We start from the raw sequence: 144,179 nt of genomic DNA on the forward strand, positions 1-144,179 counted from the left end.
AAGATGTTTAATAGACCTCATATAAATTATAAATAAGCAGAAGTGAAGTTATTAATAGCAGTCCTAGAAAAATCCAATGCAGTGTACCGCAGCTAGCAACACAAACCAGTTTATGATAAATTACTGTATCTGAAACTTTTATTAAAAACAGTCAGGTTATTGCAGAAAATTAGTAACCGTGGGTAATACAGTTTTTCTTTAAGTTCTTTAGGCTTCTTTGCCCACTTAGCTCACAGTCTCTTTAAATAAAATTTCTCTTTATCAGCTAACAGGAGAGATTTTTCTTTCTTTTCTTTTTTTTTTTTTTTTTTGTAAAATTTGCTGACTATTTATTCTCATGTTTATGTGAAAATCTCTCACAAACAAGGCTCTGATATGGGTTAGGCCATCTGCAGAAACTTCTGTGCTTAACTGCACACGTAACCCAGCTCTATAATAGCTAGAAGAAATAAGAAGACCAGGAGTGTGGCCAAACTACGTTTCTCTGCCTCTTTAATGGCCTCTCAAAATCGCTGACAGCCTGCCCATGACGGAACAGCCTTTCTGACTGGAATTCATGGCAGGGAATCCTGGCCCAGGGTGCAAAGCAATAGGGAAATGCAAAGGTGCCTTAAAGCTACATTTACAGATAGACTTCAGGTTGCTTTCAATGCTCTCAGCTGGAGCTGGGAATGAGAAGTTTACTATTCGACACAGTAGCAGCTTTTTAATGTAGCCACCCTCCAACAGACAATCTCTTGCACTAAAGAATAATACCCATGAGTTCCTACTTCAATAAAAAGAGGCACAGAGCTCCTGCACTCTCTGCTTCTCTGAGAAGTAGGAATTTAAAGCTCCAGCTCTCTGCATAGGTTTTCGCTGAAATCTGAACTCAGCAGAGCAGATTGAAAGAGATGCTGCAGTGCAGGCAGCACAGCCAATGCACTGGAGTGCTTTTATGTCCTCTGCCTCAGCAGGGCTCCTCATTTATGCATCCTGCACTGTATATCTGCTCTCTTTTACCTTTGCTTCCTTACAGTCATAAGAATAAATGAATGCACTGTAAGAATGACTGAAGGCATTGTACATTACCAGCCTCTTGGACTCTGCAGTCACAAGTTATTCGTATTCCAAGCTGTTTCACTTCCAATGCCTTTATTTCAAACAAAGGGCTTGCAGCATTCAAGACTAGTTTGGTCTCCCTAATATTTTTAATGTAGTATTTACAGCAACTGATACCAAACCAAAGACTATACTTGCCTGGAGACCCTCACAGTTCTTTCCCTTCTTTCTTTTCTTTCTCTCTGTTTCTTGCAAGATGGTCTCAGGCAGAAGCCAGATGATATGCTAATCACATTTTTTTTCAAGGTTTGAAATTCACAAGTACTCACTGTGTCAGTTCACTTGGTGTGGGTATGGTTTAGAATAAAAATAATTGAGCTTTGATTTAATTCTGATAGAAATTTTTGTGTGGATTTATAAAACAAGCTGAAATAGAATAGAGACCTCATGGATGCCAATTCCAGAGTTATATATTTATACAGATAGTGATAAAAAACTTTATGGATTCTCCATCTCCAGGGATTTCAGAGATTCTTTTCATTTGAGGATTCTATTGAAAATCTTAAAGCACATCTTTCCATCCTGTTTGTTATGAGCAAGATAGAGCTACTTGCTTCTGAGAAATTATAATTTATTTAGCCATACATGTGCTGGAGTCTGATAAAAAGTTAAAGTGCTGCAGTTGTTGAAACCAGGTGCATAGCCTCTGTAGGAAAAGATTTTCACCATTTAGATTGTCTGATCTGATGTAGTTACTGTGTCCTTTAATAGCATGAATGCCTGCATACACACAGATCTCAGAGCATTTCATCCTTTGTGTATGTTCCAGTAAATGTATTTCACATCTAGAATGGTCTGGGTGTCACTTGAATTTCATGAAAGATACTTCCCTTAAATAGAAGGCAAAGCATTAGATGCTGGGGCTTCTGATGCATGTAATTGTATCAAGTATGACATTTAATTCATAACTATTAACATCGTACATGCTCTTTGTTATAAGGAATTCTTTCACAGCAGCAACACTGATTACTAACCTTTAATTAAATCTGATCGATAAGTACCAGAAACCACAGGAAATAGTATTATTTTTAATTTAGACTCCCTTGAGGATTTATTTGGTGAAATGTATACAGATGGCACAAGTTATATAAAATGGATACTGTCTCTTTTACTACACTGTATTAAAACTGGAGAATAACATTACTCCAATCCAGTACTCCACCACAGTACTAAAAGACTTAGAGATAACTGATATCAGTGTGAATGCTGCATATGCATACTGGTGCTGTCTGAAGAGAGATTCTGTTCTTGTTCCATTTCTCCTGCTGACAACCTGTAGGGTTACCAACTTTCACTCAGTGCAGTAAGGGAAATTTTTAATTCAATGTATCTGTGAGTGAAGGTCATCTGTAAGATTTACTGTCAGTCTCCAAACAGAGACAATGGTCTTCTGTAAATCCATTACATTAATTCACAAGTGTGGAGGATTGTCATGTGTGTGTAACTGACTTAAAATCTCACACAAATTTATAGTTTCTGGACTTAATTATTACAACATTATACACAATAAAGCCCTGCAGAAGCTCCAAAAGGAAGAAATCTCAGTAGCCCATCAGCTTTGCAATACAGACCACTGACAATGTCTGTTTTTCTCAAGGACCTAACCCTGGGGCTCCAGAATATCCTTTCTCATCCGCAAGCACATATCCCACCACATCTGGCTACTGTCGACTGGTGCAGCTCAAGATCCTCACATCAGAACAGTCTGATCTGGGTGCTTGGGCACTGGTGTCAACCTCAGAAAAGATAAAAGAGACCAAAAAAAGGAAGGATGGTGCTACAGGGGAGCTGGGCAGTTCTAACTCTTGCTTTTCATGGACTTACTATCACTGTAGAAATTATTGGCTACAGCAATGAAGAGGGATAGTAATTATTCTGCCCTAAAGAGAAGTGGAAAACCTCTTTGACAGGAAAAGAAGAAAATATATACCCTGGGTAACATTATTCATCTTATCCAACACACACACACAAAATCTGTGGTAACAAGGCCAATTGGGGTTGTCAACGTTTATTTTCAGAGACAATAAAATTTACCACATTAATTAGCATGGGCCACACATTCATCCTGGGTTGAGATAAGCAATGCTGGGCCTACAAAAACACTAATGAAGCCCACCTTGTAGTCAGGGGAAGTTCTGGCCTCCTTGAAAACCTCAAGTAAGCATTTACTTGCACCCTTGGCTTCTCAAACGCCTTTGAGAAACTGGTTTAATGACTAAATTTTCACCCTCTTTGAGCAGACATATTGTCCTTACAAGTGGATGCTAAAATCATGGATCTCTATGTTCTTGCACACGACACTGGATGAGTTATGTGACACAGGTGAGCATAGATAAATGACATGCTGTAGATGATGTCTGACAGACTGATGTATGTATTTCCCACTTTTAGAACTTAGCCACAAGGATAATCTATTACAAATAAAAGTTAATGAAGATCATATATTCAGTCTGAATCTACTATCCACACATTTTGTCTCTGGACAAAAATGACTCACTCTTACAGCGAGTGCACTGCCTGCTGGTTGCCATAGCCCCGCAGCAGCATATTCTTTTTATAATGCAGTACAGAAAACAAACACATGCACAGTAAAGCTCCAGCTGTGAAGAATAATGAAGCATTCAGCAAACCAGACAAAGACCACATGGCTTCATCTCCCTCAACACAGCAGAACCTATTATCGGATGCAATAATTAATAAGCTAATGACAGACATTCAAACATCCAACAAGTTTTTCTGAAAGGTATAGGCTTCTCCCCCTAACCTTGGGGACCAAATCAGTCAAATGTCTAAAGACTGTAAATGCTTTTGGCACACACCAAACTCACTGCTACATTCAGGCAGTAAATGTTAAACACAGCCCTAAGGACATATTGCATAACCAAGTGCTCACATAGATACTTGGAGAAACACAAGCACTATCTGATTTCAGGCTCCTGGCTGAAGCTGACTGACACAGAACAGTGGAACTCCTATACGGTCAACAGAGAGGAAACCAAGCTAACTGAGGATATCCTCCCTCTAAAATGTCATTTCTCTTTCACCAACGCATCCACTAAACCCACTACTGTTGCTGAAGTAAGAATAAAAGACAAAATTAACTCCACAGATCTTACCAAGGCTTCTATCAAACTTCACTTTGGAAAGCTCTATCATTCCCAACTCCTGTCCTTTACATGGCACACTAATATTTGTTGGCCAGAGGATGAATTTAAGCAAAAGAAAATAACTTGCAGCAAGCATGACTAGAACTTTGATTTCAGAACTTGTTAGAGAGCAGAAATTGTAAACACAAAGCCAAGCCACCTTCATAGACCAATTGTAGTTCTTGCCCAGGCTGTGAAGGGTTTTTCTCATCCTCTAATTAGTTTTTATTCTCCTCCCAGGTCCATTCTTTGATTACTATAAAACTATGACAAGAAAAGAAATCCACATGTGTTTCAGGCTTGATATTAAAGGAATGAAATAGTCCTTCATTTGACTTGAAGGAGAGATACATGCTTTGCAGAGTCATTCATTTGTGACGAGCACTGCACTGGTTTGGGTTAGCAAGCTTCACACTGAGACAACCTGTGATCATTCACAAAAATGTAAAAGATAGAAAGAGACTATAGAATTAAAATGTCCAAGCTCAAGGGCAATCTGCATCAGAACAAAAGGCAGATGAACTTAACTGTAAGCTACAAAATCAGAAGGCAAATTCTAAGAGAAATGTTGTCTGGAAGTGTCTTCCAACATGACAGTGGAAATAAAAACAATAGAAATAATAAAAAAAAAAAAAACCAGTAATTGCTTTTAAATTTCTCATAAAAGTATCTGTGAAATGAGAAATTTGGACTTGGCCTCCATCCCTTTCACCATGTCTCTCCTGCACAGAGGAATTACATAAACAAATAAACAGTTAATCTAACATAGAGTTGGAAACTCTGGAGTGGAATATAAGGCAGAACATACAGGTGCTTGTAGGAAGAGACTGGCTCCTTGTCCTTGCTCTATCACTGAGCCATCACCAAACTGCTCTAGACTTTGGTTTCCATCTTCTGAGAAGAGTGTTGAGAGCCCACTTCACAGTGCTGCTATGGAATACTGTTAATGTACTTCGAGAATTTTATTCACTGGGTGCAGGATCCTCTGCAAGTCTGAACTGCAAACTCTTAACAGTCTGTTTTTGAATTTGAGTAGACAATGCTAAGTGGTGATGAACACATTACAAATTACTTGGTGTTCAGTGTGAAAAGGCACCTAGCAGCACAGGCCTTTTCTTTTTTTTCTTATTTAGTGATTATCTATGACAGCCTGCAAATCCTCCAAAGTCATATGACTATGCCAAGTCACTACACAAATACAGGATGAAATAAAAAGAATGACAAAAGTTTTCAGCATCTAAAGTTTAGTTTTTCTTATAGATTGAGACAAAAAAAAAAGGAATATAATGCTTCATGTCTGCACTGATGTCTTTAGCTCATGTTTTAAATGGAAGCAGTGGCATTAAAGAATTTTTTTTTATACATTTACTCCCACCTGAAAAATTTTAATTGGAAGCCAAACTTCCCATATTGTTTGACTCAAAAAGCATTGAAGCAAAAATTTGCCACTGTCAAAATGATGAATTAAAAAACTTAAAAACAACTTTGAAAGAAATATTTGATACCCTTCCTTTTTAAGGTTTAGTACAATTATGAACCTTTCTAAAAAAAGGTTAAATGGTAACAACTTGTCTTTTGATTGTTCTCAGCTGGGTGATAGGGAAAGAGTGTTGTTTATGGAATTTTTCAAGTCCTTATTTTCTATTCCAGACCATGAATGATATACAGAAAGCATTTCCAATGTTATTCCTCTAAAGAGAACCAGTTATCCCTGCAATTTATAGTCTTTATTATTTATAGTTAAAGACTTAAAATCTGCCATTATTTTAGCTCAATTATTAGAAAGTGTAGGTGCAGATTTTCAGGTATTCCAATAAATGAATTAATCATATTTATCTAGACAGTTTCCTTTTCATTCCTTATTTATTTAACTCTTCTTTCAGAGAAGTCTGGTTTCCTCAGTTCTTTGAAGCAGCTCTCTGAAGAAAGTGGAGAAAGTATCTGGTAACTTCAATATGTAGATAAATTCTGGGTTTCTGGCAGGCAGGCAGTGTAATATATGTGGATATTTTTATAACCTTTTCGCTACACATCACTACATTTTTCTGTCAATCTCAAATTCTCCCATTGGATCTTTTCACAGTCACCCCCAGTGCTCTCCCTGTTTGGTCCCTCTGGCTCAGATACTTCAGTAAGGTCCTCCTTTGCCCCAGCCCTTTAAAATGCTGTGAACAATTTCCTTGCCCACACCACTGCACTACAGCACAGGGAGTGCCTGAGCTGAATGAAGAAGGAATATTTCCTATTTTGCCTTGTTTGTTTTCCCCCTCATACATTAAACTTCAGTGCTGCAATGTACTACATTATTGCAATTACTCATATAAGGCTACAGTAATGGCTGTAAGCACTACTGCAGTTGCCCAGGTCCACAGGATCAGACTGGCTTCTGATATATGAACAGGCTGATAGTGCACAATCTGCCTACATCAGCAGATAACTGTTTTTCAACAGGGAGCTCTTAGAGAAGAGCCTGTAAACATTTATATCTTGGTTGGGGATGTATTGCAGGAAGCTTTATACCAGTTTGGACAGGTTAAGTGGTTGTGAACTTTCAAGGTGATTCATCACCAGTAAAAAACAACCCACTTTGTAAAACTTGTATCCTATTACGAGTTTACAAGTATTAAACAAAAGTCAGAGATGGATAAATTGCCTTCTCTACAGTTATGGGTGGCTTCTTTTTTTTTTCTTTCCATTGTAAGCAATACAAATTTGGGCAATGAAATAGCTTTCCTAAGGTTGATTAATTTCATGTTTATTTTTAAAACATTATGTATAATGTGTAGATAAGTTCTTGAAAAAAAAAAAGAAAAAACAAATTTGAATTCATGGCAATGCACAGTTTAACAACAAAAAAAAAAACAAAGCAAAAGATTGTTCTTTAAAGTCAGGTTGAATGCACGCATTCATATTCTCTTCTGCACAACTGACTGAGCTCCGCTTTCAAAATGTCAAGGATAAATATCTTTCAAATGATTCCATTAGAAAGATGATAACCATAGTAACAGAGTAGTTTGCTTATGCCTTTTTTTTTTTTTTTTTTTTTACTTTTTTGTTATTGTTATTGTTATTTTTGGTATGTTATTTGTAACAATATTGCTGTTAAAAGAGCTGAAGAAAAGTGATCCCTACCAATGCCAGACCAGAACGTGGGTGTTCACACATAAACTATGAAATTAGCTTTCTTTTAGTCCTTTAAAGGATCCTGAAGAGGACATTATGAAAGTACATGACCACCAGATGCACTCGTCGGCACAGAGGGGATAGCAGTTACTGCCTACCACTTCTTTTGCCTGAGGGAATTGCAGTTCTGTAGCACGTTCAAAAGAAAAGTATTAAACTAGAAAACGTAAAAGTTAGATGGTTAAAACACCCAGGTGCACAACCCCACATTACTACCAATACCAGTGGATTTTTTGTTTTAAATCTTGAACAACCACCTCTCATTGCTTACTAATGCACCATACAGTGGCAACATGGCTGGGACACTTACTAATGAATGTAGATTCAGGTCTCATTCAATCACAGTAACTGTAGTACTGGTGGGGGGGGAGGTGGGAACAGCTTGTTAATGGAGCACTGAGGCCAAGATAAGCCAAGAGAGTGCAAAGTCCCAGCAGCCCTGAGTGTGCCATTGGTTAGAAAAACCATACTGCCATAACTACTGTGTCCAGATGTGGGATTCTCAGTACAGGAGAGACATGGACCTATCAAAGTGCATCCAGAGGAAGGCCATACAAGCAATACAAGAAGTGGAACACCTCCCCTACAGGGAGAGATTGAGAGAGCTGGGGCTGTGCATCCTGGAGAAGAGTAGGCCCCAGAAAGACCTGAGAGTGGCCTCTCTGAAGGGGGCTGTAAGAAAGAAGGGGACAGATTCTTTCCCATTGTCTTTTGTGATAGGACAAGGGGAAATGGTTTCAAATTAGAAGAGGGGAGATTTAGACTAGATATAAGGAAGAATTCTTGTAGAATAATGGCTGTGAAGCACTGGCACAGGATGCCCAGAGAGTTGGTGGGTACCCCACCCCTGTAGACACTCAAGGTCAGGCTCTGAGTGCTGCGATCTAGTTGTAGGTGTCCCTGTTCACTGTGGGGTAGTTGGACTAGATGACCTTCCAATTCAAACAATTCTACAATTCTATGATAACCTCAATTTGCAATGAATGGGCAGATGAGAAGTGACTTTTAACCTTGATTTTGAGATCAGTACAGTCTGATTAAGTATGAAAACCAAAGGAAAGATATTTCCTGTTACTGTCCTTCCTTATGCTTACCTTTCAGACAATAACTAAAGGCTGAAAGTAAACATAACATCCTACTACATCAGAACAATTCTTTGTGAAATTACAGATTTGTAGCAGCTATATTTCTGTCAAGAAAAGAATAGGCAAGGATTGTGTTCTTTTAGAGTAACCAGATGAATTAGTGTTTTTATTTTCTGTTTCCTTGACAGCAGGAAAGGAACGGGTTGTGCTGTTATAGCATGTATATATACACTATATCCAAGAACATGATGTTCTCATTTAGTGTTCATCTAGCGCTGTTTTTTTTTCTGCAATAAATAGTTTGGCTAAGGTTTTACTCTCTTATTAGCAAAAAATTATATTGGAGATCTGAGCTGTGTTCATCTTTCTTTGTTCATGTACCCAGTGCAGCTCTGAAAAGGTGGATTTTTCCATCCCAAGGAAGAAACATGACTGCATCTAGTGTCAAATTACCCTGTGTAGGAAGGATGTTTTCTTCTTGCATCCCTAAGAAGCCAAATAGGACAACAACAATCTATTTTAATCAATTTAGATTACAATCACAATAAATATGCAAAAAATGCAGCATTAAATGTACATGTAAATTTATTTAAATGCACATAATTTCCTTGAATATTGGTAATATTTATCACTGAATTTTTTGTCTGTTGCAGTTTCATTTGACATCTCTAAGCTCCAATGATCTTTAATTCATATAATTTCGACTGAAGATCAGAAATAAAATCTCCTTAAGAAGTTTGAGAAAAACTAACTTGGCATTTATATCTTGGTACATACTCTTTCAAACACTGCAGGTAAGATTTTCATGCTTCCCCTCTATTCTCAGAGAATATTTTTTCCTTAAATAATTTCACTTTCTGTCTTTCTTTACTTACAATTATATTTTATAGCGTGATATTTTATCCAGCTATTTCTACATTCAACATAAATTCTTAATTCTGATAATCCAGTAAAAATAGAACACTTCTGCACCTATCTCCTCATGTAAAACAGAATGCCATGAACGATGAATCTGACAGCGATGAACAAAGTTTTGCAATGCATGATCAGTTTAGTGGATTCTTCTGAAAAAAAAAAAAAAAACCTACTGATGACTTTGAGAATGAGTACAAAAGCTGTCCTTCCACATTGCTATTATTTCTATACAGTACACTGAGCACTTTCTAACTGCTTTAGCTAATGTGGATATAAATGAGGTAGGACTCATTAGGCACAATTTTTACCTCAAGTTGTCTCTCTTTCAAAGTTTAAAGTTCTAGAAAGAGAATTATCCATGCATAAAACCATAAGACCATTTACTTTCATTAAAACTGTTTTGCATAAACAATAAGGTTGTTCTAGTCTCTCTTTTTTGCTTTTTCTAAACCAAAATCTTCCAGTGTCCTGTATCTACTGCAAACCTATTTAAAGTGAATTCAGGATGGACATTGCGGTGGCCTTTTTTGATGTTTTCATACTCATTATTCTTTCATTCATTGGTCACCTATTCATCACAAGCAAATAATTCTTCCTGAGCCTATGTCAAGACTGTGACCATACATACTTTTTAATATGTATTCACTTCGAAGGCAGCACTCCGGGCTGTTGTAGACTGTTTGCAATTTCAGAGAAGTATTAAGAAGCTGGTCAGGGAAATTCACCTGCTGCTTTGGTGCTGTCAATAGGAAAAATTGTGGTATTAGATGTTGAAGGGCTTTCCTTATTCATCTGACAGGTTATCCTTAGAGGTCGAACAAGCCTTTGCTGAGCTGTTTCTTGAGTTTGCAATACAAAATCACCTAATTTGCAAGCTTTTAGAAACACAGCACAGTTAAATCAAGCAAACGGCTTTTTTTACTACACAGCCAGTTCCTTTATTCCTGCTGCAAAATACTTGCAAATTGTAGACAGCTCTTCTCACTGTTGCTCAGTATTTACCACCACATTCTCCATCTGATCAGTATCAGAGCTGTTATGGATCTTCTACTCCTTTAAACATTAATATTTTGGTTAATAATACACTTCTCTCTTTTTCTCATATACCAATGAAGAAAGAATGACTTAACATCTCCACCTTTTATGTGTATTATTTGAACAGATTGTAATTGATTTCTGAAAAAGGATAATATCTTGCAGTACCATCTCTTGAGATCCTATCCAGTAAGAGAAGCAAGAGGGTTTCTGTTATTTGTCAAAAAATACATGTATAGAAAAAAATAAAAAAGTTTTTTACTTTCAATATTTAAGTAGAATGGTTTCCCCATATACATATTATTTTTAGTGAAATGTTTACACATTGCTCTCATCACGTGATGTTTTTGTAGAATATAAGCTGTAAATTTTATCCCATCCATTCTTGTAGAGAGCTTATAAATACCTTAGAAACTCTGAGTTATACAGCTTTTATCATATTATTGGATTAATTATTCCAGAGACTATCAATAATTGTTCTCTCTGAAGTAAATGGTGGATTTTTTCAATTTGGGTTTGTCTGCCTCTTGGTGTCAGCTGTTCTTTTTGTATCTCTAATTTCTATGCTAATGTTTCATTTGCTGTCAAGTAGTTTTTTTTCTCAGTTTTATTTTTTTTAACCCTCTATATTTAGACGAGAAGGTGTCCTTGCACTAAACATCTCCAGACAATGTACTCCGTTAGTGAAGTCTGTTCAGTAAGTTAATTTTCATGTTTTTTCCCTCTCTACTTTTCTGAGTTATTTTACAAAAAATATAAAAGCTCCCCACTGGTTTATAATCTTTTCAAGAAATTTTCTACCTCCTAAGAGCATATCTGCAGTCAAACAAATGTCATTTTTTCTTATGACCAAGTTCTGTCTCTCTAAAGCCTTTAGAACAGACTGGCACTAAAACATCTGCCATTTTCAGAAAATAACCTGAGTTTTTTCTTCTAAGCTTAATCACAGAAAGGACAGGGTGAGCTGCATGTCAGATGCTTGACAGTCATTTAATTCCTGGGTTTTAACACTGTGGCTCCATATCTGACGAAACAGATGACTTTTGTTGTTTTCTTAGTCAGAAGTATAGAGCGCTCTGTATGAGTTCTGCAGCACTGCTGAGGCCCAACAAGCAAGAATTCCAGGAATCTCATTTTATGATTAGTATGGAATAGAAAGAACTTTTATCTGGAGTAAAATTTTATCTAATTTTAAGTTCCTGAACGGTTGTTAGCATCTCTCTGCAAGCAAACACTTTCAACAGCTCCTCTGTAGGCAGATCCAATTTTTACTTGTGACTCAGACTAAAAATTCTGAGCCTAATTCACAGAGAAAACTAGCAGAAAATGCACCACCTACTTACTGTTTTATTGTGTAGGTGAAACAGATTAGATCTGTCTACAGTTCAATACCATCTACAAACGAGGAAAACCACGCTGTGTTTCCACAAGAGGAAACAGGCCCCTATTAGCAGCTGAGAACACGGAAAGGTGTCCAACACATTTTTTCCTCCCCTGACTGCATGGGACATCAGCACAATGGGCCTGGAGAGTTCTGCTTATCTGTCACGTGTAAATCATTTTAAAATAAATAGAAGTTTGCAGGTTTAGCAGAACTAACATCATGGAATTTTACTGAAAGCATTACATACTTACTACAAAATCAGATATAATATTATAAAAATTCACACAGAGCAGCCTTTTTGTATGCAGACCAATAACCTAGCACAGCTGATGGCCACACCTTTCTAAAAGGCACTCCTCACAGGTATTGTGCATGAATATAAGGTTCTTGTTCTTTGAAATTTTCTCTGGTTTTTAATCCATCAATTGCTTTTAATTGCAGTTTTTGTTTAATTGCTCTAGAAGCTGCTGGTGGCATCTCATTGAGCACCCACTGTCCACTGAATTCACAATTCCAGTGATGCAAATTACAAACAGAAGGAAAGAGAGTCAAGAAGAATTGGGGTAAATGAAAATAACCCAGATCTTGAACTGGATCAGCATCCACCTTTACATCGTTTTCATAGTTGTGTAGAAGGTTCCTTCCCATCTACCATACAGGGAAATTAAATTGCCTTTAGTGAGCTGTGAAACACTGAATTAGATAATAATACGAGGAGTGATTTAATTACAATTCCTTAGATATTGGAAATCTAAAGTCCTAGTTTATTTATGGACTCATTTGGCTATTGTCAAGCCTCAGAGTTCTCCTGAATATTCAGTAAAAAATCTCATGATCCAAGGACTTTTATAAAATTTCAGCAGCAATTATATTCCATGTTGTATTCATTTAAAATTTAAAATTTCTTTTAATATTTATTTCTGGGATTTGTTAATACTGCTTGAACATTTGTAAACACCTTTTTATTAAATAAATAGTTGAGAATAAGCTTTGAAAAGAAATGAGAGCTAATGATCTCATGATTTTAAAAAACACCATAATATAAGCCCCTGAAAATCTCTCTCCATGTTTAAGAAATCATCAATCTTCTGTGTGTTTTTTTCCCCAGAGTTATCAATACAGAACACCTTAATTATGCAGACCACTCTTCTGTTAACAATACATGGTCAATGATTCCACTTTCTGTAGCTATACTGGGAGCCTGGCATTCCCAATATGGCCATTATTAGACTGTCAGAAGTAAGATTTCAGATGATGAATGAGTGGTAAATAATGTGTTCACTTGCATGACAATGATACTGTTTTGCAATTACAAACTCAACATCTTATTTTGTCTTCAAGAACACTAGCTTCAGAGAAACAGTACAGAAAGATAAGAAATGGCTGGTTTGCCTAAATTGAAGCTCTTTTATGCTGCTTTGCAAAGAACCCAGTTTAACCAGTGACAGATAATTTTATTGCCAGACATTCTTGTTAAAATCCTCTGTTTACCCAGGAAGGTAGAAAATCTTTCAGAGGGATTATGTATTGACAAACACATGTTCCTTCCATTTCAATACATATCACTCTAAAAGAAGGGACCTGGATTTTCAAAGCCTAATGCACTTTTCACTGCTGAAAAAGTCTCCAGTTTCCTAATAATTTTATATATCAATCAGGTCGTATTGATATAGCTACACAAATTCTTGTTGCTTTGATGAGTTTTATATATATAAACACAGAGATGGGATTCTATAGCTTGGTGCCTGAAAAAATGGCAAATTCTCCAATACATTCTTCTTAGGGCCTTTCCAACTTTGTCTTTGGACATTCAACTTTGTCTTTTGGACATTGTTACTCATTGGACATTGTTACTCAGCAATCTGACTTTTTAACAAAAATTGCTGACATTCTACTTTAGATTAGATATTAATAATGGCAGAGTGGCCAATTGTATACATTTTAGTTTTAAATATTTTCAGTGATCTATAGAATTAGAGGAGCCCAGTAAAACATGCTACTGCTGCACAACAGTACAAACAGATGAACATCAGGTCAATGAAAATAGACCATATGATATTGATTAGTGCACAGGAATGCACAAGGAACTTTTTTGTAACCATTTCATATTATGAAAACAGAGGAATGTTCTTCCTCTAGTTTGTATTTTGATTTAAGTTAATTCAACTCTTGTAGACAAATAAACAAGCACATACAGAAGATGAGTGGCAATTGTGTATTGTGATTTTCAATATGACATTTTTTTTATGAAATGAGTATTAAAAAAGATGTACTAATGATACATGAACTGTTCCTTGTTTAATAAAAATAGGGAGAGTAGAGAATGAAGCATTGCTCAATCATTAAGAAATAAGATGGATCTTTTGACATAAACAGGTAGACTTGAATGACTAGACTGCAAAATCCACTTCAGTAGAATTTGGGAAAATTTGGATGCTGATGGGTAAAACATACAGTAGCAACAAGTTGCTACTTAGTCTTTTGATCTATTCACACTTTAATGCTTTGCAGACTTTCTCAGTCCAGCTCTGTAGGAGTGGGTTCTAATGAGTGAAGTCATTAGCAACAAATCTCAGACAACAAGAACAAGACAGCAGCAGCATATCTACTCATTGCTCAAACTCTTCTGGGTGTTAGACTTGAAAAGGACTGAGATAGACAAGGTCAAACCTGAACATAAAGTGCTTTGTGAAATGTTATTTGTACACAGTATATTCCCCATTAATCTATTTCAAATGCCTACTACATCAATGTATTAATACAATGTCTTGTGCGTGATGTTCAGCCATTTTCTTCTTTTTCCACACTACTAAGCTCAAAAAGAACAGCAGGGAGAGGAAAAGGTCAAATTAATATATTTAGTCAGCTACCACAGAAAATCAAAACGTCTTTTCTCATCAGATTAACTAACAATATTTATTAATTAATACACTGGAAACTTTTACTGCTATTTCATTAACTATTCAGTCCCTCCAGTCATGACTCATAAGAACAGAACAACATCTTCCTTTCTCCTCCTGGTTTTCATTTATTCTCACAGAAAGCATTTTTTCAGCATACATTTTAGACTTCTGTTACCTTGTTTATGTTTTCCACAAACCTATCTTAAATTCTCTGAAGGTTAAAATATCACTTTGATAGAGGAGGATCAATTTATTTTATTTCCATGAATATCCTCAAACCTGTCACAGGAAGAGATGAGGAGAATATTGCAGTAACAGTTTCTAAACCACCGGCTTCCACCCACAGATACTCTGAAGCAAAAAGCTTCTCCTGGGTAACATGACCTGTCAAGCAGAGATGTGAACTGCAAGCAACTCTTCCCCTTTTACCAGAAGAGTTATATTCAATTCCTACTTTCTTCATTTAAATTCTTCACATTTTCTCCAGCAGTTCTTCAGTATTCCCCATCACTTCTCAATTAATGTATACAGAGTTAAATAAATAATAACAAGAAAAAGGCAGTTATCTTGGATTTTACCCTGTGTTTTCTTTTATTAACTATGGGACTTCACAAGCCTTTTTGTCTCAGCAATTTGTTATTTCAGGACACCCACAGTTTGATAATATTAGCTTTTGTGCCAAATTTCTTTACAAAAAAAAAATTAAAATTATAAGAAAACAATAAAACAAACAACCAAACAAGACCTACTCAATTTAAAAGTATTAGACATATAAATTGTTGCTCTTTTGCCATGTTCCCAGTGATGTCTACTCTTATGGTATCTGTTGTCAGTTACTTAGACATAGCAAGAGATTTTGCATTCAAGTCCATATCTATATAACATAACTGCACACTTCTATAGATATCAGACTTTCATCATCTTGTCTTTTGCACAAGGTTGTAGGAGATTATCTTGAATATGGTACCATAGATGTGGTTCTGCTGGTGAGCTAAAAGTGTCTGAGAATATTTAGCATGAATAAAATGACAGTCTGGGGTATTATGATTTAAAATGAAACAGCAGATGTAAGGTCAAACATGAAATTGTTTAAGAAAAGGCTGAAAAACTTCTATTAAGCAATTTAAAAATAAAACAAGCAAACAAAAACAGATGGGATATTTCAATTATCTATTAAAAATTCACTTCAAAAAAATTTCCATTATAAAGAAGCATGATTTAGCCATCCAACAAGGCAATCTGTTTGATGCAGCATTTTTTAATCTTACTACTAACTTTGTCTGTTCTGCAGTGCTATCTTTGTCTATTTTTCTGAATGTTATCTAGTTGGAATTCTTCAAACTTTTAACACCAAAATGTAAGTCTATTTAACATGTGCTAACCATATAATCCAGAAGTTCGTGCACTGATTTTCAACTTTAAAAGTTGAAAAACAAGTTTCTGAAGTCAACAAGACATTTCAATGCATGCAGTTAAGTGTTGTTCATGGATGGACTAATTAAAAAGATGAGAACTAGAGCAAGCACACAAAAGGTGAGGATTAGGATGGTTATACAAAATAATTCAGTTGCTGAGAGTCCTGAGTACTAGTTTGTGTTGCAGTTCATGAAAACATGAGAAACAAAATTTTCAGTGAATAAACAATGCAGCAAACTGCAGTGAATTCCAAATCCAGCACAATAGCTCTTCAATCAGATCTTTCAGGTATGTTCATCACCTTTCCAGTAACTAGGTGATATCCCTGGAAATGTGTTTGCAAACAGATTCCCACATAATGCCTTGATTTGTTAGCCTAACTCCCTGTTAGCCTTTTAAAATTTTATTTCACACCTGCCTTCATCCAATATTTGAACCCTTTGCACCATGTATCACACTACCATATTCACTTCAGACCATGATTTTACAGGGCTTCACTTCTAACTAAAGTCTACTGCATGAAGAACTTTACTGCAATATTCAAGGTCCTCACTCACAGTTTACAGTCAAAAATTCCTGCTTTATTACCTTTAAAATCAGAGAGATTTTGGTCACTAATTTTCTCTCTAATTTTAAGTAAGTTAGCAGCATGACAAAAACCTAAAAATGTACAGATAACATTTCTGTCCAAAAAAGGATGTTTTGTCTAATTTTGTCTACTTAAATTGTAAACAAAGATAACTTTAAGAAAGAAAGGAAAAGGGATAAAAATACACAAGATCAGCGGGGGAATAGAGGCAGTAGAAAACTGGGATATGGTACAGATGACAGAAGCATCTACTGAGAAAGGAGAAAGGAATCAGAAAATTTTATGTTCAGTTGATATTACTGAGCACTGAAGACAGGAGACATTTTAGACAGAGCACTTTAGAATATCAGACTTCACAACTTCAATTAATATTGTTTTCAGTTAAGTTGTTCTGTTTCACAGAACATCTGCAAAACAGTAGAAACATGAACAGAATTTCTAAAACAGATCTTACAATATTAGTCACTTTATCTGCCATCTGTTGGGAGCTGCAACTGCCACTTCATTTACTTTTCTAAAAACTGACCTTAAAATAACTTACTGTGGAATTATACTGTTTTCACACTTGCTGTAAGGAACAGGCACCCTACCTTCTTTGAGTTAGGACTTAAAATCGCCTGCAAAATATCAAAATGCACGTAATAAAGACATGCTAGCTCATTCAACTGATGAATAAAGTGGGAGAGACCTTTCATATCCCATTAATTTCACTATGCAAACCCTTCGCTGAAGGGAAATAAACACCCAGCCTACAAAGGAATCTTTGTGCTCATTATTTCTTTTATTGAAATAGACAAATTATTTTATAGAAATTTACAAAGAACTACACCACTTGCTCTTACTAGGATAAATTCACTAGGCATCCAATTCGAGTCACAGATATATATAATACCTGAGCTTCCACGGTATTGTATTGCAGTAATAAATAAATGTCATGAAAAATAACCATGCAAATATCAGATTTCTGATGCATAATCAAAGCAAAACAAGAAAGAGAGCTTAGAGGAAAATAATTTATTAGACAGTTTTCTAGAGAATTCAGAGGAAGAAAGGGAAAATGGAAAAAATAAACCTAATATCAAGTCCACATGTCATGGTTTGAATTAAAAAAAAACAAAAACATGCTATCTTCCAAATTCCCTGAATTCAATATGGAAACTGCTATTCACTGTAGTTTACCCAGATGCCACGGTTTTTAAATCATAGCACTACCAGAAAGCACTCATAAAGTTTAACTCAATACTAGTAAGATTTGACAAAAAAAAAAAAATGAAAAAATGAAAAAAAAATCTTTATTAACTAAAAGCTTAATAAAGTGTTAAGATATACATGCAAATTATTTGTGACAGGTTTTGCAAATAGCAGCAGAGTTGCATATTAGAGAAATGAGTGACATAATAAATGTATTAGTGCAGCATAAATCTCCACAAATGTAGTATATTATCTTGCGTGAACTCTCATAACTAATTATGCCTGTTCCTCACATCGTTTTCACCTGAAAGCCTGAACTACTTCCATAACAAACATTTCCATATCCTCATTTCACCACAGAAGAAAGTAGCCCACAGATTCGCTCAAGGTTACATAGAAAATTAGGAATACTTCTCTCTAATGAAAAGTTCGTTTTGTCATAAAAGTTGGAATTACTTAAAAGGAACTCACTTAAATGAAATTTTAACTTGAGCAAAAAACATTGAAATAGACATTCACAAGCAAGGTAAAGTAATACATACACTGACAGTAAATCAAGCAACTTATTAGTAACAATATTGACATTCAGATACTGGAACTTGCTAGGAAGCCAATAAGAAAGACAATTAAGATAATGTTTCTGCCTGTTATGACAACTATCAAAGTGCTGCCTACCTCAACACCCAAGGCAAGTAAGGTACCTACCCAAAATCATCAGTTGCCCTTAAGGAACTGAAATAGTCCTGCAGACAGAAAAGCTTGCTGGCTGCCTAGACCCATGTTGCCTGGACATAGATGTTAGTTCATGGAGCTATGAATCTTAGGCTTTTCAAATATCAATATCAGTAAAAGTAACTTTTCAAAAAATTAACATATAATTATATTTAAAAAATGATTAGTTTTAAAAACTAGTCAGCCTTTGCTTGGCCAAGGCAAAACTGTAGGAAAAAAAATGCCAAGATCTCAATTTTCCTACACTAATTTTGGAACAAGACATTTAATGCAGTAACATTGGTAAAAAGCCAGTGAATTCAAGCAAACACAGTGTTCCAGCATTTTAAAAAAAGAAGCAGTTGACTTTTCACAAATGCAGCTTTCCATTCTATAAAGTGATTTCAGTTTTAGAATCATAGAATAATTCTGGTTGGAAGTGATCTTGGGAAGTCAAGTAGCCATACATTCCACACAAAATAGTCAACGCTGAATTCAGACCAATCTGCTTAAGACTTCTTGTTGTAAGGTCCTAGATAATTCCAGAAAATATTCAAGTCCAAAGAAGAAGCACATGGTAGGATTTGTACTGATACACATCCTCAGGAATAGACTATCACTAAATGTGTTCGTTTTCCTGTCTGGAGAATCCAGTGGGTAAGGAGAATATGTTATGAAGTAATGTTTCACAGTAAACCATGCAGAAATCTTCAGGCTGTTCTCTTTTATCCCACTCCACTGGATTTATACATAAATTTTCTTTGTGCTACCCAAAGTCCTTTCCTGTGCCACTCTGCACTTTCTGTCCCCTTGTCTTAGAAGTGCTTAGAAGTACATGCATTAACAGATGCCATGGGTACTGCAACTACATTATCTACGTGTGCACAAGTGTATAGCACTTACAGCACATCAACATGAGTTCATGATGCTGTGCTCCATCTGGAGGTTCTTAACAAAGTGATCTTTTCAGAAACAGTAATGTAACCCCTTTTTCAATCTGGTTTCCACTCCCCATTTTGGAAGGAGCTATAATTTTTCTTTTAAATTCAAAAGGAAGAAAATAACTTTGAAGAGTGTCTATCCCCAGCTGTGATATGAGAATAGAATGCTTCCCAGCTAACAGGAACCAAAACATAAAGGCAGCAGTTGTGAAAGAAATTGCACTTATAAAAAATAGAAATCACATTACTAGTTAAAACAGAAAGAAAGCCTCTGTCCTGTGATGTAAGGTGATATCCACTGTTTAAGGTGACTTTGGGCAAAGGTTCCAAGAAAAAAAAAAAGCATCAATTTTCAAATATTTACCAATCACTTCAATGTTATGATGATGAAGCTAAAACAGACAACAATACAGAACATCCAGCTTCCATATTTATTATTAGTGCCTACTTAATTTCTAGGCTAGATTTTCTACAATTGGATTATTGCTATGACCCTCTGCAGCACAAAAACTTAAACTGCCCCTGTTTGATGAGCTGTGATAATGCTCTTAATTTGCTTTGACAAATCTGTGCCTCCATAAATATACCTAGTCTTGCCTTTACTTACATGAAGTATAGCAGCATTATTTTCATACTGACTTCAGTCAAGGATCATTTTCTGCTTCCTTCAGGCTAACTTCTTTCCACCATTTCTTAATAGCATCACTTTCCCTAAAGAGCTGGTTTCTCTGTTAGAATTTGAACCTTGCCATTACATGTTGCCTTGCCATATACAATTTTAAATTGTCACGATAGTTCTGTATTCTTCAATTCTGTATCTTCTACTTGAGTTTTACTTCCATAAAATCCTCTGTTTCTGGTTTGTGCATTGGGTTACCTTTGTGTTTGTTTATCTGCATGGGCTTTGGGGAAAAAACCTGACAAAAAATTCCTGTGAAAATCCCTGACCCAATTTATACTGTTATTTTGATCTCAGCTTGGTTTATATTATTCATTTTCATCCTCAGATGTTTGGAGTACATTTCAGAGAACTAGCAGAAATGTTTGTCATAGGGAGTGCATCTTTTTGAAAACGAATCAGAATGTACAAATACATAAGTTTTTCCCCCGTAAGAGCAGATGTTAAGGGAACGTAGGTTAAGCCTTAGATCCAAACTAGTCTCTGCAGGACTATAATTTACAACGATAAACAGACAAATGGAGATGAAAACCAACAAGGGCATCCCAGATTTATCATGCCTTCTGTTCTGGCTGAGACTCTGTTACTTGCAGATACACTCTGATATCATGGTAGTCAAAAACAGCACAGAAATATCTCTTGATTAAAAGATTGTTACTCTTATCTAAAGGTGTAGACTGGCAGTTTGATGGAGGTTTAAATTTTTAGATATCTGGGTTTATAGAAGCATATTGTCCAGTAATGCAGTTTTTCATCTAAGAAGCAAGAATATCTGAAGAACCCATAGATGTCACACAAATCCACAAATGAACAACAGTTTACATAAACACTGTGTAAGACTGACAATCTTTAATTATTTATCAAGAAAATGCTTTTTTTTTTTCCCCTATCATCTTTGAAAACAGGGGAAAAAAAAGGGAAGAATTTGTTCTTGCCTCCAGTCACTGATCAGTTCTGCTTGGTACATCCAGCAGACTTGTAAAGCGTGCTGGACTGGGGCCATTAGCCAGCCTTGAAAAATTCCCACTCACTTGCATTTGCTTTTAGGCAAATAAGTTATTATTAATTTTTCATTATCATAATTAATGTACTATGAGTTAATTTGTTCAATTGTGCGCCTGAATGGTGATATTTCCAAACCATGTGAGAATACACACAGCATATCTCACTTCCAGATACTTTCTCTACTTAACGGCATCTGCTCAGGACACGCCTGTCTTATTTGTCTTGATTTCTGTAACTTATTTGACATATCTTCTAGGAGATAAAGTCTTATCAAAGAAAAGACATGTTACTAAACAACAGCATAAGAGGTGAAAGGGCCTACCACAACACAAAAGTAATCTAAAAAGGAACAGAAAGACATTTTAGTTCAGCCTATGCCTGTGCTGGATCTCCTCATTGGAAAACATTGGGCACACACGTGAAGCACTCAGTTTAACTTCATTTGAAATGGATGCATATTACATGATCCAAGACTGCTGGAATTTGCGATGTGAAACAAAGTGCAGTGAGTGGGGACAATCAGATTTGCTTCACAGATTCACTCTTGATCATAAGTAAAAACTTAATGCAGATGCAGTGATATGTATAACTGCTGCAGATATCAGGGTCCGAGTCGATTGCTCTCGGGTGGGGAAGCACGACAGGACTCAATACATGAGTGATCAGGCTTCAGTATATTACCCAGACAGCCTTATTCTTACAGTGTTTAAGACAGAGGCGTATAGAAAATATCACACAACCATTGGTAGAGAGCCTCGAGAAAAACAACTTTAAAACAACTCCCATCAATTAACAGCAATGAGAAACACATTTGGGAGGAGGCGACTTTTGATATCATCCTAATCCTAAGAAACCAGGCAGGAATGCGGCGGCGGCGGATGTGAAAGGCAGCGTTGGCAGGGCGTCCCCTGTTTCAAAGTGCACTTTTCCTCTCCCACTCACCACAGACCATCTCCTGCTTTTACTTTTCTCGAGGTTCACACAGTGTAGTTTCCTTTGAGCACCGTATCAGCGTGGCCAGTGCATAACAGAGCCCAAAGGGAACACCTGCTAGCTTAACAGAATAGACTATCAAGGACAGCTTACTCTAAAAAATACCTACAGTTACAATTATCAGCAGTCCTGTGAGGCCCTCTTGGCTGAAGGCAGGCTGAACAACATCAATCACAATCACAACAATCACAGAAGTTTCCCATAGACATCTTGGCAACTTGGGTTGCTCAGCTGAAGCAGTTCATGTCCACCTTGAGTTGTTTGCCACTTGGCCCAGGGACATCGTGACCTCCTATCAACATCTAATACTTTTCCATGAGTATATGGTCTGTGCTGCCACGCAAACGATGCTCATACATATCACCATGACCTCCCTGCTCCTGCAGCCATTTCCCAACATGCAACTATCTTTTCTAAAATCTGGAGTCAAAGAGTACAGAACCTCTGACCCTTCACGTGTAGCATTATCCCCAGTATTTGTTCAAAAGAAAAGACATCAAAGCATAAGAGCTTCTATGTATGCTTTTGTGTGACTTCCAGAATGAGGTGTAAAAAGGGTTTTGCAACGCTAACAGAAAAGTATTTTTGTAAATAAAAGAACATGGTAGCTCATTTTTATACATATTAATTCATATAAGAGAATACAGATGTTTTCACTTACCATGATTTTTTTCAGGACTAATACAGAAATAGTCTTTTTGAAAATAAAATCGTATCTTGACAGAAATTTGTGTAGCAACTTATTCAATCCCAGGCAAACATAGCTAAGCAATTTCTTTTAAAATTTATGGCAATTATTCCTTAGCAACTTCTTTAACATTTAGATCTTTTCCCTGACGCATGCAACATAAATGCCATCTACTTTCTGCAAAGCATAAACAACCATGGAATTACTTTGCAAAAAAGACTGCAATTATCATTTAATCATGCTTAATTATATGGGTAATGTACCTTGAGCAAATGTAACAGAAACTGAGAAACAGATACTTGGTCACAGTTACAAAAACAGTATTAGATCTAACAGAATATTCTCTGCCACACCATGTTGTACTACTACTGCTCTCAGAGGCATCTGACTGATTTTCCTTCAGAAGCAACTCACACCATAAGTGTGGGGGTGGAAATTTGCTGCTTTCCAGCCTCTGCCCCCTGAAAGTCTCAAGAGAGACAGGGCCTGTTGTTTACGGTCAGTCTGCAAGAAAACAAACTAACAAATAAGGTAGCTATGTCATAAAAGTAGGAGCTAGGACTGCAATCTGAAGTTTCATATATTCAGTTTCAAGAGTTTCATTGTTTCTTGTACTTAAGCTCTCTTTAAATTCATGAAGACCTATCATCTCATTTTTCCTCCAGTGCCTTCAGCACCAGGTACACTGCCTTATATATATATATATAAAGAGTGGTAAAAAAAAATATATTCTAAAGGCTTTACAAACAAGACATTCAGTGCTTTCTATGCTGCCTCTATAGATTATCTTTCTCACAGCACTCAGTTCCACTTCACCAAAATACGAGATTTGACAATCTGATAATCAAGACTTTTTGTAGCTGTTAAGGTATTAAAGAACTTATTTCCATAAGGTCAAGTTCTCTGAGCAGGCTTGAGTATGTTAAATAGGACTACAGATTTATTTTGAAATGCTTGCTGAAAGCACAGTGAGCATCAATGAGTAGCGTTCTTAGCAGTCACTAAATTACTTGCTTTGTAGAACAAGCATTAGTATAATACTTATTTTTTTCTCACCCATGACTTGTTAGCTAAGCCCTAAAGCTAAATCCCTACTGATATTTGTAAAGAATTTACTGTAAAAACAATGCAATTTCTACAACTGGTACCTAAGACATCAGTTCACTGCTGGGAGAACACAAATGAGGATTACCCCTTAGGAAAGATAGAGTTAATGGTCCACTGATTTAAAGTTGTCATATAACAATGACATACTTAATGATCTTTGGCCGGATTACTACCGCCCATTGTAGAACAAGTGATTTGCAATGCGGGGAGGGAGGGAAAAGAATAATACCCTATGTACCTGCTTTTAAACAATCACCAGACGCTTCTGGCAAAAGTTATTCAACTGCTATTAGTCCAGCAGCATTAAGATAAGCTATCTTAATTTGCTCCTGATGAAGCCCAAGGCAAACATACACAATGGACAAGATTTTATCCTGTTTTTGGCCTTTCTATGAAAGGGATCAAGGATCCCCCAGAGCAGAGACATTATGCACAGCTCCAGTTCTTGTGTCTACCAGCTACAATGCTACGCAAGAGTACAGTGATAAGGAAGATAAAATAGCAGATGTCAAGTTAAAAATTGCTTTCAACTCCAAAAACAGGCAATTTGACAGCTCCACCAAAGTAAATGGAAGGGTTTTTAACAACCTCAGCATAACGTTTGCTATTTAAATTTTGCTCGGCCCAGCTCTTCTGGTCTCAATTTCAACAGAATAAATGGCAGAACATTATGAAAGTAGTCATATGAGAAGATCAAACATACATTTTTAATTACATTCTGTTTAGTGTCCTATGGCTCAAGAAAATGGTTTTACAGCTAATTATTTAAATTCTGTTTGGTAGTATGCATCACCTGTTCTTATTTTCTTTTTTTCTTCTTCTCTTTTTTTTTAATCTTAGACCATTATTTACCTTACAAACATTTCATGCCTGCTTAGCATTCTCCAGAGCTGTGAATCATGCTGCTTTATCTTCCTCAGAGCCGTTCATTCCTTCTCTTTTATTGATGTTCTACCTCCTCAAGGCACCTGATCTTTGTCCCTTTATTGATGTCTCATTGCGTGCCTTTTTCTCCATAGTCAAACAAGTTTCTTGAAGATTGCACAACACAGAGTAAAAGCTAGACATCTAAGAAATACTGAGAAAGACACAGGGCAGAGGTTATGGAGCACAGCTAAAAGCATGTTGGCCCTGGGGAGACTGGGAACAGCCTGGCAGACTGATTAGCATGTGGAGGGGAAACACAGAAAGACAAAGAAGGAACATATATAAGATTAGGTTAAAATTCTTAGGAAGGAGAAAGAAAGCCAACTACTGATAAAGGGAATGCTGAAGCAAGACTGAAAATATGGGACTAATTTATTAATTAGTAACACTAATGCTTAATACCTAATATGCCCAAAAGTATTGTTAAACATCGAAAATGAGCAAAATTCGGTTCACCTGAGCCTGTGAGTTATTTCACTTATAACAATGTGTTATAGCCAGCGTACTAAAGCGAAGAGGTATTAGTCCTGTGAGAGGAGAAGCCTTTGCTGTTGACGGAAATTATCATTCCAGTAAGTGAAGCATCAGCATGATGCTGCTGCTTTTCTTCTGCATGATCCTCTAAGTTCAGGTCTGAACTTTAACTGCTGGGCAGATTCTTGGGGAAATATAATCTTCAGACAAATGTTAAAGCCTAAACATATTCCAGCCTGTTAGACCCTTGTCTCAGTGCAAAGTCTTGTATAGCTATAAAAGATAAGATAAAGAAATGAGAAGGTCAATTCAGTACAGTTTTGGAACTACCAGTTGAGTACTTAACTCACCATAGTCAGAATCAACAGAGGTGCACAGACCTCACTCAATCTCAGCAAGTCAGAAGTTTTTCCATTAACCTCAATAGGCTTTAGAACAAAATGCAAGACTAGACTAGTGACCAATCTACTGAGTTCCTTCTCTCTCAGCATCCAAGACTTCTTGCATGGGAAGATGCAATCAAGTGGGGCTGAATGACAGAGAAGAATTATAGTAGCTAACAGCAACTGGAGAAACACCCTTCTAGAGAACAGGAATGTGACAGCAGTGACAAGGATGTGGCAGCAGCAGCTGGTCCATAGTTATTGACTGACCAACAGCAGGTGGAGCACAAGTTGGAGCACACAACACAGTGCTTTAAGTAGGACTTCAGTGCAAGGAATGTGAAAATGGAGTTAGTGGCATGCATAGCTCCATTGCTTGAAGAAATTTGCATGAAGTGAACTTAGAGTGAGAAAACCTTATGATTAGACATCTCACTTCATGTTGCTGAGCTCGGAAGTGGTCATTCCTACGTTGTTGCTTATATGTATAAAGGAAAAATCTATCTAGTGAGATGTAATTATGGAAATAGAGACAAACTACATAAGTTGCTCTTGATGACAAGTAATGCTTAAGAGAAAGTGTGTTCTCTGTGAGGTGATTTTACTTTACATTACTTTCTGTTAAATATTTAGTTACAATGGATAATGTGAAGAAAAGTTAATTAATATTATCTTCTGTCTGCCTGTGTATAAATAGCCATCAGTGGGAATAATTGAGTGGAAATACATCTTATCATTTATTGAGTAAAGAAGTCAGAGCAGATTTGCCCAGACTCTCAGGCTATTTAATTAAAGGCAATCATTTTCATAAAAACGGATTTTTTGTTGAATGTTAGGTAATCTAGAAGGTGACATATATGTCATGTGAGATGTTAATTATGTTCATTTACTCACATACTTTAGTAGTGTAGAATCCAAATTGAGTTTATAAGATGTAAGCACTATACTACTCAAAAAATTAAAAACATGCTCTTGTTATGTAATCAGTGAGGACCACAAAATGGCAGATTAGTTCGTAGATATCATTGGCGTTCCACTTAACCCAGTTTTATTTCCTGTTTTATATAGAACAGCTTAATCTTGTAGTGGATACTTATTTTATGAAAATGACCTTCATGGAATCATTTTTACTTAAACCACTATGATTAGGGATCAATTTCAGGACAATCATATTTTCTTCACATCACCATAGCTGAGTCAACTTAGAATAAATTTTAATTTTATTTCATGTTACCCACTGTAAAGAATACTGAAGTTTGAAGTGCTTCAGCTGAAAAGATGGTTATTTCCTAAATCAAGTTTTACTTACTAATTTAAAACCAAACAAATAAAGTTTTATGCACACAGTACTATAAAAAAACGTAATCTCTGTGAGTGAAATAGTAAGGATGATGAATAATGATAAATATATTTTCACATTCAAGTTCACTACCTCCATGCAGAAAGCAGAAGGGAAACATGGATCCTAACTAGCAAGTCCACAACTCTGACATCATACAGCTATAATATCCCTCAAGTCTTTTCCTACTCTTTTTCTGACCTGGTTCTGAAAGACACTTGAGGGAAGGTACATCTATAAGAGAAAGTGGCATCTTAGTTCCAAGTGGACATCTCAGATTTTCTAAGAGACCTTAAACTCTCCTATAATGCAAATAACTGCAAGAAACATTGGCTTGAAAGGATAAATAAATCCAATCAGTGGACTTTTGATCCTTAACGGGAGAGAAGTCAAAACACGTTATAGCAGAATATGTATTTTATTCAAAGAAACCAAATAGCTTAACAAATGGAAGAACCAATAAAGCTGAGGGTAAAACACCCTGGAAACACTTCTTACTGTATTGCAGCTGATTACTAGGTTTACTTTGCAAGGAAAATATCTTTCATGTCTATATTCTTCTATCAAATATTAAGTTATGTTGCCACTAGGGGAAACTGGAGAACATAAATAACAGAAAATGTTTATTGTGCCTCTTCTGATACCATTAGTTATTAAGCTATTGTTTCAGCAGTAACAATAAGCAATATGTATATTTTGATTCTCCAGTAATTTGCCTGAAATGAGGTTTCACAATAGCGTTTATATATTAGTCTGATCAAATGCTGCATTATCTTTCATGCTTCTTGGTAGTATTTATGTATTAAGCTTCTTTTTATTAAGTTTCTTGCTGAAATATGATGCATTACGTAAAGGCTCCCTGTAGTAAATTACATAGGCTTCTTGGTAATATCACTGCATTACCCTGCTCTGAATGTTCCTACATGCCTCATTAGCATAACATAAATTGCAATAGGGATTTTAATCTCCAGCCCTACACTTCTTTATGTTTATCCTTCCCCTCCCTAACTTTTCAATCCCACAAGCTTGGAATTTAGGCTGATCACCAAAGAGGAAGGGGAAAAATTTTGCTCCAAGATGAATGAACATAACAGACTACAGGAAAAGTAGCCAAATATTTTCTTGATTACAGGGCAAATGGACAATGGAATGAAGTTTCAAGGCATAATTGCATCATTTTTAACTGTCCTGCATATTTTATGACAGTCAAAAATTAAATACCTACTTTTATTATAGTGATGTAAAAGAAGAGTATGAAAACCAAAAACCTTCTTATGCATCTTGTGCAACTCACAAGGCCACATTAGTGAGGATCAGCTCTTCTGTACCTCAGGATGAGAGAAATAGGAATTACAAGATGAAGCACAGGCCACATGAAGAACCCACTACAACAGAACCTATTCTTCTACTGCTGCTGTGTAAGCATATTTTTTTCCAGATCCATTTCTTGTTATGTTTTTATGGTCACATTGAGACATTGGAACCTATGCTTCAACTTTTTAAAGGACAGAATTCCTAAGTTGTTTCCACAGAGAGAAATGAAATAACATGAAAAAATGTTATATAATATAAAAATATTCAGTTATATATTGCTTTGCTTAAAATTAAGTCTTTTTGTTTGTTTGTTTTTTGCTGTTTTAAAATAAGCTTCAAATGATTGACAAAACCCAAGTGCGTACATAGCACTGAGCACAGGGATTAAATAAATAATTACGGATAACTTTAATCTCTAAACATAAGATCCAATAGGCTCTTACATCTGCACTTCACGATTATGTTGAAACTTTGTCATTTATGAGTCAAAATCTGAGACTGATTCTTCTCTGAAAGGGCTGAAGTTGTTATAGATATGACTGTTATATGACTGATCTCCACTGTTACAAACTTGCCTCTCTACAAAGTGGTTTGGATCAGATCAGACACGATACAAATTTAAAGGGCTTTATGAAGTTCCCTAAATGCAAATTTACCTTGTAGATATAAAGATTCTTCAAAGCAAAAGAAAAAAATAATACTTTTTCTGCTACAGAATTAGCATTTTTTAAAAAGTTCAAATGGGTGCTCATGTAAGAACATTGCTTAGCAAGAATTGCTATATCCTAGCAAGGATTTAATAAGTTGTTATTCTTCTTTTGGAAATGCATTCTACTACGTGTATCATTCTTTGCTTCTGAAGATTTCTTACAGGCTGAATTCAAAGTGCACAACACAAGGGAAGAACTGTTAACCTGTCTGCTACATGACAATGTTATACCTATCAAATGCATCCTATTTCAAATACGGAAACATTTGGTAACACCACTCATGTTAAAAAAGGAGATATTTTGTTTACAAACTCATGAAGAGTTATTCTAAATAAACAAAACTACAGTGTTGAATTTAAGGTAAGATTTCCAAGGAATTCATATGCTAATTTTTGAAATAGGATCATCTCTGTAAATAAATTAGAATTGCAGTGTTTTCCTGGATAAATTGAATTTTTGATTTATCATTGTGATCCTTCAATTCATCCTTCAATGGGTCTCTTTAGGGTGATAATGTTTCTGGTAATATGAGGCTATAAATGTTTATGTTTGTCTAAGTTCTAGCATTGGAAAGGGAGCTGAGCCAGCACAGAATTTGCACTCAGAGCACCCTTGACGCTGTATATTGCTTTCTGGTTGTCATTTAACCTCTCTTTAAGAACTCCCTGGATTTCTGTATTCGAATATCAAAATTCCTGTAGCGGTGTATTGAGATTTTCAGATTCAAAATAATATAGCATGTGTGTGTATATATATGTATTTTTATATATATATGTATATATATATATATATATGCACACAATATACATTATATATATTATATTTTATATATTTGTTTTTATTTTTTATTATGTTTTATATAATTTATATATATTATACTATATATTATATTATAGATAGATAAATAGATAGACAGATAATGTATATACACACACACACATATATATATACACATAAAATAGCACTTTGGATATGGCCCAGTCATAGCCACATGGAGTTGTACCAGACCTATTTCTATCTTGTATTTGCATCACTAGTACAATGATCTTTCTTGCTTGGACAGAGTACCAGGTCAAATCCAGGCTTTTGATCAAGAACACAAAACAGAGCAAAATCCATCTGCTATTTAAATCAATTTAAATAGAATCATGACTATTTTCAGCAGGGCTGAGTTTAGTCCAAAATCCAGAAGCTACATGTAATATATAGAATAAAAAATATTTAATTTGATGGCGATTTTTATATACTTAATTAAGAGAAAATATGCAGTTCACATCATGATATAACAACACTCACTTATTACCTACATGCTACAGAAAGGCGGAAGGACAAGAAAACACTGGAGAAAAGACTTGAAAGAAGTAGTATTTTTCAAGTCATTGATGTGTAAACAGTTGTGAGATGACTTGGTAGCATTAATTCAGCACTGTGCTAAGCCAACATTGCCTGGTATTCATCCCCTTATATAAAACTATTCAGTTATATATTGCATAGCTTAAAAGGAAATGAGGACTTGCAACACATGACTCAAGATACCACTTGGGACATCTGAATATATCTAAAAAAACTTGGAATATTTAAATACAGTCCAAAACAAAAATAGAAAAACAAAGGCATGGAAATATCATAGTAGATGCTCACACATTTGTTCCCCCTCCCCTGCTATTTCACTGTTGGCCTTCTCTGAAAATAAAAAAAAGGAATTGCAAACAGTATTAATGGGCAAATCTAGATAAGTTGTTTTGGAGGATGGTGTTGGACAGTTACTATGCTAACAGCAGACAACAAAAGCTGGGGCACCTATTCACCAGTGCTCAGCACCTACACAACCTCTGTCTTCATTTAGAGACATCAGTACTCCTGCTCCTTTACCTTGTCCCCTTGGTATTAGTATTTATGACTCAAAAGATTTCTGTTATTTCATTAAAAAAATGATATCTCTATATATAGAAAAACTCTGCAGCAGGATAAAATTTTGTTGCTTCTGTAAAATTTCTTTCAACAGGACTATTTGTTAGCAGGTGAATTCAAGAAAAATGCCTTTTCACCCACTTTTATTTAACATCAGTAGACTGTATGCCATGCACTATTATAAATTATGCTTTCCTATGAAGAATCAACTCAAATGTATTATTGAATTCCTTATTTCCAGCAAGCTTTTCATTCTGTTTATTTAACTGGCATAAGTCAATAATGGTGGACTATACAGAAGTTCAAACCACTCACTCAAAGAATAATAAAAACATTATGTTGTAAAAAATCTCACAACAATGTGGTGATACAAGAAAATACATTACTGTGCCACTCAGGGCCATGGCACATATTCAGTGGAGCCACAGTGGTAGAGAATTTATGAGCAATTCACAGAACACAAACTGAAACAATATAAATTTCACATCCATCAGGAATTACTTAGGTTTAAATGAGCAACCACTGTGAAGGCACGACAAGTTTTGCAGGTAAAAGCATCCAAGAGAGCAGTGTGTCACTACCCAGATGTTCATGCCCCAACCCATACAGACAGGTCCATTCCCAGTTGGATTGGTGACAATTGACTTCTGGTATGTACCCAGAGTCAAACTCCTACTTTGTTATCAGCAGTGTTTTCTCATCACTCTGAAAGCCATCAACAAAAGAACCAGATTGATTCATCATTCTTTCTGTAACAGCAGGTTCAAAATAGATAGAATTACTTCACTCTTCCACTTTCTTGCCTTGAAGAATTACTCTGAAGCAACTGAGCAAATGCTAAGTACAATGATAAACCCACCATTAAAGGAAAAGAAAGTTAAAGGCTAATAAATTCAATTTTTTCATGTAAATGAAAAAAAATTGACAAATTGAGAAATACCTCTGACAATTCCGATCAACAGAACATTCACTTTACAAATTATCCTTTTCATAGCAAACATAAATACTGTGTGAGATACTATGAATTGAAAAGATCAAATGTCCTTAAGCAGTGCACTCAATAAGGCAACATCAGAAAGAAAACAGTATGTGTATGTGCCATCATAGCAACAAGCAAGCCACGTAAATTATACAGTGAAGCAGTGGTAGTTTCTCCTTTTGAGTACTGCCAATTGTATTTGTGCTTGTATCCAAGCATGAACTGATCTGCCTGATTTGATACCTAATTTGCGCATCAAAAATCTCCAACTTCAGTAAAATCAAAACCTTGACATTAAAAAGAAAAGAATCTTAAACATCAAAACAGTATTTTGGCCAAGGATGTGTAGAACATTACAATAGAATTCTGGGGTGGTTATGCTCAGCCTTCATTAAATGTGCTGAATAGCCTTCAAAGCTTAATTGGCATATTGTGATAAATGCTTACATTGTTAGTTACAGCAGCAATTATTTGAAATGTCAGCTCCTCCTGCTTTGCTACTGCAAACAGGCCTAAATAATAAAGGAAATGGTCTTAAAAATGCAAATTTTCTTTAAAATTGTTACAGATGTGCATTTGTTCACTGCAAGAGCTTTGACTACATTTTATTATTGCTATATTTTGCTGCTACTACCTGAAATCTCATGTGCTACTGTTGACAGTATTTGACAGTTTTATTGCTTATTTTAATCTTATTAAGATAGATATCAAGCTGCTGTCTATTAAAGAACTCCTATGTATTTATTATCTTCTCAGTTTGACCAGGCTTTTTCAGTCCCTCACAATTCATTTCAGACAAAAACGAGAAATTATTTTATTTCCATGAAAACTATATCAGAATAGTTAGTCTTACTGGCAAGACTGAGGGACAAAAGTCAGCTTTCTTCTAGGGTTTTTCCATGAAAACAGTCCTGAGCAAGTTGCTCAGTCTCTCTGTCCATCTCTGCAATCATCTTGTGTATTGCGCATGCTAATAACTTCCCAGCCTGTCCTTTTTAGTACCTTTATTTATATGCAAATCCCTGTTGTTTTCTCACACAATGCAGAGAACAAAGTGTGCCATCATGATTTTAAGAATTTCTTCAAGAACTGCCATTGCCAGTACAGATCCATCCAGCAGCTGTGTTCACCTAGTCTATAGTGCCATAACAATCCTATTTCTTGGGAAGTTCCCTGACCTCAGAATTAAAAACTGTTCCTTCCAACAAAACGTGGGTAAATTGGCTAGATCATACTTTCATAAATATGTGACTCCTACAGAGATTAAATTGGACCACTCAAGATAAGGGCTACTGCTTTAGGTGGGGTTGGTGGGTTTGGAAGAACCACACAACAGATATAATTAATAGGTGGTAATTATAGACCATAATAGAACTGTATAGATAGCTGCTAGTCCTAACGTCCTTTTTCATCCCTGTCTTAATTCTGTTCTGACACAAATATTAATCAAGACATTTCAAGTAGAACTCACCGGGAAAAAAAATGAAATGGCTTTATGTATCTTACCAACTATGAAGTCGGTATTAACAACCATTTCTGTACTCACAGTATAAATTTAGGCTTATAGCCTGCTATTTATAGCCTTGTCTCACATAAGAAATCTTGATAAATACAGTGGACAAAAGCAAAACCAGAGGTTTTATTTCTGTTAAATCGAGGAAGTTCAGCACTGTTATCTTAATCTGTATTGGTACTCAAATACGATCCTCTATAAAAAACACAGTTATGAAGCTGTGTTTGGATTAGTAGTCATCACATCCTGTAAAAATTCATACAACCTCTCTCATCATGTATTACTGAGGAAAAACGGAGCAAAAAGCATGCATCTTCTCTCAACCAAACTGACACAAATCTAGAAGGACCTTTAAGGACTGCAATCAATTTTAACCACACATTTTTAGAAAGATTAGTAAAAATCCTCTGTCAGAACATCAATGATTTGTACCATAGATTAGTCTCCACAGGAACATAATGAAAGTAAAATACAAAATCTTAACACTAGTCAGCTAGTAATTCTTGTTAGAAATACTGTACAGGACCGGATTATAAATTAATGCCAATAATTCACTGAAGCAGGTGTTCCTTTCCCTAGAGACCACTGCACAAATCTTAACTTGTGCTGATATTTACAGAAAGTGCAGTCTTCTCACTGTTGGCTGTAACAGCAAGGCCTACAGTTTACTGTTCCATGTAATGCAAGAACGGATGTCATAGAGTTTGAACGTGAAAGGAATGCGTGGGCTAGGTCAACCTAAAATAATGAGAATTGTCCTTTCTGAGTGTAAAAAATTTAGGAACACTGCCTTTTAAGCTTCCATTTTATTAACCTTTACCAGCTGCTGTGAAACCAGCACATGATGAGATTTCTGAACTTTGCTGTCAGCAGCTAAAGGGTAATGCTTATAGTGATTGCTGTTTTGCAAAATGATAATTCTTATGTGTAAAAGGTCTTCTGTTAGATTTATTCTCGAACTGTTGCCAAGTGGCACTGGGAGAAAAAAAGCATGCTTGGGTGGTTGCATCACAGGGCAATGTCAGGAGAGAGGTACAATTACCAACTTTCAGCCCTGTCTCTGGAAACGAGATCAGGGTTAGAAAATTGCTTCAGGTGAGAGGGCTGCTTCCACTTTTAGTTATGGTCAGTGCCCTGGAATATAGATGTGAGACTGACTGCTCCCAGCAGCCTACAGCCAAATCCCCATTGATGTCAAGAGGACAGATGAGCAAAGAGCTTAAGTTAAAACAAAGTCTGTGTGAAGTAATTAAATTTGGAGTTACACAGCAAGAGCCGGTCAGCACCAGGTGGACAAGGATAGACGTGCAGCTTTACTCTTCCATGTCCTTACACAAAGCTTCACTTTGGGGAATAATGAACCCCAACTGTTCCAAAAGGACAATCATTCATTACAGAGTCACTTCAGAGAGAAGACTTTAGAAACCTCAAATATTTCAGCAATATTATTATTACAAACTGCAGGATGCTAATGGGAACAATCAAATCCACACGGACAGATCTACCGAGGTGAAATGCATTAAACTGAGCTCTTCTCTTGAAGTTTTTTTGCATGTATTGCAGTGACCCTCCGAAGACTTGAAATAAGAGAATCCCCAGGGAAAGTATCCATAAAAAACAATTACCGCAACAAACTCTTTCCAGGATTTTTCTGTAGCAGGTTCAGGAATCACCAAGGGAGATGGGGCTAGTGTTTGGCAGCTAGACAAAGCTGAGAAGCAGAAAGGGCAGGAGAAGTCAGGCTCACTGGTTGTTACAAAAAAAAAAAAAAAAGAAGATTAAAAGGGAAAAATTGTCTGAGCAGCTTCTTATAACTGAAACTGAGCAGCTAGATGCTATCAGGGAATGAAGAGGCCCTAGATGCAGGGTCAGAGATCTTCAAACAAGCACTGAACTTCAGCGAGAAAGACCTGAGAGGCAGCAGGTAAAAACATTTTCACTGCCAGGTTGGCCACTGAGAGTGCTCCTTGTTGCATTTAGTTGTTTGAGAGAGACAGTTCCAATGACACACATTTCACACAGCAGATTGCAAGGTCTCTAGCAGACAAAAGGCCCAGGTTATTCATTTTTCCCCCCAGATAAGGTTTTCAGTATACTCTTCATCTTCAAAGAAATGATATATTTCGTTTCCTGATGGGAACTCAGGGAATGTATGCCCACCTATCCTCACCATCAGCTGCAGAAATACTGGTAACTTTAAAAAAAAAAAAATTAAGTCTATTATCACCAAGAAAGCAATAACTTCTATCAGAATATCCTAAAACAGAAGGCTAGAAACAAACTGGGTGAGAAGCAACCAAGCAGGTTGAAGAATGTGGCAGACTATTGGCTGTTGACTAAAGAATTAGCACAGCCAGAAAAATAATCCTACATCATTTCTGTTTCCCTTATATTGAGTCTCAGCACTAAAAAGCAGGAAGAGATGATTCCATGTTCCCCAAAAAAGTAGTAACATTAAGAAGAAATGGAAATAACAGAAAATTATCAGTCAAACAGGCATACAGAAACAGCTCTTCTGTCTTCTGTTATTGCTCATCTGTACAATTGTCTCTTCTGCAAACTGAAGCTAAACAAGCATGCAGCATAGACACTCCACACTGGAACATGGCTGAAGAGGAAAGCTGGATCTGTGAAACCTTGCCACTTTGTTCCTTGCTTCATCATTCTAACAAAAGCATCCCTTTTGTTTCTTCACTTTTTTTTTTTTAATGCAGCTACAGCTATCTGCCAAAGGCAAATATCAAATATCAGAAGTCCTTACTCAGGGAATGAAAGAAAAAAAACCTCCCAACTTCAGAGCTGTTAAAAAAGTGGAGCATGAGAGAACTGTACCATGGTTGGAAAAAAGAAGAAAAAATTAAAAAAGAAACTGGAGTTTGCATTAAGATTCTATAGAGATCAATATTACCTTTTGAGTCAGTGGAATTAGATACAGCTGACTTCACAACAGAGCGATGAACATTTCTATCACACAAGATGTTGAATCTCATTCATAATTTTTTTCTGAATAGCAGACTCCTCTTGGATTTTAGGCCAATCCTACTGGCTCTCCATTGTCTTATTTTTCTTATTGCTAAAACAGACATGATCTTTTAGAAATACATTTGGGAAATGTTTTCAAATCTATGCAAATGCAAAGTGTCAGTAATTACCATGATTCTTATCCCTTTTACAAATATAGGTTCCTGTGTACCTATGACAGGATTGCTGCCATGCTGCAGAAAATTAAGACAGGACACATTATTCAGAAAATAAGAAAAGTATCTGCATGACATTTGTACACCTGCCTCAGAATTTTGCTGCAAACAATTTGAATATAAAAAGCCTTCCTGCAGCAGCTCCTTGTCATTACAGGAAAATAAAATGCTGTAGACCAGTAGAGAAGATCTAAGCTGAATGTGTTAGCATATGTTTTTATAGCTGTACGTACATAAGAGAGATACACTGTAATCAACCCTTAGCAACTGACCATGTATTCTCATCTCACAGTATGCTTATTTAAAGTTATATCATTACAATATAAATCTCCTGCACAATGCATGTTCTCGAGCTTTTTTGGGGGGGAGGGGGATGAGAGTCTGTTCATTTAACTGATTGGTTATGCATTCCAACCTTAAAGATTCTAAAAGGAAGTATGAAACATTTGATTGTTCTAGAATACATGAAAATTAAAACATGCAAGATAGAAAATGTAATTACCGAATAGCATTACAGTGACAATCACTGAATTCATTCAATTTCATTTCAATTTATGCATTGATACTGTGTATCTAAATTATAGTCAGAGAGAAAGGGTAAAATGCATTTTTTGTGTGTACCCCTACAAAGAGAAATCCTTCCTTAGAGAAAACATTCAAAGTTTGAATCTGACCTCAAAACAAATGTTTGCATTGCTGTCACTTGCAAAACATCTCTCACTTCCCTACTATTTCACTTAAACATATTGACAGCTCCTTAAAAAGGCTGTGATCTACATTCATACTGTGTTCATTCAGCTCAGAAGAGAACACTTTTGTTACGGCTTTACTTTGGTTTGTTATTCTAACCAGACTAAAGAATGTAGATTTTACTGATTTCCTACCAAATGCACAGAGAAACAACAATAGCAAGATATATGGAACTACTCACAGAATCATGGAATGGCTTAGGTCGGAAGGGACCTCAAAGCCCACCCAGTTCCAATCCCCTGCCATGGGCTAATTGCCATCCATCATACCAGGCTGCCCAGGGCCCCATGCAATTCGCCTTGAATTATTCTTCCAACTCAGTCGTTCATTCTCAACAAAGATAAATTTTAGATTACTTGATCTGCAGCTGCTGTAATCATTACTCACATAGTGCTATAGAGCTTGTCTTTATCATCACGGATGTCTAATGGATGTTAAAATTCTATTACTCATTTTCACCATTCCCACGACATATATTTTGACCTTAATTTTTTTCTTTGCATTACAGCAAGAAAGACACAATGCACATATATATACGTATATAGCATACAATGTAGGAGCTTCTTAGATATGAAAAAAGCTATGCTGAAGATGCCTAGTAGAAAGGTACAGGAGAATCTCCTCTAATCAAGTGAGAAAGGTTATTTAAACTGAAGAGTGTTTTTATAGGAGATACTCACACTTGATAAACTTGAATTTGAGCAGTATGAAAGCAGTTCTCCAAGGATTCCAATAAAGTGACCTTAATCTTCCAGTTCGGGCCATATTAACCTTAAAACAATAAGACATCCCTCAGGAGGCCAGAGAGGCCGAACACAGGAATATATAGGGGACGGAGTTCAGCATGCAATTTTAGCAGACAAGTATTTGGCTGTAAAGCATAAATGCGCTACAATTTATATTTAATTTTGGAAAGTAATTTAGACTCACTGTGTAACTACCAGTGGTACCCAAAAGAGCCTGTGCTGTTCCAATATTAGTAGCTAAGATTTCAGGACAAGCAGAACAGAAAGTGTTGTGTGAGATAGTAGCGATGAAGCTGACTGGATACCAGGATAGATTCGTCCCACAAATTTAATCTTTCACTTTTACCATTAGACAATGTATTCTGAGATGAACGTTGCGCACTACTCTTTCTTGCTGTTTTATTTTTTCAACAGAGCCAGAGAATATAAAAAGGGTTGAGATTTTTTTTAGCCATCTAATTAAGATGACAAAGCAAAAAAAAAAGAATACATGCAGCAGACAGATCTAGGATAATAAGCAAAAAACTAAGCTTACTGGTATTCAGAGAGAAAGCATGAGGAGATTGTACAGTGAATAGGAAGTCAGGTGAATAGCAGCAAATCAAAGATGGATTCATTGGTGAGGAAGGGAAAGGCTTTGGACAAAATTCATGACTAGAGAAAACAGAAAATAATTGTACATACTGTAACCTTTCCTCCTACAGATCTTCTCAGTTGCATGTTCAAAGCAATAAAAGTGCAAATCTGGCAAGATTCACCTGCTAAATATATCCTTATTTGACACCAGAACACAATTACATCATCTCAAGTGAAGTATAAAAATACAGGTGTAGTTAGAACATCATCTTTGCTAAAGGGAAAATATGGTGAAAATACCTTTATTTCCTTTACAGGCCAATGCAACAAGTATTTCAGTCACGAACTTCAAAAAAATTAATTACACCGAATACATTCCTTGAACATGGCAGCATGACAAAGTGATTTGGAAACTAATTTTCCCATTACTAGAAGAAAACATCTTCCTGGTTTCAGAAAGACATCACAGGAGCGGCAACAGTCACATGAATTATGTATTTTTAATGAAGTATTTTTGTTTGGCTCAAGCTTTATAAAAATAAGAAGTGTTTTCAGTACTTACAATTAGAGATTTCATGCATAATACTCATCTTCATTTACACGTAGGTTGCTCCAAAAGTAATGCTTCCCATTTATTTCCATGGAAACTACAACACATAAAAAGAACAAAATAATACTATACAATAGAGCAAAATCATAGCTGCAAAACAACTTTTCTTCTATATGGACATCACCATTGGCTATGTATTTTTACCACTGATGAATAAAAGCCTGCCTGCTGCATTCCTACAGATCTGAAGCAGTGGAGATGATGCACTGTTGCTACTGCTGAAACCACCCACTGCCTCACTGTGCTCACATTTGCTGTTTGATTTCCATAAACATTGAGTAAGCATTGATGAATATCAACAAGTGCCATTTTTTTCACATGAGGGGATTCAGTTGCCCCCATTTGTTTCATATGTCTTTCCATGTCAGACACCATTCTGTCATACGGCAACAAAATGTAAAGGAATTATTGTTGGGAAGATTCACCTTCACTGTTGTGGGCCAATAACATAAAATAGGAGGCATTACAAGCAATTCTAAATTCAACTCTCTATAGCATTTGATTTGGATTATATATGTGGTTTTCTATGCTCTTTTTTCTGAACTTTTATCCACATACATAAGAAGGAAATTTTCACAACTAAAAGGAAGACAAAATATGACACTTTATTATATAAGACATGATAGGATAAGTTTTCTGTTTTATTACTGGGGCTTTGTCACATAGTGAAATCTTATGGGAACTTTCCACTATTCTTTTAAATTTTTCCTATCAAAGTATTCCTATCAAAGTCACTAGAAGAAAAAAATTATTTCCTTTATGTAAATGTAATAGTAGTTGATCCCTTCCGAGATGAAAACCAGGCAGTCTTTAATTAGTGTTCACTTCGTAATCACTTTCATTCCAAGTTAAGATCTTAACAAAATAAGATTTTTTATCCAGGTTTAGCTTTGACAAGCCACATGTTATTTTTCTCTCTGTACAACACTATCTTGGGATTTAACCTATCAGCAGGCCGCTGTTCCATCACTCTGAACCTGCTCCAGCACCAGTTTTACCATAATATGACTACATTTGCTGCAGTCTTTAGAAAAGAAAAGCAAAGACTCAGGCTCAGTGATTTTCTGCCAAATTTTCTTGAGTATGACTATAGAGACAGGACATTGAGATTCAAAAAGAAAATGAAAAGAAAAACATTTCCGGTACTTGTTTTACAGGTGAACATGTAATTTAATTGTAACTTGAAATTTGTAAATGGATACAAATGGCATAGGTAGTACTCTCTCAAATACAGTTGTTGGGTGGTTTTTTTTTGTTTGTTTGTTTTTGTTTTGTTTTGTTGTTATTTTTCATGAGGTTCACCTTCTATTAAGAAAATGAGTAAATTACATCTCCTTCCAAGAAAATCCACTTGGGGACCTAACACTGTGGTGCAGAAGCCAATGTAAGCATTGTGAACTCACTTAAGAGATGCCTTCCTCTAATAAATTCCTGACAAACTTGCCAACACCTTAATGGCTACAATACATTCAGATGGAAGAAAATTGATAAGCATCAGTACCATTTCTTAAGTACAAAATATAACAAATTCTCCTCGAGAAACCCTCATGAGAACTTGTTGATTTTTATGACAGCTTCAGTGTGAAAAGTCTACAGAAAAACTTGGCTCTCATTTCACTTTGGAAATGTCAAAGTGTATTGTTTCTAAAAGGTTAGAATAATTTTCAGTTCAGTTTTATTGTGTTGATCCATGTTAATCTATCTCACTTAGGCATTTGTACTATGTATTACTATAACAGAAATAAAACATGACCGTTAGGATTGTTTAAATTTACAAGACATCAATTATTTGTTATTTAAACTACCTGCTTTGCTATACTTGGGCATCTTTGTATATAAGTTTAAATAATGAAAAGCATTTGGCACTTGAAAATAATAAATTCAAATCAAATTATTGAATAACTGCATTTGAACATACATGGAAAGAAAATTCTGAAACATTTCAGGTTGAAATAGTATTTAAATTGAATAAAATTAAGAGAGCAAGGGAACACAAAAATGCCTACTTTGCATGTAAAGAAAGAAGCTTTAGAGTGAATTCAAATTTATTACCGCATTTCACTGAAAGAACAACAAGGAGAAATAAAAATAAAATCAAATTATAATAGGAGAATTTCCATCTGGAGTTATTTTTCAATGGAATTTTCTCTTTTTTTTTCTCTATATACATACAGATACTCCAGCTCCAACCAGTGCTAACTGATCATTTGTCAAGTTTTTTCACCTGATAACTGTCCATTTTTCTAACATAGAGCATCTGTAAGCAACAGGCAATTTATAAAGGCTCAAACAAATAATTCTTATCTATTGTTTCCTTCCACTAAGTACTCTCACACAACTGATTTTAGTCCATTAATTCCTTGAACACAGTGCAGGAGAAACCAGTTCTAAAAAACAAGAACTGGGAACCTTACTGAAAGATGAGGAGACTGAAGAAAACGGGAATATTTCTATAAGAAAATTAAGGAAAGAATAATTGTGTGTGGGAAGAGGGAACAGAAGGCATCAATCAAAGAATAAAGGAAAGGCACAGGAATTAATGACTGCTTCTCTACAAATCTCTCCCTATTTATACTTTGCATTTGTGACTAGTTCTGTTGGTTCTGCTTTTTTTTTCTCAGTTACATCCCCTCTTTCTGCCTGAAAATATTATAGAAGACTTGAAATTACTATATTTTTGAGTTATTATTTGTTAGGTTTGTTTTTGTAGGCTTTTTTCTTGTCCCCACAAATGGATATTCTCCAAATCAGCACAAAATCGTGCACAGAGGCAAATACATATTGGTACAGTACATAGCATGCAATAACCTTTTGCATACAAGAGAATCACTGTGCTCAATCCTTCCAGGTAGCCACAGCCTCCACTGTCATTGCATCAGCACAGAAATGTTTCTCTCTGTCTTGTAGATAGGAAAGACTAATGCGGGTGCACAGTGTGGCCATTACACAGCCTGTCAGAATGCCAAAGGCTAATTTCTTTGGGAATTGAGCTATATAATTGGAGGCAGATGAAGATGCAAGCCAGTGACATCTGTCAGACTGTTCAGGTGAAGAAGCACATGTCAAAGGAAAAAGGCTTTATAGGATCAAAGCTAATGCTCTGAGCTCTCCTGTCTGCTGTTTGGACCCAAGCTCTTAAAGTGCTCTTTAAAGCTCTTAAAGCTCTTAAATTTCAATTCCAAATGATGTTATTTAAAAGTGAAGAATATACACCATTCTACTTTTGAATAGTGTCATTAGGTCCTTCTTATATATATTCACAATTCAATCTTATTTCAGGTAGAAAATTACAATTTTTCAGCATAAAAATTTTTATTTTAATGCACAATAAAATAGTAGCTGACTATATATATATATATATATATATATATATATATATATATATATATAATCAGTTAAAAAGAACTAAATGATTAAGGATTATGACAAATTTAGTTTCCCAAAGCCATTTTTGTAACATTAGTAACAGAATTTAGACAAACACAGTCCAGAATTATTCTGTTACATGTTTATGTGAGAAAAGATTCAAACTATCATAGCTTATTAATTAAATGGAAATTAAACTTGTGTCTAGGGATGACAGTGACTAAATTGCTTGCAAGTTTGCATGAAAGATCTGCTTTTGTCTCTTCAGTTCAAGCATGCAATGACTTTATAAAGATCGGGTGATTACCAACTCTAGAAAATATCCATCATCTTTAATGAAATCTCAGAGCTCACACCAAGAGTTTGCGTATATGAACTATGAAATTACTAAAAGTTTGTTATCTAAATCCCAAGTCTCCTAAGGGAAGTCCTCACTAATTGTCACAATATGATCATTCATATTTGTTGGCTTATTAACCCAGACACTACTGATAATTGTAACTGGATTTTAATGGTATTTTCTTAACAGGAATTTAGCATCTACTTCCTTTTCTACATTTTTTTTTCCAAGATGTGGTAGTTAGAATTTAGGTGCCAAAAAGGTTTGATTGAAATATCAGATAAACAATGAACTCCATGAAAATGAGCCTAACTAGCAGCCTTAACAGGAAGTCCTAGGAACGGAAGAAAGTAGCAGAAAGACCCTCAGTTTTGCTCCTCATTGCACAGCAAAGTACAAGAACACCTTCAAGCTATCTTCTAAAAGCATCTATGAATGTATGCCAAAAACAATGAAAAAAAAAAAAGGAAAAAAAGAAGAAAAAAAAAAGAAGTTTTCTGGTCTAAGTGTTATTTCACCAGAATTCTATACACAGCCTCAAGTGGACTATTTCAGGAGAAGACCATCATGGGCAAAGGAAGAAAGACTAGAAAGGGCCTCTAAAATCAAAGTTAAGGGTTGCCCACTACTGTACTTTGGTTTTAGGCCTAGAATGTTAAAATGCTGATACGTATGACCATGTTCAGTCTTGTAGGGACTGACCATTTTCCGATTTTCCTTGAAAAGTCCACTTACATTCCTGAAAAAGGAAAACTAATACAAAAAGTTTGATTTTTTTTTTCTTTTTTTTCCTCTTGAGACTCAAGCAAACACTACAAAGTAACTGGGTGCAGAAATATTTTTGGCTGCTTTTACCTTAGTTGCATTGGGAACACTTAAAAAGGTAAGAAAAACTTCAAAGGCCTTCCTTCTTTTCCTGCAGTTTTACATTTTCTATATATTACATTAAAACAATCACCGTTTAAAAGATACGAAGTCAGATATATTAAAGTTTTCAAGAAGAAGGAGTAAAGAGTTGTGAGAAAAGTGAAGGCAATGGTATTTCAGGAAAAGAACAAAACAAAGTCCTCACTAGAAAGCTGAGAATGATTTTACACAGGTATGAACATGTTCAATTTTTATTTGCTCTTGATTCTACCTAAGCACTATAAGAGAGCACGTATGCAAGTATGTAGGTTTCTAAACCTGAAATGCACAGAAAGCTGAAACCATTTTCTAAGGCTAACACACAGGCAGAACTATAATGCCCAATATCAATTTCTGTTTGTACAACGGAATATATTGCACTGCAGGAGTCACATTGCAACATGAAGGAGTGTCACTATTCCACGTCAATGCTGCAGTGTGCAGTCTGGATTGCACCAGTGTTTCTCTGCAGATAACTAAGATAACAGGCTCTGAAAGTTCATAAATACTTGTGCTGCTCAATGAATTAGCACGGCAGTGTGGGAATTCATATTTTACTGTTTGTTCTACAGTTATTTGCTTTGGTAAATTGATATTTATATTTTTGTAAAGTGCATTAGTTAGCAGAAGATGTGTAGGCCCCAGTTCCATGTTGCTAATGTTACATAACATTATGCAAAACAATGGGCTGGCTCTAGTTAGCAGAGCTGCAAAAAAACTTGGCTTCCTTGCGTCTTTGTTGAAGCACTAATTAAAATATCTGTTTGAAATAAATTGGTTTAAAGAGAAAGATATAGTGCTGCTATTTTTACCAACTTAATTACATCCCTCTCTGTGAGGTAAAAGGATTTCAGGTACAAAAACTTCAGATAGAAAATCATAATTAATAAGCTTCTCTTCTGAAATTGTTATAGAGATTCAGCTGTGCATCAAGAATTGTGCTTTGGGGTGCTCTGGTGTCACGTCCTCCCATGAAATATAAAACATCACATAAAGAGATGTGGGGAAATCAAACCGCCTTGAAAAACGCAATCCCACCTCTTATGCAAGGATTCTAAGATTGTGAAAAATAGCTTACATTGGAATTCCACTCTGTTATTACCCTCCACTGTAAGTGTAATTCAAACTGAGATGCCCCAAAACACTTGAAGTGTTCTCTTTTTTACCTGCTCACCATTGTGCAAGGTCCCAATGTTTACTTCCAGAGAACTAACCTTGATGCATTTTTAACTTTTACTGTACTACAGTGCTAAGTACTTCTGCCTCTTTTTTTTTGGCAATTCTAGAGCTTTCTTCATTTCACTTCTCCCTTCCCACCTGTGCTGTTACTTGCAGGTCAAAGCAAACACGAGGAAGAGCTACCTGACCCAGCGTTACACGCTGCTGTGAGGAGATACACTGAGACCCCATGACTGAGATCCAGCTCTTATTGACACCAACGTTGAAACAAATGTATTCCAGCTGGTTTCATCCAGTAGGCTTTAAAAAAAAAAAAAGCTACCAGGTGACATTATGTTCAAACTCTGATGTATTTTCTTTAATCTTTCAATTATTCATAATCCTTAATTTTGTAAGTGCAAATAACTTCCACACTGCTGCAGAAAAGAACAGATGACAGTTATGACCATGATCATTTTTATACTGACGTTTTTAGTAGCCACATTATTTTCTCCTTCCTCATTTTTTTTATTCACCATCCTTTCCTACACAGCCCTCTTACACATTGTTAGGAGCATTCCTATCTTTTTAAATAAAAATATCACTTTATGCTGTAGCACAGTATACATTATTAATTTCTGATGACACCAGTCATCTGGGGATAAAACACCCTGAAAGTATGTCATCATTTCAAAAGGATGCAGTGATTTATTTGAGGTCAAACAGTAAGTGCTTATTCACGAAAAACTCTAATGGCAGAACAGCCCTTGTCAAAGAAATTAAGTTATACAGAATGCACCAGCTTCCAAAAGGTCCAACTCCTAGCACACAAATATGTTACCTTCAAATTTTGTTTTCAAAACTGTTACAATTCTATAGTCTGTTTACTTGATTTTGCAGTTGCTGCTCCTGGATCTCACTAATACATTTCAGTTAACAAATGTGTTTCATCTGTCAAAGCCAGCATTCTAACTGTATCCCCTTTTTCAACTCTATACACAATTACTGCACTCATGAAACAGACTTTTATTTTTATTATTTGAAATGTTTTTGTTGTTTTTTTTTTTTTTTAATAACCCCAAACAAGAGTTTCAGGAGCATTTCTTAGTATTTTGAAAGCCCATGGGAAGGTCTAAATGGCACCAGCGCATATCCACTTCTGACTCATGAAACGTTTGATTTTATGGATAATCAAAATTGCCAACTCTGCTGTCTGTAACAAAGCCACGAGGAAGCCACAGTCTGAATATCTTACTTCTTATTTAGACCTTTCCTTTTTCTTTTTCTTTTTTTTAGGAGGAGTAGCTTTACAAGAGTAGGAAGAACTAAGCTATTGAAATGTATTGTTATCCCCAGCATACATGCATATACATAACATCAAGGCCTTTCTCCACACATTCCACTAAAAAAGAAAAAAAAAAGAAAAAAAATCAACCCTTAGTTCATCCTCGTGCTTAGAACTGCAGAACCCCTTACATCAGCAGTCTCACACGGCAATTCCAACAAAATTCCGTACAGAACGTTACACATACATCACTAGTTCCTTCATCAATAGTATAAATATTTGTAATTGTATTTGTAATTGCAATGCATGTGTGTCAGAAGAGATGTAGACAATGCTCGTAAATGACAAAATTAAATTTCCTTCAGTGTAGGCTTCATATTTGATATCACTGGGGTTATGTCTTAAAAAACTGAGGTATGCTTTAAATCTGATTTCTTTAAAATGTTAATCCAAAGCATAGGAAAATAATTAGTACAGCCAGCCTTTCCAAGCTCAAATCTGGCTCCTTTAGAAAAGCTTCAAAGTGAAATTATAATTTTTCTCTGTGAGATGCTAAGTCAGTTTTTGAGACGTTAGTGCTTAGCCTTGCAATTAGATGCTGTTTCCGTGCAGAACTCCAGCAAGGTCAATAGAAATACTTACAAGATCTGGTGTACTTCAATTATATATATATATATATATTTTTTTTTTTTTTTACTAATCGGCCAAATATCACCTGGAGTCTTCTGTCCTGTGGCATTCCTTTTCTGGATATTGGAATACTGTCCTTTCACTGGAGAATTCAGGAAACCTTTTAGCTTTGCCAGAGGTCTCACAGCCCTGTAACAAGGGGAACGCCAGACTTTCACACATCTTCCCTTTGACTATTTAGATTTATTTTTCTAAATCAGAGAAACTCCATGAAGATTGCCAGCCAGGATATTTTCACATGCCCAAATAATTTAGGTTCCTTGCACTTCCTCATATTCACAGCAGAAATTCCTTATGAAACTGCAGTGCTGTCCAACATGAGTAAGGAAATAATTTTCTGATTCTCTGTTGGATGCTGCAAGCTCCAGATGGATTGCTAATTCAACCTATGTACCTCTCCAAATTGAGAGGGTATGGATGGATGTTTTTGATATCCTGTTCCTGCTGGAATGAATGTCTCTCCCACATAGTGGTTCAACAGCTCTTTGGTGTATAAGCCTCTTTACTGTCTGACATGCAAAAAGCAGATGTTAAATACTTCGCAGCTGTATAGTGTCTGCAATTTGGAGAACCAGACTGTTTTGTCACTGCTCCTATCCATTTAAAAGCAAGACCGCATCTCTCTAAGTGTTCTTTATCCTTTCTCTTTCACTGTTTGAAATGCCTTGGCAGGTCCACCACATAAGAGAGATACATTAAAAAGCATTTTTCATCTCAGTTGGCATGCCACTTTCTGCTCATTTCTGTTAGCTTTCCTTGATGGATTCTTACCCTAGATAATTGGGTTTTCTAGTTGCTTCTGCTGGTTCTGCTGCTATTTAAGTAGCACAAACTCATGGCTACACAGAATATTTTGCAGAAAACAGGTCTGCTGTCATAAGGAATTCACAGTGTGTACACTCACAAAAGTAAAGCTTTCTAACTTGTCTGCTGTTAGACAGGGTAATGGGTAGGAGGAGATTCAAGATGAAACAGCTTCCAGCACTGTTCTTTACTTCCCCTCATTAGGATTCCATATTTGTCCTTCACTTTAGTGTTGTCTTTCATAATATAAATCATCCAAACCCACTTTGAGAAAAAAACCGAAATGTGCCATGATAACGATTATATTCATTTGTACTTGCAATCACTTTAAAATATACATTTTGGCTCAGATTCACAAGGCGTTCTTAGCCTTCTTTATTGACTTCCTGACTTTTGAACATTTAGAATTCATATTTTCAAACTATTTCTTGTAACCAAGGTGACATTATTTGAGAAGCCAGGCTGTACTGAACTAAGAACATCATGGACTATGTGATGTGTTTAATGCCCTTTACTTCAAAGATAGATCTCAAAATTACATAATTGCTACTAGTCATCATGAAAATCTGCATCCCTGCCAAGGAAACAAAGTAAATCCTGAACTCCAAGTTCACCTGGCCCTACTGGAACATAAAACTTATTCAACAGATAACATTTTCAAAAGCAAACTGTATATACAAAATCTTTTGTACCAAGGTACTACTTTGCCAGGTAAATTCTTTGAAAAAATAAATATAATTTTATGTAAGACAGAAAGTGTTTGTCTCCAGAAACAGAGAACTAGACTTGAGTAACTCAGTATAAGTGAGCATGTTATTTATGATAGCTATGACAACAGCAAAGTGCACTAGCGTTGCCTTTAGTAAGATAATATGCAGAAAATTATATTCTAAGAGAACTTGGTTTAGTAAACATGAAATATTTGTTATTTGGTAATAACTTGCATCGAAACTGTCTGTTTACATAAATGAAAGCACACAATTCATTTCAGATTTTTCAGTGTTTTAAATATGCTACAGCTTTTCATTTATAGAACATAGTAAAAGGATTTTAAGGGGCATATTCAAATGTTCTAAAACTGTCATTTGATTGGTTACTATATTCACACAAATATTAAGTAATTAGAAGAGCTCAGACAGAAGAATGCCAAATGAATAAATGCTTTGCTTTTTAAACTAATACCAACTTGACCATACCCTTTTCTCCACTGCTAAGGAGAATGCAATCTTATCCATGTCTGAGAGGGCTGGAGAAGGATAAGAGATACATGCAGTCCAAACTCTGGTGAAAATATGGCTGTTGGTTTGCTTAATCATTGCACTGGCTTTGCTCCCTGGTGTGCCACGACAACCATCCCAGCATCTGTGGTCTTACATGTACATGTAGCACATTATTTTTCTTCTCTCATCAATTTTTTTCCTTTTCCTCTTTTTCTACTCTCATCCATCTTCCTTAGAAATTTTATTTTTTCACTCCCTATGTTACCTCCCTTACTAGTTCTTTCTGTAGAAGGTTAAGGTGATTATACCTCTGAGCCTTAAAATGAACAGCATTACCACGGGATCTTCATTTCTTAGTCAGCTGTTTGATGAAATGCTTTAACAAAATCAAAGCAACAAGCAGGCAGAGACAGAAAAATATATTTAAACTAAGAATTTAATAGTCATTCTGGAAAATTTGAAAGTATCAAGAATCCATGGCATCTACAACTTGAACTCACTTCAAAAGATGAAACCATGAGGTATACAACACTCTTTTAGCTTGGGTATATGAAAGATAAAACGAAAATGCAGCAACCCAGAATACAAGAATCTGCACTTTTCTGCAGATTTATAGGATGAAGCTCCATCCTCAGTGAAACACATGCAGTTTTATTGCAGGTTTTTATGAGGAAAATATTCTTTTTAACCTTCAGCCTCGTACCACTCAAGAGCATGAAATAAGGATTTCCCACATATAAGTCTTGGTCTGCATGTGATTATACACATACATTCTAAAACACCATCCCACTTAGAGATGAGACTGCTTTATTCCATAGTACAAGACTTGCGCTGTGGAATAAGACCGCAAAGGACAAGGAAAGGAAATCTAAAGAAGCACCAAGTTTCAACATCTAAATATCTGTTACATCCAAAGAAAGTTAATATTTATTCTTAAATAAATCTTCCACTGTTTTTCAACCCTGTTTAAACTTTCCCACCATGGCAAAGTGAGAAGAAGCAACAGGTCAATCAGTACTGTTTTAGCCACTTTGCTGCTTTCCTAGATCTTCCAGATATGATAAACAATATGTAGAGGAACTCAGGCTGCTGTAGTTTTACCAGGTTGCAGACCTAGACATATCTATCCAGATCCTAGTTTTTCCACAGTAGCCCTTGGGAATCAATGGAACTAGATATGGAAAAATAAGAATAAAAAGAAAGTGAAGACTTCAGTATTACCCTTTGCTCTGTAGTATTTCAAGGTTCTATGACATTTTAAGATATTTCAGATGAGTACATCATATAGTAGTATTTTTTATATCCAAATTATCTAAACTATAGAAACAAACTTTTAGACACGTTAAAATATGGCATTCTTGCTAACATCTTCAGAAGACATCCCCATAAAGGTTTATCTATGTAAAACATACTCTATACACTATTTTAATTAGGAAATAATCCAGTTTAATTCCAAATAGAGAATCATTTACACAATTAACTGAAATATTCCTATATCAAATTTAATTCACTAGGAATGACAGAAAACATTTTGCTGCCCAATCCTTACAAGCTGATCTCAACTCAGAGAAAATCATTCCAGTTTTCTCAACAGAATGATTCAAGTCTGGATGAACCAAAAATCAGAGTAACAGATACAGTATAAAATCAGTGCAAATGAAGCAATAACCACTGACCTGTTCAACAGAAAAGACTAGCATATTTTATCCATCCTTTACTTATTTATATAGCTACTATCTAAATGATATAATTAAATCCTTTTTTTGTACATTCAGACCTAAGAGAATACTGTCAGATTTTCAGTGCGTTTTTACCTTCTAACCATCTCCATCAGGGAAGAACTGGGTTACATTTATGTCCTTTCTGACACATACCACACGTTAAGCAATATATGACTTTAAGAAAAATCCTAAATTTAGTCCTAAAATCCTAAAAATCCTAAATTGAAATAGAAATAATTGAAATATTGAAATAAACTTTTTGCCTATCGTACTCCAATTATTTCATACCAGTTTAAATGAAAGTAATACAGCAGTGAAAAAGGCCCAAAAGCTTCCAAGTACACTTACTTCAAAGGCAGTACTATTTGGTGTAATGATGTCACAGAATTTTGATGCAGCACTGTTTTAGTCAGCAGTTTTAAGTCATCCAATATCAGACATAATTATTTTATTACAATAACATTAGTTTGAAATACTTCTTTCTTTGGACTTCCAAATTCTTTCAACTTTTAATTCTTTCATAGCTCACCCTGAGGCTTGCCTGCATATCCATTCTCTTAAAGAGAAAAATGTATCTAATGTATTAACTCCCACATGGCCACTGCTTAATAGCCCTGCTGAACCTGTCTATTGCAGTAATACAATACAGACAAATGACCCGTGGAAAAATGCAAGCAATACATATACACAAGAGACATTATAAAGCACATTCAGTTACCCCATATGCTTATTTAACTATCAAAACACAATTTGCAGCAGGTATTACAAGAGGGTTTCAGGGAAGAACACAATTGTCAGTCACTGATGAAGTCTTTCTGGGCCTGCTAGGATCATATTTAGTGCCCAAGGCTGATTCCTGAAAGTTTCCAGCGTGCTCTTTTCTTCCTTTAGAGTCTCATCTTTTCAGCATATTGCCTGAGGCAACTATTGTTCATTTTGCTGATTCATCATTGCTTAGATCTGGGGAGAAGGGTCTGGAGGAATGGGAGGAAACGAGGAGGAAAGCTTCTATATTTATTTATATATTTTTGACACACTACGGATAAGTAATTTCACATAAAATAGTGTGAATCCTCATCAGGTCCAGATCTGTTACAGCTTTTACATAAGGGACTGCAGACCCTAATGCTCCTCCTCTTTATTTTGCAACTGCTCCATGGTCATGCACCTGCTCCAAGAAGGACGCATGTTAAAGAAGCAGATTCAAAGGAAAAATAGAGGACACAGTGATAAAAAAGCATTAGCTGTGGAGGAGTGGCAAGGATGGGGAGAACAGAGGACACTTTGACCTATATGTCTGACAGCAGCCAGGAGTAGCCCACCTCCATTTTCCCAGCCTGAGGGGGCTCTGCCTACACAACAGACACAGGAGATATTCAGCACCAGAATACTCCGCTTTCCTGTCACCTTAGCTCCAGCAGGTCTACCAGCTCTGCAACAGACCATTCCTCAATTTGTCCATTTTCAAGTAAAGTACTTGCAAATGTGTTGCATGCATCTCTCATAAGAACACCTAAGAACAACTACAGAGAAATCAGGATATGCCCATGCAGAGGTAAACAAAATAAAACAGAAAAACTTCCTGTGATGTAGCATTGAGCATGTGATGCATTGATAGCATTGATTCCTGTGATGTAGCATGTAGAGGCAGTTATCTCTTGGGAGGAAAAGGGTGAGCAGAATTTAAAAAAAAAAATGCATTGGTTTTGGGTTGTTTTGTGTTTGTTTTTTTTTTTTATTTTTTTTCCACATCTGATCTTGGAAATTCCACATCAGATTTTCAAATTCTAGCCTGTATTAACTTCTCCCTTATCTCTGCAATTCCTTGTGAGGGGTGAAACAAATCACTCTGGGTAGCAGCATTTCTTGAAACTTTCATTTATTTGTTTGTTTTTATTTTTGCCCACTCCTGTGCACCATAATGAAACCCTGACTGAAGCTACTGTGGAGACGAGCTCAACTTTTAGCTCTCACTCCAAGAGAAGAATTTAACCCACAAAGCACAGAGTAGAAAAGGAGGCAGGCTAGGCCATGGATGTAAAATTAGCCACACTGAGTTATGCTCTGCACAGAGCCAAGCTAATGTTACCAGCTGATATCTGTATAATCCTGACATAAGAAGCTTGTTGATCAAATAGAGGAGATAAACATACAGCCTTTTCATCAAAGGGTGCCGAACTCCCTGGTTGGCTCGCTGTTCTACAGCTCCTTGTTTGGTAGCTTTGAACACTGGCTCCCAGCACTGTCTATGAAGTTAACTGAAGAATAGAAACCACAAAGCCAAAATTTTCTAAGAATGCTCATGAAGTTAATTGGCATAATCCACTCAAACAGGAAGGACTTAGAGAGAAAAAAAGCTGGAAGGAAATAATAAGTAAAGCAGAGGAATTGGGAAAGGGAATAAATAAATGTAATTGTTGCTGAATTCATACACTGCAGAAGCAAAATACTTTCCCTCAGAATATACAGGTACCAGCTATATATTACCTTGCTATTTATGAACTAGGAATTCATTAGCTCTATTTTAAATGCTGAAAGTCTTGAAACATATGGATGCAGTTGGGATCTCAAGAAGGCCTAGAGGATGTGTCAGAACCTCTTATCCTTTCTTTTTGTGTAATACTTGTCTCATGTCCTCCTAAAGCTTTTAAACTCCTCCTTCATAGCATTATCCAGATACTGTGTCTCACTTTGTGGAATGCAAAATAGAGTCACTTTCAGAATTCAGATTGCCTGTTGTGGAATGAGTCTGCCATAAAATTCAGAATAATTTTTTCAGGCACATTAAGTATTAAAAAAATATCAGCAGCTATAAAGCAGAACTGGGTTAACATTCCACTTGTATCAAGTTGATAAAAGAAAACTAAAGTTTGTAATTCGAAATGTAAAAGCACATCAGAAAGGCTTAAAATATGAACTCAAGTATCTTCACAATTTTAGTGAAAAATAACAAGATAACATATTAAATGCCAGGAAAAAGAATCAGCATTTCCTACATTGAAACACTAAAGTGTTTTTCTTCAGTCCTTCCACTACTGAAAAAAAAAATGTTAGAGTGAGCCTTGGCTTAGTGTACCTGGGATATTTTTGTAAAAGCAGAGCAACCAGAGCACAGTAATGTCACATTTTAGCCGTATCCACACTGCACACATTCGGGAGAACATATCAACAATGCCACCCGTTACCTGATGCATGTGACAAGCTAATAAATCTTTTGAACCTTATAAAGGAAAAGTGAATGCATGAACTACTGGAAAATCAAGCATAAGAATCTATATTTACATTTAAAAAGAAAAAGAGACCACTAGAGATTATCATACTCTCCTTTATATGAGAAGTGAAAGAAATTAGCCTCATTCACACTGCCTAGAGCTAAACTTACTGTACGTGGAAGGAAATGTATTAAATGGAGAAGTGTAGTGGTCATTTTTTTCCAAAAAATAAACTCTGGAAAAAATTGTAAGCTAAAAGGAAAAAAAAATGAACAACGTAAATTGTTTTTTTTTCCCACAATCAAATACTGCAGCCTCTTCCCTGTCACATACGCCTGCTACCTGAGCTGTATCATGAAGAGTACTTTGATTTCATGTTTGATTTTGTTATCAATTTGTTTTCCCTAGCATAACAAGCCAAAACATAGATTTTTCTATAAGGGAGTAGTTCACGTGCAAGTTCTGTTCTGTCTATCTGCTGACACCAAACAGTCACAGTTGAGAAAATAAGATGGACAAATTCATTCAACTAAATGAGGATTTATAAAGCTTTGATCCTGTTGTGCTAATTTTACTAATAGGAGGTAAGTCTTGTCCAAAATCACCATCTTCTACCCTACTAGATAGTTGCAAGTGCTACAAGGGGCTGAGACTGAACATTAACATGCTGCTGAAAGACTACCCTCGCTGATAAGGGACTTGACACCAAATTGTCCATTCAACCTGTCTGAATAGATTTTCAGGCAAAATTCAACTGCACACGCTGTCAGAAGATTCACTTCAGATAAGACAGAACCTGGGTTGGCTTTTGCTGTTAGCTATCATCTTAATAGAAAGTAGCAAATCTCAAAAAAAAAAAAATGCTTGAGGTTAACACTGGGACTACATCCATGCTCAGTAGGTGAATAACACAACCCTCATACATTTTCTCTCCTCTCGATTCCACTGAATTAAGCACAAGGAACAAGCTGCCACCAAATCAGCATATTAAATCGAGGCAAATCAGAAATAGTTGAACAGAGAAATATCGGATTTGAAAACAAAACTTATGAAGAAATGTTTCTCCACTACATACAATCAAAAAGACACTAGTAAAAAGCACACAGGAGAACAGTTCAGAATAGATTCAATCCAGCTTTGAGAAAAAAAGAATGGACCACTCATCCCAAGGCAGTTCTTCTCATCTAAAGAGAGTCTTTAAAAATGTATATAAAACTGTGGCTGTCTGAATTTTCCAAAGAAACAGAACTTTATTGTATTATGCATAAAGATAAGATATGAAGGTACATCTGAATTGTTTTTTAAGCCGTAATTCACATATCTGAAAGTTTTCAAGTACAAGTATAAAACTAGTAAGAAATATTGTATCCTAGTAGCCTCAGGCAAACAATCCACTATATTTTCCAAGTAAAATTATTTATTATGAAATGGTTGCTGCTAATACCCTGTTAATGTGTGGTATAAAGCAACTAACACATCAAAGGAGATACTAGCAAGTAGCATGGTAATAAGAAAGTCATGGTAATGTGGGCTGTGATAAAGGCAAGGCAAGAAATCAGAACCATCAGAGATGCATTCTGAACCTAATTTAACCACTTTTCTTCTGATTAAATAGGCATCAAAGTCCTGCTGATTTCACTGTCTCAACTTCAAACGTTTTGGGGGGCACTCAACTGATATGATTTTTTTCATACCAGAACTATTGGGTAACTAAACTACATTAATATAGACCAAGATACCTTAATACAAATTCATACATGTTTGAACATATATATATTCCTGTAATATATTCTACTGTGCTATACTAAGGTAAACTGCTCTACAGCATCGGTCATCTTGGAAACAAAGAAGGCAAAATCATAAACTGATATGAGGTTTTAGGTATAGACTGAATATTTCCTGAGCTGGTATCCAAAGATGTGAAAATGGATATCTTGGGAGGAAAACATATGTCCACTATGATAAATAATAATTTCCTATAGATAATTCATAAACAGAAGAATATATAGGAACAGTTCAGCAAAGATTCATGTGAAAAAGTATTCCATCTTTCATGTGGTCCCACAGCATTTCAGTAACAATCTTCTGAAAAGCCCCAAGAATCAGATATCTGAACCTCCTACCAGCTCTTCAGTTCTCTTAATATGTTACGTATTTATTTTGTCTGCGTACGCTCATGAGCACCACATTACTATTTCTGTATTTTTTCATGAGGATCAGCATAAACTAGCAATTACAAGCTCAGAGCTCATTTTCTAAGCCAGACTAAAAGACACTTTGGGAATTGGATAAAGCTTAATTCTATCCTCAGAAGTCACATTTACATGCAATTTACTGGCCCTGAGGAATATGGGAGTATATTATTGCGCATGTGGCAACATGAATAACTGACTTATTCCAGAGCATCATTATTGAAACTTTTTCACTACTAGGAAAAGAATAATTCTGTCTACAACAAAACGCCACTGCAGAAATGAGATCACAAAAAATTCTATTGGGAGAAAAAGTTTCCCATTTTCTTGCTACTTATAAATCTAATTCACAAGCCAAATAATCCTAAAACGCAGATAACAAAGGTCAAGAACAAATACCTATGTTTAAGGAAAAGGATGAATTAAAACAAAATAAAATTATAAAACTATTTTCAGTAAGCTTGTTTTTAAAAATGTTCTCAGAAGCAGTGACATCTCTGCCACTTGTTTTGTCGCAGAAAATGTGTGTTTTGGTCAAGACAAATAGTAATTTGGGTACTGGACTTATCTTTTATCTCTCCAAGTTGGTTTGAATATTGTCTTACATAATGGCTTATAGGTAAGCAAAATGTTCACATGATGAAAGCCAATTGCAAAGGGAAAAAGAAAGCAATTCTAACTTATAAGAAGATTAAGCAAGAATATCTGCTGTGACATCATTTTATTCCTTCAACCACTTATGAATATTAACTTGCCAGAGGTATAACATTCTTGTGCTTATAAACACATTTTCCAGCACAAACCACCAACTGGATATTAAGTACTAAGCACTGCACCATACTTTCAGTGAAGCAAATGGCTTATACTTCTTTCTGGTGCACTTATAACTGCATTGCCAAGTAACTGTGCCACAAACACAAATTTCAGAGTAAGTCTATGCAGGAATGTTGTATTCAGTTCAATCATAAGTTTCCTGAGCATTAAATTTCTCCCATTTGGTCAGAATTTCAAGCACTGATGCAGGTATTTGCACTCTGAACAACCAGAAGTAATCTATGATGCATATGATTCATTTCCACGCTGCTTATCTTTTCTTTGGAAGAGTTAAAAACCCTGATAGTTTTCTAATTAAACACATGCCCTTTTTGATGTGATATATCACACCTGATCAAAGTAGTCATGATCACCATGCTGCTGATTTAATAAGAACCTAATTTATGGCACTTTATCAAGTTGTGGGGGTTTTTTGTTTTCGTTTTTGTTTTGTTTGTTTGTTTTTCAGGAGACAGTTGAATTTAACAAAAAAAAAAAGCCATTTCCTTCTTAACCTGCTCATTTCAAGGTAAGTCAAAATACTTTAAAGCAATTGAGAAAACTGCTTGATTTGAATGTCTCTGAAGTTATTACAGACTCACAGTATTGTCTGTCTAAGGATATGAGGCAGACCTGGCTAATCTGCTAATGCATGCATACATTAATTTAATATACTACTTTCCTAGCCTATATTCTGAAGTGACAACGGGCAGCAAAAGAAATGGTATGCATTTAAACTACATATGGCAAGTAATGCTCTAGGCAATTTTGAAAGTGCTTGAAGATTTCGAGAAGACATGAGAAAAGCTAGTCTTGCTGCAGGAAAAACCATAGGAGAATGAATATTTCCCAGCTCCTCATGATGAATTCTGGAATGCTTTAGAAAATGTGGGAATACAGAGATGAGAACTGTATTTTCAGTATTTACACTATGTTCTGTAAATAATGCCGCTCTGTGTTCTCTATTTCAACAGCAATTTAGCTACCTGAACTACGTATAAAAGATTTATTTGGATTTTCAAATGAGTGAGATTGGCTCAGTTTGTACTAATAAGATTATATTCTTATCATGAACTCTAAAGAATGTTTCCTGGCAAGAACAGTTTTGCAGTGTGTGCTATATTACTGCAAAATGTACAGCTTTGGGGGCCCAGCAGCCACAAGGAGTAGCAGCTGATCACATTTCAGACACCTGCTCTTGAAGGTTGCCCTTAAATAAATAGCGTCACTCACCAACAGGCTAGGGATGTCAAAAACAAATTTACACTGTTAGATACAAAAGAAGCCTTCAGAAACTGGGAAATGAATGATGCATACCAGCTGGCTCCACAGAGTACACACACGCAAATATCCATACCATGCAACCATGCCATTGAGAATGTTCTTTCAATACATAGCAGAGCTGTTTTCTTAAAAATCTCTTGCAAGTGAAGCTCCTTGAAAGATTAACTATTCCAAAATTAGAATTTCCTTTGAAGTCTGTCTTAAAGGGTTGGGTTTTTTTTTTGTTTGTTTGGTGTTTTAACAAAAACATCTATGCTGTGGATTAATTGACAGCTTTCTCAGCTTCAGAGCTACAGGTATGTGGAGAGTTGATATCTGCAGAAATAAAATCAGGAGGACTTCTGTTGTCCTTCAAAATAGGTTTTTAGATTTGACTAAATACGCATCCTGTGGCATCTACATCTTCAAAACTTAAAAAAAATTACATGCTGTGCAGAGAAAGCTTGGTAATGCACAAGGAGGCCAGTGCAACAAAGTGAAAAACACACATTTTACTTTTTCCCAATTTGCTATTTAAATTCAGTTACCCTAAAGGCAGAATATCCTAATGCTAAAAGTATATGATCCACTTTACGTGTGTTTATGGTACTTCTCAGCAACTTAAAAACTTAATAACTACGTTTTCAACTTTTACTTACATTCAAATATCCTGTGCTTCCATTTTCTGCCTCAGCTGACTGTTTTTTAACACACATAAATGATTAAAGCAAATAAATTTTGTCATAACTGGAATGAAGTGCTGGCTGCAGACAATCCACTTAATGTGGAATGTGAGACCACTTTTTCCAAACATACCTTTAATTCTGTTCAGATAGTATATCTAAGTGAATTCCTCATCCTTTGCTACGCAACATACAAATGTAAGTTCAAATGACTATGTCTGAAACTAGTCATTTCTGGGACTCTCAGTTTTAAGTGCTGCACAAACATACTACAAAAAGCAGACAACACTGCTCATCTTCATAATTTTTAATTGATTTTCCTCCACCCTGCTAAAGCTTCTCTTCCAAATCCTTTCTTCTAACCAGAACTTCTATATAACATCTAAAAGACAAAAAGGACCTACAAAAAATTGAATCTAACTGCCTGACCTCTTTAGATCTAACCAAAAATTAAAACATATTATTAGGGGTATTATCTAAATGCCTATTGAACACTGACAGGCATAGGGCATCAAACACCTAGGAAGCTCATTCCAGTGTTTGACCACCCTCATGATAAATTGTTCCGAATATCCACTCTGAACCTCCTCTACTGCATGTTTGGGCTGTTCCTGTGCTTCATTTATTGCTCACAATGGAGATGAGACAGGCACCTCTCTCTCCACTAGCAGAAAGTGATGAAGTTACCTATCAAACTCCTTTTCTTCATACTAGATAATCCAAGTGTCCTCAGCATCTCCACAGGAGTGTGGAATGCACAAAGAACGTGTCCTCCCTAGAAGTTTTCTGACAGGTGCATGAATGGTTGAGCTATTCAGGAAGGTCCAAACAGGTGTATCATGATGACAGTATTTTGGTCTCTGTTAACTCAGCATGAGACAACTGGGGTTACCTCAAGTTCAACCACCAAGCAAATTTTTGTGCTACCTGTGTTGGATTGGGCAGGTGAAAAGGAAAGAGCAGTTCAGGAAGTTAACCAATTGCAGTTCAACTTAATCTTTTTTTTTTTTTTTTTCTATTTCTATCTTAAAATTTAGTAGATTGCTTCAGGGAACAAATCGTTGCCTGAGTGCTGGAACTAGTGAAGCCATGTTTCCAATAGATTTGTGTCTCTTGATTGATTGCCTTTTTAAACTGAATTATATCCATTTTTTGATGCTTTCATAAATCTATAGTATTTTAATTGAAGCATACAAGCGGCCAAGATCAGCTATAGAAATAAGGTGAAAATATAAAAAATTATTAGGGGAAAAACTCTGAAACATTCATTCTGTGCTTCTCGGTCAACTATATTTGAAATAGATCACGGAGCCAAGCAGCCTGGATGTCTGCTTCTACTTTTACCATGCTCTTGAATTTTTAAAACTTGCCTTTGATGACTCCAATATAAAGAATACTATGGGTTTTTTTTTTGCCAAGACACAGTTCTCAACTCTGTAACCAATCTCCCCGGAACAGCTTCAAGTCTTCCAGTCAACTAAAGAAGACAACATACATCCTCAGGAGAATGTTGCCTTTTTTTCCACTTCAGAAAGCTCCTCCCTGCAGGCTTGATGCCCTGGAGACGTTACCAGGCAGGCTATGGTCCCAGGGGGAGCCCTGAAGGCAATTTGGCAGACTTTCCTAAGCTTCACTGGCTGCCATAACAATCTCTCTGTTGAGTTCTTTTATAATCTTTGCTCAACTACTTCATGCTACCTCAGACTTTCCTTCAAATTTTCTTATTTATGCAGTTTTTACAGGCTGTTCTGATACTCAGTGCTCCAAACAGACTCAGCAGTACACAGCCTGCTTTTGAGATTTGGTGTCCCTGAGATGCCAGAAAGCATCCTCATCAATAATTAGACCGCTCTTGTGTCTGTCTGGGTTGTTGGTTTTTTTTATAAGCCACCCCCATAATTCTCCCTTCCTTTATCCAAACATGTCTTTACTGCCCTTTCCATAATCCTGTCTTTTCCCAGAGTTGACTTTCAATTCTCTTTTCCCTTTGTTTCCCCTATTAGTCATTCATCAGTTTTACTACATGCTCTTAATTGCTTTAAATTGCCTTATATCTGTGTATTCTGTATTCCAATTTCAATTCATCCATTTTCTCACTGCTGTTTGTATTTCAACGTGTTGATGGAAACTATCGTATTTTTATTTATTATAGTACCATATTTTTTGTCTATTTCAGATCACTCATAAGGAATGCATTAAATTCAAACAATAGGTGTCATCTCAAAACAATAGTACTTAAACCTTAGGAAATGACTTCCCCTATATAGGCTTATAAAAGTTCAATGCAAAGCTTCTTTACAACATCTCCAGTAAAAAAGTTCCTCAGACCTGTAATGATTTCAAAATTCTCTAAAAAAAAAAAAAGTAACTAGTTACAAGGAAAAAACTTTAATAGCAGCCATACAGGATTGTTCTGTCTCAGCCTGCTGGCTGGTTGTTTCATTGAGGTGAATAGCTACATATGGATTGGGAAAGCAATGCATTGCTTTGTTTTGAAATGGTTTTTCTTTTATGTACACATTATTCTGGACATAGCATGGAGGAAGAGCATCTTCCAGGTGATTCAGAAGGTTCAAGGGGCAATTTTAAGTCATTTAGGAATATTCCTTTTTCAACTTACAACATATTGTGAGCAATTTTATGTGAAAGAAAAAAATCAAATGCTTATTTTCTCAGATTGTGCACAGAGTGGAAATGATGTTAAGAGGAAATTCATTTCAGTGGCAATACTTGAGCAAGGGGCTGGTTTGTCTCCCACTTAGGCATATGCACAGAAATCCTTCGAATTCTTATATCTTTCCTGAGCCATAGATTCAGATCATCTTTCCCCTTCTCCTACTCCCAGTAACTGCATGATAACCTTCCACTTTGTGTCTTCAGGACACTCAATTTCATCCCCAGAATAAAATACATTAACTGGTTCTTTCTCTGGTGTTTGGGATTCCTGGTCCATTCTCAGTCCTACTGTTTCACAGTGTTTTGATACCACTATTTCTTCCATTTAGCTGTAAGCTACTCAGCTATTCCAATCAAACAAACACTCACTACCACTCCTCAGCCTTTTGATTCCCATTACACCGACTCTTTTTCTGTATTTTCTGAAGACCCTCTCTTACCTTCTTTTGAGGCCAAATGCCTCAGGTGAGGCTGTCTGATACATGCTTGTAACCCATTGATTTATAATAAGAGACAGCACTGCTCGAGCAGAGCATCTTCCATGACTATTTGTATCTGATGAATACTTCTGACAGAGTGCTGATTAGCTTTATTTGCTTATTTGCTGTACAGTAAATATATTTCTTGGAAAAAAATTACTACTTAATTCATTGTTAATGCCTAGTTTAACTTGTTTAATAATTTGAAACTATCTTCTTAACTAAATTTTCCAATTAATTTTTTTTATTTAACAACAAAAAGTCAAAAGAAAATTGATTGTTTCAAGAAAAAAGATCTCATTTTGTAAACAAAAATTGTTCATGTACCTCCTAAAGAGATTTTGAAAAGATTGACACCAACTTTTCACTATGAACAAATAAACTATTGAAAACAATTAATTATATTTATTACTAATCGTCCGTGGAGCAGATTGAATTGGGCTTATACAGTAACAGGAATTGCTGTGGGAAGAGAAAAGCCCTTCTTCAGATATTCTGACAGGAAATTTCTTCCAAAAAAAAGAAAATTACCAACAGCAGGTAAGACAATATGTTTTTCTGGGAATCTTTATCACTATTTAGTGAAGAACAACTTCAGATCACAATAAATAACTACCTGCTATATACAGGTCCTGAGGCTAACAGAAAATTGAAAGCATGAAACAGAGGGAAAATTAAAGTTTACATTATTCTTAACTTTCTATCAATAGTTTTTGCTGCACATTTTTACAAAACAGTAGTGTTACCACAGTCACATATCTATTAGACATTGCACAGAAAATACATTATGCTATTGAGTGTGTAACCCATCATCTATAGCAGGGAGATCAAAGTCAAGAACGGTATTACTTGTCTTGAACATGAAAGAGCTCACTAAAAAAGCATAATGGTTTACCTTGTTTTAAGCATTCCCACTAAAGCATTGTAGAGAATATACAGAGCAATAAAGATGCTTTGTTAATCTGACAAATTCTTCTGATGATCTGAAGGAGGAAAGTAGATCCCTTTCAGCTAGTTCTTTGAACAAACAAATAAGCCTATGATCCACACACAAAAAAAAAGCAGTAAGGCCCAAAGACCCCAGTCTCCACACTAAGACAGTGCTATAAACCAACCATAGGCAAAAAGAAAACAAAAAGATCTTCAATAGCCTATGGTCCATAATCTGTAATCTATAATATAATCAACTGACTGTGAAATATTTGTATCGCAGAACAAATATAGGTAATTGCAGTTGTATAGTTTTGGGTTTTTTTACTATATTTATCTAGATTGGAAATTTTAGAGTGAAATACAGCAGCTCTAGAATTTCTGTATTTCTTCAGACACTATAGAGCTCTTCATTCTCAGGAACTCAGGAAGGAGAAGGAAAATGAGAAAAAAATCTGTTTTTGAAGTGAGAACTAACAGCAAGGTGTTTATTAAAAATATAGCAGGTATGAATGTAAGTATAAATTTTAATCTTATCTCTAACTCTGAGGTAAAAAAAAAGTGACTTTATCCTTCCTCTCTTCATCACTAGGTCCCTCGTCAAATGCTATTAGAAACTGAAGTAAATTTAAATATAGAGATCAGCAGTTTCCTAATAGGCAAGCTTTAGTTCCACGGGGACTGTGCAGTTTTGCATCACGTTACTGTAAGACACTCACATTTGAATAGTACTTTTACTCAACATCTTAGAACAATTTCTTCCAAAATTTTACACTGCTTTGCAAGGAACTAAGCTTCATATTGCTATTTCATGGACAAAGTGAATCTCCAAGTTTAAGTGCTTTTTTTCTGAGGTCTAAAAATATAAAACTATGGTATTCTAAACATTTTATTTGCTTGGAAACACCCTTCTTATTTTGGGCTACATAGTTTTTGCAGTACAGGACAAGTATATAGAAAAGTCATTTGTAGGAATAAAGTCATGTGTTTCTTTCTTACTCAGACTCTGTGACAACACTGCACAAAACTGTAAGCTGGTGAATTCTCACTCTCATTGGTTAAGAGAAAGACTTGCACCTAACTGATAATTAGCACAACAAAACCATAGGTCTTGTGAAGGCCTCAGAATACTCTACTGAAACATTTATGAAAGTTGCAGGGCAAACATATTGTGCCGAATGCGCAATGGAGAAGTTGGAAGATGGTCATTTTGCTTAAGGTAAGCTCAGGTCCCTCTCCCCACCACCTCCCTAGGCAGGCCACTCCAGTGCCTGACCACTCTTTCAGAGAAAAAATGTTTCCTCATATCTAATCTAAATCTTCCCCGGCGCAACTTGTGGCCATTCCCTCTCGTCCTGTTGTTATTTATCAGGGAGAAGAGGCCCACCCCCTCCTCACCACAACCCCCCTTCAGGAAGTGGTAGAGTGCAATAAGGTCTCCTCTGAGCCTCCTCTTCTCCAGACTAAACAATCCCAGCTCCCTGGGAATACAGGCCAGGATGCCGTATTAGAAATAGTGTAACACCATCATTCTAACAATTGTCTAAAACCTACTTCTCATGACACTAACACAAACTCACATACACTATACTTCCAACATAAATCAGGCAAGATCCTGCTCTCCCTCCTCTGAGCTGTTTCTCTGCCAGTGTCCCAACACAGACCAAGAGATCAGTGGTCTAACTAACCTGCCATCATTCATGTGTGACATCTGCCAGGACCCTGACTACTTCTGGTCATTTAAGATCCTGTAATATTTTTAATTAACTCCAGTGTCCTAGCCAAATCCCATTTTTGCTAATTATATTCAGTCTGCATAACATGCCCCCTGCAGTTTTAGCCTGACTAGGTTATTCTTCACTATTCTGCCCAAAGATTTATGTTGCTATCTTGTGCAAAACAGCATTTAAGGTTTTTAAGAGGGGAAGTCATTGTAGGTCAGACAGACATATTGCATTAGTCTCTCCTCTCTGTAGATTTAGAAATGAAGACAGTGATGACATCATTGTATTTTGAGTTTGTGTTCAAATCTTTTAACACAACTTCTCTTTAAAAAAGCCAGTATGAGAAGTAATCCAGTTTCCTGACCATCAAGATTGAATACCTGCTTCCAATCAGTATAGCAAAACTTCCAATCAGTAATAGCAGTAAAATTAATTGGATTTTGTCTATAGATTAGTACTGACCAGGATATGCTTTTCTCTACTGAAAGAAAAAAAAAAGCATGTCCCCATAATGAACTTTGAAGTATTTTCCTAAATAAAACAAGCCCAAGCCACTACTTTTAATTGAACCTTGAAATCACTACATTATTAAACTCTTTTCATGTTTCTACATCCACTAGTTATCTGTCAAATGTCTTCATTCCCCATAGCATAGCAACTAAGATATTGGGTCTTGGTGACCAGTTCCATCAATATAGCTTAGCCATTTTTTGTCTTAGAACAAAATTGTTCAGTCGTCTCCACAATCTCCTAAATTTCAGGAAGCTGCATACCCAACTTTGCTCTGCCTCTGGATCATTAACCTCCATATCTCTTAACATCAGACCAAAAAAGACATTGAACTTCCTTTAGATTCTCGCTATGCATTGAAGGGGATTTTGCAGCTACATGTTTCTCCTCATGTTTCTCCTTCTTCTCATGTCTGCTCTGAGTGTTTTTCCACATACCCTCTAACACCTGAATTACATACTCAAGGCACTGCTCTCTGAATCCTCTGCACTCATTTTACTTTAACTGCAGGCATAACCACATCCTCCTCTGGATGATTACAGCAGCATGATTACAGATGAAAGAGGTGGCTGCATCTTTCGTTATAACATAGTAGCTCAGTAAAGTTTATCCTAACTTCATACTATGTCAAAGTTGCATCAAAATCAGAATTAAGCACATACAAAAGTGCTTGAGATAACACCACAGGAAGTGATCAGAAGGAAAAAGGTAATCCAATATTTGAAAATCTCGCTGAAATGAAGAAAATAGTGTTGGAAAAAAGGGGTGTGTATTTAACTGTCCACCGGGAATTTTTTGTACCTTTGGGAGACCAGTATGTCTGCCATCATACCATATTTAGATCAGTTATTTCCTTTCTGGTAGACACTATTTAGCACAGCAGTTTGTCTCTCTTGATCACCAAGTGAGCTGTCTTTCCTGCTAAAGTACTGTGTCTTTGTAGTGTAAATTTGTACTGTATGATTTACTTCTATATTCTGTTTCAGAAGAATCCAGGAAATTGTGAACTGTTATGCTGACAGTAGGAAAGTGCTGTATCCTACTAGGATCAATAGGTTTCATTGCTGAAAAGCTATGGCAGCTCAGCCTTGTCTTCACAGGAAACTTCTCTTAGATTCATCTTGTTATTTTTAAGTCAAACATGCTCAGGGTTTACAGTTTCCCTAACCCTTGATTAAGAGGAAAGCATAGTCAAGTAAAGAGTAAGATTATTCCTTGCTGATAACCTAAAACGTATATAATTAAATTTACTCTTTGATAGTCCTGTAATCTACTTATGAACAATATTGACACGTGCTCTCTGACTTAGACCAGAAAGTATCTTGCCTTTGTATTCAGCACCATCAACACCAAACTGTTTTCAGTTTCTGCACATTTGCTCCTCTGTAGGAGAAACACAATTAAATACAAGAAACTTCTACCAGTAGTCAGTGCATCGTTCACAAGCTGCTTAGCACCTGCTGGTCAATAACAAAACCCGACAGTTGCAAAGCCCTATGCTGAAGCAAAAAACAAGGAAAGAGAGAATATCAGGATTACATTTTCCAAAACCAAGGGAAGATTTTTAAATCCATGGTAGCCTGACAGTCTGGTTGTGTTCCAAGCAGTGGTAAGAATGCAGACACCTGATGCTAACACAGACTGCCACGTAGGACTGCATTCACATTCTGGCCTTCTGAGATGTTTCCTGCAGTCATCCCCTGCATGGGCAGTCAGGTTATTTTAATTACCACGAGGAGGAAATTACAGCTGAAATACACAGGTACAAATCATAGGGATATGCTTCCAAAGAGCTGTTCCATTTCTCACAGAGACAGTGTTGGCTGATGTGAAGATGTGGTGTGACAGCTGCATCCCTGTATGTATGGTGAGGATGTATTTTCTCTCATTAGGTTTAGCCAACCCATAATTGTTCAACCCAAATCAAAGCTTCACTGAAGCCACATTTCTGTACTTCTGTCTCACTTAGGAGACAACAACATATCCACTAATCACAAATCATAAGGCTGGTATCCCAACACATTGCTAAAAACAGAACACAGAAAGGAAAAATGAATTTGCTTCATTTGGTTCAGTTGCTTTTAAACTCTAGTTCCATGTGGTCAACTAAGGAATCACTTACTCTTTGGAAAACTGCAAGGTCGTTTTTTCAAAGGTCAATTTCATAAAAATAATAAAAATAATCTCCATCACAGTCAAGTCAATTACTTAACATTTATCACTCATCAGAAGTACCCAAAGAAATGGATCATTTAGTAACACAAGATATGCAAAAAGCACATCAAGGTCAGTTTGTCTTTTACACTGCTTTCACATTTATTCTGTTATGAATTTCTGCTCAGGCATTGACTTTCTCTTGATTGTCTTAGACAATCCCCTAGGATGCTCATTTGCACAAGGGACTACAAACTTTCCAGTCTTTTCTTTTAAATTCCTCAAACTGCTATAGAAGACAGATGCAGCCCATTTCAGTCATAAGCCACTAAAAATATTCATCACATAATGCGTCTTTATCATTTCCCCCATGAAAACATAAAGAATTTCTGCAGCTGCTCACTAATCTGTGTGATGCTTTCACAAGAATATGAATACTACCAAAGTTTCAACTTTCTTCTAATTTAAAAAGCATAAATAAACCCATGCCTATCTTGGATGAAAATTTTGCCTAAGACTATTTGCAGCTTTGTGACCAAGTATTACTTAGAGCAAAATACTTGCAAGCAAGAAAAAAAAATTGACAGCACCACCTGGTCAGAGTGACTCTTTTGCAACACTTCCAACATATTATACCAACTGGAGCAGGTCATCATCAACTTTAATAAAATCCATAAACAGAAGGATTTCTTCAAAAAAGTTCCCAAAAGGCAAAAATCTCACACCTCAGTTCATCCCAAAGCAACCTATTACTCAACAATGACAAAAATACCTCTTAATTCTTTTTCTGCTTCCAGAAGCAGATAATGTTTGCAGAACAATTTTTAAATATGTTTCTTCATACACTAGCCTAAAGACATTTTTTTCTCTCCTATGGAAGAACTAACAACGTGCTAGATCGAAGAATGAGCCTGGGGGAAGCAAATGGGAGCGATGTTAGGTGTAAACCTGTTATCAGTCATGGGGATTCCTGATCACTGTATTTTTTTTTTTTTGTCTTTATCAGTGGTAGACAAATATGAGGTCTAACTGTAAAAAAGACACTATTCCAACATCAAATACCCAGGGAATCTAAGATACTTAGAAGACAGAAATACTAGAAGGGAAGACAAGCATAGCATGAAGCAGCTGCTACATAGGTCTATCCTACAAAATACTGAAGTGAGAATATGAACATACTAAGAATGAGAAATAAGTTGTTAAAGGACAGCTTACCCTTCCAGCATTTTCTGCAACAGTCTATCAGGGGTCACCTCTTCCCTAAACTGTTGGGAGCCAAGGGATGAATCAGACCCTAGGCTGAACTTACTGATGACCCCAGACGCATATGTGATGGTGGTGCTGGGTCAAATGGGGAAGTTTAGAAGCTTATCAAGTCCTAGATGTAGCTCATCGTGGCCATGACACCCTGTTAGGACTCAGAAAAACCTCATAAGATATATGCAACAATTATGTGGTCAGTTTGCCAAAGATAGCTGTTCTGCCATTGTTCTATGAAAGAATCCTAGGTCTCCTTTGGTGAATCTTCAAATTCATTTAGGAAGATTTCCCTTTCTCAGTACTGAATCTTCTCAGATTAGTATACTTTCAAGGTACTGAAAGATAAAAATTCATCTGCACAAGACCTTCCCTAATAAAGAAAAGGAAAACATGTTGGATGATTAATGTAATTAATGCTTAAAACCTTTCCTTTATTTTCAATCTTTCAGAGTATTCTCAAACAGTGTTAGGGAAACTTTTAATGAAAAGTTTTCTTTCCTTTTATTCAGAATTCTTAACAGCATGTATCAAAATTTCAAATTTCACCTTTTCCTCATTCTGCAGTACCTCATCAGGAAGCAAGAAAAAGAGCTGCAGAAAACTCAACTCCATATTCGCTTTTTGAAATAATTGTTGGCATTTTTTCAGCTAATTCCAGAGCTGACAACATCTGGCATTCATCTGTTCTCACTTTCTGTCTCAGAGCTGTCTGTTCTGGTTGAACAGCAAGACAGTTAGTCTTGTTAAGTAAAACTGGAGCCTTCGGTACAATCCAAAAAGGCTATGCAAAATTTAATAGGCTGATAAAGGACTGTTACCAAATAAAAAATCTGATACTATCTATCATAGTACATGAAAACATGTTTGCCCATTACCTCCCTGAACAAAGCATCCAAAGTTTTATAATTGACATTTTCCTGCTACCAGTGGAATACAGTGTGAGGGAGTCCCTTCCTATACATACAGATTTCTGTATTACAGAATTTAGTTAGACTATTTTCAAGGTCTTTTCACAGTTAATAGCATTTTAGACAACCTCAGTATGACATTTAATCATGTATCTATCTACCTTTGGTTTAACACATTGAGTACTCAATAAGATTGTTGACATCAAGCTCTTATCACTCATGATGTATTCTGGATGTCTGAAGCTACTACACGTTTCATATGCAATTACCAAGCAAAATTCAGACCCTGATGAAATTGTGTTCTTTGTAGTTGTAGTAACTTTAATAGCTAAAGACAACTGGTGATACAGCTGAATGCATCATAAATCAAATAGCTCCCCTTTATAGTTGGCTAAACAACTTCTTCCTCCCTCTACAGTAAGTGAAGAACAAATTATCAATAATAGGCAGATGGCTATTAGCATAATCCATAAAGCCAGAAGACATTACATTACTTTGTATCTATCAACACTGATTAGCAGCATAACGTTTAATTAGCCTCTATGAAGAGAACAGTGAGTAACAGAGTAGGGATATGACAAAGGAAATGGTTTAAATAATATACTGGATGTTTTTCCAATGTGAAATAATTTCCAGCTCACAGGCTATTCAGTAAAGTGTGCTTTAGCAAGGATTGGTGCAAAATCAAAACAAGGAAAATTACGAGTTCTCTAAGGTGTAAATTTAGCTCAAGCAGTAGAAAACTAAGCAGAAATGATCTTGTATAGGCTGGACAGAATCTGGCTTGCTAATAAAAAAAGCAAATGCATTAAGGAGTAGAAGTATTTTCTGTCTGCAGGAAGAAAAGTTTGCATACTAAAGCATGGCCAGTTTTGTAAAACTTTCACTGAGTTACATTTGGCATGTCTTTGACAAATCCTTTTTTGCTGGCCATCTGATTAAGTATTGAATATAATTCACTATGAGGTCGAACTTACATTTCCATATTCAGTAGAAAAAGGCTCTGAATCAGAGATGGCAGAAGAATATCCTTTTCTTCTGTCATCTGCATTTTAAGTTTTAGTGTATCACCATTATATTTATGAGTTCTTCAATAAGATCTCTTGACAGTATCTGAGTGAGTAAACAGGCACTGACTACTGATGGCAGAGGTGAAACTGTAAAACATACTGAGGTTGTTTGGAAATGTGTTGGTGATGGGAACATGGATGTGGCATCAAATTAAAAAAAACATGCTCTTACAGTACAATGCAGTTATATCAATCTGTAGCTACTATTTACATTGAAAATGTAGCTATGGAAAAATATGCAGCAATATCAGTGAATGTGAATATAGAGTATTTTCTTTCCTCCTTTACCTATAAAGTTATTAGTTATTAGAGAGTGGAGAATGAGAACAGCTGAGAAAGATGAAGCAAACTGTCACTCAGAAGTATGGACAGAATAAGAGAGAAAAGGAAGTTTATAGAGTTGCCAGTAACATTGACAAGTGCCTGAAAAGAAAAAAAAGTGTTATGTTTTTCTCTCTTAATCCAAAACACAGTCAGCTCACGGTGGAAATAGTATAACATGGGTGAAGACGGAAGTTTCTATGTGGGAAGTAAGTGAAATAAGTATCCGTGCAGAAAAGAGCAGATTCTGTTACAGGTCATAAGCACTGCAGTGGACTAACCCAAGTTGGGAGCAAACATAAATGGGAGGCATTGTTTGTTAGGGATAAGCTCTATATTTACAGGAGCCTCATCAAATGGCATAACCTTTATCTGCTAAAACATAATACCACTTGTCACTGGAGAAACCACTCATAAGCAGAAGGTGCATCAGATGGTAAAAACTACTCCAGCAGAAACACTTGCAAGGGAGATTTCCTGGAATTAGTTAGAAAATTAAATAAGACTTCACAGCCCTACCCCTGCTCTGTGACAAGGACAGTCTTTGCACAACTAAGCAATTGCAACTTTCCTGGCAGGAGTTGCAGGAAAACTCATTTTATTTTTGAACAAGAATTAACACACTCAAAAAATAACCACTTCCATGGCAGAATTAGGTGAGTATTTGTAGGACCAGTGGCTAAAATCCTGGATATTGCTCCCAAATCTTGACAGTGGGTTCCCAGATTCAGGGAAAGGAAGCATCATCAAGATACAGAATCCAGGTTTCCTCTAACTCTCTGGTAGATTTTATTAAAAATCTCCTGACTACCATCTACCTTTGCTTACAAAATGTAAGCACAGAATATTTATGAATGAGCACAGTGTAATTTCACCGTTCATTTCAAAGACAATGATCTCCACTAGGCTATCTGGATATAGAGCAATACTCCCACTCAAATTCTTAGTACTGGGCTGCTTGCATACATAATCAGTTAAGTTTTGTGGTTTAATCTATGTTTGGCCATCTCTTCCTCTTTCCCAGGTCATCCTTTCCACTTTGAATGTCGGAAATTCTGGCCTTCTCATTCTCAGTTCAACAGCTACCCCCCTTTTAATAGAAAATATTAATTAATATTATTTAATACAAAATATTTCAGAAGTAGAGCACTGTACCTTGAACATCAATCTATTGCATGGTTCCACTGCCTGGCATAACCACAGCTTGCACTTTATGCATATTAATATGCTGTATGTTTTCCAATTAGTCACAGCAAATTAACTGTCCTTGCCTTACTGTAAACAAGGACAGTTCAGCTGGCCGTGCTGTAGCATTTCATCTTGGGAATTCTTAGCTGAGAACAAAAGCGTTAAAATTAATTTTGTAGTTAATGTTTTATTGAGAGGATCTGTTTTGGCACCAAATTCTATTTTAATGGAAAGATCTTCAGTTGTGTGATGCTTTACCTACGTTACTTATTCCAAATGCAGTGAATTTTATATTCAGAATGCACACAAGTAAATATGAACATAAATTCTGTCTACGAAACCTAATTTATTTCAAATATCCAAATAAACATTTTGTTTGCTTTTTGCTGTTGCTGCACACTAAGCATTGATTTTACAGAGCTGTCAGTGACATCTCGAAGATCTATGCACTGAAATATAGCTGACAATTCCAGGCTGAGGATTCCTTCTCTACCTTTCCTGAATCACAAGAAAGCTGACAAAACTTGTCTATTCCACCTCTAACAGGGTTTTGATTTCAGAGATGCTCATGCTATCAGGATTCTCATTTGAGGCCAAGCTTTCCAATACCCCATCTTACATTTAGGTTGGTAGCATTAGATCAGAAGCACTTGACTGGCACTTGCAAGGAATTCATGGCAATGGATGTTCCTTCCAGTCTGCCTTTTCTATTTGTTTGTGATTGTGTTATTAATTTCCCTTTCAGCTCCTTCGAGGTGTCAGGGATTATGCAGCCAGCATCCACACTCCTGCAAAACATGTATCTGATACCTTCTCAAAAGATAGAAAGAAGTCTCAACACGTGGAATGAATTTTCTTTTATAATGGATTTGCTCATTCCTTTGATGTTTGAAATTTGTACATAAAAAAAATAGATAAAATACAAATCCCTTCAGGCAGTATCTTATTATGAACTTTTATTGCATATATTTGGGTGCCAACTGTCCTGTAATACGCAAAGGAATTTAAATGAAAGGAACATCAAAAGTATCCAATTATATGGATAAAGGAAAATTCAAAGTAGTTTACGTTTCATTCATTGATAGTTTTAGTAATGTTAGAATTTTGTTTTTCTTACTATGAGACTAGAAACATGACTACCATACTGGCTACAGGAATACAAGTAGCTTATTTCAAATGCTTATTAAATATGTTTATGGAAACAGTGGCATGTTTACTCAGTTTAAAAGATCCTGCCTTCTCTGTTTACAAGTTCTTTTACTGTTTACTTAATCCATGGCTTATTATGTTCTGGATGCACAGAAACCTTTCTTCATGGCAACTTGCTGTTGTGGGCCTCTCTGCATTACCCCAGGCAATGGAAGTCCTCTCCACAAACCATCTCTAGTTCCTGGTTCAAACTCAACTTAGACCTGGTTATGTCCATGCATCACGCAGAAACTGAAGCTTCTATTTCACCCTAAGCTCAGGACCAAATTCAAACCCCTTCAAAAGTAACAGAAAAAAACATGCCTTGACAGCAAGAGGCTTTAAACATACACTGAATTCTTGAAATCACTGAAAGCAAGTCCACTGAGTAAAGCCTCGTCATATAACTATAACACCTCTGTTTTCAATTAGTGACTAAAATTCACACTTTTACAATTAGTTCTGATCAGGATGATAACTTATCTGTGAACAGAAATCAATGGGCATCTTGAAATGGATCAGTTGTTCATGATCCAGGCCTGGCATAGTACTGTCAGCTGCTCTTACCTACCTAAGATTTAGGAATGGGGTTGACATTCAGTCTTTCACATCAGAAAGATCCTATGGATAAGATGGAAGTGAAAGCGCCGTGATGATTGTTCATCTTAACTGCCTATTCTTTCACCTGTGAATTTTTTCACTGTAGGTTTATTTCTTAGTCAAGTATTAATACAAAGACAAAAAGTTGTTATATGAATCAAATCGCATTCTTCCTTAGATCTGAGTGGAATAGTCATATTTCTTTTGCTTTGAATTAGCAGAGGCACTTTTCAATTGCTCAAATGACAATTTCAGCCTTCACACTTGACATAAAATTTGACATATTTTTAGACAATAGAATTGACTAGAATGTCTTAAGTATTTTAAAGTGTGGTAATTGCAAATCTACTGGTGATAAATCAAACAAGAATAACAAATGTACTTAAGTAATTTGAGACAGATGATGTCTTGTCTTCTGTCTACGTCAGGTTCAAGTTACCATGTTAGTAAATATCTGCCCATTTAAAGCCTATGCTTGCTTATATAGCTGTGCTTAGCTTTAAGTTTGCTATAGAAATTATTTCTGCATGTGACAATTAGAAATTAAATGCTCTAAAATCTCCTTTGTTTTTGCTATCTCAAGAAGCTCTTTTTCTCTTATAAATTATGGTACATTTGCCTTAGCAATGGCAGAAAAGGAACTTCAGCATATTAGCATTCTTTCTGTCTCACAGACTCTACGTAGGCTTTTGAAACAATGTGTAAGATGGCAAGATTTTACTTGAAATCCCAACAAGGGCTGCTTGATCTAGCTTCTTTACCATAATTATTTTTTGAAGTTGCAATTGCACTTCCAAGAAAGAAGGGATATGCTGACAGTGACCACAATACCAATGTCAGAATTCTATCATGAACTCAAAACGATTATAGACTGCACGTAAGACAGGAAAAGCAGAAAGGCATTGCTGAGAAGCAGGTCAAAGAAGCATTATTACAAATTTATTAATTTGTTCTCAATTTTACACTATTATATATGTCTTTCTAACATCCTAAGGATCAGAGTGCTGTAATAGGTAAAATCTTGCTATGAAGGACATGCTGATATCTCTGCCTTCAGAATACCTAAACCAAGGTACGTATCTCATATGAGTTTTTAACTAACAAGCCTGTCAATAGTCTCGCACTGCAAGGAGCTAGATTATAGTTGTAGTCAATTCCAGGTGCCTCTGAGAGTTTGTAGCTTTGCTAAAATACATGAAGAAATGCACATCCATATCTCTTAGCCAGCAGTGTGTTCAATAACTACAAAAAAAATGAAAGAAGAAAACAAAACACTCTTTGCTTTGAGTAAAGATATAAGATGCAATTGATAGCAAGAAGAGAAGAATTATAGCTGGCTCATTTTTGATCCAGAGACAACTCAGATAGTGAAATAATTAATTGGGCAAAGGTATCAATTAAGGTGGAAGGTGCTTTTAATTTTTTGTTTGTTTGTCTAGTGTAGGCCTACATACCTTACAAGAAGAACATCATACTGCATACATTCAATTCCTTAACATTGTTTCATTTTTCATAGGTGAATCTTAACTGACAGACACACACACACACAAAAAGCATGCAATAGGAACTTCTGGAACAAGGAATTGTGAAATTATTAAAGTTATTAACAGAAAGGTTAGGCTGGACTACAGTTAACTAAGAGAAATCAGATCAAAAACACAAAATAAAGAGTTTCATACTTAAAACTGAATGCAAGCAGTCAAAATGTATTCTTGTTGCTAGTTCAGAGAAGTCAGAGCTTGAGCTTGGTTCAAGGAATATCTATTTCCATTAGTAGGAAAGATCTTGTTAGTAATGTGAATCTTTACTGGTCTACATTTGTCTCTAGTGTAGACTAGTTTGTATACATGAATGTAAGCAAGTGGCAAACTGTTTAGCAACGTTTCAGCTGGCCTATTCAAACTTCGAATGAGAATAATACATGTTCTTAAATTTCATTGACTGTTTCTAAATGTAATCACCCCAGACAGTATGTACTATAAACAAATACTGAGTATTAAAAGTGATTTTAGAAAGGACTGCGTTTATAAAGAACATTAACATTCCTAACAGAGGATTTACTAACGTGAGCACCTTGATTGTTAATTTAACTTGCTTATTTGCAATCTACTAATAAGCTGTGCATCTTAATCAGAAAGCTATGTAGTTCAGCCTGTAAAATCCTGAGTTGGATCAAGGTATACTGTTTAAAAATTAAACATGCAGAGAATAACCAACTTTGTATCTTGAGTATTAAACTATGCTCTCAGTCAGCACAGAAGCAGGATACAGCTGTGCAGAAAGATCAAGGGCATGTACATCTTTATCAGCATAATATTCTTCATAGTTGTACAACTAAGCACCTGTTACCAGTGGTTTCTTTAGAGCACAGCAAAGATTTTAATCACAAATATGCAAGTAGTTGGTAAATGCACAGGTGAAATGTTGGAATTCTTTCTGTAACATGACTTTTCCAGAAAGCCCTCATCTAAATCTAGAACGACTACAATATTGAGAAATTGGCCAGCAGAACATAGTAAGTTATTAAAAATGGCAAAGTATAATAACACAAAGGTGAGCATAAGCTTGAGGGGAGCATTAGGAACAAATCCAGACTTTATCTTTAAATATATTTCACAATCCTGAGCAACCACTGTTGTAGAGGGCCTTTGCTAGGCACATTAGGACATTAATTACTGAACTAGAGCATAGTATTAACTAATGCTAGTGTTTCTAATGCACATTTCTATAGCAGTACATGCTGCTGTCTACCTTTACTGGAGAATATTAAGAACAAAAAATGCTTCGGAAAAAAAAATATACATATGACTACTTGCAACATTTACTGAGATTCAGGTGTAATAGAAATTCCTGGCATGGAAAAATAGTTTGCAGGAAAAGGTAACGAATAAAATTGTAAAAAATGGGACTCAGCTAACAAATAGGACTTCATTGCTTAAGCCCTTATATAACAACTAAAAGTTACAGCCAAAGAGATTTGCTGTAGGCTGGAACAGCAATTTAACGGTTCAAAACAGAAAGGGTAATAAGGTTTTTAAGGGATGCATCATTCAGGATAGATCCAGTGCTGCATATCATGTCATTATGTAAGCATTCAAAATGTGGTTTGGAATTTAGAAACAGAAATGCCTAATCTAAGATTTATCAAACATCTAGACAAAAATCTAAATTTTAAATGAAGCATATAGCTAATCTGATTCTGTTTGCTCCCATTTTGGCAAAGCTGGGATTTTGAAGAACTGGAATGCCCATTTCCTCCTCCCCTAGAGACAACATCTCCTTCACAGTAAAATTAACCATAGTTGCAAAACATAAAAAGTTTTCGCTATTTAACCTGAGATAGAGTGACCCTCGCAGATATATATGCAGATGTCTAAGTAGTACAAGTATTTCTGTGGACACATTCATTTTCACAGGAAGAAAAAGATGCTATTGAGTCTCCAGTCCTTTTATATTGCAACTGTCAGTCATAAGTCACACACAACTTTGTTAGCCAGCCTAAAAGGAGATCACTACAGGCTTTTTAACCCATTACTTCAACACCACACCATTAATTCTGTGAAAGACTCTGAATCAGTAGTGGGTTTGGTTTGGGAAGCCTTTGTTTATCATTTTCTTTTTAGAAACTTTTCAAAAATAGTACTTTCAGGAAGAGTCAGCAATTGAAAAGGACAGGAATGTAGTAATTCAAGGAACTGCCATTTTCAAGAGAAAGTTGTCATTGTAGGTTGTTAATTTGACAGACAGAAAATAGGTCACTGGTTCTTATGGTTCTGAGCACAAAAACTGAAACTCAGTTTTTAAACTGCTGTAAGTGATGCCATCCTGATCCTGAGAGCAACCTTAAACAGGAATCCTAAGTACTTTGGACAAATTCATTTTCAAAGATGTACAACATATCTGCTTTCTAATATCCTTTCTCTGTTGTATCAATGAGTAAAGAAATTGTAAGTCTCTAGGTAACCACAATTTCCTTACTAGTCTGTGAGTTAACAGAAAAGCTGCCTTCAGAACACCTACCCAGCTTCCTGCAAATTATAACCATTACACTATGATACAAATATGGCAAAAAAAAAAAGACTATTGTTTATCTAAATGTCATCTTTCTGGAATTGACCACTTCTTTCAGAGACACGGAAGAATATAATTTCTTTTTTTTCAACTATGCTAAATAACCTGACTTTTGTTCTTTTCATGCATCTAGATAAAGATTTTCTTGCAATTAGATAGAGCTCTTTTAAAGCTCTCACCTTCTACACATTTTCTATGGCCTTGCTATTCTTGACTTTTCCAGCATCACCTTTTAGCAGGACTATTTCTCAGACTGGAGGCAGGAGCCCAGCATCTGTTTCTCTAATACCTCTCATGCAGAAAGCCCTGACATCTGCTGTACTGCATGTACTGTCCTTTTCTACAGACAACTCTTTCTCATGAGTCAAGTGGTATTGAACTCACATCCTTCACAGGATCACTGCTTCTCATCATCTATAAGCCTGACTTCAATCCTCTGTTACTCTGGATATAAGTTTTCACTTGTCTTTCTGGCAGTATATTTTGTTAGAATGAATCTAGCTTACAAAATCATCTGGTTTCTTCTGTTTGCTTACCTGTTTTCATTTATAACATTTGCAGGTAGCTCAGGGACTTACTAACCCCCAAGTAACACAAGCAACTTTCTTGACCAGCACTAACCCTGTTTGCTGATTTCTCAAACTAAATGCATAAACCACTCTGTTTGCTGATGACTGCTTTTCAGATTAGTCAGTACATCAGTCGTAATGCACAAAGAGACATAGTTTGTTTAATGTTTGCCTTTCTAACCCTGTGTAGTATTCTGTAAGTGAAATGGATATTTCTAATTTCAAAACAACCAAACTACTTTCAAATATCACTTCTTTATTAGGTAATGATATTCCACACAAGCTACTGTACTTGGCCACATATTCAGATTTGCTTTTTCTGCACAGCAAGAGATTGGAGCTTGCTCAGTTGGCAGAACTTGGGAGTAATTTTCTTTTCCAACTGAATTGGAAGGAACATAGCAGTGTAAGCCCCTTTACATAAAGAGCAGTGGATTTCAAAGTAGGTTCACGTTAGTAAGAAAAATTCCAGTTCACTTAACTGATAAATATAAGAAAAAGACCCTCCATTTATGCAGTGAGAGATAACCTTATGGGAAAAAGAGACAAATAGGCATTCTGGAACTAATGAAACCCAATCTTCCTCTACAGTTTAATAGGATAAATCTAAAAAGCTATCATTAAATAACTTTGTTAGGTATTTCTAGCATGTTTATACTTTATCCTCTCAACTGTGGTTGAAGAAACCTTTTTCCATCTCCCCGTAGGCATAGTACAAGAGTGCTTTACATGCAGCCTGTTCTGAATTCAATACATCTTTGTACTCTGATGTGTCTTATTATCATAGCTGTCCATAAGTGAGGATTTTGCAAAATCATAAGAAAGAAAATCCAAGAACTGAATAAAACTTGGTCAGTATTTTGTCTGAGCCTAAGTTAAATAAGAGCTTATTCGTATAGTTCTGTTTAGTATATTGACAATCAAAATTTACACTATAGATTAAATAAAGAGTATATATTTAATGCAGTGTTGCACTGCTCACTAAACCTTACCCTTTCACATGCAGTAAACATATTTTAAGTTAAACCTACAAGGAATCAACTACCACTACAAATACAGTCTCTTCCTAAGCAAATAGATGACATTTTCTAGCAGGCTATCATTAGAATATAGTCAACAAACTCAGCCAATTAGTCAGGTCAGTGTAACGCAGCAGTGTTAGAAATCTTCCCACCTGACTTCTAAAACAGACTTGATTAGGCAGCAACTAGAGTCTCCATCAACGTGTGCATTTTTTGTCTCATTAATGATGAGCTCCTGCAGATGTTATCACTGTCACAGAAGACAGTGACATGTAAACAGAGTTAAAAAAGGGAAACTTTCTGTATATCAAAATTTTAACATAAGAACAGAGATGCTTTATAATACTGAAAAAAATCCACTTAATATTCTAGTGGCAGTAACCATTTTTAAAAAGTAATAAATATGCTCTGTGGAGTCAGGGCTCATTCAGGGATATATACCAAAAACTGTAGTTCTGTTACTTTGACTTCCCTATCAATTTTTACTATAGCAAAGATCAATCTTGAGATTCCACTGATTTCTCGTGAGCTGCAAATAATTGCTACAGCCTACCTAACTGCATTATTGATGGTCACTTCTCTGCACATATAAATAACAGGAGCAGCAGTAGACAGTCATCCCACAAATATGCTTTCTCTTGCAAAAATCCAGACAGCTGACGTCTCTCCCACAAAGCTTAGGAAATGACAAGAAAAATTTCTTACTGCATTTCAGCAGCTTCCCTCTTTGGTTATTTGAACGTTATTCTCATTGGCACTTAGCCAAAGCCCATTGGAATCAGTGGGAATCTTTCCATTTGCTTCAGTAGTGTTTGGATGTGGTCCATATTAGCTTTCAGATTTGCTCAGATGTTTCAGGTGTATCTGGCATTTTTTTTCAAGGGCATAGTACAAAGAACAGCCTGTTTGCTGAATGCAATTGACATAATGTAGATTTACATGATAATAAATAGAAATTCCTTTCTTGGTTTCTTGTTTACATTTCTGCTAATCAAATTGTAAACTAATTTATATAACCTAGGCAATAAATGAGTTGCCTAAGGAAATAATAGCTGAATTCTTTATCCATTCTTTTACGTGAACTCTTATACTACAACTTCTTAGACTCAAAGATGTGAGCTCAAAAAACAGTGATTTTATGGATGCATAACTGCAATTTACATTTTCAGAGATTATATTTATTGGCCATAAAGGTAACTTATAATACTTAATCTCCTCTGCAATATTTAAAGAATCATCTGTCTTCACACTGTAAATTGCAACCTAAATAATTTTTTAGACTTACCTTAACATTCTTAAAATATGCTGTCATCTTTGTACAACTTTACCCATAAAATTCTCCCATGAATGTGTTTGATAGAATTACAATGTGTGAACAACTCCTCAGATATATGACTCATTAACAACTGACATTTTATATCAGGAGGTAAAACGTAAAAGGCTGAGAAATCAGATCATTCTGAACTGTCATTTTCCGATAATACAGTCCAGAATAATACTATTGTAGTGCTACACAGTGATAGTGCAGTAGTGTTACATACTAGTTAAACAGAAAAGCACAACAAATTAATAAAATAATCCTAAAATGGTATAATCTGTCATACATTCTAATGATCAATAAAATGTATTAAAATAAATTTTTAAATGAATGATAAGAACTGAAACTAACAGCTAATTTAGTGAAAATGTGTCTGTCTGGGAAAAGTCAAGAAGAAAAGAGAAGCTAATTCTCACCATCCAGCTCAAGGCCCATAGGCAGCTGGGCAGATAGGCAGCAAGGTGGGTAGGCTGATGATCCCTGCTGCATGACATAAACTGTGCCACAAATACTTGAGCTGTAGTTACTCAGAATGAAAGGTGCAGATGTCACTTTAGTTCACTTGGATTAAACCACATACCTCCAGTTTAGCAGGCTCATTCTGGTTCACTTGGATTAGGGAGGACTCTAAAACCAAGCTGTGAGGAGCTTTGGTTGGTGAAGAGCAAAAAAACAAAGAGGACAAGCCAATACCAAAAATCATAAAACCATGACAGTGACATATTCAGAAGCTGCCACTTTCGAGACTGCTCACATTGTTCTGATATTTGTTTGAATTACCTGTGATGTTCTGATAGACACACCTTGTTCCCTGCACGTTAGCAACTACCACTGAAAGCTGAGTTTTATGAAGTTAAACACTGAGAAGTTCACATATGTATGTAGAGCAACAATAAAGCAAGTAGTTCAGCCTGACAACGAGGAGACACTCTGCAAAGCCTGAAGAGGAAGCAAAAGACAATTTTCTTTTACTGAAAGCTGTGTGATTCCATCTTTTAAAATAATTCATACTGAGTTGCACATCTAGGGTAGGAAATTGTTTTCTGCAGTTCCAAAACTCAACTTTTTTTTTTTTCTCAAAAATGATTTATTACAGTTTGTGCAAAACAGAAATGTTTATATATGAAAAGTTAAGTCTGGGAGAAGAATCAAAATATATTGTCTGTATAAGAGTTCTTTAGACAGTCTTCTCTATTGCCAGCACTTTCTAATAGTTCTCACAACACGAAATTGAAAGTCCTCAGCTTTAAAGGTTCTAAAGAACGTTATCCATGATGTTACTGAAAGTTCTTCCTGGATATTCTCCTAAAGATCAAACTTTTGATAGCCTTTCACATTATAGTATCATTAATGTAAAACAAGGACTGCCAAAAACCTTCCTTTTTCTTTTACAGTTAATAATGATTTCTATCATCAAAGAAAAGTCCTATTGAACCATGTTACCATCAAATTCCCGTTCCTGCTAAGACGTATGACGTTGTATAGTAGCAAAATTAAGTGCTGTGCCCAGTCTTCAGGAAGGAGTGCCTGGAACTGGCAGCAGTTCAGCACTCAGACCACAGTCCAATTTACAGTTTTGGCAACAACTTTCAGAATGTTCTCCAAATTCTTACTTCTGTCTCTGAGAGAAAGTGCCTCTTAGCAAAGAGTAATCCTGGATGCCAGATACTTCACTTCCAGAACAAAAACAAATCACAAACTGCTCTCAGTGCACTAATGGTCATTGAAAAATAGCTTCTTCAAGGCAATATTTCCAAAAATCTTCACAGACTGCACTAAAGATGTCAGTTCCTTGCATAACCCTTTTTCACCAACAGCATGGTGAACCATTGCCGTCGGTTGGCAGCCACTTTACTGCTCAGTAATGTATATAGCAACCTTTAGAAAACTTGCAGTCTGTTATTTGCTGACACCTTTAAAAATATGTGGGATATTGTCCTTGACATTAAGTGATCTAAGGCTTTTTTTTTGTTGGTTTTGGGTTGTTTTTTTTTTTTTTTTTCTACGGTGTACAAATTTCTTCCTGTCAGGAATGTCTTCAAACAAGTTGTTAAAACCACTCAGCAATAACCTTGTTGATAAACTCACTACCCCAAAGCAAGTTCCTGAGTTTTATTATACAGTATGGAAGAAGGAATTGTCTTCCATCTCCTGGCCTCAGTCTATGAACAGCAATGAGTCCAACAAAATGGTACAAACTACACAAGTGCCTCTAGAAGTCTTCTTCTGAGCAACACATACAAACTAATTATTTTAACAGACCCAAATTTATGGTCATACATACTACTCTGGAGTAGCTCAGCCCACGCTTCTATCATTTATAAGTATCTCCACTTTCCTTCACGAGGCATTAGTACTCTACATTTTCTAGCCTAGCAAGAGCGATCCCTAAACAAAATCTTCCAGGTATGCCATTGTTTAAAAACGACTGAAGTTTATCATTGTGGAAAAGTAAACTAAGGTAAAGGGCAACTTAAAGACATAACATTTTGATGACTATACAGCTCATTACAGTAAGAAGAGAAAGAAATTGTAACTGGTATGTTTGAAATGAAAGTATGATTAGTATAGCAAATTGAAAATGCAAATAAAATAGCAACTTCATAACTGCAAGATATAGGATTATAACCTTTACAGAGTAATACGTGGCATTTACAATGATTTGCAGACATAAAGAACAGATGTAGTTACCCTCTTTTACATAGCACTTTTAGTGCTGCTGTTCATCTTCCTCAATTACACAACCAAATGCTATTTTTTCCAGGTCCTTTGTGAATTCTGATGGGCTTCTCACCTGGTTTTCAGTTGCAGTAATTGGATATATTCAGAATGTCAGTGTCCACTATTCTCAGTCTTCTTCTTGTCAATTAAAGAATTGAAATATGTATTTCTGTGCTAAACTAAGTTACAAAGTGAGTTACAAAGTGAGTCTGATGGATGGAACTATAATGATAAAGGGTGAAAGGGTTTCTGTACCTACTGTAACAGAATCTCAGGGAACAAACGTGAGGTATTTGGAATATAATGTGGTTACTACAGGATTCATGCAGCAGTGAGAATTTCTTTTCAATTGTCATTTGCAATTTTAAGAAGATATTTACTAATGTATGTAAAGTTGTTAGAATACATAAATTATGAAAAGAACATTAGAGAGGGAAAAGATATCTGGCACTATTAATCACCATGATACATGAAATTCTTCAGAAGTAATAAGGACCCCCTGGAAAGCTGGAGCTTTGTTTAAAAATACAAGAAACGTAAACAAATCCCTCAATGAGGTCATTAGGACATTTTACAAATGAACAGAAGAGATCTATGTAGGTTCAGAGAACTCTACATTTATGTAGCTTCATGTTGTGTCACATCCAAAGAAGGGATTTCTTAAAATTTAAGAATCAGAGTTTCTGTTAATTCAAATAGAACTTGGCAGTACACCAAACACTGATAACTGCAATGCTAATTTAATGCAGATGATAGGAATGGTATTATACTGCATATATAATACATGGGTTGTTTTTTTTTTTTTGTATGCATACACCCATATGTCATTTATCAATACAACTGGCAATACTGTTCAACTGCAAGTTGCTACAGATTGCTATAATAGGAACAAAAACTAGTCTCAAAATTATCCAGTATGATTCAATATATTGTACACTGAGAGCAAGCATGCAGTGCATTGTACATGATCATCTTGATATTTCATTATTTTTATTAAATTGTGCTTTATTAATGTTTGCAGAAATAGCTGATAAAAGGAATCTTACTAAATCTTTGTATGGAAGAAAAGTCATACAAACTCTCCAAGAAAATATGACCCAGAGATGTCATTGAGATGTTAAAAACAACCTACTTCTGCTTCCCCTAAGCAAAAATATTCTCATACTTCTGATTAATCTACACATATTCTCAGAGAAATTCTTTATGTAGCATACATGTAGGTTAAATTCACCTATTGTGAAAGGTATGTTAAAGTCAAATTAATCAGGTGTAGATTCTTGAAGAGTAGTTTGTTCTAACTCATAACCTCTGGAAAAAATTGTCTCAGTCCAGGAGATGATAAAAATGATTGAAGTGAGCAACATAAGGAGGAAGAGACAAATGTACAGCAGAAAAACTCTAGTAAAAACTCGTTCAATTAAATCAATAAATCTCCCAACAGCATGAAAGAGGACAGGAATGCTTTAGTGGTCAGGAGTTAATCTAGAAAATCTGCCATCTAATCAATGTGAAGTTCCCTACTGAGAAACAGTTACTGTTTTGAGCTGCTAAAAAAATTTGTTTGTGCACTCTGCCATTTGCCAAACCTTTTGAAAAAATGCATTTTCAGGGCAAGGCACTGGGTAAAAAGTAAAGCTCCTATTTCCATACCAAAACTTCTAGGAAGTCAGAGCATCACATAGTTAGAACCCACGTTACAGAGGGAATAACTGGTTCATGGATTTAATAGGGACAACTGAACAGTATGTACTTGGGAATTTCAGAAACCATTTGGTGGTATCTGTAAAGAGAGGAAGGAATATGCAGATGAAAGTTGCACGTTCAATCTCAGTTGCAGAGAGCATACATTTTTCATATGCAAGCAGAAAAATGAGTTTGTTCACGTGAGTAGATGCAAACATGCCAAATTTGGCTGGCACTGGCTAATTGCATTGCCACTTTTAACATTAACAGAAACCTTGCTGGAAGCATCAGAGTATAAGGAGCAGAATAACTAACATGTGGGGATGCATTTCCAGGGAAAATAAAGGGTAAATAATGATTCGGATATAAAAAGCACTGAAGGAAATCTAACAGCTATTATAACACCCTTGTTGTTCTTTTAATGTGTATTTGGTTTTAATCAGTACTGTTATTTGCCATGTGATATCTTCTTTCTGTTTTGAACTACTCATTTTGCCAGGAATTCTGGCATATCTCTGCCTGCAACACAAGATGTAGCATATACTATAAAATACCTCTGGAGAGATCATTCTTCTCTCTACCATCAACTTTACATTCCTAGATAATCTTTCCTTCAGTATTTACCAGTGGATTCTTCCAGAGGCAACTAGAAACATCAAAAACTTCTTAAGGATTTTCATTTATAACTGTAGAACAGACACTGTCCTGATTTAACTGTCTTGAGTTTACAGATGTGTCTGTGTTGCTCAGACCTTCTGTGACAGAAACATGGGAAGTACATTCTACAGCTGAGGCTGGCTGTCCACTACATGTAATTTCCAACATGTGCGGGTTTGTAGACCAAGAATAAAGTCACAGATCACACTGTGAATGCTTTCCAAACTAAAGTAATATTGCCACATTTCAGCAGGGGGAGAATGAAGTGCACTGTTTTCGAGATCAAGAGTAGATTGATTTACTTTAATGGAAGCAAGGTACAACAAACTATTTCATTTACTTTTACCTCAGATACATGTCAAAAATAAAGAAGCATTTGGAGGACAGGAGAAGAAAGGCAAACTATATATTTCTTCCTTTTCCTACTAATCTGTATTGTGCATCCACATTAAAGATATAATAGAAGCACTTTTTTTTCTTAGAGACCATCTGGCGCTGTTAAATTCTTAGAGAAGCCTTAATTCATTTTAATGCATGGATTAGATTTGTCAATTATGGTAAGAATAGCCTCCGTGTTTTTGTTAAGTGAACTTTTAAATCAAAACAGTGATAGGCAATCTTCTTAAGTACCAAACTTAACATGAGAATATACAGGGCATACATGTTGTAACATATTTGCATTTCAAAAAGGATTAGAAAGTATGCATTTCTGTGCTATTTACTTTTTATCTTATGCTTTGTTCTTTTTAATTTTGAGAACACTGGATCAAACAAAAGTCAGTTATAATCATGCAATCTTATCAAGCCAAACCACATCAGAATAAGGTTTGCATCTTGTAATGACTGTGTTATAAAAACTGGAAAAGTATTTATTAATATTAAAAATGTTAACTCATTTTAGTTATGATAGTAGTTGTGACATTACATCTTTAAGGCAACTGACATTACATCTTCTTGGCTACTGAAGATTGAAAATTGAGAATACAGACAGCTTCACTTCTTCCTATTACAGGATTGTTTACAGGTATTTGACCTGTATTTATAATACTTGCAAAACTTGTCCGTGCAGCACTTCCCTCTCTAGGCTGCAGACAATCTGAACAGCTGCATACCAGCCTGGGCACAATCTCACTCAATTGTTTATCTTCAGTATTGGTAGACTTGGCATCTGAGCAACAGACATCCTACAGAAAGACTGTGATCACAAGAGACACTAATGTTCTTGTGGAAAACTACAAGAAACCACGGTCATTATGAGATATCTTTAGGTGAACTCTGAATACATGCATACATATTTCAGCATGCATACATATTTCATTTTCATTAATAAACTGAATACAAAACAGTATCAAAAAGTTGTACAAATCTCAATAAAACATTATTCAGGATCAGATAACAGGGTAGAATTCTACCCTATAAGTGCAATGGCTCATTTGCTGATCATGATACCTCAGGTAAGCAACAACCTCACTATATGAAGCTATTTCATTCCTAAAAAATGAAATAAAGTTAAAAAAAATCAGAAACCAGACAAAAACATTACAGTAAGAGTTAAATTGTGGCAAGACTATTTCCTGAAATCGTTTGGTGGAAACAGCATAAAATTTGCTTTTTTTTTTTTTATTTTATTTTATCTTTAAGTTATTGCTGAGGCTGCATTTCTCTTTGATAATAACCTTATACTAACATAGGTTTCCATTCTAGTTCACTACTGTTTGAATATCTGAAGTAAACTGTCATCAGTGATCAATTTTAGCATACAATTATAAGCTACACTTGTTTTCATCAAATTCTGTAGCAAAACCAGCTAAACTTCCAACCAAACGAGTTCTAGGGAATTCATTATTAAAGACAAGATGCTTCATTAATAAAAAATACTAATTCAAATCAAATCAAGAGATTTACTGTCTTTTCTGGAAGTATTCTTTAAATATATAAAAAAGAACCTGTAAAGGTAACACCTACTTCCATAATTATTCTACACCTTACTCTATTTGCTATAAGCAAAACACACAGAGAGGAGAGAAATAAAATTATGATAGTATCCATATAAAAGAAGGTCATTAATCAGAACATCTTTTAAAGAGGTGAATAAATCACTGAAACGAACAGCACTACCTTAGAAAAAAGAGCATGCACACAACCCTCTGAATTGCTATTCATAGTATTTTAGCCATGTAGCTCAGAAATAAGCAATTTTTATTAAGTAAAAGGCAAACACTCACTAATCTACACCTGTGAATGCATAAACATAATAAAGAGTTTGCTGGTTCTAAAGTATCTTGCACTAAATCTTTAGCTAACATTAGTGAGCATCTTCCCAGAAAAGTCTAGAGTATCTTGGACTGTGGCCTGCTCTGTCTGATAGAAATTAACTATTTTCTCATTCTCCAGAACATAACAGTATTTGAGGAAAAAACAATAAAACCTATACATAATTGCCATTTTTCAGAAAGTCTACAGAAATTTTATTTTCAAAAAAAGGGAAATTTGTGCCAAATATTATCAGTATTAGTTAATTCTAATCCTAATTAGAACTACTTAAAAATATATACCCTAAAGTGTTTCCTGAATCAGGACAACTTTAGAAGCAATTTATCATATTACCAGTAATGCGATTGGAAGGTACGTGCTCAGATCCAGACAGAATCTTATGAAGATGAGATCAAAGGTAAAAGCTACATCAAGAATTTTCAAACCTTCTAAATAAAGGCAAGGCTGTCGATAGGTCTATCTTCATTAAAAATAAAAGTCAGTAAGGAAAAAAGAATTTTGTATAACAATAGAATAATTACTGATGGTTTGGAAGAAACTGTTTTGTGTTCCAAAGAGAGAGTACCTGAAATTTTTGAGTACAGGTGAGAAGTAATGGAGACATTTATTTAAAAACAGCATGCTCATGATTCAGAAAAAAAAATATTTACAGGTCAGTAGTGTACCAAAGAATCTGTAATAGCATGCATGCAGCTAGAGTGACTGAAATGATTTGTCAGTCACACAACACAAGTGACTGCTCACTACCACACAGTATTCAGCAGGTGGCCAGTAACAGGCTCCTTGGTTCTGCTACACCCTGTTGGTAGTTATGTGCACATAAAGCACAGTTCTGCCCCGTGTGCTGAGGAATTACTAAGTGAGCTTAGGGAGATCCTTCTTGTGCTGACACATCAACCTCAGTAGGTCAGACACAGCCAACAGTCCCCAGAGAGCCTGAGACAGCACAGCAGTCAGTACAGATTTGCTAGGGCAGCCAGACAAGATGGAACCAGCACAGTCTCACCATGGCTTCCCAGCCTGGAACACTCACTATAGCAGGAGTGGGGAGATACACTCATCTTGAGCAGGACCAATTTGTTTGCTGCTAACTGCCCTGCCATCACTCTTCCATCAGACTTGCAAATACCTAGCTTCCCTTACAGTGTCCCATCATGGTACAATGAACACACACAGTATGCTCTAATTAAAATATAGATTCTATTCCATGTTGTGTCCATAATATACAAGTTTCTTGAATGCATCCTTCCAAGAAAAGTTCCTGATTCAGTAGTTCTGTAAATGTGATCACAATGCCACACTAATTTGTTATACTGTAGGTTCAATGGGTGATATATATTTTTCAAGTCCTTTCAGTGAATCCTTTGATTTTCCCTAATAACCAGCTGATGAATTGTTGCTCATTTTCTTTCCTGCTTTATGCAGATCTCTTTCTAAAACAGCATATTAAAAATTGTTCCTTGTGGTTTATTCACATAGAGGGGCAAACTTTGAAGCTATAAGAACTTTATTCTAGTTAAAGCCTGTATGGGTTATGCAATCCGAATGATTTTCAACTTGCTACTTTTTATTTAGGTAAAACAGTTAATTACACAATAAGATTCATATCTCACCCCTCTAATTGTCCCAGTTCTACTTATTCTTATTTGTAACTTATTATAATGGTGTGCAGAGCCAGAAAACAAAAGTGAATAAAAGACACACAAAAAAAATTAAGTTGCAAACACTGAATCTTCATATATGATTGTGAAAATAGCTACTTGATGATCTAATGAGCTAGCAAATTATTTTTGATTGTTTGGTTGAAATTATATTTCTGAACACTGGATCTAGATGCCTTGTAACTGACATTCTGTTATCAAAAGAAAAAAGAGAAACATGAAAGCTGAGCTTAGGCAAGTGAGTATTAGTTCATAACATTAGAGACTTATAAGTCTCTAAAATTGATTCCTTATCTTATAGAGAGAAGCCAAAAGCAAATTTGTTTGATCATAATAAGCAGTGATGAATACAGCTGCTTTATGGACTTTTTCTTTGGAAAAACTAACCACCAGAGCTTCCTGCTGCAATTTTTATACACCTGCAATAAAAAATATCTTCAAAGAAAAGGAACAATTTAAAGCAGAATAGATTCATGATGACTTACTTGACTGTTTTGCTTGAGAATACTATAATAAACCCAATTTACATCTGTCCTAATTTGTTTAATATAAGGAAATACGAACAACAAGAAGCAAACCATCATTTTATAGAAATACACTACACAATGCATGTGTTTAAGATGGCTACACTTTTGTGAGATTGTATTCAAAAATAGATCTGAATTTTAAATCCAGAGGGAAACAAAATTATACAGGTGGGACAGGATCAAAAATAAAAACAGAAAATACTTGAACATGTAACATTAGGTGATTGCTTTTGTTTTTATTTCAAGGGAGTACTCTTGTGTACAAAAGGTGACAGAACATTGGCAGCAATGAAAGCACTGCATTTATCAACAGAGACAACCTATCTCAGAGGATATAACCAAGGAAGTTTTCCTACTCAAGTGTTACCAATAGACTTGAAACCAAAGGGATCAGGCCACACATTCATTTTACATGGCCAGTCTACCACTGATTACATAACTTAAATTAATTCCTTCACACTTTCTAGAATTTCTTCTCTCTCATATTTAATAGTGGACTAATTTGACAGTGATGTTGACAAGTGCTTTAAAGTCAGTTAAGAATAAAGAATTAGAATATGTTTCAACATAAGAAAAATTCCTAGGCAGAAATTCAATGACAAGAAACAAGTCCTGTTTCTTCTGACCTGGAGATCAGTAACTTAAAGGTTATCATCTTCACAGCAATAATTATAAAAGTAATACATTATAAAGGTAATTTGTTATAATTTATAATGTCAAACTTATAGGGAAAATTTATAGCATCCTTGTCACTGTAGTGGTAAGAAACAAGAACAGCAGCTTCTAACTCTGATTTACAGGAGGCACAAGACTGAAATTCCATAATGCCAAACTAAACCAAGACTATTCTGTTGACTGCTCAGGGGAATGATTTTTGCCAGAACAAATGCAGATTATCAGACTTTTACTTCTTATTCACAAGACTGCCCTTGAACGTGCTCTCCTACTGGCATGGTAAAATGGGATTATTTTCTCATGTTAGTATTTCTATATTCATTTATTATTTTTCTTTGCTGATTTCAGTAAAACTCTGTTAAGGATTTTAAAGCTGTTTTTCAGGCATTTCTTGCAGTTGCCTTCTTAATTTTCCCCTTCTAACTCTCTGCCACATACATTGACTTTCTAGTTGAGTTCTTTTTAGCTTTCTCTTGAATTCACAGAGAGTTTAGAAGGCGAAAATATAGAAATAGGTATCAATATGCAGTTTTACTGCTGCATACAAAGTGAAATCCCTCTAAAAATGCATCAAAACATCCAAGTGTTCTTTCTTCTCAGAGAGAGATATAATAGGCTCCTTGTCATAAAGCAGCTGCTTCCAGCACTGCATAGAGAAAGCAAAGGTTATGTTCCTTTCACAGATAATAAACAGAGTCCATGCAACTAGAAATGCAGCAGGTGGTTTAATAACACCTTGGCTACAGTAAAGAATGTGTCTGTATTGCTTCTTTTTCAGAAAAGCTATTTTTTTCCACACTAATAGATCTAGGCAGAGAAATATAGCTTTTGTCACAAAAATGCATTGCAGCACTGTAGTCTTTATCACTGAGGTGAAAAGGGGCTTTTATGTTTATTACCACAGTTTCAAAAATGTATTTTAAAAACATAAACACTGCCATTACAGATACTCAATCATGACAAGTATATTATTCATGATGTATGTGATAAGACACTCATCCGATAATGCTTTATCTGTGTTACAACTCTTCAATATTGACTTTCAGACTTAGAGAAGTGCAGCCATTAATGCTTACTGGAAAGCATGGTTTCCTGCTAGTAGAATGCTAAGTACTCTTTCTGCAGCAGCTTTTCTGAGAGCTCCCCACCTGTAACAGAAAGTAATGTTTCCTGTAATGGTTAATGTCTCCTTCCAGTCCACTTTTACACGCAGAGTCCAGGAAGGATGTTAGACTGCCCATACATGCATGCTGGATTCTCAAACCCATGAGCAATGAGCACCAGGTCTGGTTATACAATGATAATGATGCTTGCTATTTGTATGGTGCTGGCACCAGAGTTGGTGTTCAGGAGTAGAATAAAAACACTAACAATACATATTTTTGTTTTAAACATCTATTATCTCACTTTACCCTTTGGTTATGTCTGCTGTATAGAATTCAACCAAAGGATGAATCCCATGGAAAAGCATAGACTACAGCATAAAAGATAAAAAGAACAAGATGGAAATAGAATAAAGATTTAAACATGTAAATAAAAATCAAAGTTACTGAAAGTTGTAAAAAAAAAAAAAAAAAAGAAAGAAGAAATGCAAAATCACTCATATTCACAATTTAACCAAGCTGTTCACAAACATTTATCCAGAATTTAAAGGTGCTACTATATCAGCATCAACAGATTCCAGATCCTTTAATCCTCAACAAGCAGCTGCTTTCAGTATTAGATATCCTAACTCACTGTGCAAGGACAACCCTACTGGACCCAAAAGAAGGACATCAGCCTAAGGACCAGTGAAAAAGCACAGCAATTCAGGCAGCTCTTGGGAGATCCAAATACCAATTAATTCCAGTCATTGGAACTCCACCTAGCAGTGGACTGATTAGAGAAGGACTCTCAGAGGACAACTTCACAGAATCACCTGCCAGCTCTGTTTTGCCTCAGAAACAGCAAATTGGACAGTCTCTTTCTCTGGCCTTCCTACCTAGTACCTTCTGCACTAGCATTTGAACAAGTGAAAAAATGTGTAATTCAGCTTTCCCTCCTAAGGCAGGAAATAAGCAGTACAACTTCATCACTCACTGATGGCAGCGAGCCTTACATGGATGAGCAGCAGAGAGATTTTGCAGCTCACTTCTCTACCTAGCTGACACAGGAGTGGTGCTGCTCCCACTGAGCCGTTGTAGCTAGAAGTGCTGGGCCTCAGGGATGTGCTCTTAGAGTATTACTAATCAGCTGGGTAGAGTTTGCATGTGACTTATTCTTGAATTGACTTTAATGGTAAACTCTTTCTAAACTCATGGGTAAGCAAGAATTCTGGGATTAACGGGTATTTAGCAGCTGGCATATACACATGCAAGAATTGGACCATATTAAATTTACTTCCTCTGTTTATCAAATAAAAAGTAATTATGTATAATATTTGCCTATGAGAAACTCCACAAGTTACCAAGAAAGATTCTTAAAGTAATTGAAGTTGGAACCCATAATTGAATTTGAGACACTTCTTCTAATCTGTAATTCTTCACAAGATGAGAGAGATTATCTTTTCAGTATATTTGCTGGATTCAGCACTGTGCCTCTATAGTGCACTATTACATTTGAAGAAGCAGATGGTGATGAGCATACAGCACTTCTTTCGTCTAATAATAAGTGTATAGAACTTAATGATTTTGGCAAACATTTAACATTTTATTACTGGCAATGTGTTTTGCAATACTCACGTAACATAGCAATAATGAAGAAAACAAAACTGTTTCTCAGAACATTTAATGTGTGAAGATTCACAAGTTGTTTGAATATCTGTTAGAGACCTAGCATAAACGGACCTCTTCCACTTAGGTTCCAGAAGGTTTATCTTAAAAGCAAATAATGGAACCAAATATACTGCAGAAAAGATCCTTCTCCAGAAAAAAAAAAGTTACTTCCACTCACACAGCAGACTTTTCCAAAAAGCTCCATCCATTCATTCATACACTGAAAGCAACATAAAGTCAAACAATGAACCTAGAGCACCAACTACACACAAAGAAGAGCCAAGAGCACCTTTTAAGTTCTCCAATCTGAAGCTATAGGAATTTTTGGAAAAGTGATGATAAATACTCCTTGTTTTCCCTGTGTTAAGGGATATTTGCAATCTCTATAGTTGCAAGAGTGATATAAGTGGTTAATATTGTTCACTAAATGCATTGGAACTGGAACATCAATGTTTCAGCATCCTTCTATAACCAGACATTTTTTCCATCTCCTTTCCTTACATTTATAGTCATTTCTGTCTGATTTGAGGTGTTGAAGAATGTCCAATTGCAGCACAGACAGCTGTGGTTTCTGAAGTTTTTTTCCCCTCCCTCTGCCAACACTTTGCACATTCTGTACTATCACCACTGATTTGTAGAATAAAATACTTCACAGATATACAAATCCACTGCTGGACAAGAATAGCTTCATCATAGAAAGACATGAAATTTGAAGAAATTACCACAATAATTGTTTCCTAATGTAGGTTTTTTTGTGCTGATGAGGCCACGGTGTGCTTTTATATTGAATGCTAAATTGTTAAAAGAGAACTTCTGTATATCAAAAAGCTACGTAAAACATTCCAGCTGAAGAAGCTCACATTAAACCAAACATTGTCCTCTTTGGCTCACTCTTTCCCTCCATTAGGCAGTGCCAATCACTAGGGTCTTCAATCCAGGCATTAGAGGAATCAAACAGCATAGATACAGGATGCATAACATCTATTTGTACATACTGACATTTGCAGAAGTTTTTTTTGCTCAGCTAAGGTATTTTTTTCCTGACTTAATATTTCCACATTTTTCTCCAAACTCTGATCTTTGATCGGGGAAGTATAGATACTGCAAACTCCGTCTTAAATTCATACAATTTTTTTTCTCTCTAAAATATACTAATGATGACTATATTCAAAAGAAGATTACAAGGCTAGTAATGGTAGAGTGAATAGCAATGGTTTAAAATAATTCTCAAACAAAATTAAAGAACCATTCAAAGATTCAATACTGCATTCATGGCAAAAGAACACTGAAACAAGCTTCTGTAGAAACTGAATCACTAGCTTTCTCCCATTTAAATGCACATCATTCTTCTAGATAAGAAAGATAAAAGTTATTGATATCTTTTCTTCCTGAGCAAAAAAAAAAAAAACAGTTTACAGCTCCATTTTGTGATTTTTACATTTTCACTGTACCCTTTTAAAGATGAAACACAATGAAAAAAATTTGCTTAGTAGAAAAGCATAAGGCAGCTCTCATAGAGTCATAGGATACTCTGAGCAGGAAGGGACTCAAAAGGATCAACTCCTGGCACCCAAAATCCAAACTCACTCTCTAAGAACATTGTCCAAATGTTCCTCCTTGAATTCCTGCACTGGGGCTGTGCCCACTGCCCTGGGCAGCCTGTTCCACACCCACTGCACTCCAGTGCAGACTGATACCCAACTCCTACCCCTGACCCCTGACACAGCCCCATGCCATTCCCTCAGGCCCAGTCACTGTCACAGAGGGCAGAGCTCAGTGTTGCCCTTGGCTCTTTATGAGGAGCTGTAGTTGCCATGAAAGCTCCACTCAGCTCCTCTAGGGTGAAGAAACTAAGACAAATTATAAGTTTTGTTATACCATGGGTTTTGATACTTGTGGTTGGATGTGTTCTTCTCTTGGTTAAGTCTCTCTGCTACTACTACTAGGGACATACCAAAAAGAGCAATGGAGAGAAATGAACCCATGCTGAAGTGGCACACGTAGCACTGGGACTACTGAATCATTTTGTTTGGCATTCCAGCGTTATGTGATTCATAGATGCATTAGGTTGGAAAGGACCTACCAGATCATCTAGTCCAACCATCCTCCTATCACTATCCCTACCCAACTACTAAATCAAATCCCTTAGCACCTCATCTAAACGCTTCTTGAACAGCGCTAGGGATGGTGCCTCAACCACCTCCCTAGGCAGGCCATTCCAGTGCCTGACCACTCTTTCAGAGAAAAAATGTTTCCTCAGGTCTAATCTAAATCTTCCCCAGCACAACTTGTGGTTGCTCCCTCTTGTCCTGTCATTATTTATCAGGGAGAAGAGGCCCACCACCTCCTCATGATCATGCAAAGTTATCGTTACTCTCTTCCTCTTCAAATTAGACATCAACTTTCCTAAGCAAGACACTTGCTCTATAGATAGGCAAACATGTCTTATTAGTGGATTCCTGTACAGATTATTCATAGGAAGCATTTATTAATCACTTTTCCATAAGTGAGCATTTATTCTGACAAAGCCGAGCCGCTTCAAAAGAACTCAGGAAGAAACAAAAATGTAAGTTGCCATAAATATACATATGAATATTATGAGAAATTTTGTACTATTTACCCCACTCTTGTTATTTAAAGAACTGGTATTACTAAGTAATTGTATACTCTGGGGTGGTGGAATGCCAAAGAAATGCTGATGAAGTGGCAGCAATAACAAAGTATTTCAATTGATTTGATTCTCATTTTAAATACGTTATGTGATAATGAGTAACTCAAACATTTTTTTAATTTGACCTGAGTATGCATGATCAGGAAAAAGTAACTGGTTAACTTTTGGAAATTTTTGGTTAACTAACTGGAAAGCATTTATATACATTTATTGTATATATTTATAAATACTTATGATATGCTTATACTCACAATGAATGATCAGAAGATTTTAAACTGCTAACGTGTCCCAGCATTTTGCTGCAGGAAGATGAGTGACCAAATATAGTATATATATCTGTTGCTCCAGATGTAATACCTCCTACTTATTTCCATGGAAACTACAACCAATACAAAGAGCACAATTACAAGATTTTATATGAACTCTCAGCTATAAAACTTTCTCAGCAACACCACTGCCATTAGCTGCTCATATTCACCATTGACAAACAAGAGCTGGCATGTCACTCTCATAAAGATCTGCACCAGCAGAGGTGACACTGTCTTTACTACCTCTCTGTCCTCACAGTGTCTGAACCCTTCTTTATTCTTTGGCTCAAAGCTCCCTTTCAGAGGCATTTTTGGTGATAAGGCTCTAACTTATCTAGGAGCAAGTGATGGGTGTCACAGTGTGGCAAATCAACATCACTTTTTGAACAATTTTACATTTGAAAGACCAGGAGTGTTTACTGGCAGAGAATCTGGCCTGTGACCAATAACTCCAGCTTGGTATAGGAGACTGGGGGATGATACCATTTTATTCTGTGAAAGCAAGATACAAGCGGGCACCTCCCTGCTCCCTATTATCTTCTGACAAGACCCCAAAAGATGAGTACAAAAGAGTTCCTGCAGAGATCCAAGAGCCAGAAGCTGTCACTCCAAAAGTGCTGAGTCAACCACTTTGGACTTACAAGTGAGTTTGTACTATTATCAGTAAGGATTTGTAATAAACTGGTCAGGCTAGCATATGACCCGTTGTGTCTTTATCTCATTGTCAGGTTCACATATATCAAAAGAACCTCCTCTCCCTCCTATAAATTGGAGAGAGAAACACATGCATTGTCTGGCCTCCATAAAAGCCCAGCACATGTTGATGAATGGCAATGGGTGCCATTTTTTTCTGCATGAAGGAATTAAATTCTACCCTTTTACTTCATAGATACTTCCATATCAGATACCATTCTCTCACTCCTCTGCTTCCATCTGTCACACGGCAACAGAATGTAATGAAATATTGGTGGGAAGGTTCAACCTCTAAAGTCACATCATCAACATCTGCTTCTAATGTTGCGAGCCAACATAATAAAATAGGAGGCATTACTTTCAGGACAGCCCTCATACATTTCTTAAACTTGAACTGGAAAAAAATGTGCATCTGTGAAAAGTAATCATTTTATGTCACTAGAAACTTGAAATTAATTATTAAAAATTTTTCAAGCAGCAAATTATTTTTTATCCAGTTACTGCATTTTATTATTTATACGAGCTAATTTTTAATTGCATTGCATGCAATCACTAAGATATTCAAGGCCAAAGGTTTGCTTTACACTCCCTGAAAGAGTGCTAAATACAGCCCAGCCCAGAGCGCTTTGTTCTTCAGCAAGAGCAAATGATTCGAAATACAATTATTCTTATCACTTGGAGGGTCCCTGGCTTCTCTTTTCTTTTTTGATCAAAAGTGTATGCTAAGAAACTGTAAATACATCCAGGAGTTTCATTACACTGGATGCTGGGTCATAGTCCCTGGGGTACTCTCATGTCCTTAGTAGAATGAAAACAACTGCCAGTAATATCGAAGTACAATGTTTCAACATCCTTTTATAAACAAAGGAATACAGTGGAATTTAGTACCTGGCTCAGTAACACAAAGAAAGTTGGCCCCAAAGGAAAAAAAAACACCACAAAGTCAAAGACACACGCTCTGTTCTTGTTTTTTCTGTTTGGATGTAGTGGATACCCTCAAGAAGTCACCTGACTTTACCTGTACTTCATCATCAAAATATGAATGTCATCAAAATATGAATGTTATTGATATCTTTTGAGATGAAGATGTAACATGCAACAGAAAAGGGTTGCTTTGCTCTTTCACATCTTTAAAACAGACAAATTTGAAGTAGTTTCCTTTTCATTCTCTACAAGGAAACAGTTTTACCAAAGAGAGGCTTGTATATGTCCTGTTTGCAAGACTGGTCCTCAAATCAATAAAGAAAAACTGCACACTGTTCTACTTCAGGCAGTATGATTGTGCCAACACTGTACTCCCTATTCAGCTCAGACAAAGCAGGTGTGTATTTAGAGACTTAGAGAACATGTCCGCTAAGATGATTTGTTAAAAAACAAAGTAGATAATTTCTTTTTTTTCTCCTTTATCACTTCCTTTTTGTGCTTCAGCTTGGATAGTCATGGTGTGTTAATGAAATCATGTTTTACCTGTTTAAATCCACTAAACTTTATGGTGGATGATTAGTGTGCAATGCCACTTTCAAAGAAGCTTTGTTTCAACAGAATAAGTTAAATATTTAATTCACAACTCAATCTTTTCATTTTAATTCACTTACACTCCAAGTTTAGTCTCCAAAATAATCATTATATAAAACTACTACTTTTTTTTCCCACATGACACTACTAATATACTACATTTGAAAATATGTATTTCCCTTACAGTGCCATTCTCAAGTGATATTAGCAGATTTTGATTAATATCCGAAAAGCATGAAAGAAAAGCACCATGCATATATACTCAGAAATGAGGAGGTATAATTTAAGGCCTAGTACTTTGTGCCTCTTTCACCAGCCATTTCTGGCTATCATTGAGGTCCTTACTTTGACCAAGGCTGAAAAAGTCCTACTGTTAATTACCTTTGACTGGAAATAACTAAACAACAACAACAAAAAAAAAGAAGGAATATCTCCCAGTAAAGTATCTGATATTCTTCTATTCCTAGCTGGGGCCTCTGTGTTGGTACATCTCCCCAAAAATGAAAGAGCCTGTGTTGATTCTAAGTTTAATTCTGCCACAGATATTAACACTATATCAATCTCACAAATAAATTGAAGTTGTCAAACTATTGAGCAGCTTACACAGAATATTTCCTTTAAAATGAGATATTTAAGTTTCACAGTACTGTATACGAAATTCACTTTAGCAGAACTCCCTTTCCAATCCCTCTGACTGTGTTCTAAAGGACCCATAAACAGAAATACCTTAAATTCACAGGTTTATGCTTAATTTTGGAACAATTGATACATAAAACAAATAAGCTAAAGAAGAATTGAGCAATTCAACCTTCTGAGTAGCTGCATAAATCACAGAAAATAAAAGAGATGCTCACCTTCCCTATAAACATTCTAAATATCTTTTAAGAAATTGAAAACAAAAATCCAAAAGGAAAGAAGAAAACAGGAAGTTCTCTCTTAGGAGAAGTAGGATTTCTCCAAGGTTTCCTAGATAACATAGATAATAGGAGTTGTGAACATGGACTCCCTAATCCAACTTATCTTTGGGTGAGTAGGATTTTCAGGTACCATCTGCTAAGCTAATACACTTTTCCTCTTGAAGGAAAGATTAAATGTGAAAAAAATCCCAATTTTATCCACCTACATTAATTGGCATAATAAAAGACATTGTATATAAACCATGCGACTCTGTATGCTCTGAGGATTAGACTCAATATACCATATCAACAGTAGTTTCCAAATGTTCACTTTGAAGCAAAGCATGCATACTTGATCCATACAGTCCAAATTATAAACATTTGTGGAAAAAGTCCACCCTACAGTTAGCTGTTGATTTTTAAACCCTGTATTTTAATATAATTTAACAACATTGTAAGGATGTTTTATCTCTTATTTCCATAGGACAGAATAAATTTGTAGCATTACTTATATAGAGATGTTTTATTAGAAAATCACAGCACTGAAGATGGTGGTTAGGTATGCGAAATATCACGACTGTGATCTCATTCCTATAACTTCCAACTGCAGCTGATCTTGGATTATGATTACCAATAGACCAATGAATTAGTTATGCCTATATGAAGCATGCTCTTACCTTCTGTTTTAGTCATCTAAACTTTAATTTCAGCAGTTTTGAGAAGATACTTTAGGCACCATTGGCACTTAAAAACTGAGTTTTCTCTTTTATTATGAAGTCGTAGTTGGGCAAGATTCTTGTAGGTCTTCCCCAGCTTGTGATATTTCATACTGCACCCAAACTGGAAGATTCAATAGTATGAACAAACCACTCATTGAAAGCAGACATATACTTCAAGGTAAAGTACACAACAGCCAGATATGGTGATCTAATATCCAAGCATTCCAATATCTATCTTAAAAAGCAATGCATGAATTCACGAACAAGAATATTAAGTTTGACTCGTATCAGTCAAAAGTAAGATGTTAGAACATTGCACAATCCTTCTTTCCTTGCAAATACAGAATGTTTGACTTTGAGTGCACCTACATAGGTAAGCTTGCAAGCCTAAAATACATTCAAACAGCACATCTTTTCCCACACAGAGACCCACTGCTGAGTCTACACAGATACAAAGGTGCTGAACATCAGTGCCTGTATTATGCAAATATATTGCTTATATTACATAAGCATGGTCTGCTGTCATCCTCTGTGTAAACACAAATAACATCTTGTCTTTGTAAGCTTTGAGATTCCACAACTTCCTGTCAATAAAACTTTCTTCGGATAACTAATACTTGTCCAACTAATACAGAGGAAGAATAGAACACCCTCTATAAATAAGCAGATGTTGTTCATTTATGATTTCTCTCCTGCCAAACACTGATTTACTGTAAATTCCCTCCATCTGGCAGGAAGCTAATCTGAATATGAATCAATCTATTCAAAAATAACTTCAAAAATGTTTGGCATTAATAACTTCTTTCCTGTACAATACCATTTTTTCAGTTGTTGCTCTCAGACAAGCAAGCTTTTCAAGGCAAACCAAGCATGAAATATTTTGAAGGGACCCTGCAACTTATTTTTGTGAATTCTATCACAGTAGTACCAACTTATAATTTCTTCTGCCAACCAGAAACATGTTTTGAGTAAATTAAAGCAAAAACTGGAAGGATTTTAGGGTAATATTAGTTATCTATATGCAGTGCCTGTAAAATAAAAACAAAATAAAAACCTTGAACATGAAATACTATGTTTAATAAACCTACTTTAAAAATCATGTTTTTAAATGCTAGTTTTATAGTTCTGATCCATTTTTCTCATATGTTGTTTGCATCCTTCAATGATGAATGAAGTGTATGCACACACTTTAACAGGAGCAGTTTGGGAACTGCATCTATATGTAATATATGTATGTAGTATATGTATATAGTACTATATGTAATATATGTATATAGTAAAGTTATAACTAAAGCTCAGCTGACAGCTTTGTGTAAGCATAGCTTACATTTGTGTATATTCAGCAGGAAACATCTTGGCTACAGAATGAGAATGATAAATATATTCCTGCCAAATGGGAAAAAAATTGAATAACTATAAACCCCCCTCGTAATTACATGTGAAAAACAGCGTGCCTTCCCCAGTTAACATACTTCAGATTAGAAGTATGTGAGTATGCTTAGAAAAGCCAAAACGTTTCTTGCTGGAATGAACTTAAATTCAGGGTAATGATTTCTATTTTGGAAAGCACCTAATTACATAGATGTCCTGAATGGGTTTTCAATAATCAGTGAAGATTTAATGACTTTTATCAACCTGCCTATACAGGATTTTGGCCTTCCATTCAGAAAAGTAATAAAGGTAATATACACCCTGAATTGTGAAAAGCATGTGCTTAAACTATAAACATTTTAAATACAAGTCGTATTCAAGTTGAACATCTGCTTAAATATACTATAGTACCATTCAGCATCTAATTGTAGGCCTGGGAGGGAGTATACGAGGGGCAAGAGATGTATTCCTGTGGATTAAACATGGCATACCACTAGACAGAAGCAGCAACATAAAGAGGAAGGGAAAGAAAAATAAGGAGTTAAACCAAAGTGAGTTGTAGAACCCAGATGGGTAACAAAAAGGAACACAAATGAAATGAACAGCACTCCTAAAGAGAGCTGCAGTGTTGTTAGGAAAGAATATAGCCACTACAGGAATAAAAGAGATGCAAAATGAGAGCAGATTTACTGAAGGAGGGAAGCAGGGGAGATGACTGACCTTCCATTATAATGCCATATCTCTTTGCCAAGCAAAAGGAGCACTCCTGCATCTTCCAACATAATTCAGAGGGATCAGTGACTAGGTGATCAGAGAACTGAAAACTATCTCAAACATTTTTTTTGTATAGACAAAACAAAATATTTATAGACTTCAAAAAGGACAAGCCTTCAGACAATTACATAAAATATAGCATGCACAGTAGGTGCAGTGCCAGTTGAAACAAGAGTACTTAGGTACCTACTTTGGACACCTAGCAGGAGGTGTTCTAGGAAAGGTTGAAGATTTTTCAGAGTTCTTTTTTCCTCTTCCCAGACTACATACTCTCACCTGGTGAGAAATTTCCATCCAAGGATTGCATAAAAACACTTCCCACACCCCTCTCCCAGTCAGGACCCATCTGGAGCTCCTGCTGCCCAGAAAGCCTAGCAGTACAAAGTCACACGGCACAACTGTGAGGCAGCTGTGAACACAACCAGTTCAGGTTGGGGCTTTCAAGTTTCAAGATGGACTTCTCAGGCAAAGGAAGATATTAACTGGCTCCTACATGTACCTATTATATTTTATTCAGGACAGTTCTTTCTCTAACCTGCTCCCAGTTTCCATGAGAATGAGTTTGCCCTTTCCCGCTCCAATTACATTTTCATCGGATATTTACCTGATCCCCGATCTACCCATAGCTGTGGCCTATTTGGTTAACTAAAACCTGATCAACTAAGATCAGGTTTGTAGAATCTAAACAAACAAAAAAAAGCAAAAATTCATTATATAACAACAAAAGTAAGTAGAACCTCTTTCTCATGAGTAATCATGTATTGTTATAATATACTACCAAATCTTTGTTAAACTATTGTAAAGGAGGTGCATTTTCATTCTTTTCATTGGTGCAACATACCCATTATTATAACTCCCTTATAAATTGTTACAGTTCTTTGCACTAGTGAATTAAGTGTGTTCCGCATCTCACAGCATTAATAGTTCCATAAAATTATTTGAATAAAAGCTTTTCACCTAAAGGCTTTACATATGCAAAGTGAATTAATTAATATATTTTCATGTAATTTAAGGCATTACATAACTTTGGATGAAAGTTCAGGGATAAGATAATTTAAATTGCTAACTACATCATAATTCAAGTATCTCTTTAAGATATAACTAATTTGAATAATCAGAATTTAAATGTATTTCATAAAGTCATGACCCCTACAACTATACTGATTGTTCTTTACATGCTATTAATGGACTTAGATGATGGCCTATAAGGAAAAAAAAAAAGAAAGCAAAACAATTTAACACTGCCTACTTATACTAAGGCTCCAGAAGAAAAATACAGATCATATTTGAATATAAACTTTATAACAGAAGGTACTAATATGACCTTAAAAAGCTCACATAGTCATTAGTGTAGAAATTGCAGTGCTTACATCTCAAATTTTGCACTGCAAAACATTCCTTCTTGTTAAATGAATTCAGTGTGCTTACAAATTTAACCAATTTGAAGACTACATTTTCCAGTTAATACCAAATTTTAAACATTTAGATGTAGCTATTGTCACACAGAACTGCAGGCGTCATGAAGCATGCAGGATATTTATGGCAGATTTTCATACAGCATTATACAGTATAACCCACTGCCTACTTAGCTATTTCCTACCTATATTTTCTGTTTTCATGGAATCTGCAAGCTGAATTAAACTTGCTCTTCTCTTAGTCCTTGAACCTTCAGTTTTCCCATTTATGTTGTAAGATCTCTGAATTGTTGCTGAAAAAATTTGGAACAGCAGAAGAATAAGCACTTACAGCTTGATTAAATTCCTTACTTGCAAGGGAAGCACATTCAACCATGGTGATCAAGTGAAATACGCTGTGTTTGAAAAACACCTAAAAAAAATACCTCCAATCAAAACATCTAATAGAAATATTTAATTCTTACTGATCAGCGCCTTGAAAAGGAAGCAAAGCAGCAGAGCACTGAGATGGAGCTCTGTCAATATACTGTCTGCTGTACCTATGGAAGAAGCAGTTGTTCCCACCCCATGAGAACAACTTCAGTGGGCAGAACTGTTCCTGTGAGTACCACCTGAGATATATCAATCATTATCAGCTATGTTAGCATGAGCTAAGCTAACATTAGAACTCATACAGATAAGGCTAGCTAAAGGCAATCTGACAGCAACTGCAATTCATTGTTTCATGGGAACAATTATTTTCTGCTAAAAGGAGCAAAAGGGAACATAAATTTGGAACTACTACAATGTTTGAAATTCACAAATCAGCTGCCTTGTGTTTCAAATTCTCCCTTGCAGACTCTACAGCTTGCAGCTTCAGACACATCAGATAGAATTGCTACACTTTGCTAAGCATTTGCTGTTCCTTTTTATATAAATATAAATATTTCATGGTCAAATTCTGCCTCATCATTTCACAGAATGATAATATAGACTTCTGTTAATCACATCCAATCCCTATTGAGTGATGCTGGAAATGACATACGAAGTCTAATACAGCACCAACACCCCTGAAGAGTTCAGAAACTAATTAGAGGTGATATACCCAGTGGGTACAGCAATGGACAGAGGAGAGGCAAAGCAGGTCAGAATACTGATCAGAAAAGCAGATGATTGCACAGACCACCAAAGCAAAAGTTGGGTGGAACTACCTGTGAAGATAAATTTAAGTAGGAACTTGTTGAAGACCTCAAGAGTCAGCCCTGTGTGTTCAGTTACAAAATGTATTGACACATTCATTGTTAATGATAATTGCAATTTCACAGGCTTTGGAAGAATTGCTGTTCTTCAGTGGGGAGGCTTTAGACCATATAATTGACTGTCCTTATCCAGGGAATCACTTGTGTATTCCTGATCATGCACTGTAAGAACTTCACAATTCTTTTCTGCCTCTTTGTCTCTAAGAGTTCTAGCTCTTCTAAAGCTGGCTTACTAAAACACTGGGAAGGGATGCAAGTCCCTTCAGTTCCTAAATAATTTATGCTGGCCTTCAGTAGTACTGTTCTGAATTACTCTACAAGAGAGAATATAAGCTTATAATCAGGATGAGATTCACGAGCCTAGAAGCCTTTTCTGAAATAGTACTTTATAAATCCTTTCTATTAATCAGAAAATTTCTAATTGTCAGGGAAAAGGTATTTGAACAGACTTTTCATAGCAAGGGAGTACTTAGCTGGCACATGAAGGAGATCATACAGCATGGTTGTCTGTATCACAAGGAAAACTGTCAAAAACCCTTTTCTTCCCTAGTAAGAAAACAAATAGAACTAGTAGAAACCCAATAATTTTTACTATAACAGTATCTCTGATAGCAGAAATTATACAAAGTTTGTGCTATAACAGTGTTGATTGTATGAATAGCTATGGCAAATACATTTAAATGCCCAATGCTTTGCAAACAAACCCTACTTAAGAGAACAAAGTTTCAAAACAGTTTTTTTTCCTACTGAGACTAGGAGCCTACCACAGATGGCTTGACATTATTTAAAGCAGACAAGTTTAAAGTCAAGTTATTTAATATTTCTTCATTTCACTTAAAATCTCATTTGTCAAATAGATCTCACTTTTTTGGAAAACATAACAAAAGCTGCTGCAAAACCAAAATACACAACACATTTGGGCAAATGGACAGCTTTATGTACTGCTATTTTAGAAGGTGTTTTTATCATAGAAGCATAACTTAAAAGCTAACAGGAACATTTTAACTTAATTCAAAAAAATCCCCTAAAAAAAAAAACACATTGATATTCATGGAAAACTGTAAAATAAAAAGTGCACTAGAAGTATACAGCAGGTCAGAAATACTGTATAATAATCTTCCTGTTTCAATAAGTCGTGTATTACTTTTTAACAATGTTAGGTAGTCATATCAGACAGAAATATGATGTTCCAATTAAGTGTCCTGAATAATAAGACTCAGTAGGAAATGTGTTTTTATAGCACCCAGAGACTAATGCTGTAGGTGATTAGTCTCTAGCTGTTTGAGAATTGCTGTATTTAGAGTTATTGAGAAAAAAAATCATTGTATATAATGACACATTTCCACCATCAGAGCACCTCAGTTATATTTCACCATAGGACTACTGCCAGTATTCCAATTAAGTGAAATATATCTTGCAATTGTACTGTTTTGCTTGTAATTATGCCACCAAACATGCTTTTCAGTGCATTTAAATAAACTGCATTGCAGTTATTCTGGAAAATAGAAACGTATCCAAATAAAAAAAATATCACTGACAAAAATGTTTGTAAATAGGAAAATATATCATGGAAATAAACACAGTTCAGAGTCTAGTAAAGAAGTGTTTCCTTTACAAATACATGAAGACAAGGAAATCACAAGTATTTTACATATGAGCAGCATGCAGCATGTTTTACCTTTACTGACCATAACTGGTGCTGTACTGACCATAAATGGAGCTGTAAAAGTATAAGGAGGAAAAAATGGATCTGTTAACATTTATAAAGGTTGACTGAATCTAACTGAACTCATTAAATAGCTTACCATGAGCATTCACCCTCCAAAATTATCTTTCCTTTCCTCATATACATCAATAATATAGACTAATTCCCAATTGGATCAAAATATCTCTCAGGCAAGAACCAAATGTCTTTCCAAGCCCTTCCTCTCACATAGAAGACTTGGAGCAGTTTCAGAATCTTCTCTGTGCAGAACTGTAGGTTTGTTTTTGAAATGACAGCCTTCCCTCATGGAGGCTTATGGAAGTTCATTTACATTTTTAGATGATGTGAACTGTTAAAACCTCAAGATGGACTTTCCATGTATCTACCTGTCATTTTCTTCATCCATTTCACGTATGCATGTATTTCTATTATGTTAATCCACCAAAAACAATCCAGTAGCACAGTGGATAAGTAAATTCTTGAAAGAGTATTCACAATCTCAGGGGTTGGAAGGAACCTTGAGATTATTACGTCCAACCCCCCTGCTAAAGCAACTGCCCTACAAGTCACACTTGTAGGCATCCAGAGAGGTCTTGAATACCTCAATAGAAGGAGATTCCATCCTCTCTGGGCAACCTGTTTCAGTGCTTTGTCAGCCTTCCCATAAAGGAATTCCTCCACATGGTTGTATGCAACTCCCCATGTTCCAGTTTTAGGCCATCACTCCTTGTCCTATTGCAAAGCTCTACCAAGAAGAGCCCAGCCTCATCCATTTTCTGCTTTCTACCTCCCTTTAGATATTAATAAATGTTTATCAGATCCCATCTCAATCTTCTTTTTGAAGAAATACTAGCAATGTTTTCTAAATACTGCTAAGTATTAGAGCTTTGGAGCACCAAGCTTGCAAGAACAAATTTGTTTCTGCAAAAAGCCTACAGACTGTGAAATGTTGAAGTCCAATTTTAGACTGTATGTGTGTATTTAAAGTGAAACATGCTCTATAACATAAATGACAAATGTTTTTCTTCCTAATTATAGTTTGTCCAACCAAAGAACAGGAAGATGGCTTACTTATACAATGTTTAAATCTTCTCAATGAAGCAGTGTCCAATGACTTGCTGTTAGTATATCTGCAACATGCTGCTCAGAATGCATGATTTCCAGAACTGCACAGAAACAGAATATCTAATGCAGAGTTCAGACTGAAATTGCAGGCAGAAGTCTCAGAGGTGAATAAAGAGAGCAACTGGTTTGTGAAAGAGGAAAATAATAATAATGAGTGAATTTTCATATATCTAGAGTTAGCTAAAGAGTTCTATTAAAATGTATAGTTGTATTATTTCTCCTGTGAGGGAGAAGAAATATAAAAGTTTTATTGTTTTATTACATAAACCATCCCTCTGACTTTTAATATGTGATGTTGAAACGTACAGTCAGCTAAACGATCCACAGAGATAAAGATGTATCTGTTCCTTCCCCAGGACAGTTAGAAGGGACCAGCTGATGCTGCAATGGAAGCAGTGAAGGCTGTGGCCCCTTACCTTATAGCTTTTTTTTTTTTTTTTTTTTTAGGGAAAGAGTCAAGCAACGTCCCAGAGAATTCAGCAGAATCCAAGAAGGGTATTTTGTGAATCTCACCATTCCATTCAGTATCACAGCCTTGGCCAACTGTACATAAGCAGAAGTTCAAGCAGCCTAAGTGATACTTTCAGTTGATAAAGCCATGAAATTACTTCTGCATTCTAGTGGATGAGCAGAAACTTCTACCTTCATCTGTTCAGAGCCCAGAATGCAGGATTGTTTAGGATTCTCCAGAATAGCAGATAAACCTGCTCCAAGAAGGGCAGAAAATCTGGGCTGATCTTCCTGCTGCAGACACACTGTTTTTTGTGCCAGACTCTGCTGGCAGCAGAGGAACAGATGCTATATTTTGGTAGTCTGGCAGGAACATAGGGCTCTGCCCATAGCATCAGGAATTTAATAGCTATTTAGGAATGATACTATTACATAGCAAATACCAAAAATATGTTACGTGCAGCCAGTTGGCATCATTAATTTATACTCTTTTAAGAACTCTAAGAGAACAGTGTACCAGGGGGATTTAATGAGTGAAATGTCTGCCATCCATTTAATTTTTGTGCTCACATTTCCACATAAAAACACTGCACTTTGGCTACTCATTTTTTTTTCTGTTCTGATGTCACCTCTTCTACAGTGCTAAATCCCCCACTGGCTTGCAGGCTTGCTCCCTTGACTGATCAGTATGCTTAGGATGCGAGGATCTAACAAAAAGACAGTCAGCCAGGCCTGCACGTTAAGGATTCTTCAGTGCTGTGAGGGGATGCACCATGCCGTGATCCCTCTGGTAGTTCTAACATCAACCTCATCCCAGAGCTGGATGGTGGCATAACACTATCAGGATGGCACACTGGATGAGTATATTGAATGCCATATACCACTGCCAAGATCTCTGCGTGAAGCTTTGCTTTGTTTTGTAGACCTGGCAGCTATCCCAGCACTAGTTGAGGAATGAACCTAAGGTAGCACCCAGCAAAGACATGCCCAAACTGATAACAGGGCTATCAGCATCACTAAGCCATGCCAATTCTTGGCATTCTCTCCTACTAGCACTACAGTAAGTGAGTCACTTTGTTGAATCAATTCTACCTAATCAGCAGAGAAACTCACTAAAAGGGGTACATTCTGGCAAGATTAATGTTTTACATCCACCTTTGCAGCACAAGTAAAGTGGCAGCTGATATTTTTTGCCAATTAAGCTCATAGCCTGATATTTTAGATAGGAAGCCCTTAACCAACAGTGCTTTACACTGCAAATAAAATAAGGCCTGACAAGTTTCTGAACATCTTTGTCATGGTTCTTTGCCTCTGGCTGCTTGTGGTGAAGGATTTATAGGAATATTTCCAAATTCTGGGAATGTAATTTTACCCCAGTACAAACACTCAGCCCTTGTACCAATAGACAAAGATTCAACTGATGAGCCTGAGTTTGATGCTAGCATGACCCACCAGAGCAAGCTCTATCACTGAAAGTTCTTACAGAAAACTATCAAAAGTCACAAAAATAGATAAAACTTGTTTGTAAACAGAGCTGTCCATTCTCAGTTAACAAGAAACTGTTCTTCGAATCTTCTCAGTAGCAGCAGTGACACCCTGTCACTAAGTACCTGAGCATGCAGATACTTAGTGCTGGCTCACAGCTGTGTGAAATGAGGATGCCCAAAGTGAACTCAGACTAAAACAGAACCACCCCACCTGTCCCAGCAGCTCCTTTTGTAGCACCTGTCACAGCATGCCGGCAGTGGGACAGCACTGAGGAGGAAGCCCCAGATTTACATGCCTGCTGAAGCTACCTCAGCAGCTCATAACAGCATTCAGAGATGTACGTCCTTCCTCCTTGCTCTTCCTTTTAGATTTTATGTAAATGGATTTATACTGCCACCTTACTACACTGTCCTCATGTCACTGAATTTGTCCCTACTAATCCCCCTGCTTTCTGCAGGAAGGCTTTTGCACTCTCATATATAGCAACAACTCAAGGGTAGTGGCAGAGGGTATGCCATTATAGCTCAAGTGACAAACGGAGGGGACACTGCAGAGGGTGCTGTAACTGTAACACTGTGGGTGAGAGTTGGAAAAGGTTCAGTGAAACAAAGGTTCACCATTCCCTGTAGGCCACAGCATCGCAGCCCATTTTAAAAGTGAAAAGACTGCATGAAAACAATGCAGTTTGATGGAATTAAAAGTTTTCACATCTTTGCCATTTTCTGGCATAATATACCAACTGCAGCAGTCCATGTTTTGAGGCTCTGTTTATGACCTTGGGCCACACAGTGGTTACACGTTAAAGCTACTTTAATACTTATATTGACTACTACCGTTGCTAGCATTATTGCTGTAGGTTGCTTTACAGCTGGGCTTGGGGACAAACATCACGCAAAGGAAGAGTGTTGAAGTTATTTGCCACATTGACTTCACTGTGGAGAAGGTTATCTTTAGCATTTTTTCCCCCCAATAATGCACTCATATCCCAATGAGACAAAAAGTAGGTCAACTCATTATTCCAGCTGCACTGACTCAGCAATTCTGTAGCCATTTTTGTACAGCTAAAAGTGGCACTGCACAGAGGAGTACATCAAAATTAGGGTGGAAACATCAACATTGCATAGCTCAGTAAAATCATATGATACTTAAATAAAACACATGCATATTCAGAAATACTGGTATTTCAAGCTGCATATAAAAATTCAAAGCATAAATAACACAGCTTTGCAGCCCTTGCTTCTTTTTTTCCATATTATATTCTAAAGTTAACTCAGAGCTCAAAATATTCTGGACTGACAGCTCTGGATACTAAAGCTGCAGCACCAACTCAAGCCTTATTCTGCCAGTCCCACCTGACCTGGAAAACACCTGTCTGGCTTAGGAAGGATTTCAGTCTCCATCCTTAATCAATTGGCTTCTCAGCTGAAGCTGACAGCAGGATACTACAGTGGTAGTCAGAGATAAAAACGCACTGACAAATTGAGTGAGGTTCATATCCAATCATAATATGAATGCATAGCTGCCCAGTGGAAAAGCACTGAAGAATGATACAAATTGAATTCCCTAGAAGCTCTTCTTTTATGTTCTTAATGGCTCCACAGCATCATAAATAATTTTCTGAGGGCTACAATATTTATTCTCAAACTCCTCAATATGAAACGTTTTGTTGTGTGGCAATTACTACACCCAGTCTCAAAGCTGGTATGGAATCCAGAACTGGATTTGTTTCTTATCACTCTGACAGCTTTAAATCTCAATTCCAGTTTTATAACACACAATATGTACATTGAAGTCCATACCCAGTATTTCAGAAATAGTAATTGAAGAATTCCCTGCATTTCCTCAAACTCCATCATTGGTCCTCTTCTGCGAAACTGAAAACAAGGATGTCTTAATTCTTAAGTAGTAATAAAGGGATTCTGAAAGGAACTGAGATCTACTGTGGTGTAGAAGCTCTAGCATTAGTCACGTGTGAGCACTGGGATAAACTGATTTGCTGGAAAACACATGGCTCAGTGTTGAACAGTGAGTTAAAGGCTTCCAAAGCAACTTAGAGCTGCAGAACATAAGTCCCTTAAACTCCTGAAATCACACCTAGCTCTCTCTGAAAAGAATCTAAAAATATAGTCTATAAGCCGCTAAACTTCAGAAGTGGCTATTTAGATGAAGGAGAGGTATAAGACATCTCTGAAGCATGAAAACACTCTACTACTCCTTGCTCTGAAATTCCAGATGTAGTTTCACTGTCTCATGTAAAATGGAAAGCGAAGCTGTAACTTTTCATTGATGCATAATCACATCATCCCTCAGAGCTATTAAAAAAGACATTGTGTACTTATACAGCTTTTAATTTCCAGTGGTTATTGTTTTACTTCCCCGTCTCAGTAACTTTTAAGTACAGTGACTCACAGTGAGATCGTAGTGTTGATGAGCACACTACTGTAAAATTCTTTTGAAGGCTTAGCAGCAGTATTTCTTCTAGAAATACCATTAACCACTGAATGCAGAAGACAGGAGAACAAAGTTACTGTAGGAGCCTAAATTTAACAAGCTAACCCACTGAAGGCAGCTATGTGATTTCACTCATCAGAACAGAACAGCCAATAACAAACCTGAATTGTTTTCAGTCCCATAAAATAAGAAGTTGTGATTTTCTTTAGCTGAAAATACTGTAATAAATACTGTTGTTAGAGACTAGTGTAGTTTGTTTTCCTTTGATGTACATTCCTTAGCATACAGCTACTGATAATGTACACTAATATGTATTACCATCTCCTGAGTACACACAATGCAGACAAGACAGACCTCAGGCAAACCACGAGTGCTCATTTCCCTTACTTCCACTTGGTGGGTATCAAGACAAAACAACAGAAGGATGGAAACTGCTTATTGGACTTACTACAGGTGTTATCTGACTTGCCTTGAGCACTATAAAAAGCATGTAACCATCCCTGCATATTTGAACTGGGCTGCCAGGGAGAATAGAGTGTGCTAATGCCAACAGCTGTAGGAAGAAATCTGACAAAGTAACCCAGAATTTTTGCTATATTCAGTGTCAGAATTACAACTCTCAATGGTAAAATTCTCTTATTCATTGCAACTGAGTGCATAGGGTCCCAGCAGCTGGGATCTGGGTCTTGATACTGGATCAGTATTTTTCTGTAAATGGGAGAAATTTGAGATCCTACAGTGTGGCTCACAGGAACAAAAGTTGAGTGGTGGTGACCTTGAGAGGCTGAAGCTCAGGGCTGACAGGAATTTTCTGTTGAAGCAAAGACAAATGCAAGTCCTGTGTTGAGGATGGAAAATATGAGTACATCAGCATAAGCTGATGGCTGGAAGCAGATCTGCAGAAAGGGGCTAAGGATCCCGGTGGACAGGAAGGTGAGCACGTGGCTGACCACAGTCAGGCTGTACTACCCAACAGACAGATCTAGAAAAGTGATTATTTTGCACCAATAAGACCATATCCAGAATTCTGTACCCTATTTTGGTCTTCCCAGTATGAGACAGACATTCATTAAGGATCGTGGCAAATGATTAAAAAAACAGATTAAAGGGCTGAGCATTATTTTAAAAATTAAAATATAAGTGAAGTGTAACTGAACTTTTAAAAGGTCAAATCCTTTTACACTCATTGGCTTTAGCTACAGAAAATGTGTTGACTTCAAATCTGAATTTTACTTAAAAAGTTGGCTCTCTAAAAACAGCAGGGAAAAAAAAATCAATTCATACATTATATGCAGCATATCTGAGTAGTGGATAGAGCATAAAGGAGATTTGCTGCTTCAAGGAAGCTGGAAGTGAGCATTAAGTAGTTAGGAAAAGGAAAGAATCTCTCCTATGGAGATCTGTTGTCCTAAAGGACAAACGTTAAAAATCTCAGAACACAATGGGCCAAGATGACTGTAAGAGACTATTATTTTATACAACTGCCTCAAAGTTCACTGATGAACATGTCTGAACATGTCCAAGGAAGTCCTGGGCAAGGGTTGTGAAATCCTTTGTCTAAGGGACAAGCAGAGTGGCATGTCCTGGGGCAACGAAAGAGATAAGCTGCAGCTCAGTGGCAGCTGAACACTTTTGTGTGGTACTCATCTCCGTGGGCAGGAGACGCTTGTCTGGCACTCTAGCATGGGATTTGCCACATAAGCAAGAGAAATGGAGGATAAAAGAGGGATCTACCACCACGAGATTGTTGTTGGGGTGTCCTTCCATCAGAAACCTCATCAGCTGATCCCTGCTGCTGAACTCCCTCCTGGGCCTGCTGCCTGAGACATGCTGCTTTCCCCTGGACCTCACCGCTCCTTCAAGGTGTTCTACCATCTGAACCCTCACGAGCTGATGATCACTGTTCGCTGCTGCCCCAGTGCCGCTTCTCCAGGACAGCTGCTTGCTGCTCAGGGCTGCCCGTCGCTGCTGCTGTTCTCCCCGCTTCTGCCACCCCTGCTCTTCTGCCTCGGACCGTCGGAGCCGCTTGCAACCGGACCGCCCCTGGGATCCTGGCTGGTGACTTTCCCTGCGTTGTACAAACCCTTGCTTCTTTCCTATCTTTCCTATCGCTCGCCTTCCCTTCCCCATCACCCATATTGGTAACAGTGTCTGCCTTCCCCTTCCCCATCTCCCTGGTCAATATTGGAGATAAACTGGTCGGACCAACATTTGAACCGTTGCTTCTTAATCTCACACCGGGTATACACAATCTAAGAACCTTGTCTCCCTCCTTTATATTGAAGCGTGACAATGACAAACAGAGGAGTGGGAAAAACATACCCAAGTTTTTCAGTGTTTCACTAAGTCAACTGCTTGCTTGGCAAGCAATTTTTACTTTTTGCATAACATTCAGTTAAGTTCAAGTTTTTAAGTCAAAGCCTACAAAGAAATATAAGCTTATTGGGAACTTGGCAAGTTCTCATTTCTTATTCTCAGTTCTGTGGCATGAACAATTCTTTTCAGAAAAACTTCACAAATGCGTTATGCCAGCTGTGAGAACCTGCTGAACCATACTGATAGAGGCTGCTCACACCTAAATAATGTGCTATTAGTGCCAGATTGAGCAAGGGCTTGAAAATAAGCTCTCAGTTTCCCTTTGATGTATTGTGCCATTCTCCCTTAAACACTGTTAATATTAGTGAAAGCCTACTCTACAGGCATGTGGGACACAGCAGGGCTTTGTTTTCAAAGAGAAAAAAGCCACTAAGATAATCAATTATACCTAATGAAAACAATCAGTAAAATTAAGTAATTAAACATAGGATTTATTTCACTAACAGGAAATGAAAATATCACTCTCTCCCAATCTACAGTGAATGCAGCGAATGCTGTACTTTAACTTAGGCCTTCATTTTCATGTTGTTTGACCTACATTTGAAGATAGGATGAAAAGGGAGCCACAAAAAAAAATTTCCCTTCCCCTAAAGCATAATGCAGATAGGATGCCACTGCACTGACTGTAGGCTCCTTCAAGCACAGAATGGGCAGAGCAAAGTTGAGCTATACACTTTCCTTGGCATAACTTTTTCTTTTATGCAAGAAATGACTAATGCAGCCAGCACAAACTGCACTGACTTCACCAGGCAACATTAGTGGAAATTCTCTATACAAAAAAAGAATTCCTTGGTGGCTCTCTAGCAAGTTTCAGGTACTGCGTGAGCTGAGTGCTTAGGTAAACAAAAGCTTGCCTTTATATGTTTTTAAAAGCCCATGAGATTGTCTAGCATCATCTTTAGTGCATTCATCATCTTTCCTCTGAGCATTTTGAAATCCTAGTATCTCTAAAGTAGTTTGTGTATGCCACTATACAAGGCATCTGTAATTTTGTCATTTTAGAAAAAAGTCACCATTAAAAAGTCACACAAACACATATACAATTGTGTTTTTAAGCTTTCTTTCATAGTTTCTGATGCAGAACTATTCATCTGCCATCAGCACTTGTTTGTCAGACTGGAGAAAAACAATTGTGTAGCAGATTTCCTATAAAGGAGAATAGGAAATTTAATTCCCAAAAACTGGCTTTACATTTCCTGATGCTTAAGTAAACATTGGTCACAATGGACAAAAATCTCAGAGGTATTGTTCAATATGTAAATGTGGGTTTGCCACTAATCTTGAAACAGCAACTTTAAGAAACCCGTCCTCTTAGGTCTAAGCACAGGAGTTCTAACAAATTTCAATTTCAGTCCAGGGTACGAAAACTAGCAGCTGCATCCCCCTCCAGAAACAGCACTGTTACAAACAGACCCTTGAAAAGGCTTTTCATCATGGTTCCCACCTCCATAATTAAAGCATCTGCTCCCATTGTATCCACCTATTCCTGAGGGAAGGTGTTCCAGAGAGCAGTTCAATTCAGGATAAAACTTCTCACTTGTAAACCACTGCATTTAAGTTTGTCCCCCTACACTTCTAACACAGTGCTAAGCAGTTTCCATTGGAACAGGATTCTACCTGCTCAGTTTGGCATGTGACAAAATAGCTACTTTCATATCTGTTTGTATTCTCAATAATAGCAGATTTTGTTTGTTATGTTATGCTTCTATTTGTTACTGTTTCTGTTTTCTCTTTAGTATGCCTGCAAATACTTTCTCATTAGCACACAATTAAATTGCTTCTTCCTAGTACCCAATGACCAGTGTTTTCCCCTCACTATGACACTAAAGACAGCATTAATATTAAGCTTCTTATTGACTGCCACGTTCTACACTTCCTACTGCAGCTTACTGGATGCAGACTCCTGAGACTCAAAGATCATCAGCCCGATGTCATACATAATGTAGGTCATGGCAAAAATGTCATCATTACCTCTGCTAGATATAAAGTACATTCTTCTAAAAAGAAGTCACCTTTTCACTAACATTTAAAGTTCTGAACATAGCAAGTCACAGCAAGGAAACTGAAAGGAGTAGAGAGGTTTTTCTGAACAAACTGGGAAACAAAAATTACACCTTATTGGCAAGAAAAGTATAAACTTATCTTTAGCAGCTTACAACTTATGAATATTAATCAGAGTGAAGTATATTTCCATTTTCTGATACATTGGCCAAAATGACAGTAGCAGCAGTATCCTTCAAGGACTACTGACAAACCAAACCAGAAATTTAAAAATGAACAGGAATCCAGGCCTAGGCTCACGCATGCACTGTCAGAACATGCTTAGCAAAAGCTTTGCATTACTTAAAAAACAAATGAAGTTCAAATTTTGACATAAATGCTATGCACATCTTTCTTGACTGGGAAGTACAAGTCAGTATTTTTAGAAAATTTTGTCTCACATCAGCAGAAGTAGATTCTGTGTCCAAACAACTTAGCTATCAATCACAGAACCATTCCAAGCTACCATTCTCTGAAATGTGAAGTTTAGCACACTGAGAAGGAAGAATAAGATGGGAGACCAATTTCAAGATGTTATACTAGTACCAGCATATCAGGTTGTTCAACTCAGATACAGCACACCAATCACTACAGATTGAGCACTGCAGGAGTTGAACTTAACTTGTGCAGCTATGTTAAAGGAGAATAGTTAGTTGCTAAGGATATCCAGATCAGTGTCCATTCAAAGCATAGAGTATTTAAGATGTTTTAATGCTAGTCTGAAGGACTAAATGCTATGTTCTGAAATCCTCCAATATTTAAGAATTTATTTTATTTCACATCCAAGTGTAACAAGTAATTATCCAGTCTTTCAAAGTTTTACTTGTTCATATGGTTTTTAATATTCTTATTGCCCTTCTTTACAGCAGAAGCTTTACCTGCAAGCCACTGTAACAGTCCTGATGTCAAACACACTGTTTAGCTTGGTTGTTCCTGGATTCCATTTAAGCACTCTGACATTTACTGTGAAATCCATACAACTGCAAGCTGTCAGACACCTGTGATCTTACCATTCCATTATCACTTTTCATTTACTTTAATGTATATGAACCATGACTCAACCTTCCAGCATCAAATTCTCAATATCATATACCATTTGCTTTTTGTGGATGATACTGACTTCTGCTGTTACAAGCATACCTTATCAGGGACATAACTATGTTATTGCACAGCTGGTAGATCACAATACAGGGCATTCCAGCAGAACTACACTGTTAAACCATTCCATTACAGTTATGTATGATATTACTTGAATTTGAACTGACATTCATCAATGCATTCTATACAAAAACACATTCACAAATTCTGTAGGGGTATGAATATACATCCCATATTTTCACAGATACAGTCTCTTACTACTGGAATTCAAAACAAAAGAACATCAAAATCACCTTTTTCAGAGGGCACCTAGTCTTGTATTTTAATATTTAATGACTGCATGGAAAAAAAAATACATCATCTATTCCAGTGACTCCTAAAATGTCAAGATTTCTCAAAGTTCAAGAAGGTATAAACAAAAGCAAGATCTGACCATTTTATCACAAAAGATCAGCCTATCCTGACCGTACTCAGAACTGAGAAACAAAGCACTTACTTGGAAGTACATTACTTTATTACTTTGTAGTTTAAAACCATTATGCTGAGAAAAAATGCTGTAAGGATCAGCACCACTTAGAGATTAACATTTTTGAAGACTATATGTGAAAAAAACCCACTGCCAAATACAGCCAAACAGATGGATCCTGATCAGAGAGGAAAGGCTGAATGCAGCAAGTACTAAAGATTGATACCTACTTATAAAGAAGCAATCTGAGCATAACAAACAGCAGATTGCTACAGACATTTGGCATATTTATTGAAGCATTAAGATACTTCTGTAATGCCATTAACATATATGCAGGACTGCATTAAAAAACATGCTATATTAGGCTTACCACACAGAGAAACTTTGAATTATAAGAATTAGCTTTTATATAATAAAACATAACTAAAACAGGTTTAATTTTGGATAACCCATTGTTGGCATTGCAATATAATTGTTTTTCTATTTTCAAAATGTCAGAGATACTTATATCTCAAAAATACTATTGCTGCCCCAGTATTGTTACCAACAGCAAAATCAATTAGCGTCCTCATCAATTTGTATGTATGGAAAATTCAGATGAAACTGTATCTGCCACAGTTAAGGTACAAAACTTAGTGAGGAACACTTGCAGTTAAATTGTATCTCTACACTATAAACAATAGCTGAGATGGAATACCCTTGCTGCTTCTTCATAAGTGTTAATGTTTTACACAAAAACATCACTGAAGATAATCTTTAAAACCTCTAACTCAAAAGTAAGTCATTTTCACTAGTCTGGAAGAGCTTTGTTTTCTAACATGAAAGCTTAATTTCATCCCATATTTACTGGTATTCTAATGTCTCATTTGTTGCAACAAGAAATCATTCACAGCCAGGTCAGTTTGTGGCTTGAGCTCATACAAAGTGAACAGTTATGAAAACTTGCATTTATTGGTATGAAGCACAAATTAGGTACATGAAATGACCATAAAATGCTCCTGTTTGGAAAGTAGAACTAAAGGGCACTACATAAGCTCATCTCTCATCCATGCAATAATTAAATAAAAATCAAGGTATTAAAAAGTACTTTCATGCAACTTTTATTTCTTCATAACTTCTTTTCCTTAAAGGATCCACTACAGTTTATGTTTCAGTACCTTTTTAGATCTTGTTTTGATTAGCATTAGAATACAGGAGTTCCGAGCTTTGGAAAGCACATCCTCTAAACAGAGGTTTTAAAATACCAAGAAGCATTGTTAAACCATTGCAATTATCTCAGGGATCTCAACCTGAAGAAAGGAATGGCACATTTAAGTGTATATTTCATGCTTCAACCTGAAATGGATGAAGTTAGTGATTAAAAATGTCAGGATCTGTCCTGTAATATTTTCTTCAGGATGTCTGAATAGAGAATTAGATGGATGTAAGAACTAGCAAAGTGGACATTCAACCATACACATCCTGTGAAATGGTTCTAATGCCTACAAAGAAGTTTAGTATTGCTTTTCTACCATGCAGTCTCTTATATGTGCAATTCCCTATAAGGTGATTAAGCTTTACTGGTTTGAGAAATACATACAATTGTTCATTCCATGAAATAGTTATACTTGTCATAAGAAACCGCAGCTCAGGCCTTAAACTACTTTAGCAGAAAAATTAAGCAATAATTTGGAGGAAAAAAACCTTCAGAGTAGCAAATTATTCATGTGAGGCAAGTGGTGTCAAAAGAAAGAATAACAAAATAATAAAAGCAAAAGTTTCTTGTATTTATGTGAATTAATAATTATCTGCTGCAACTCTGTACCACTTCATCTTGAACGTTACTACCACTAGTGCAAAATTTTATCTTCTGTCCTCAGAAAGTTCTGTTGTGCAACTTGACAGTGGCTTATCAAACTTAGAGCACAATTTTACTTGCAGTAGGAGAAACAAATAAGTTATCTTTTTACATCAACATTGCATTCATCGCCCACTGCATTGGAAAAGACAGGTTATATTACTTCTGCACATATCTAAAATACCAACTCAACTCATCTCCAAAGGGGCATAAAGAAATTTTAGTCACCAAATTAAGCAGTTCCTATATTTGTTTCTCTTTTCTTAAGAGAGTGATTTAATACCTTTCATATTTGTTTCTGTTACTCCCAACCTTTAGCTTGCATCTAATTTTCTTCCAACGCAACCTGATCTTGACTTGCCTAAAAATAATCTGGTGTTGCAATTTGGGAGTGAAAAACAATGTTTCCCATGTCTTGTATTTCCTCTAGTTCAACTGTTCTGGTCTTATTGCCATTGTACTCCTTGTACTAGAATATCTGACATGAGCAGAGCTATTCTGTATTTGGCAGCATGTTTCGGCAAGCTAAAGCTTGAGTGATGCAAAGGAAAACAAAGACTGGAACACACATGTAAATTCTCAGAATCTTTGGATTTAGGGACTGTTTCCTAAGCTATAGCACTATCAAGATCTTTTACCAATTGATTGCTACATGAAGTGAAAAAAAGGCTATACTGTCAGTATTAGCAACATAAATGTCATCTCTTAAGCATGCAAAAATTTACAAGCAATAAAACAACTGTCTCTTCAGGAAAGTAATCTCTGTTAGAGTCTTTTCTGTGGCACCTTTGAGGTTGACTTTCTTGTTAAAAATGCAGATCTCATTCCCTTGAGATACTCATCTTTTCCCATGATGCACTAGGCTGGCAGAACAACAAGCTTAATGTACAGAAATGCCACTGGGGTTGACAAGCAAATTCTATCAGTATGCAGTGTTTACACAGAGCAGTTCAGTAACAGCAGTTCACACAGTCCATTGCCTTGGAATAGAATTATAATTAAGCTTTAAATCTTTAGAGTTCAGATTAATTCTTATCACACAGGTCTTATACATTCTGTCTATAAGTCTGAAAAACTTGTCAGTAAAGAAAACAGCATAAAATGATTAGCCAGCTTTGAGGCTGTTTGAAAGATATCCAAATACAATATTTCTATGACATGAATATCTAGCCTCTTCTTCATTAATTATGACATTCAAAAGAACCTCAGCAACATTTTATTCTCCTGCAGTCTATTTCTCTCCAATGACACATGGAAGAAACATTACAATATGTAATAGCTGTAAGGTTTCGGGAGCTCAGTTCACAGTTTAGAACCATCCTCTGCATATTATCAAAAAGTATTTTCTAATCATTTTTAAATTTGCCACAAAGATCTAAATCCAAAACTTATATGTACTCACAAGCTTCTGAAAAACACTGGTGCAAAATGTCAGAGATCCTTCCAAGGCTGCTATATTTGAGCAAGACTATGTCTTTCTTGCACACATCTAAACAATTATTGTAGTGTATCATCTAGCAGTAAGCAACTCTATTATGTTTCAGCACCTCCTTTTGCATAGCCTACCCAGAGAACCATACTGCTATGTCTCACAATCATACCCAACTCCTCCTTAACATTAATTTCAGACTAACCTAATATTCACACTTATTTCTATTCCATATCCACCGGGTTACTATAACTGAAGCCAATAGGAGCCTTCTGAGCCCTCAACACTGTGGGCTCAAACACTCAGAACAAGCAGCTCCTTGTTTAATTCTATGCTTCAAATACTGCCCATTGATCACTGGATTAGGTGTTTTTTTGGTTGTTTGTTTTTTTGTTGTTTGTTTATTGTTTGTTTTTTTAAGTACGGGACATGTTCCCATACCTAAATGTGGGATTCCACCTTCCTACTTCAGCAACGTTATCACATGGAAGCATGCTGAGATGTAAATCAGGATAGACTTCAATTTTCCCATTTGCATCCTTACTCAAAGAAAACATACTCAAGATGCGTGTCATGGTAAGCAAAGAGAAGGAGCTCATGCAAGTAGGTACTGTTTTCATTAGATTAGCAGAACCATGGGAAAACCTGATCATCCAAAGTCAACCAGAATTTTACACTTCTTCCAGAACATTAGCAGAGGAGTAGCAACTTTCAGTAGACTACTTCTTATTTATAAGACTTGTAGCAAATGCAGCAGAATACAAGATGTCAAGAGCTTTTAAATCCAGCCAACTAAGTCACTGAATATCTTTACCATCTTTGCATGATACCAAGTGACAAGTGAGGCCCTATAAGCCATGTTACTTGTCTCTGTCAAACTCTGCTTGTCTATTCATTCACAGAGGAATATAACATATTTCATTTACATAATTCTGACTCAGGAAGGCCCTTTATCCTTGCTTTTGAGGGACAAAATGGAAAATATATCTTTCTTGACCATATAAAAGAGTATAAACATTCAGTTAATACCAGCTACAAGGTAACTGGAGTTATGTAGTAGATATCACAAAGCACTTATATCATTAAAATGATGTACTAAATCATACTTCTCACTTCAAGCTGTTCCCACTCAAGCAGCAGCCATGAGTCAGAGGACTGGAATAGAACAAAATTCCAGGACAAATACTGAGGTATCACCAAAGGCCATAAAGTAAGGGTGACAGGGCACTGACACAAGCTGCCCAGAGAGATTGTGGAGTCTCCTTCTCTGGAGATGTTCAGGACCCATCTGGATGCCTATCTGGGCAATCTGGTCTAGGGAGCTGCTTCAGTTGGACTAGATGATCTCTAGAGGTCCCTTCCAACACCAACTATTTTCTGTGAAAATTCTGTCAGGGGTTTGCCTAATCTTTCCTACAAGCCTTCAGTGCTAAAGACTCCAGAACACTTCTCTTTTTAATTACTTCATTTTCCATAGAAAATTAAAGAGAACAGGCTGTTCAGAAAGGACAAGTAAGAAAAAAACATATCCAAGAGGTATATGTTTGTTCCGAGGCTCAATTTATAGAGAATGATATTTATCTGTTGAAGATCACTCTCCAGATATGCATAAAATACAAGATCACAAATACAATAAATGATGAGTGTTTATATTGAACCCTAAAACCAGAAAAATCTGCTGGATAGGATTTTGTTCTTACCTGGCAATTACATGGAGTTTTAACTACAAAGATGTCTGATGGAAGAGCAATACAGCAGGATGCTGAGTAACCAGCAGATTCCTGAATCCCCAGGCACCTGGGTTTTATGGTTTGCCACTGAGCACAAGGTACAGGTTGAAGAACTCAAGGTAGAAGGTAACTTTCATAAATGACCGTGAAATAGTAGTATGTTACACACTGAAAAACTGCCAGAAAATAACACAAGAAAAGAATTGTCCTTCGGGAATGCAGCTCTCAGAAAACAAGAGAACTAAAAGTGGGTTCTCCTAGGATGCTGACAGCTCCTTCAGAAACACTTTTAAAAGCAGAGTGCAAACAGCATCGTAGAGGAGAAGGCAGTCTGAGCACTGCTATGAGATATTCTCTGATGTTAAGGTAAGGAAGAGACATGCCAGAAATACAAGTCAGATCAGATCACTAAGGAAGAATGCAACACTTTTTCCCCATGTGGATCCATAGGAAAAATACCCAACCAATAAAAAGTAACAAATTCTGACAGCTTGTGTTCTACATACCTGATGATACAAGTTATTTAGTTCAGGTCTTTGGCTTATGATCAGTTTTCCAAAATGATGTCTGAAACAGTGTGAGATGGGACAACCATCACACACCATCAGTGCCACCTTGTGGTGCACAGCTTACCACACAATCACTGCCCAAGCCATCAAAATTCATATTGAAAATATATTGACAAGTAAAATTATGTTGTTAAAACGTTTTCTCTTCAAAGCAGCTGAGTTTACTTTAAGCATTTCAAGCTTTATATCATGCTAGGAGTGTGAGAATGAAGTGACAGTATGTACAAGCCTCAGGAAAGGAATGTGTATACAACATACCATACATCTTATTGACAGAAGGGCATGAACATGGTAATCTAAGGGTTAAAGCATTCATTTTTTGACTGTTAGGATCTATAGTTGCAACCACAGGTTTAAAATCCTGGGAAATGACACAAGAAACTGTATTCCTCACTTTTTTTTTTCCTGGACATTCACTAAGGAATACAGATCTCTTGGATATTTTTCTTCTTTAAGCAAACAAGCAAGCCAGTCTAAAATAAATAAATAACCTGAGATCACAACTCCAACCTGTCTCCAAGCACAAGGAAGAACATTTCCTCACTGGCATTAGCTAATCTCTTCTCTTCTGGGACTAGCCTCTGACAGCCCCAACCCCAGGTAGTCTGATGAGCAAGTTTTAGTTTGCTCCAGAGCCCTGCTTTGCAGCAATACAGAATGGGTTTTCTGGCAGTATCTCTGTTCTCAACTAATCTCTCTGGAAAACCCCTGTAGATTAATTCATTCTCATAGGCTGACAATGCATGGTTTCCATGTAGCAGACCATTCTAAAAGTGTTGGAGATCAAGCTCTTACAAAGTAGATTATCTGAACAAACCAAAGGAAGCTAAATATAACATGATTTAAGTTGTCCCTCTCTACCTTCTACAAACTTCTTACTCTTAATTCCGAGTTCCTAGTTTTCATTTCAATCACATGCTAACTGTGATTGATCAACTGTAAATGGCCAGTAACAAGTTAGAGTTGTTTGGACCCAGATTGAATAGCAGCAAAAAATACATCTACAACTTCACTATGCAAATCAGGTATGCAGATAATTTCATGTTTTATCTTAAGGTCTTGATGTCTTAAAGCAGATGGCAGACGATGAATCACAGTGGAAATAAAACCAAGTGAAAATTTGCAAGTCATTACTTTCAGCGACTTGCTACCATGCCTTGCAATACAGCCTTGACATTCAGTCCATCCTCACCTGATCAGATTGCATGTGCTGCCAGCCTCCTCTTATCAGCAGCAAGCAGAAACTACACTCTGGCCTCAATAAACTGGCAGTTCTATTTGCAGCCAGATCAAGAGAAGCAACTTCAAGTTCCATAATTCATGGAAACAGATGAGTCTCTTCTCCTAAATCATGATGTACAGAAGTGCTCCTAAAGAATGCATTAAACATGCATAGTTTTTGTCATTGCAAGAGAACGTATTACTGCGTGTTCTATCTATAAAACTTACAATAGATAACAGTGATTGTAATCTTCAAACAGTTGGTGCAATAACATTTCTCTTGGTTCATTCCTTTTGAGGGATTTTGTTTAACCTGGTTTACTTTCATTATTATAAAAGTTAGCTACAGTATATATACATGCCACACAAGTTCTCAAGAGAACATAGATTAGTTTTTACTGCTACATTGTATGTACAAGGAAAGCATTTTTGAGCTGGGGGCTTCTGTAAAGATTGTCAGTACTGCTAAGGATTCATCAAATGAGCTAATCAAGCCAGATTAGGATGCATGCAGAGCTTTGTTTTGTTGCACAACTGCAACAGCCATCCTCTCCTGAACTTGGTAGGCCAGCCCAGATTAGTAGTTCCAGCTATCAGCCAGGCAAGTATTAAGTTGATCTCGAAAGGATGCTTTTTTCCCTGTACATTGTATCAAAGCAGTAATGCGTTTTACTTTATGGTCCCTTCCTGGAGTTGAAACACTAGTAACAGGATTCATCTGCATTTTTATCTAGCTACTAAACACTTAGTGTCCTGCAATATGAAATATTTACTTTGTTGCCTTTACCTCCACTGTTCACAGTATCAGGCAATATTAGCATATATCCCTGAAATAGAAATCATTGCTTCTTTTCAATCTATTTGTTAACTTCTGCAAACAAATCTGATTTTTACTACTATAATTATGTAAGTAGATATAGCAATAAAATTTGCTCTATTGAACCTGACTCATTACTGGTGAAATCAAGACTCTCATTTGAACACCTGTGCACAGTTTACATCTACAGATGATGTTGGACATCACATCAAAATGTAGGTACAAGTAAATTATTTTTATCTTGTGTTTCCAAATTAGTTTATTTCAAGAATACAGTTTCATTCTCTCCCCTGTTATCAATTTAGATCACCAAGATCAAGATGGTCTGATTAAAAATTTAGTAGACCTGCTACAACAACTTAAAATTAGTTCTATCAAACAGTCACCTACTGGCTATTTGTCCTTCCATTTCTAAATATTTTTATTCTCACCCTTCAAAACTGAACATATACAGTTAAAAATAGCTGCCTTTAAAAGTGTCTTCTTGAATTGTGGTAAGGCACAGGTTAAGTTATATGCCACAGTCTGTGTCACTGCACTGAGCTCCAGGCCCAGAATGACAAGTGTGAGATACCACACACTGTTTCTCTGTCCTAAGTTACTAAACACGGAGCACACAGAACAGTCATAGCTCTCATTGGCCCCAACTGCAGGCACGAGCATTAAACCAGCTCTTCTGCCAAACCAACACAATCAACCTACACTAAATTTGCTTAAGACTCCTCAAAGTATAAAATGAGTTGCAGAGGGATTTGGAGAGTACATTGTAAATTATATTCAACCTTAGTAAGATGGTCCCCATAGAATCACAAATGTCAAGTATTTCAGATCTTAGCTATGGCTGCATCAGGTAGAACAGTCATTTGGACAGGCCTGTTTGTCATTCTGACACCATGAAGAATATGCAGATACTTAGACAATCCTCTGTGAAAGAGAACAGCATAAAGAAAAATAGTATACTGAAATCCATCTAGGAAGTAACAGTTCTTCTCTTATAGAGCATGTGTCATGCGTTTTTAATAAAATGCCAAGTAGAATGCTAACAGCTGTTAATAAGAGCCTTCTTCAATGCAATTTAAACATATTTCATTTTCCAATTTAAAGTTCTATACTACATGGTCTTTTAGATTCAGAACCTATGTTCATCTCAGTATGAAATATTTATTATACGTTATCGGTATTAACAGATAAATATTATTTTGCAGCATCCTTGAAGTACTTCTAAACTTGGGAAATACACTGATTGGTAAAGAGGCAGATCTTGTAGCATGGGTAACTACCAGGTGGGTAATAAATCGTATTTCCTATTAGCAGGATCAGCAATTGGACTGCACAAGCAACATTCCCCAAACGGTGTTTAGCATCTCACAAGTGGGTGTGGATAAACAAGAAAGCAACAAGGATGCTTCAGGAAAGCACTCCTGTCAAATGAGGAAGAATTTCCTAAATATTTGTCTATATGCTGCTAAATTCAGTCAAAATGTGTGAAAAACAGCTCTTGCAATGCTGTCCCCATTCCACAGTCCTCACACAAGACTGCCTACAAAATATAAGCAATCCTATACTTTACAGAGGCTGAAAAAGTTAATAATGCTTCTGAAAAGCAGGCTTGCTCTGCATGTTTGTTTGAGGTTGGTGGGGTTTTTTTTGTTTTTGTTTTTGTTTTTTTTTGTGGTTTCTTTTCCTCTCCTCACAATTAAAAAACTACAAAGCTCCATTTCATAACCTGACACAATCAAAGTAATGGCAGAAGTTTGTGGAATTGAAGAGGTGACACTGAAGTTGAGAATCACTGAAATCTATTCCCTCTAGTATTACCAGGAGGAAGTTACTAGAAATAACAAAGATCAAGTGTTATAAAAAAAATAATCCTAAAATAGGTCAAAGAGTCATTGCTGAAAATGCAAAGTGGAGCCATCTTTTAAATTGTTTGGTGTTCTCACAGTTCATTAAATAGGTTCTTTAATTTTTCTTCTGCTGCCATTGTACACAGTATAAGTTTCCCAATGAAATACCAAGGTGTAGAACCTTCAGATTAAAATCAAAAAAGCATACTGAGACACACAGCTGCTTTGGGGTCTCTTTAGCAAATGCAGATGTTTACCCTGAGTAGTCACGGAGGCAGTGACTATTCTGGAGGTCTACATGCAAGACTTTCATTGAATCTGTGCTGATTGTTGTTCAAATACACAAACAACCAATGAGCACATTTTTCAATCTGAAATGTGGTGTGTAATATTTAATTTCTTTTTTTTTTTCTTTAAATGGTTACAACTAAAAGCCAGATCATTCCTTGAAGTCCAATGCAAGAGACTAAAACCAATCATCAGGGCTATCTACAAGAAGGTGTTACCATTACCTGAGCATCTACACACTAATAGCACTACACAAACCCACCTGAAAAAGTATTTGCCCCAAAAAAAGTCTTTACTATGGCAAAGGTTTCCATAGTCTGCATACCTCACTCACACAAAGATCTCTGCCTGCATCCACTCATCTCTATGCAGATGCCTAATTACAAGTTGGTTATCTAGGTAAGTCTTGCAGCAAGAATAGAGAAACAGACACTTCTAGGGCAATGCTTCTGTGATCTCAAGTTTAGGAGCGTTTCTGAATTAAAAGAGTCACAGCCCAGTAACTTATCCTTTACAAACCTGAACCAGATAATGTTGTGTCATACAAACAAGTAACCCAAACTCAGAACCAAGCCTGAAATTATGTATGATGTAACAATTACAGTATTCTTGTATTATTTAGGCAATAGTTCCCAGCTTGCCCAAAGGCCAGTACCTAAACTGATAGAATTAGGATAAGCCAGTAAATTCCGTTGTAATAGCTGTGACAAATGTGTAGCTCTGTTAGAAATACAACCATTCAAAGCAAAGTTGCACATTTTTTCAGAACATTTTTCCTCATTCAGTAATGTTAATCAACAGAATGCATTCCACAGCATTACTACTACCACTGGAGCAGTGTAAATCGTGAGTTACAGCTCTGAAGCTTATTAATTATATAAAGAGTCTGTGTGTGAAAGCCGCAGAAGATTTCTTTGTACACATTAAATACACATTTTCTCTGACCAGAGCAGAAGTTAAATCATCTTGGGACTTTGCAGAAGAGACTCAAACTCCCAAAACTAGATTTATTTTATTAACACCTTAAGAACATTTTTGTTCATGCTGTTAGATGAGAGTCACAACAGATGTCCTGAAAAACTGTCCATTGATAGAGGCAGGCAATACACTCCCAAAACACCACATGAAGGGCAGAAACCAAGCAATGGCTCAACTTCAGAATAAGATACTGAAGTTGAGCTAAGGAAAATTATTGTATTTAACCAGATTGAGAAATGAGGGAGAAAACTCATATGTATATTGCTTTATCTCACCATCAGCTTTTTTCTCTCCTGACAATGACTGGTAAAAGTAATAGTCACAACCCTGTAGGTCATTTGGGAAAGGATCATGGAAAAGGTTTACCATCTGGGGGAAAAAAAAGTACAAACAAAGCAACCCTCTAACAGAAAGGAATTATTCAAGGTGTACTGTTCTGATGTCTTTGTACCAAGAATGCATTTTGTTCATTTCCTAAGGAATGGAAGATGGTTTTTTACTGAGCTCTTCTTAAATTATGACATTTACATTCATTTGAACAGGCCTGATTTCAGTTGAATTGGTTAAATAACATATTATGAAAAAGTTCTGATCACTTTAACTTTTCTGAATGGAATAATGCTTATGTTTTGTTAATGCTTTGTTATTTTATTGTTTTAATATTAATTTATTAATGTTTTATTAATGTGTTCACTAATTATTAAGGCTTATCAAAAACACCACAAAATAAGTTCATGATATTTGTAGTTCAGTATTATTAATTATATGTGCTGAAAATAGTCACATTGCACGGCACTACTCAAGCAACATAAAACCAGAAATCAAGAAAGAAACACTGTCTTTGTAGACAATTGAACTACAGTGGTGGAAATAACTGATTTGTATGCTACTTCCCACAAAGAGCTTTCCTTACATGCACATCTTAAACAATAGAGCTCTTTAGGAGAACTCTATTCTGCACAAATACCTGCAGAGAAAAAAAAAACAATACTCATTTGTTCTCTAAAGTCCAACTGAAATTTAGTAGATTGTTTGGGGATTGTTTTGCCACATTTCACCAGCTTTCATTCTCTAAAAGCAACAAAAATGCATCTAGTAAAAAAAATACTATTCACCTAAACAAAATGCAGAAATATCTCTACGCATCTCACTGAGCACAAGATTTCAGTAGGAAAAATATATATCTTTCACAGGATACTAAGACAAGAGTTGAAGAAAAATTGAAATTATTAAGGGAAAATACAAGATATGGGAGATTACATGCGTATGAGATATGAAGCACCTTTTAGAATTTTTCTTCATCCTACATTCAGGAAACACTTCTCATTCAGTCTGCTCTAACACTGCTGTTTACTTTTACAGTCTTCTGACAGAGTCCACCTGAGGTTATGCCTGCCCCAGGAAATCATTGATTTATTAACTCTGTACAGAATAGTCATCCTGTGTCTTACTCATCCTGGTCACACTGCCCTTTGCCTAAGACAGAGGAAGAGCATGATTCCTGCTGCAGCTAAGCTCATTATTGTACAACCTATGACATTACGGTCAATGATAGGCTAAGTTTCAGCTCATATCATGTTCCTTTTAATTACTTTCTTGTAATAGTTTCAGGCTAAGTTTTTAAACACTTTACTACGTTTCAAGTACAAAGACTGCATTAGCAGGAATAGGGGAAGGTCAAGTCATGATAAGCTGTAGAAAAATGAATTAATAATTCAGAGAAAAGCACACAGAATTTACCCAGGTCCACTTCAAATATTCCACTGATGTTTTTAACTCTCACTACAAAACATTGCTTGAATTTCACATGGTGCTTTTCTGTTAAAAAAAAAAGTCTTTGTTCACTCTGTCAGCATGGACAACAAGACTTTCAGAAAGGATTCTTTCTAAAAGCAGCTTCTCCTTCCTCCTTGCTACCCCACCAGCTGTGAACCTCATTTGTTCTGATATGCAAAAGTCTCCTGGTTTCTAGCTGGCTCATATGAACACATTAGCTTCAGTGCCAGTAATTAATGTTCTAAGCTCTCTTCCATTCTCTGGTACCCTGGTACCCTATGCTTGGTAATGTTTTTATTTTGTATTTTTTTAATAGGACAAAGTCTCCTTTCTTCTGTAATTCCTATGAACTTTGTATTCCTGCTTCATTCTATATTCATCACTCTTCAGCACAAATGACTGGAACTCACATAGCACACCAGATTAGATCAGTAATTTTCTGGTAATGCTCAGCTGTAACTCACTTTGCACTTAAGCAATAGCAATAAATTAACACAGGAATTTTCACTAAGTTTGCTGATTCCTACCCAGCTTGTAGTTGGAACAAAGACTTACAATTCACACCCTATAATACAACTTATTTCTATGTTAATTCCTGGTATCATAGCAGGGGAACACCGCACCTGGTTTGATAGAGACAACATTTCAAAATGGCAAGGGCTGCTCCAAAAGTAATGCCTCCTATTTTATTACATCCACACACAGCATCAGAGATGATTGTTGTTGAGATGGCAGCAGAAATAAAACCTTTCCACCAATATTCCCTTACATTTTGTTGCTGTGTGACAGACTGCAGCAGAGAAGCAGTCAGACATGGAAACATGTATGAGGCAAAGTTGTGTCACTTAATTCCTGCATTCGGAATAAAATCGCACCCCTTGATGCTCAAACATTTTCTGAACATTTATGGAGATCAAACATTGCACGTTTGCACAGTGAGACTGCAGGTGGTGCATTTCAGTAGTGGTCATCTCCATTGACACAACACAATTGCCCCACAGTTGCAGTGGGTCATCTCCATTGGCACAGAATACTATGTGAGCAGCACACAGGCTTCTGTTCATTGCTGGAAAAAAATGCATAGGTGATGGTGATGATTGTGTTGAAAAAGTGTTTTGTAGCTGAGAATTTATATATAAAAATATTGTCATTGTGCTCTTTGTATCTGTTGTAGTTTCCATGGAAGTAAAAAGGAGATATTACTTTTTGAGCAACCCATGTACCAGGCACCAACAAGACTATTATGGTTGAAGTTTTTCAATCAGTTGCTTGAATTATTAAAAACAATAAGAACAGAGTTTGATAAAATAAGCCTTTCTCAAATTTATCTGTATGCTACTGAAATAGTAGTTTGTTATTCAATTAATTAGTTGCACCAAGACATAAAACACTTATTTTGTGAACACTTAAAACTAGATCTGCTGGGAATACATAAAAAAGTAAGGGTAGGTAGCATCTGCCAATTATAACATGCCAAGACAATTCACAGGGATGTCATCTGTTTTGTCTGATACTGGAAATATTTTTTGAGGTGAGTGTCCACACCAGTAGGCTGCAAGGTGACAAAGTCAAAGTCCAAATCCCACTCCATGGCAGTAAAGTGACTGCAATGGAACATTGCCCTCCTTTTAGTAGAACAAAGAACTAAATCCAGCTTTACCATGCTGCAGACGTATATCCTAATTAATAAGCAAAAAAAACAGTAAGAAAGTATTTTCTTTTCTAATGCAGAGTGAAAACACACCTTCATTTCAAAGTCTGTCATCACAGAACCAAAAATCTACAATTGCAGAACTTCCATCTTGTGAGCAGTATGAAATTTTGTGCATGAATGAAAATTCTTTCCTCCTCTTCTTCCAAATATCTCACATAATACAATACTATTGAAGTTTAATGAAATATATTGAGTATTTGTGTAATAGATTCTCCTTATAACTTGCAACCAATCAACTAAATTACATGCATTATAATAAGTAGTGTCAATAATAACTGCAACATAAAGACACTGACACTATTAATGGCTTACATCAATTTAAGATGACCCTAGAAACAGTAGTAAGGATTTGTTGAAATTTGGCACAAAGTTAGCAGGGCTTAGTTGGCAAATTAAGGTTTCTTTATGTAAGGCATTTTACTGTAGTTGAGTTGGAGGTACGAAGTTGAGTATGAATAACATTTAAGAAGTCAGCAATAACCTTGTAATTTGCTATTCATATTTTCTGATGAATGACAACCCACAACTTCAATTTAGTTTTGATTCAATTAAAATAAGAGTATGTGAGTCTATGTAAAGGCTGCCATCAGGAATCTCACTATCTGATAAAAACACAAAGTCCTACAACACAGTACAAGACTAATACAAGAGTTATCATATAAATTTTATATCTGAAAATCAACATGCAAATAATGCCTTACTGATATGAGCCAACCTGAATGAAGCTCTTTTAAAATAGTGTATCACAACAAGAAACATGGCTGATTGCATTAATTATTAGTATGATAACTGTATTTTTAAAAGGCATTTCAGACTGAATTGTTCTATAACTGACAGGGGAAAGAGGAGAAGAAACTGAATATTAGTTGACTATTAAATAAGACATCAATATAGCCATTTCCTACATATTTGCTCTAATTTATGAGGTAAAACTGAAAGCTGCATTAAGTAACTTAAACTGAAGACATCCTGCCTACGTAATATGTTATTCCAAGCACGCAGTACTCATCTCAGAATTAAAATGTGGATGGAGGATTAAAGCAAATAGAATATAAAATATAGATGCTTTCATAAATCTGAGTAATGATACAGTTTAATTGCATTCAAGGCAGTGTATGATACTACTTCCTAAGTTCCAATTTTTCCTATCTTCACAAAAAGAAAAAACATAACAGGTACAAAAAACACTGTTCCCATACTGATGTGGGAATTAGGGCATTTTGTTTTTATACAAAATAAATGTAAATGTGCTCCTGAATACCTGTTATACTTTCTCTTTAAATAATAGTGACAGAGAAGAGTTCAGAGATGAAGCTGGAGTAGAGACACAGCCAAGCTCTAACACGTTCACAGAGAGCACAGGAATAATTTCTCTACATCACAATAAAAGCAAGTCAAGGTCAAATTAACATCAGTTTGAGTGAACCACACACCATGAATAATTTATTAAATATGTAGGGTTTCTTCCTTACTTGTTACAAATGCAAAAGCAGATTCACTTCCACATATTATATTTGCATTTGCTACACCGTTTTGATGTGACATACCTTGCCTATCATCTCAACAAAAGTTAGGTTTCTTATCACATAGTTATTAGCCAAATAATGCACGTTGTTACTCACAGCCCAAATAGATACAGGGAGGAATGCTCTCATATTTTCAAGTTTTGTTTTAGCCAGCTTGTTTACATAAACCAAAAATCCACTTGACAAAATATCCATACTAATAAAACTCAGTAGTTTAAGTAGTCATCAGAACAAATAAGAAAGAAATTGAACACCACCAAATAGCATCTATTAAATAACAATTAAGTATAAGCAGTAAATATGATTTGAGGAAGCAATACCCTAAGGAACAGTATTAAATTCCCCAATATTCAGAAATGCAGCATTTTAAAGCCTACAGCGTAGCAGTTAATTTGTCTGACTTTGACCCCCCCCCACCCTTGAAGGTTGCAAACTAGATTAAAAAAATCAGCCGAAGCAATTTGCTATCCAAGGCTAATAGCGAGTACACTGCAAGCCTGAACAGGTGTTCATGACAAATTAGAGAGCTAGGCAGTCACCAACTGCTTGACAGCTTAGCAAGAACAATTGCTGAATTCTGCACCTAGGACAGGGCAGCCCTAGAAGTCTGTACAGACTGAAGAACAAGAAGTTAAAAAGCAACCCTGAAGAAAAGGGTCTGGTGTCCTGTTTAACAACAAACTGTAGACACGTAAGCAGTTGGCCCTAGAGGACAGAAGGGCAAACCAAGTCATCCTGCCTTATTGTTTACTTCCTAGCCCAAACTGCTGAGCCAGTGTGGTAACCACTTCAAATCATAAAGGCTTGAAAAGACCTGTACAATGATCTAGACCAACTGTCCACCTACCATTAATGTTACCTCATAAAAAAAAAAAAAAAAGCAATAGCAAACATTACTGCTTTAAAAGAGCTTAGGAACACTCACAAAAGAGTGAAATAAAAAGCTAATAATAAAGATGGAGTTGCTTACCCCTTTCTGAGGATGAGGGCTTGCCAAACACTCCAAAAGAGGCAATGTCCAAATAAAGAACCCTCTCCTCCAACAGCCAGCCCTTAAATAAAGTTAGAGTGTAATGGAGCCTGCTCACACAGTTGAATTGCTTCCACCTGTGTTTCCAGGGCTGGCTGTGTCCCTTCACCAGGTGCTTGACCACTGCTTCAGGCCGTGACTTAAAAGATCCTGTACATGCACACAAAACCACATCCTCGAGTACAGCATCCCACAGTTCTCAAATGCCTCCAGGGGCAGTGACTCCACCTCCCCGGGCAGCCTGTGCCACTTATTTCTTTGCATTCCTCATACATTTTTTAGCAAAATGCAGAGAGCCACATCTCTTGTGTGAGAACAAAATGAAAAAGGGAACAGGCAAACCTACCTCTGCCAGGTTCCCATCACGTCCAGGTCTGCACCTGCTGCTTCCCTCCTGTGATTGCAGCCTCTCGGGCCCTGAAGCACCCGTTGTTTTACACAGACGTTTCTCAGGTAGTGCTCAAAAATCCAAACTCCACGTTAAAGCTGTGCAATGGAGGGCAGGCCTGGTCCTTGGTGTGGGCTGAGGACAGCAAGCTGCTCATCAGCAAGTGATAGTGGCTCTTTAGGAATCTTCATATTTTAACGTTAAAATAAGGAACTTGAAGAAACTCTCAGTTTATTATTATTTTTTAAGGTAATATTATAACCTTCCTGATAACCAGGTGAGTAGCATTAGTTAATCAGAGCCCCTCCAGCAGCACTAATTTCTGTCTAGGGGAGGTCTCATTGGGAGCAGCTGTGTGTTGAGGCCTTTCCCTCAGCACGGCCTGTGCTGTCAGCTGTGCCAGCTTTGGGGCCTAATGACGGTTCATCCTGAAAGCAGAGGGGCAAAGCCCAACCTGTGTTATTTTCTGGTGAAGTTCTCCCTCTGAGCGGCCCACGTGGTTCTGTGAGGTGAGGCTCACTAAGCTGGGGGAAAAAACAAGGCCTTGGAAAGCAAGAGCAGGATGAGAGCACGCGGTGAGGTAAATGACCGTGAAGCTTGAGTGTCTTCTGGCTGTACCTTTGCTACTGATGAAGCTGATAAACAGTTTATGAATCTTAGTTGTTAATGAGCTTTGATAAAGCTGATGGTGGCTTTGAGGCAGCGTGAAGGTACTGTTTGTCTTCTTTCTAGAATTACCTCTTAGTAATATGTAAGTGCTGTAAATTAATAAAGATATTTACCTACAGCATTAGGTGGGTAAGTTACAGGTGGACTGGATGATAGTAGAGGTCTTTTCTAGCCTTAGTGATGGTATAAACCCAACAACAGCATTAGACATATCTTTATTTATTTCAATGTTATCTAAGTATAGTTAATCTGAGAACTGTTGCTACTTTTATTGTGATAGTGCTGATGAAAGAAAATAGTATGTAGAAACTCTCAACCGTATTTTTGGTGAAGTAGGTGGTCTGTAGTAGATACAGTTTCCTAGTGGTGAGGTTGATTGTAACACTGTGTGCTCTGAGTCTCAGGGACAGAGTAGGAGGAGTCATGACTAGATCTGGTGAATCTGTGTGCTGTTTTTGTCCTGGTTCTCTTACCAAAGGGATGGATTATGTGTATGATTGACAAAACCAGAATTTGGACTAGTACTTGTAAAATATCCTTTTGTTTTTGGTAAAGGTCTGATGCCTTTTATTATACTTATCCTCTGAGTTTCATCTTCTCAAACTTCAGAGGTTTTTTGTTGTCATTGCTTTTTAATTCAGTACCTTAAATCTTGAACACATTAAGGTAAGGTGTGGAAATTTATGTCTTCTGGGCCATGAAATTGAGCTAAAATTCAAACTCCTATATATACCTGGATAGTCAGTAGAATTGTATGAGATTTTGTGAGGATGTTTTTGGTTTGATGAGTTTTACACACTAATTAAAACTTCTTGACTATCTTAATTGCCTAAGCACCTGTGTAAGTATCTCCATGTTCTTTTTGTCCCTACTTTTAAGTGCACAAAGGAAATAATTAGCTTCAGAGTAGCTTTCCTTAAAAACAAAATAAAAGCACTGTTGGAAAGCATTGCTTGCATGTTTGTTTTTCTGGTGAATATGAAAACATAAACTGTTCTTTAATTTCACAAATATTTTTATTAGTCTTTCTTTTGCTAGTGGTAAATACTGTTGTGTAACTTGTTCACTCTGGTGTTTTGGGGAATATTCTCATTAGAAAAAAATAAATGCAGACAAAATGTATTTTGATGCTAGGAAAAGGAAGGACTTTCAGCCTTAAGGACAAAAGTTTAGAATTGTGTTTTAACGACGTGATTTAGCTTACCTGTTAATATGAATAGCAACTATAGCATAATAGTGATTTCAGATACATCTGGATCATAATATATGTGTTGATAGATTCATATAAAAGCATCAGAGCTCTGACTCTCGTTATGCTAAGCTGTTCCATATGTCTGTCAATAATGTGTGCAAATGACTGATTTTCTGTAAGGAGAAGTAAGTATAGATTTTCTTAGTGTGTGGACTGCAATTAATTTTGGAACAACAGCAGATGTACACTGAGATCTTGTGAGATAGATGGGTAGGTTTACAATCAAAAGTACTTGTCTTGATGTGTCTAATTACTTCCTAAAATTATTAAAGATATTAACGCATATGCAAATATTATCTGTGAAGTGCTACTGAAAAAACACTTTTTCACTGCAGAATTCTTGCTTTCTGTGTTTTAATTACAAACAGGGCACTCTCTTCCTCCTATTTTTCCTTTTGTTTTCTTAAATACAGTGTAGAACTTTCCGGGTTTTAATTTGCACTGATCACTTGATATAGTTTTGTTTATATCTGTAAAATGGTGCCTTTCTCTCATTATAGTAGGTGACTCTCTGTGAATGGGTAAATAAACTACAAAGCCTTTAAGAAAATGTCCAGATGAAAACATGAAAACTGTGTTTGTTTTCTCTTCTATGTTTAGCTGGCATGACAGTGCTTCATTTAGTAATAAAACATTAATGCGTCACCAGTTCCACCAAAATATTTTTGTAGCTCAGGCACAATTGCTGTAATGCATGTTGAGTGCCTGTAACTGCTGTGTTCTGTTTCTTACAGACCACAGATCCTAACTGTGACCTCACATCAGTTGTACTTAAATGGAAAAAACCTCCCTTCATTTACTTGCTAGATATTTTAGTATCACTGAAAAATAGGTCTGAGGAAATTGACAAGTAATATCTCAAAACTGCCACAGAAAACAGTCACCAAGGACATAACTGAATGTGGATGGAAGACCTCTGTCCTAAGGTGATCCTCTCTGGATATTAATTCAATCTATCTCATTGCATTAGCAGCTAGGATTCTGGCCCCAGTTGTAGTTTTTTCCTCATTTTTTGAGATGTAATTCATATCGCTGATGGAGTCAAACACTTTATAAGCAGTACCAGGAATTTTCCAATGGAAACAAAAGTATTTTATAATGCAGTAAATAAGGCAGGACAGAGAACACTTGCTTCTATTTATATGCTGATTACAGCTAGGGATATAAAGAGAAGAATTAGAGTTCAGGGCTGTGCCTTGATCCTGAGGACAGCTTCCAGTGATTTAACCATCTGTGCATCTGGCTCGGAGTAGGTGTGCAGTTGCAACAGAGCAGTATGAAAGTTCCAGGGCTATTGACTCTCCTGCCAAAGACACAAGACTTCTGGCTGTGTAACAGGGAGTGCATGACACAGGGGTGCACGTGATGATGTATGTGACACTTTGTGGCAGCAAATGATGCCAGGGACCTTTCATATAAATCTTGCATCTTCAGCAACTTGTATGGACCTCATAGGGGGGGATACAAGCTCAGGTGGAATTTCTTTCAGAATGATTTCTCTTGAATGCACCTGGTGAGAAATTAGCTCCAGCTAATTATTTTAACAATTTATTCGCATAATGAAGAGTTTAATTTGAAGACACGTGGAATCCTCTCATTTTACAGTCCTGTGTGCAGTAGAAGAAGGGAACCAGAGGTAATGTTTCAGTGAGGAAGTCTTTTTCAAATGGCAAAGAGTCTTAGAGTGACTGAGTCTTGATGTAGGTGGTGGAGCAAGCCTTATAGTTTTTCTATAGGAATTATTTAGTTAGTTTCAAAGGTATGTGCATGTTATACTGCAAGTTACGGTGCTTCCTTTTTACGTGATTCAACTCTCCTAAACAAAAAATCAGTGTGTATATTATACACAATAATTCCCTAATTATTGTTATTCCTAAATGTGCTCTTTGCAGTTACATATGTAGGTTCCCTGTAATTTGTGCACTTTCTTCTTTATATAATTTTGACATGACTTACTGAAGATACAGTTGTTTCTTTTAACAGAGAATATGAGAGAATTAACAGAGAATATGAGAGAAGCAATAAACATGCTAACAAGTAGCAGTTTGCCTTTTGTATGAGGAGCAAATGAAATATGTTGGGTATCTTGCCTGATAGAAGGCTGATGGGGTTGCCATGGAAGCTTATTCTAATCTGTGATCCACTACATCAACAGATATTGTACTTCTGAATTTTTTTCAATTTCTAGATCTCACTGGAATCTGATGAAGGAAGCCAAGAGTTCTGTGGTGTGTTTACAGAGACTGCCAACAGCTCTTTGTGGCACAGCCTCTAAGGGAGAGCCCAGTTAGCAGTGCAGTCCTGATCAGTGCAAAGGAAATCATGAGGCACCTTCATGCCTTCGTATTGCTGCCCAAAATTTATTTCATTTGTTCATTTATTTATTCTTTCATTTATTTCATAAATTACAAATTCTGCAGCCATCTCCAGCCCTCATTCATAGCATCTTTCCTATAGGCTGTTTTGCAAGAGATTATGAAAAAAATATATATAAAAGGAAAATATAAAACAGTTAAATTTAATTTGAACATTTCTGAAGTTCATGGTGGTTCATGTCAAGTGTTGAACTTTATAGCTATAAAGCTTGCTTTATTGAAAGAAGGCTTTGAGCAATAGCAGAATGAATATACTTTTGGCAATAAAAGCGAATTTCTAGCCTTGTTATCCTAGCATTTCACATAGGATTGGCTTCAGAAATGTATCAATATTAAGTAATTAATCTTTGACCCTATGGTGAAATACTGTCTGTCTGTCTTCAAGAGCTCAGGATGTAGTTTAGAGCCACTGTTCTTATTCAGTCTGCTTTCAGAAAAAAAAAATTACTTAAGCATCAAGAATCACAGTGACAGCAGGTAATTTTCAATCAATTCGTAGTATATTGCTTCTTCTTATTCACTGTACTATGATAGCAACTTCATTCCTGCATCTGCAGCTGATTTAGGGCTCTCGATTTATTTTTACCTATGTTTATAGGTGTTTTTTAATGCCTTTCTGTCAGATTCCCCATGGTGAGGTCTTCTGTAGTACTGTCAGCTCAAGAGAACACCTCTAGTTGCAAGTTCTAGGGTTAGGACTGCTATTTTTCATCTGTTTTGGTTGGCTTTTTTTGTTGTTGTTGGGGTTGTTTTTTTTTTTTTGCTTTATTTTGTCTGTTTTTTTTATGGTAAAAAAATTGTACACTTTCATTTTTAGTAAAAAATAAAAGCTTAATATTTCCAGTAGAGAAGGAATACTACTGAGCAAAGCGTTCTGAGCATTGATTTAAAATAGCTCAATTTCCTCCACTGTTTGTGGCTATGAGGAGAATTGATTTTTAAATAAGTAAATTTCAAGTGAGGTGGGAAGCTTTTAACTTCACCAGAAAATGCAGCATGTTGGGACAAAAATGACAATCTTTGTCTTAGAGTTTTGTAATTAAAGTAATTCTCTTGCTGATGTTTAGTTTATTTTTACTGATTTCTTTTTTTGAAAAACCTTGTTCATTTGCACAGGTGTTTGTTTATTTTTGTGTGCACATCATTACCTAAAATAGCAGTATATGTTACATTCCTGTGTTGTACGTGGCAGAAAAAAAATGCAGGTGTGCTGTACTTTAATAAAATGGTTTTTTATTATTATTTTAGTTCAGCTTTGCTATGTATGGGTCTCACTGTGGCATGCTAACCTTAGCCAAGCAGCACTTAGAAGCCCTAGGATTCCCTAGGACCTGTTCAATATGAATACTACTATATTCCTCAAAAAATCTCTTTGATTTAAGTGGTTTATTTACTTGGGAAAGTGTTTCTGCATCAGGTAACTTTTGTGCAGCTCTAATAATTTGTTTGCTCTTTGTATACATACTTAGTCTAAAAGCTTTTGAATTTATGATTTTTTTTAAAGATATATTGATTATTGTAATGGAAATGCTAAGTCATGGCCTGAAACAGACTGAGGGAAGGCAGGGCTGACCCAGTGAAGCTCAGGTGTGTGCAATGTTCCTGCGTAATTGGAAGAGGGTGAAGCTGGGATCCACCCCTTCCCAGACCTCATTTAAAGATTGGCAGTGGAGGCAAAGCTATCTTTCTGGAGATCTCTGCCTACCTGAATCCTAAAGATAAGCAGCTTCTTTCCTTAGTTTCTGTGCCCAAGACTGTTGCATTTGAGCTAATCCTCGCTTGCTGCAGCCCAGGACCTCACTGCTCTGCTGTTGTTGCTGCGCGTTCTGTTGTGTTACAATGAGTTTTTTCAAAGATATAGTGTTTCAGTGCGTAAGCAATCTTTCTTTCCTGAAGACTATTTCCTTCTAAATGCCGGATAATGCAGTACAATTCTAAAAGTCTCTGCAGTTTTAATTTGCAACCCCAACAGTAATTTTGATTGTAATTTGCAGAGTCTCTTTAAGTGAATGGATTGCAGTTTCAGAGTCTAAGCATCTTTAAGGCCAAAAGAATGCAGTTCAGCTACCCCACCATAGCAATGGTAGTTGTAATTATATTATGCTTTCTGTATTTGTTATCTGTACGCATGTTTTTTGTTGTTGGTGGTGGGGTTTTTTTGGCTGAGAAAATTAGTATTCTATCTGATAACACTTAAAGTGAACATTTTTACAAAAAATAAAAATTAGAATAGAATTTTGACAGACTTCCTTTTACAGCTTACAGTCCAAGTGCACTGGGCAAGGCTGAAACAAATACTAGTAACATGTGTTGCTGTCTCTGCTAAAAAAAAAAAAAAAAGTTGAGAAGACCTAAATGTGGCCTCAAGTGTGTAGCACAATTCACTACATTGGCTGAGCTGAAACCCAGAATCATACAGATTTGGGGCAATAACTCTATTTGCCTCACTTTTCCATTTTTTAATAAGAGAAAAAAATTCTTCTGTATTACTATTCAATATTTTTCATTAATAGGCTCTTTCAAATAATTGCCTGAGGGGTCTGGTATATCACAATAAGTATGCATTTATGGTTAACTGGCACCAATTTGCCCAAATGTGTGCAACAAAATCATCTTTCTAGCAGAATGGTGAAAAATGCACTATAATATTCAGGGTAAGGCTATTGGATATTGTATTAGTTAGACAAAAAGTGTAGGGTTTTTTTTTGCTATTGTAGGTGGGCTGCTCAGTCCAGATTTCTTGCAGATATAGAAGGTTTTCTGGGGGAGCCATGAGCATATCTGATTGTGATGGAAGAACCTGGACTGTTCAGCCTTTTGCCTGAATAAACTCAGAATAATCTCTCTGAAGGATAAGAATCTTTTTTCCCCACCAGGCCAGATAAATCTTACCACTTTGGTTTTTCTTCTCTTACTACCTTATACATAGTGACCACTGGTGTTAATCAGAGGTACTTCTTTCTTGTTTTGTTCTTTTTTCTTTTAATATGTTGTCATTTACAAAGAGATAAGTAACCTGTGAATGTAAATCTGTGGTTTTCTTTAGAGCTTTTACATAAGCAACCAAAGGTTCTCACGTCATTGCAGTTCATTAAAATTTAATGCTGTGTAAAGTTCAGTGATCAATGTATCTATTTAGTCAACATGCCTTTTTGCATGAGTTTTCAGTCCTTTCTCTGTAGTACTCAGGTGGAGTTACTACTGCGGTATTCCAAATATGTATACATAAAATGTTCCTAAATGTTTCCCCTGCCTTCTAAACATATATTATTTTAAATTACGAAAAGGTTATTTTGATATGATGTTGTCTTTTAGCAATGGCTGTTTGTGTTTGGTTTTTTGTTTTTGTTTTACTCTTGTTTTGCATTTTGAAGCAGTCAGAAATATTTTGTTAAAACTGTCTTTAAAAGGAAAAGTTTTCTGTTGTCTGGCCATAATTATAGATGGGATGCTTACAACAAGGAAGATGAGTGCTTGTATTGCTTAAGTATTGCTTATTAATGAATACGATATTTTGCACAGTGATATTCTCATTAGTTTTGGATCTTGTTTCAGACCGAACTACTTTCATACCCTCATTAATCCCATGTATCCCTTGCTACATAGGCAGCCTGCAGCTTACCTCTTACAGGTATTATATGGTTTATTCTAGAGTAGATATTTGCTTCCAAAGAGAAAGCTCTAGGATGACATGGGAGCTTGAAATAATATTGACTCTCCATCTGTATGACTCATTTATTTTTCATGATTTAAATTGAAGTAATATTATGGTCTAGGATCAGACCAATGCTGCAGAATCTACCAGTGTAGATTATGAAGGATTGCTCTATTGCACTCTGAA

This window comes from Cyrtonyx montezumae, unplaced genomic scaffold (genome assembly GCF_038088225.1).
Source record: "Cyrtonyx montezumae isolate F1298 unplaced genomic scaffold, pur_monq_1.0 scaffold_11, whole genome shotgun sequence".
NCBI lineage: Eukaryota > Metazoa > Chordata > Aves > Galliformes > Odontophoridae > Cyrtonyx > Cyrtonyx montezumae.